The sequence below is a fragment of the Narcine bancroftii genome, chromosome 8 (assembly GCF_036971445.1).
Source record: "Narcine bancroftii isolate sNarBan1 chromosome 8, sNarBan1.hap1, whole genome shotgun sequence".
Classification (NCBI taxonomy): domain Eukaryota; kingdom Metazoa; phylum Chordata; class Chondrichthyes; order Torpediniformes; family Narcinidae; genus Narcine; species Narcine bancroftii.
The window spans coordinates 123,503,182-123,645,241 of record NC_091476.1 but is presented as its reverse complement, the minus strand read 5'-3'; positions in this window follow the sequence as shown (position 1 = coordinate 123,645,241).

Below are 142,060 nucleotides of genomic sequence, written 5' to 3'. Positions count from 1 at the left end.
TATGTGGAATCAGAGGTGGCGAATCAAAGGCGGTGAAACAGAGATGGGGAATCAGGGCAGGGAATCAGAGGCAGGGAATCAAACACGGGGAATCAGAGCTGGGGAATCAGAGGCGGGGAATCAGAGTTGGGAATCAGAGGCGGGGAATCAGAGGCGGGGAAACAGAGGCGGGGAATCAGATATGGGGAATCAGAGGTGGGGAATCAGAGGTTGGGAATCAGAGGCAGGGAATCAGAGGCGGGGAATCAGAGGCGGGGAATCAGAGGAAGGGAATCAGATGTGCGGAATCGGAGATGGGGAATCAGAGGCAGGGAATCAGAGGCGGGGAATCAGAGGCGGGGAATCAGAGGCCGGGAATCAGATATGGGGAAACTGAGGCTGGGATTCCGAGGCGGGGAAACAGAGGCGGGGAATCAGATATGGGGAATCAGAGGTGGGGAATCAGAGGTTGGGAATCAGAGGCAGGGAATAAGAGGCTTGGAATCAGATGCAGGGAATCAGATGCGGGGCATCAGAGGCGGGGAATCAGAGCTGGGGAATCAGAGGTGGGGAATCAGATTTGGGGAATCAGAGGTGCGGACTTAGATATTGGGAAACAGAGGCGGGGAATCAGAGGCGGGAAATCAGAGCTGGGGAATCAGAGGCGGGGAATCAGAGTTGGGGAATCAGAGGCGGCGAAGCAGATATGGGGAAATAGAGGCGGGGAATCAGATATGGGGAATCAGAGGCGGGGAATCAGATATGGGGAATCAGAGGCTGGGAATCAGAGGGGGGGAAACAGAGGCGGGGAATAAGATATGGGGAATCAGAGGTGGGGAATCAGAGATGTAGAATCAGAGGCGGGGAATCACAGGCAGGGAATCAGACGCGGGGAATCAGAGGCGGGGAATCAGAGCTGGGGAATCAGAGGTGGGGAATCATAGTCGGGGAATCATAGGCAGGGAATCGGTTGTGCGGAATCAGAGATGGGGAATCAGATGTGGGGAATCAGAGGCAGTGAATCAGAGGCGGGGAAATAGAGGCGGGGAATCAAATATAGGGAATCAGAGGTGGGGAATCAGAGGTTGTGAATCAGAGATGGGGAATCAAGGCGGGGAATCAGAGGCAGGGAATCAGACGCGGGGAATCAGAGGCGGGGATTCAGAGCTGGGGAATCAGAGGCGGTGAATCAGAGTTGGGGAATCAGAGGCAGGGAATCAGATATGGGAAATCAGAGGTGGGGAATCAGAGGCGGGGAAACAGAGGCGGGGAATCAGATATGGGGAATCAGAATTGGGGAATCAGGGGCAGGGAATCAGTGGCAGGGAATCAGAGGCGGGGAATCAGAGGCGGGGAATCAGAGGCAGGGAATCAGACACGGGGAATCAGAGGCGGGGAATCAGAGATGGGGAATCAGAGGTGGGGAATCAGAGGCGGGGAATCAGATATGGGGAATCAGAGGTGGGGAATCAGAGGCAGGGAATCAGTGGCAGGGAATCAGAGGCGGGGAATCAGAGGCGGGGAATAAGAGGCAGGGAATCAGACACGGGGAATCAGAGGCGGGGAATCAGAGATGGGGAATCAGAGGCGGGGAATCAGAGGCAGGGAATCGGACGCCGGGAATCAGAGTCGGGGAATCAGAGCTGGGGAATCAGAGGCGGGGAATCAGAGTTGGGGAATCAGAGGCGGGGATTCAGATATGGGGAAATAGAGGCGGGGAATCAGATATGGGGAATCAGAGGTGTGGAATCAGAGGTTGGGAATCAGAGGAAGGGAATCAGAGTCGGGGAAACAGAGGCGGGGAATCAGATATGTGGAATCAGAGGTGGCGAATCAAAAGCGGTGAAACAGAGATGGGGAATCAGGGCAGGGAATCAGAGGCAGGGAATCAAACACGGGGAATCTGAGGCGGGGAAACAGAGGCGGGGAATCAGATATGGGGAATCAGAGGTGGGGAATCAGAGGCAGGGAATCAGATGTGCGGAATCAGAGATGGGGAATCAGAGGCAGGGAATCAGAATCAGAAGCAGGGAATCAGAGGCCGGGAATCAGAGGCCGGAATCAGATGATGGGAATCAGAGGCCTGGAATCAGAGGCGGGGAATCAGAGGCAGGGAATCAGATGCGGGGAATCAGAGGCGGGGAATCAGAGCTGGGGAATCAGAGGCGGGGTATTAGAGTTGGGGAATCAGAGGCGGGGAATCAGATATGGGGAAACAGAGGTAGGGAATCAGAGGCGGGGAAACAGAGGCAGGGAATCAGATATGGGGAATCAGAGGCGGGGAATCAGAGGTGGGGAAACATAGGCAGGGAATCGGATGTGCGGAATCAGAGATGGGGAATCAGAGGGCGGGAATCAGAGGTGGTGAATCAGAGATGGGGAATCAGAGGCGGGGAATCAGAGGCAGGGTATCAGACGCGGGGAATCAGAGGTGGGCAATCGGAGGCGGGGTATCAGATATGGGGAATCAGAGGCGGGGAATCAGAGGCGGGGAAACAGAGGCGGGGAATCAGATATGGGGAATCAGAGGTGGGGCATCAGAGGTTGTGAATCACAGATGGGGAATCAGAGGCGGGGAATCAGATATGGGGAATCAGAGGCAGGGAATCAGAGGCGGGGAATCAGAGGCAGGGAATCAGACGCGGGGAATCTGAGGTGGGGAATCAGAGCTGGGGAATCAGAGGTGGGGAATCAGAGTTGGGGAATCAGAGGCAGGGAATTGGATGTGCGGAATCAGAGATGGGGAATCAGAGGTGGGGAATCAGAGGCGGGGAATCAGAGGCAGGAAATCAGACACGGGGATTCAGAGGCTGGGAATCAGAGGCGGGGAATCAGAGGCAGGGAATCAGATGCGGGGAATCAGAGGCGGGGAATCAGAGTTGGGGATTCAGAGGCGGGGAATCAGATATGGGGAAACAGAGGCGGGGAATCAGAGGCGGGCAAACAGAGGCGGGGAATCAGAGGCGGAGAATCAGAGGCCGGAATCAGATGATGGGAATCAGAGGCCTGGAATCAGAGGCGGGGAATCAGAAGCAGGGAATCAGATGCGGGGAATCAGAGGCGGGGAATCAGAGCTGGGGAATCAGAGGCGGGGTATTAGAGTTGGGGAATCAGAGGCGGGGAATCAGATATGGGGAAACAGAGGTAGGGAATCAGAGGCGGGGAAACAGAGGCAGGGAATCAGATATGGGGAATCAGAGGCGGGGAATCAGAGGTGGGGAAACATAGGCAGGGAATCGGATGTGCGGAATCAGAGATGGGGAATCAGAGGGCGGGAATCAGAGGTGGTGAATCAGAGATGGGGAATCAGAGGCGGGGAATCAGAGGCAGGGTATCAGACGCGGGGAATCAGAGGTGGGCAATCAGAGGCGGGGAAACAGATATGGGGAATCAGAGGAGGGGAATCAGCGGCGGGGAATCAGAGGCGGGGAATCAGATATGGGGAATCAGAGGTGGGGCATCAGAGGTTGTGAATCACAGATGGGGAATCAGAGGCGGGGAATCAGATATGGGGAATCAGAAGCAGGGAATCAGATGCGGGGAATCAGAGGCAGGGAATCAGACGCGGGGAATCTGAGGTGGGGAATCAGAGCTGGGGAATCAGAGGTGGGGAATCAGAGTTGGGGAATCAGAGGCAGGGAATTGGATGTGCGGAATCAGAGATGGGGAATCAGAGGTGGGGAATCAGAGGCGGTGAATCAGAGATGGGGAATCAGAGGCGGGGAATCAGAGGCAGGAAATCAGACACGGGGATTCAGAGGCTGGGAATCAGACGGGGGGAATCAAAGGCGGGGAATCAGAGCTGGGGAATCTGAGGCAGGGAATCAGAGTTGGGGATTCAGAGGCGGGGAATCAGATATGGGGAAACAGAGGCGGGGAATCAGAGGCGGGCAAACAGAGGCGGGGAATCAGATATGGGGAATCGGATGCGGGGAATCAGAGGCAGGGAATCAGATGTGCGGAATCAGAGATGGGGAATCAGAGGCAGGGAATCAGAATCAGAAGCGGGGAATCAGAGGCCGGGAATCAGAGGCCGGGAATCAGATGCTGGGAATAAGAGGCCGGGAATCAGAGGTGGGGAATCAGAGTCCGGGAATCAGAGATGGGGATTCAGAGGCGGGGAATGAGATATGGAGAATCAGAGGCGGGGTATCAGAGGCCGGGAAACAGAGGTGGGGAATCAGATAAGGGGAATCAGAGGTGGCGAATCAAAGGCGGTGAAACAGAGATGGGGAATCAGAGGCGGGGAATCAGAGGCAGGGAATCAGATGCGGGGAATCAGAGGCGGGGAATCAGAGCTGGCGAATCAGAGGCGGGGAATCAGAGGTGGGCAATCAGAGGCGAGGAATCAGATATGGGGAATCAGAGGCGGGGAATCAGAGGCGGGGAAACAGAGGCGGGGAATCAAATATAGGGAATCAGAGGTGGGGAATCAGAGGTTGTGAATCAGAGATGGGGAATCAAGGCGGGGAATCATAGGCAGGGAATCAGACACGGGGAATCAGAGGCGGGGATTCAGAGCTGGGGAATCAGAGGCGGGGAATCAGAGTTGGGGAATCAGAGGCAGGGAATCAGATATGGGGAATCAGAGGCGGGGAATCAGAGGCGGGGAAACAGAGGCGGGGAATCAGATATGGGGAATCAGAGGTGGGGAATCAGGGGCAGGGAATCAGTGGCAGGGAATCAGAGGCGGGGAATCAGAGGCGGGGAATAAGAGGCAGGGAATCAGACACGGGGAATCAGAGGCGGGGAATCAGAGATGGGGAATCAGAGGCGGGGAATCAGAGGCAGGGAATCTGATGCCGGGAATCAGAGTCGGGGAATCAGAGCTGGGGAATCAGAGGCGGGGAATCAGAGTTGGGGAATCAGAGGCGGGGATTCAGATATGGGGAAACAGAGGCGGGGAATCAGAGGCGGGCAAACAGAGGCGGGGAATCAGAGGCGGAGAATCAGAGGCCGGAATCAGATGATGGGAATCAGAGGCCTGGAATCAGAGGCGGGGAATCAGAGGCAGGGAATCAGATGCGGGGAATCAGAGGCGGGGAATCAGAGCTGGGGAATCAGAGGCGGGGTATTAGAGTTGGGGAATCAGAGGCGGGGAATCAGATATGGGGAAACAGAGGTAGGGAATCAGAGGCGGGGAAACAGAGGCAGGGAATCAGATATGGGGAATCAGAGGCGGGGAATCAGAGGTGGGGAAACATAGGCAGGGAATCGGATGTGCGGAATCAGAGATGGGGAATCAGAGGGCGGGAATCAGAGGTGGTGAATCAGAGATGGGGAATCAGAGGCGGGGAATCAGAGGCAGGGTATCAGACGCGGGGAATCAGAGGTGGGCAATCAGAGGCGGGGAAACAGATATGGGGAATCAGAGGAGGGGAATCAGCGGCGGGGAATCAGAGGCGGGGAATCAGATATGGGGAATCAGAGGTGGGGCATCAGAGGTTGTGAATCACAGATGGGGAATCAGAGGCGGGGAATCAGATATGGGGAATCAGAAGCAGGGAATCAGATGCGGGGAATCAGAGGCAGGGAATCAGACGCGGGGAATCTGAGGTGGGGAATCAGAGCTGGGGAATCAGAGGTGGGGAATCAGAGTTGGGGAATCAGAGGCAGGGAATTGGATGTGCGGAATCAGAGATGGGGAATCAGAGGTGGGGAATCAGAGGCGGTGAATCAGAGATGGGGAATCAGAGGCGGGGAATCAGAGGCAGGAAATCAGACACGGGGATTCAGAGGCTGGGAATCAGACGGGGGGAATCAAAGGCGGGGAATCAGAGCTGGGGAATCTGAGGCAGGGAATCAGAGTTGGGGATTCAGAGGCGGGGAATCAGATATGGGGAAACAGAGGCGGGGAATCAGAGGCGGGCAAACAGAGGCGGGGAATCAGATATGGGGAATCGGATGCGGGGAATCAGAGGCAGGGAATCAGATGTGCGGAATCAGAGATGGGGAATCAGAGGCAGGGAATCAGAATCAGAAGCGGGGAATCAGAGGCCGGGAATCAGAGGCCGGGAATCAGATGCTGGGAATAAGAGGCCGGGAATCAGAGGTGGGGAATCAGAGTCCGGGAATCAGAGATGGGGATTCAGAGGCGGGGAATGAGATATGGAGAATCAGAGGTGGGGAATCAGAGGCCGGGAAACAGAGGTGGGGAATCAGATAAGGGGAATCAGAGGTGGCGAATCAAAGGCGGTGAAACTGAGATGGGGAATCAGAGGCGGGGAATCAGAGGCAGGGAATCAGATGCGGGGAATCAGAGGCGGGGAATCAGAGCTGGCGAATCAGAGGCGGGGAATCAGAGGTGGGCAATCAGAGGCGGGGAATCAGATATGGGGAATCAGAGGCGGGGAATCAGAGGCGGGGAAACAGAGGCGGGGAATCAAATATAGGGAATCAGAGGTGGGGAATCAGAGGTTGTGAATCAGAGATGGGGAATCAAGGCGGGGAATCAGAGGCAGGGAATCAGACACGGGGAATCAGAGGCGGGGATTCAGAGCTGGGGAATCAGAGGCGGGGAATCAGAGTTGGGGAATCAGAGGCAGGGAATCAGATATGGGGAATCAGAGGCGGGGAATCAGAGGCGGGGAAACAGAGGCGGGGAATCAGATATGGGGAATCAGAGGTGGGGAATCAGGGGCAGGGAATCAGTGGCAGGGAATCAGAGGCGGGGAATCAGAGGCGGGGAATAAGAGGCAGGGAATCAGACACGGGGAATCAGAGGCGGGGAATCAGAGATGGGGAATCAGAGGCGGGGAATCAGAGGCAGGGAATCTGATGCCGGGAATCAGAGTCGGGGAATCAGAGCTGGGGAATCAGAGGCGGGGAATCAGAGTTGGGGAATCAGAGGCGGGGATTCAGATATGGGGAAATAGAGGCGGGGAATCAGATATGGGGAATCAGAGGTGTGGAATCAGAGGTTGGGAATCAGAGGAAGGGAATCAGAGTCGGGGAAACAGAGGCGGGGAATCAGATATGTGGAATCAGAGGTGGCGAATCAAAGGCGGTGAAACAGAGATGGGGAATCAGGGCAGGGAATCAGAGGCAGGGAATCAAACACGGGGAATCAGAGCTGGGGAATCAGAGGCGGGGAATCAGAGTTGGGAATCAGAGGCGGGGAATCAGAGGCGGGGAAACAGAGGCGGGGAATCAGATATGGGGAATCAGAGGTGGGGAATCAGAGGTTGGGAATCAGAGGCAGGGAATCAGAGGCGGGGAATCAGAGGCGGGGAATCAGAGGAAGGGAATCAGATGTGCGGAATCGGAGATGGGGAATCAGAGGCAGGGAATCAGAGGCGGGGAATCAGAGGCGGGGAATCAGAGGCCGGGAATCAGATATGGGGAAACTGAGGCGGGGAATCCGAGGCGGGGAAACAGAGGCGGGGAATCAGATATGGGGAATCAGAGGTGGGGAATCAGAGGTTGGGAATCAGAGGCAGGGAATCAGAGGCTTGGAATCAGATGCAGGGAATCAGATGCGGGGCATCAGAGGCGGGGAATCAGAGCTGGGGAATCAGAGGTGGGGAATCAGATTTGGGGAATCAGAGGTGGGGACTTAGATATTGGGAAACAGAGGCGGGGAATCAGAGGCGGGGAAACAGAGGCGGGTAATCAGATATGGGGAATCAGAGGTGGGGAATCAGAGGCAGGGAATCAGATGTGCGGAATCAGAGATGGGGAATCAGAGGCAGGGAATCAGAATCAGAAGCAGGGAATCAGAGGCCGGGAATCAGAAGCCGGAATCAGATGATGGGAATCAGAGGCCTGGAATCAGAGGCGGGGAATCAGAGGCAGGGAATCAGATGCGGGGAATCAGAGGCGGGGAATCAGAGCTGGGGAATCAGAGGCGGGGTATTAGAGTAGGGGAATCAGACGCGGGGAATCTGAGGTGGGGAATCAGAGCTGGGGAATCAGAGGTGGGGAATCAGAGTTGGGGAATCAGAGGCAGGGAATTGGATGTGCGGAATCAGAGATGGGGAATCAGAGGTGGGGAATCAGAGGCGGTGAATCAGAGATGGGGAAACAGAGGCGGGGAATCAGAGGCAGGAAATCAGACACGGGGATTCAGAGGCTGGGAATCAGAGGCGGGGAATCAGAGGCAGGGAATCAGATGCGGGGAATCAGAGGCGGGGAATCAGAGTTGGGGATTCAGAGGCGGGGAATCAGATATGGGGAAACAGAGGCGGGGAATCAGAGGCGGGAAAACAGAGGCGGGGAATCAGAGGCGGAGAATCAGAGGCCGGAATCAGATGATGGGAATCAGAGGCCTGGAATCAGAGGCGGGGAATCAGAGGCAGGGAATCAGATGCGGGGAATCAGAGGCGGGGAATCAGAGCTGGGGAATCAGAGGCGGGGTATTAGAGTTGGGGAATCAGAGGCGGGGAATCAGATATGGGGAAACAGAGGTAGGGAATCAGAGGCGGGGAAACAGAGGCAGGGAATCAGATATGGGGAATCAGAGGCGGGGAATCAGAGGTGGGGAAACATAGGCAGGGAATCGGATGTGCGGAATCAGAGATGGGGAATCAGAGGGCGGGAATCAGAGGTGGTGAATCAGAGATGGGGAATCAGAGTTGGGGAATCAGACGCGGGGAATCTGAGGTGGGGAATCAGAGCTGGGGAATCAGAGGTGGGGAATCAGAGTTGGGGAATCAGAGGCAGGGAATTGGATGTGCGGAATCAGAGATGGGGAATCAGAGGTGGGGAATCAGAGGCGGTGAATCAGAGATGGGGAATCAGAGGCGGGGAATCAGAGGCAGGAAATCAGGCACGGGGATTCAGAGGCTGGGAATCAGAGGCGGGGAATCAGAGGCAGGGAATCAGATGCGGGGAATCAGAGGCGGGGAATCAGAGTTGGGGATTCAGAGGCGGGGAATCAGATATGGGGAAACAGAGGCGGGGAATCAGAGGCGGGCAAACAGAGGCGGGGAATCAGAGGCGGAGAATCAGAGGCCGGAATCAGATGATGGGAATCAGAGGCCTGGAATCAGAGGCGGGGAATCAGAGGCAGGGAATCAGATGCGGGGAATCAGAGGCGGGGAATCAAAGCTGGGGAATCAGAGGCGGGGTATTAGAGTTGGGGAATCAGAGGCGGGGAATCAGATATGGGGAAACAGAGGTAGGGAATCAGAGGCGGGGAAACAGAGGCAGGGAATCAGATATGGGGAATCAGAGGCGGGGAATCAGAGGTGGGGAAACATAGGCAGGGAATCGGATGTGCGGAATCAGAGATGGGGAATCAGAGGGCGGGAATCAGAGGTGGTGAATCAGAGATGGGGAATCAGAGGCGGGGAATCAGAGGCAGGGTATCAGACGCGGGGAATCAGAGGTGGGCAATCAGAGGCGGGGAATCAGATATGGGGAATCAGAGGAGGGGAATCAGCGGCGGGGAATCAGAGGCGGGGAATCAGATATGGGGAATCAGAGGTGGGGCATCAGAGGTTGTGAATCACAGATGGGGAATCAGAGGCGGGGAATCAGATATGGGGAATCAGAAGCAGGGAATCAGATGCGGGGAATCAGAGGCAGGGAATCAGACGCGGGGAATCTGAGGTGGGGAATCAGAGCTGGGGAATCAGAGGTGGGGAATCAGAGTTGGGGAATCAGAGGCAGGGAATTGGATGTGCGGAATCAGAGATGGGGAATCAGAGGTGGGGAATCAGAGGCGGTGAATCAGAGATGGGGAATCAGAGGCGGGGAATCAGAGGCAGGAAATCAGACACGGGGATTCAGAGGCTGGGAATCAGACGGGGGGAATCAAAGGCGGGGAATCAGAGCTGTGGAATCTGAGGAAGGGAATCAGAGTTGGGGATTCAGAGGCGGGGAATCAGATATGGGGAAACAGAGGCGGGGAATCAGAGGCGGGCAAACAGAGGCGGGGAATCAGATATGGGGAATCGGATGCGGGGAATCAGAGGCGGGGAATCAGAGCTGGGGATTCAGAGGCGGGGAATCAGAGTTGGGGCATCAGAGGTGGGGAATTAGATATAGGGAAACAGAGGCGGGGAATCAGAGGCGGAGAAACAGAGGCGGGGAATCAGATATGGGGAAGCAGAGGTGGGGAATCAGAGGCAGGGAATCAGATGTGCGGAATCAGAGATGGGGAATCAGAGGCAGGGAATCAGAATCAGAAGCGGGGAATCAGAGGCCTGGAATCAGAGGCCGGGAATCAGATGCTGGGAATAAGAGGCCGGGAATCAGAGGTGGGGAATCAGAGTCCGGGAATCAGAGATGGGGATTCAGAGGCGGGGAATGAGATATGGAGAATCAGAGGCGGGGAATCAGAGGCCGGGAAACAGAGGTGGGGAATCAGATAAGGGGAATCAGAGGTGGCGAATCAAAGGCGGTGAATCAGAAATGGGGAATCAGAGGCGGGGAATCAGAGGCAGGGAATCAGATGCGGGGAATCAGAAGCGGGGAATCAGAGCTGGCGAATCAGAGGCGGGGAATCAGAGGTGGGCAATCAGAGGCGGGGAATCAGATATGGGGAATCAGAGGCGGGGAATCAGAGGCGGGGAAACAGAGGCGGGGAATCAAATATAGGGAATCAGAGGTGGGGAATCAGAGGTTGTGAATCAGAGATGGGGAATCAAGGCGGGGAATCAGAGGCAGGGAATCAGACACGGGGAATCAGAGGCGGGGATTCAGAGCTGGGGAATCAGAGGCGGGGAATCAGAGTTGGGGAATCAGAGGCAGGGAATCAGATATGGGGAATCAGAGGCGGGGAATCAGAGGCGGGGAAACAGAGGCGGGGAATCAGATATGGGGAATCAGAGGTGGGGAATCAGGGGCAGGGAATCAGTGGCAGGGAATCAGAGGCGGGGAATCAGAGGCGGGGAATAAGAGGCAGGGAATCAGACACGGGGAATCAGAGGCGGGGAATCAGAGATGGGGAATCAGAGGCGGGGAATCAGAGGCAGGGAATCTGATGCCGGGAATCAGAGTCGGGGAATCAGAGCTGGGGAATCAGAGGCGGGGAATCAGAGTTGGGGAATCAGAGGCGGGGATTCAGATATGGGGAAATAGAGGCGGGGAATCAGATATGGGGAATCAGAGGTGTGGAATCAGAGGTTGGGAATCAGAGGAAGGGAATCAGAGTCGGGGAAACAGAGGCGGGGAATCAGATATGTGGAATCAGAGGTGGCGAATCAAAGGCGGTGAAACAGAGATGGGGAATCAGGGCAGGGAATCAGAGGCAGGGAATCAAACACGGGGAATCAGAGCTGGGGAATCAGAGGCGGGGAATCAGAGTTGGGAATCAGAGGCGGGGAATCAGAGGCGGGGAAACAGAGGCGGGGAATCAGATATGGGGAATCAGAGGTGGGGAATCAGAGGTTGGGAATCAGAGGCAGGGAATAAGAGGCGGGGAATCAGAGGCGGGGAATCAGAGGAAGGGAATCAGATGTGCGGAATCGGAGATGGGGAATCAGAGGCAGGGAATCAGAGGCGGGGAATCAGAGGCGGGGAATCAGAGGCCGGGAATCAGATATGGGGAAACTGAGGCGGGGAATCCGAGGCGGGGAAACAGAGGCGGGGAATCAGATATGGGGAATCAGAGGTGGGGAATCAGAGGTTGGGAATCAGAGGCAGGGAATCAGAGGCTTGGAATCAGAGGCGGGGAATCAGAGCTGGGGAATCAGAGGTGGGGAATCAGATTTGGGGAATCAGAGGTGGGGACTTAGATATTGGGAAACAGAGGCGGGGAATCAGAGGCGGGGAAAGAGAGGCTGGTAATCAGATATGGGGAATCAGAGGTGGGGAATCAGAGGCAGGGAATCAGATGTGCGGAATCAGAGATGGGGAATCAGAGGCAGGGAATCAGAATCAGAAGCAGGGAATCAGAGGCCGGGAATCAGAAGCCGGAATCAGATGATGGGAATCAGAGGCCTGGAATCAGAGGCGGCGAATCAGAGGCAGGGAATCAGATGTGGGGAATCAGAGGCGGGGAATCAGAGCTGGGGAATCAGAGGCGGGGTATTAGAGTAGGGGAATCAGAGGCGGGGAATCAGATATGGGGAAACAGAGGTAGGGAATCAGAGGCGGGGAAACAGAGGCAGGGAATCAGATATGGGGAATCAGAGGCGGGGAATCAGATGTGGGGAAACATAGGCAGGGAATCGGATGTGCGGAATCAGAGATGGGGAATCAGAGGGCGGGAATCAGAGGTGGTGAATCAGAGATGGGGAATCAGAGGCGGGGAATCAGAGGCAGGGTATCAGACGCGGGGAATCAGAGGTGGGCAATCAGAGGCGGGGTATCAGATATGGGGAATCAGAGGCGGGGAATCAGAGGCGGGGAAACAGAGGCGGGGAATCAGATATGGGGAATCAGAGGTGGGGCATCAGAGGTTGTGAATCACAGATGGGGAATCAGAGGCGGGGAATCAGATATGGGGAATCAGAGGCAGGGAATCAGAGGCGGGGAATCAGAGGCAGGGAATCAGACGCGGGGAATCTGAGGTGGGGAATCAGAGCTGGGGAATCAGAGGTGGGGAATCAGAGTTGGGGAATCAGAGGCAGGGAATTGGATGTGCGGAATCAGAGATGGGGAATCAGAGGTGGGGAATCAGAGGCGGTGAATCAGAGATGGGGAATCAGAGGCGGGGAATCAGAGGCAGGAAATCAGACACGGGGATTCAGAGGCTGGGAATCAGAGGCGGGGAATCAGAGGCAGGGAATCAGATGCGGGGAATCAGAGGCGGGGAATCAGAGTTGGGGATTCAGAGGCGGGGAATCAGATATGGGGAAACAGAGGCGGGGAATCAGAGGCGGGCAAACAGAGGCGGGGAATCAGAGGCGGAGAATCAGAGGCCGGAATCAGATGATGGGAATCAGAGGCCTGGAATCAGAGGCGGGGAATCAGGGGCAGGGAATCAGATGCGGGGAATCAGAGGCGGGGAATCAGAGCTGGGGAATCAGAGGCGGGGTATTAGAGTTGGGGAATCAGAGGCGGGGAATCAGATATGGGGAAACAGAGGTAGGGAATCAGAGGCGGGGAAACAGAGGCAGGGAATCAGATATGGGGAATCAGAGGCGGGGAATCAGAGGTGGGGAAACATAGGCAGGGAATCGGATGTGCGGAATCAGAGATGGGGAATCAGAGGGCGGGAATCAGAGGTGGTGAATCAGAGATGGGGAATCAGAGGCGGGGAATCAGAGGCAGGGTATCAGACGCGGGGAATCAGAGGTGGGCAATCAGAGGCGGGGAATCAGATATGGGGAATCAGAGGAGGGGAATCAGCGGCGGGGAATCAGAGGCGGGGAATCAGATATGGGGAATCAGAGGTGGGGCATCAGAGGTTGTGAATCACAGATGGGGAATCAGAGGCGGGGAATCAGATATGGGGAATCAGAAGCAGGGAATCAGATGCGGGGAATCAGAGGCAGGGAATCAGACGCGGGGAATCTGAGGTGGGGAATCAGAGCTGGGGAATCAGAGGTGGGGAATCAGAGTTGGGGAATCAGAGGCAGGGAATTGGATGTGCGGAATCAGAGATGGGGAATCAGAGGTGGGGAATCAGAGGCGGTGAATCAGAGATGGGGAATCAGAGGCGGGGAATCAGAGGCAGGAAATCAGACACGGGGATTCAGAGGCTGGGAATCAGACGGGGGGAATCAAAGGCGGGGAATCAGAGCTGGGGAATCTGAGGCAGGGAATCAGAGTTGGGGATTCAGAGGCGGGGAATCAGATATGGGGAAACAGAGGCGGGGAATCAGAGGCGGGCAAACAGAGGCGGGGAATCAGATATGGGGAATCGGATGCGGGGAATCAGAGGCGGGGAATCAGAGCTGGGGATTCAGAGGCGGGGAATCAGAGTTGGGGCATCAGAGGTGGGGAATTAGATATAGGGAAACAGAGGCGGGGAATCAGAGGCGGAGAAACAGAGGCGGTGAATCAGATATGGGGAATCAGAGGTGGGGAATCAGAGGCAGGGAATCAGATGTGCGGAATCAGAGATGGGGAATCAGAGGCAGGGAATCAGAATCAGAAGCGGGGAATCAGAGGCCGGGAATCAGAGGCCGGGAATCAGATGCTGGGAATAAGAGGCCGGGAATCAGAGGTGGGGAATCAGAGTCCGGGAATCAGAGATGGGGATTCAGAGGCGGGGAATGAGATATGGAGAATCAGAGGCGGGGAATCAGAGGCCGGGAAACAGAGGTGGGGAATCAGATAAGGGGAATCAGAGGTGGCGAATCAAAGGCGGTGAATCAGAGATGGGGAATCAGAGGCGGGGAATCAGAGGCAGGGAATCAGATGCGGGGAATCAGAGGCGGGGAATCAGAGCTGGCGAATCAGAGGCGGGGAATCAGAGGTGGGCAATCAGAGGCGGGGAATCAGATATGGGGAATCAGAGGCGGGGAATCAGAGGCGGGGAAACAGAGGCGGGGAATCAAATATAGGGAATCAGAGGTGGGGAATCAGAGGTTGTGAATCAGAGATGGGGAATCAAGGCGGGGAATCAGAGGCACGGAATCAGACACGGGGAATCAGAGGCGGGGATTCAGAGCTGGGGAATCAGAGTTGGGGAATCAGAGGCAGGGAATCAGATATGGGGAATCAGAGGCGGGGAATCAGAGGCGGGGAAACAGAGGCGGGGAATCAGATATGGGGAATCAGAGGTGGGGAATCAGGGGCAGGGAATCAGTGGCAGGGAATCAGAGGCGGGGAATCAGAGGCGGGGAATAAGAGGCAGGGAATCAGACACGGGGAATCAGAGGCGGGGAATCAGAGATGGGGAATCAGAGGCGGGGAATCAGAGGCAGGGAATCTGATGCCGGGAATCAGAGTCGGGGAATCAGAGCTGGGGAATCAGAGGCGGGGAATCAGAGTTGGGGAATCAGAGGCGGGGATTCAGATATGGGGAAATAGAGGCGGGGAATCAGATATGGGGAATCAGAGGTGTGGAATCAGAGGTTGGGAATCAGAGGAAGGGAATCAGAGTCGGGGAAACAGAGGCGGGGAATCAGATATGTGGAATCAGAGGTGGCGAATCAAAGGCGGTGAAACAGAGATGGGGAATCAGGGCAGGGAATCAGAGGCAGGGAATCAAACACGGGGAATCAGAGCTGGGGAATCAGAGGCGGGGAATCAGAGTTGGGAATCAGAGGCGGGGAATCAGAGGCGGGGAAACAGAGGCGGGGAATCAGATATGGGGAATCAGAGGTGGGGAATCAGAGGTTGGGAATCAGAGGCAGGGAATCAGAGGCGGGGAATCAGAGGCGGGGAATCAGAGGAAGGGAATCAGATGTGCGGAATCGGAGATGGGGAATCAGAGGCAGGGAATCAGAGGCGGGGAATCAGAGGCGGGGAATCAGAGGCCGGGAATCAGATATGGGGAAACTGAGGCGGGGAATCCGAGGCGGGGAAACAGAGGCGGGGAATCAGATATGGGGAATCAGAGGTGGGGAATCAGAGGTTGGGAATCAGAGGCAGGGAATCAGAGGCTTGGAATCAGATGCAGGGAATCAGATGCGGGGCATCAGAGGCGGGGAATCAGAGCTGGGGAATCAGAGGTGGGGAATCAGATTTGGGAAACAGAGGCGGGGAATCAGAGGCGGGGAAACAGAGGCGGGTAATCAGATATGGGGAATCAGAGGTGGGGAATCAGAGGCAGGGAATCAGATGTGCGGAATCAGAGATGGGGAATCAGAGGCAGGGAATCAGAATCAGAAGCAGGGAATCAGAGGCCGGGAATCAGAAGCCGGAATCAGATGATGGGAATCAGAGGCCTGGAATCAGAGGCGGGGAATCAGAGGCAGGGAATCAGATGCGGGGAATCAGAGGCGGGGAATCAGAGCTGGGGAATCAGAGGCGGGGTATTAGAGTAGGGGAATCAGAGGCGGGGAATCAGATATGGGGAAACAGAGGTAGGGAATCAGAGGCGGGGAAACAGAGGCAGGGAATCAGATATGGGGAATCAGAGGCGGGGAATCAGATGTGGGGAAACATAGGCAGGGAATCGGATGTGCGGAATCAGAGATGGGGAATCAGAGGGCGGGAATCAGAGGTGGTGAATCAGAGATGGGGAATCAGAGGCGGGGAATCAGAGGCAGGGTATCAGACGCGGGGAATCAGAGGTGGGCAATCAGAGGCGGGGAATCAGATATGGGGAATCAGAGGCGGGGAATCAGTGGCGGGGAAACAGAGGCGGGGAATCAGATATGGGGAATCAGAGGTGGGGCATCAGAGGTTGTGAATCACAGATGGGGAATCAGAGGCGGGGAATCAGATATGGGGAATCAGAGGCAGGGAATCAGAGGCGGGGAATCAGAGGCAGGGAATCAGACGCGGGGAATCTGAGGTGGGGAATCAGAGCTGGGGAATCAGAGGTGGGGAATCAGAGTTGGGGAATCAGAGGCAGGGAATTGGATATGCGGAATCAGAGATGGGGAATCAGAGGTGGGGAATCAGAGGCGGTGAATCAGAGATGGGGAATCAGAGGCGGGGAATCAGAGGCAGGAAATCAGACACGGGGATTCAGAGGCTGGGAATCAGACGGGGGGAATCAAAGGCGGGGAATCAGAGCTGGGGAATCTGAGGCAGGGAATCAGAGTTGGGGATTCAGAGGCGGGGAATCAGATATGGGGAAACAGAGGCGGGGAATCAGAGGCGGGCAAACAGAAGCGGGGAATCAGAGGCGGAGAATCAGAGGCCGGAATCAGATGATGGGAATCAGAGGCCTGGAATCAGAGGCGGGGAATCAGAGGCAGGGAATCAGATGCGGGGAATCAGAGGCGGGGAATCAGAGCTGGGGAATCAGAGGCGGGGTATTAGAGTTGGGGAATCAGAGGCGGGGAATCAGATATGGGGAAACAGAGGTAGGGAATCAGAGGCGGGGAAACAGAGGCAGGGAATCAGATATGGGGAATCAGAGGCGGGGAATCAGAGGTGGGGAAACATAGGCAGGGAATCGGATGTGCGGAATCAGAGATGGGGAATCAGAGGGCGGGAATCAGAGGTGGTGAATCAGAGATGGGGAATCAGAGGCGGGGAATCAGAGGCAGGGTATCAGACGCGGGGAATCAGAGGTGGGCAATCAGAGGCGGGGAATCAGATATGGGGAATCAGAGGCGGGGAATCAGAGGCGAGGAAACAGAGGCGGGGAATCAGATATGGGGAATCAGAGGTGGGGCATCAGAGGTTGTGAATCACAGATGGGGAATCAGAGGCGGGGAATCAGATATGGGGAATCAGAGGCAGGGAATCAGAGGCGGGGAATCAGAGGCAGGGAATCAGACGCGGGGAATCTGAGGTGGGGAATCAGAGCTGGGGAATCAGAGGTGGGGAATCAGAGTTTGGGAATCAGAGGCAGGGAATTGGATGTGCGGAATCAGAGATGGGGAATCAGAGGTGGGGAATCAGAGGCGGTGAATCAGAGATGGGGAATCAGAGGCGGGGAATCAGAGGCAGGAAATCAGACACGGGGATTCAGAGGCTGGGAATCAGACGGGGGGAATCAAAGGCGGAGAATCAGAGCTGGGGAATCTGAGGCAGGGAATCAGAGTTGGGGATTCAGAGGCGGGGAATCAGATATGGGGAAACAGAGGCGGGCAATCAGAGGCGGGCAAACAGAGGCGGGGAATCAGAGGCGGAGAATCAGAGGCAGGAAATCAGACATGGGGATTCAGAGGCTGGGAATCAGACGGGGGGAATCAAAGGCGGGGAATCAGAGCTGGGGAATCTGAGGCAGGGAATCAGAGTTGGGGATTCAGAGGCGGGGAATCAGATATGGGGAAACAGAGGCGGGGAATCAGAGGCGGGCAAACAGAGGCGGGGAATTAGATATGGGGAATCAGAGGTAGGGAATCAGAGGTGGTGAATCAGTGATGGGGAATCACAGGCGGGGAATCAGAGGCAGGGAATAGAACGCGGGGAATCAGAGGCAGGGAATCAGAGCTGGGGAATCAGAGGCGGGGAATCAGAGGCGGGGAATCATAGTTGGGAATCAGAGGCGGGAATCAGATATGGGGAAACAGAGGCGGGGAATCAGAGGCGGGGAAACAGAGGAGGGGAATCAGATATGGGGAATCGGATGCAGGGAATCAGAGGTGGGGAATCAGAGCTGGGGAATCAGAGGCGGGGAATCAGAGTTGGGGCATCAGAGGTGGGGAATTAGATATAGGGAAACAGAGGCGGGGAATCAGAGGCGGGGAAACAGAGTCGGGGAATCAGATATGGGGAATCAGAGGTGGGGAATCAGAGGCAGGGAATCAGATGTGCGGAATCAGAGATGGGGAATCAGAGGCAGGGAATCAGAAGCGGGGAATCAGAGGCCGGGAATCAGAGGCCGGGAATCAGATGCTGGGAATAAGAGGCCGGGAATCAGAGGAGGGGAATCAGAGTCCGGGAATCAGAGATGGGGATTCAGAGGCGGGGAATGAGATATGGAGAATCAGAGGCGGGGAATCAGAGGCGGGGAAACAGAGGTGGGGAATCAGATATGGGGAATCAGAGGTGGCGAATCAAAGGCGGTGAATCAGAGATGGGGAATCAGATGCGGGGAATCAGAGGCAGGGAATCAGATGCGGGGAATCAGAGGCGGGGAATCAGAGCTGGCGAATCAGAGGCTGGGAATCAGAGGTGGGCAATCAGAGGCGGGGAATCAGATATGGGGAATCAGAGGCGGGGAATCAGAGGTGGGGAAACAGAGGCAGGGAATCAAATATAGGGAATCAGAGGTGGGGAATCAGAGGTTGTGAATCAGAGATGGGGAATCAAGGCGGGGAATCAGAGGCAGGGAATCAGACGCGGGGAATCAGAGGCGGGGATTCAGAGCTGGGGAATCAGAGGCGGGGAATCAGAGTTGGGGAATCAGAGGCAGGGAATCAGATATGGGGAATCAGAGGCGGGGAATCAGAGGCCGGGAATCAGATATGGGGAAACAGAGGCGGGGAATCCGAGGCGGGGAAACAGAGGCGGGGAATCAGATATGGGGAATCAGAGGTGGGGAATCAGAGGTTGGGAATCAGAGGCAGGGAATCAGAGGCTTGGAATAAGATGCAGGGTATCAGAAACGGGGAATCAGAGGCGGGGAATCAGAGCTGGGGAATCAGAGGTGGGGAATCAGATTTGGGGAATCAGAGGTGGGGACTTAGATATTGGGAAACAGAGGCCGGGAATCAGATGCGGGAAACAGAGGCGGGGAATCAGATATGGGGAATCAGAGGTGGGGAATCAGAGGCAGGGAATCAGATGTGCGGAATCAGAGATGGGGAATCAGAGGCAGGGAATCAGAATCAGAAGAAGGGAATCAGAGGCCGGGAATCAGAGGCCGGAATCAGATGCTGGGAATCAGAGGCCTGGAATCAGAGGCGGGGAATCAGAGGCAGGGAATCAGATGCGGGGAATCAGAGGCGGGGAATCAGAGCTGGGGAATCAGAGGTGGGGAATCAGAGGCGGGGAAACAGAGGCAGGGAATCAGATATGGGGAATCAGAGGTGGGGCATCAGAGGTTGTGAATCACAGATGGGGAATCAGAGGCGGGGAATCAGAGGCAGGGAATCAGACGCGGGGAATCAGAGGCGGGGATTCAGAGCTGGGGAATCAGAAGCGGGGAATCAGAGTTGGGGAATCAGAGGCGGGGAATCAGATATGGGGAATCAGAGGCAGGGAATCGGAGGCGGGGAATCAGAGGCAGGGAATCAGACGCGTGGAATCTGAGGCGGGGAATCAGAGATGGGGAATCAGAGGTGGGGAATCAGAGTTGGGGAATCAGAGGCAGGGAATTGGATGTGCTGAATCAGAGAGGGGGAATCAGAGGTGGGGAATCAGCGGCGGTGAATCAGAGATGGGGAATCAGAGGCGGGGAATCAGAGGCAGGAAATCAGACACGGGGATTCAGAGGCTGGGAATCAGACGGGGGGAATCAAAGGCGGGGAATCAGAGCTGGGGAATCTGAGGCAGGGAATCAGAGTTGGGGATTCAGAGGCGGGGAATCAGATATGGGGAAACAGAGGCGGGGAATCAGAGGCGGGCAAACAGAGGCGGGGAATTAGATATGGGGAATCAGAGGTAGGGAATCAGAGGTGGTGAATCAGTGATGGGGAATCACAGGCGGGGAATCAGAGGCAGGGAATAGAACGCGGGGAATCAGAGGCAGGGAATCAGAGCTGGGGAATCAGAGGAGGGGATTCATAGTTGGGAATCAGAGGCGGGAATCAGATATGGGGAAACAGAGGCGGGGAATCAGAGGCGGTGAAACAGAGGTGGGGAATCAGATATGGGGAATCGGATGCAGGGAATCAGAGGCGGGGAATCAGAGCTGGGGAATCAGAGGCGGGGAATCAGAGTTGGGGCATCAGAGGTGGGGAATTAGATATAGGGAAACAGAGGCGGGGAATCAGAGGCGGAGAAACAGAGGCGGGGAATCAGATATGGGGAATCAGAGGTGGGGAATCAGAGGCAGGGAATCAGATGTGCGGAATCAGAGATGGGGAATAAGAGGCAGGGAATCAGAATCAGAAGCGGGGAATCAGAGGCCGGGAATCAGAGGCCGGGAATCAGATGCTGGGAATAAGAGGCCGGGAATCAGAGGTGGGGAATCAGAGGTGGCGAATCAAAGGCGGTGAATCAGAGATGGGGAATCAGAGGCGGGGAATCAGAGGCAGGGAACCAGATGCGGGGAATCAGAGGCGGGGAATCAGAGCTGGCGAATCAGAGGCTGGGAATCAGAGGTGGGCAATCAGAGGCGGGGAATCAGATATGGGGAATCAGAGGCGGGGAATCAGATATGGGGAATCAGAGGCGGGGAATCAGAGGCGGGGAAACAGAGGCGGGGAATCAAATATAGGGAATCAGAGGTGGGGAATCAGAGGTTGTGAATCAGAGATGGGGAATCAAGGCGGGGAATCAGAGGCAGGGAATCAGACGCGGGGAATCAGAGGCGGGGATTCAGAGCTGGGGAATCAGAGGCGGGGAATCAGAGTTGGGGAATCAGAGGCAGGGAATCAGATATGGGGAATCAGAGGCGGGGAATCAGAGGCGGGGAAACAGAGGCGGGGAATCAGATGTGGGGAATCAGAGGTGGGGAATCAGGGGCAGGGAATCAGTGGCAGGGAATCAGAGGCGGGGAATCAGAGGCGGGGAATCAAAGGCAGGGAATCAGACACGGGGAATCAGAGGCGGGGAATCAGAGATGGGGAATCAGAGGCGGGGAATCAGAGGCAGGGAATCGGATGCCGGGAATCAGAGTCGGGGAATCAGAGCTGGGGAATCAGAGGCGGGGAATCAGAGTTGGGGAATCAGAGGCGGGGAATCAGATATGGGGAAATAGAGGCGGGGAATCAGATATGGGGAATCAGAGGTGTGGAATCAGAGGTTGGGAATCAGAGGCAGGGAATCAGAGTCGGGGAAACAGAGGCGGGGAATCGGATATGGGGAATCAGAGGTGGCGAATCAAAGGCGGTGAAACAGAGATGGGGAATCAGGGCAGGGAATCAGAGGCAGGGAATCAAACACGGGGAATCAGAGCTGGGGAATCAGAGGCGGGGAATCAGAGTTGGGAATCAGAGGCGGGGAATCAGAGGCGGGGAAACAGAGGCGGGGAATCAGATATGGGGAATCAGAGGTGGGGAATCCGAGGTTGGGAATCAGAGGCAGGGAATCAGAGGCGGAAAATCAGAGGCGGGGAATCAGAGGAAGGGAATCAGATGTGCGGAATCGGAGATGGGGAATCAGAGGCAGGGAATCAGAGGCGGGGAATCAGAGGCGGGGAATCAGAGGCCGGGAATCAGATATGGGGAAACAGAGGCGGGGAATCCGAGGCGGGGAAACAGAGGCGGGGAATCAGATATGGGGAATCAGAGGTGGGGAATCAGAGGTTGGGAATCAGAGGCAGGGAATCAGAGGCTTGGAATCAGATGCAGGGAATCAGATGCGGGGAATCAGAGGCGGGGAATCAGAGCTGGGGAATCAGAGGTGGGGAATCAGATTTGGGGAATCAGAGGCGGGGACTTAGATATTGGGAAACAGAGGCGGGGAATCAGAGGCGGGGAAACCCAGGCGGGGAATCAGATATGGGGAATCAGAGGTGGGGAATCAGAGGCAAGGAATCAGATGTGCGGAATCAGAGATGGGGAATCAGAGGCAGGGAATCAGAATCAGAAGCAGGGAATCAGAGGCCGGGAATCAGAGGCCGGAATCAGATGCTGGGAATCAGAGGCCTGGAATCAGAGGCGGGGAATCAGAGGCAGGGAATCAGATGCGGGGATTCAGAGGCGGGGAATCAGAGCTGGGGAATCAGAGGCGGGGTATTAGAGTTGGGGAATCAGAGGCGGGGAATCAGATATGGGGAAACAGAGGTGGGGAATCAGAGGCGGGGAAACAGAGGCAGGGAATCAGATATGGGGAATCAGAGGCTGGGAATCGGATGTGCGGAATCAGAGATGGGGAATCAGAGGCTGGGAATCAGAGGTGGTGAATCAGAGATGGGGAATCAGAGGCGGGGAATCAGAGGCAGGGAATCAGACGCGGGGAATCAGAGGTGGGCAATCAGAGGCGGGGAATCAGATATGGGGAATCAGAGGCGGGGAATCAGAGGCGGGGAAACAGAGGCGGGGAATCAGATATGGGGAATCAGAGGTGGGGCATCAGAGGTTGTGAATCACAGATGGGGAATCAGAGGCGGGGAATCAGAGGCAGGGAATCAGACGCGGGGAATCAGAGGCGGGGATTCAGAGCTGGGGAATCAGAGGCTGGGAATCAGAGTTGGGGAATCAGAGGCGGGGAATCAGATATGGGGAATCAGAGGCAGGGAATCAGAGGCGGGAAAACAGAGGCGGGGAATCAGATATGGGGAATCAGAGGCGGGGAATCAGAGGCAGGGAATCAGACACGGGGAATCAGAGGCGGGGAATCAGAGATGGGGAATCAGAGGCGGGGAATCAGAGGCAGGGAATCGGATGCCGGGAATCAGAGGCGTGAAATCAGAGCTGGGGAATCAGAGGCGGGGAATCAGAGTTGGGGAATCAGAGGCGGCGAAGCAGATATGGGGAAATAGAGGCGGGGAATCAGATATGGGGAATCAGAGGCGGGGTATCAGATATGGGGAATCAGAGGCTGGGAATCAGAGGGGGGGAAACAGAGGCGGGGAATAAGATATGTGGAATCAGAGGTGGGGAATCAGGGGCGGGGAATCAGTGGCAGGGAATCAGAGGCGGGGAATCAGAGGCGGGGAATCAAAGGAAGGGAATCAGACACGGGGAATCAGAGGTGGGGAATCAGAGATGTGGAATCAGAGGCGGGGAATCACAGGCAGGGAATCAGACGCGGGGAATCAGAGGCGGGGAATCAGAGCTGGGGAATCAGAGGTGGGGAATCATAGTCGGGGAATCATAGGCAGGGAATCGGTTGTGCGGAATCAGAGATGGGGAATCAGATGTGGGGAATCAGAGGCAGTGAATCAGAGGCGGGGAAACAGAGGCGGGGAATCAAATATAGGGAATCAGAGGTGGGGAATCAGAGGTTGTGAATCAGAGATGGGGAATCAAGGCGGGGAATCAGAGGCAGGGAATCAGACGCGGGGAATCAGAGGCGGGGATTCAGAGCTGGGGAATCAGAGGCAGTGAATCAGAGTTGGGGAATCAGAGGCAGGGAATCAGATATGGGAAATCAGAGGTGGGGAATCAGAGGCGGGGAAACAGAGGCGGGGAATCAGATATGGGGAATCAGAATTGGGGAATCAGGGGCAGGGAATCAGTGGCAGGGAATCAGAGGCGGGGAATCAGAGGCGGGGAATCAGAGGCAGGGAATCAGACACGGGGAATCAGAGGCGGGGAATCAGAGATGGGGAATCAGAGGCGGGGAATCAGAGGCAGGGAATCGGACTCCGGGAATCAGAGTCGGGGAATCAGAGCTGGGGAATCAGAGGCGGGGAATCAGAGTTGGGGAATCAGAGGCGGGGAATCAGATATGGGGAAATAGAGGCGGGGAATCAGATATGGGGAATCAGAGGTGTGGAATCAGAGGTTGGGAATCAGAGGCAGGGAATCAGACGCGGGGAATCAGAGGCGGGGATTCAGAGCTGGGGAATCAGAAGCGGGGAATCAGAGTTGGGGAATCAGAGGCGGGGAATCAGATATGGGGAATCAGAGGCAGGGAATCGGAGGCGGGGAATCAGAGGCAGGGAATCAGACGCGTGGAATCTGAGGCGGGGAATCAGAGATGGGGAATCAGAGGTGGGGAATCAGAGTTGGGGAATCAGAGGCAGGGAATTGGATGTGCGGAATCAGAGAGGGGGAATCAGAGGTGGGGAATCAGAGGCGGTGAATCAGAGATGGGGAATCAGAGGCGGGGAATCAGAGGCAGGAAATCAGACACGGGGATTCAGAGGCTGGGAATCAGACGGGGGGAATCAAAGGCGGGGAATCAGAGCTGGGGAATCTGAGGCAGGGAATCAGAGTTGGGGATTCAGAGGTGGGGAATCAGATATGGGGAAACAGAGGCGGGGAATCAGAGGCGGGCAAACAGAGGCGGGGAATTAGATATGGGGAATCAGAGGTAGGGAATCAGAGGTGGTGAATCAGTGATGGGGAATCACAGGCGGGGAAATAGAGGCAGGGAATTGAACGCGGGGAATCAGAGGCAGGGAATCAGAGCTGGGGAATCAGAGGAGGGGATTCATAGTTGGGAATCAGAGGCGGGAATCAGATATGGGGAAACAGAGGCGGGGAATCAGAGGCGGTGAAACAGAGGCGGGGAATCAGATATGGGGAATCGGATGCAGGGAATCAGAGGCGGGGAATCAGAGCTGGGGAATCAGAGGCGGGGAATCAGAGTTGGGGCATCAGAGGTGGGGAATTAGATATAGGGAAACAGAGGCGGGGAATCAGAGGCGGGGAAACAGAGGCGGGGAATCAGATATGGGGAATCAGAGGTGGGGAATCAGAGGCAGGGAATCAGATGTGCGGAATCAGAGATGGGGAATAAGAGGCAGGGAATCAGAATCAGAAGCGGGGAATCAGAGGCCGGGAATCAGAGGCCGGGAATCAGATGCTGGGAATAAGAGGCCGGGAATCAGAGGTGGGGAATCAGATATTGGGAATCAGAGGTGGCGAATCAAAGGCGGTGAATCAGAGATGGGGAATCAGAGGCGGGGAATCAGAGGCAGGGAATCTGATGCGGGGAATCAGAGGCGGGGAATCAGAGCTGGCGAATCAGAGGCTGGGAATCAGAGGTGGGCAATCAGAGGCGGGGAATCAGATATGGGGAATCAGAGGCGGGGAATCAGAGGCGGGGAAACAGAGGCGGGGAATCAAATATAGGGAATCAGAGGTGGGGAATCAGAGGTTGTGAATCAGAGATGGGGAATCAAGGCGGGGAATCAGAGGCAGGGAATCAGACGCGTGGAATCAGAGGCGGGGATTCAGAGCTGGGGAATCAGAGGCGGGGAATCAGAGTTGGGGAATCAGAGGCAGGGAATCAGATATGGGGAATCAGAGGCGGGGAATCAGAGGCGGAGAAACAGAGGCGGTGAATCAGATGTGGGGAATCAGAGGTGGGGAATCAGGGGCAGGGAATCAGTGGCAGGGAATCAGAGGCGTGGAATCAGAGGCGGGGAATCAAAGGCAGGGAATCAGACACGGGGAATCAGAGGCGGGGAATCAGAGATGGGGAATCAGAGGCGGGGAATCAGAGGCAGGGAATCGGATGCCGGGAATCAGAGTCGGGGAATCAGAGCTGGGGAATCAGAGGCGGGGAATCAGAGTTGGGGAATCAGAGGCGGGGAATCAGATATGGGGAAATAGAGGCGGGGAATCAGATATGGGGAATCAGAGGTGTGGAATCAGAGGTTGGGAATCAGAGGCAGGGAATCAGAGTCGGGGAAACAGAGGCGGGGAATCAGATATGGGGAATCAGAGGTGGTGAATCAAAGGCGGTGAAACAGAGATGGGGAATCAGGGCAGGGAATCAGAGGCAGGGAATCAAACACGGGGAATCAGAGCTGGGGAATCAGAGGCGGGGAATCAGAGTTGGGAATCAGAGGCGGGGAATCAGAGGCGGGGAAACAGAGGCGGGGAATCAGATATGGGGAATCAGAGGTGGGGAATCCGAGGTTGGGAATCAGAGGCAGGGAATCAGAGGCGGAAAATCAGAGGCGGGGAATCAGAGGAAGGGAATCAGATGTGCGGAATCGGAGATGGGGAATCAGAGGCAGGGAATCAGAGGCGGGGAATCAGAGGCGGGGAATCAGAGGCCGGGAATCAGATATGGGGAAACAGAGGCGGGGAATCCGAGGCGGGGAAACAGAGGCGGGGAATCAGATATGGGGAATCAGAGGTGGGGAATCAGAGGTTGGGAATCAGAGGCAGGGAATCAGAGGCTTGGAATCAGATGCAGGGAATCAGATGCGGGGAATCAGAGGCGGGGAATCAGAGCTAGGGAATCAGAGGTGGGGAATCAGATTTGGGGAATCAGAGGCGGGGACTTAGATATTGGGAAACAGAGGCGGGGAATCAGAGGCGGGGAAACCCAGGCGGGGAATCAGATATGGGGAATCAGAGGTGGGGAATCAGAGGCAAGGAATCAGATGTGCGGAATCAGAGATGGGGAATCAGAGGCAGGGAATCAGAATCAGAAGCAGGGAATCAGAGGCCGGGAATCAGAGGCCAGAATCAGATGCTGGGAATCAGAGGCCTGGAATCAGAGGCGGGGAATCAGAGGCGGGGAAACCCAGGCGGGGAATCAGATATGGGGAATCGGAGGTGGGGAATCAGAAGCAAGGAATCAGATGTGCGGAATCAGAGATGGGGATTCAGAGGCAGGGAATCAGAATCAGAAGCAGGGAATCAGAGGCCGGGAATCAGAGGCCGGAATCAGATGCTGGGAATCAGAGGCCTGGAATCAGAGGCGGGGAATCAGAGGCAGGGAATCAGATACGGGGAATCAGAGGCGGGGAATCAGAGCTGGGGAATCAGAGGCGGGGTATTAGAGTTGGGGAATCAGAGGCGGGGAATCAGATATGGGGAAACAGAGGTGGGGAATCAGAGGCGGGGAAACAGAGGCAGGGAATCAGATATGGGGAATCAGAGGCGGGGAATCAGAGGTGGGGAATCATAGGCAGGGAATCGGATGTGCGGAATCAGAGATGGGGAATCAGAGGCTGGGAATCAGAGGTGGTGAATCAGAGATGGGGAATCAGAGGCGGGGAATCAGAGGCAGGGAATCAGACGCGGGGAATCAGAGGTGGGCAATCAGAGGCGGGGAATCAGATATGGGGAATCAGAGGCGGGGAATCAGAGGCGGGGAAACAGAGGCGGGGAATCAGATATGGGGAATCAGAGGTGGGGCATCAGAGGTTGTGAATCACAGATTGGGAATCAGAGGCGGGGAATCAGAGGCAGGGAATCAGACGCGGGGAATCAGAGGCGGGGATTCAGAGCTGGGGAATCAGAAACTGGGAATCAGAGTTGGGGAATAAGAGGCGGGGAATCAGATATGGGGAATCAGAGGCAGGGAATCAGAGGCGGGAAAACAGAGGCGGGGAATCAGATATGGGGAATCAGAGGCGGGGAATCAGAGGCAGGGAATCAGACACGGGGAATCAGAGGCGGGGAATCAGAGATGGGGAATCAGAGGCGGGGAATCAGAGGCAGGGAATCGGATGCCGGGAATCAGAGGCGGGAAATCAGAGCTGGGGAATCAGAGGCGGGGAATCAGAGTTGGGGAATCAGAGGCGGCGAAGCAGATATGGGGAAATAGAGGCGGGGAATCAGATATGGGGAATCAGAGGCGGGGAATCAGATATGGGGAATCAGAGGCTGGGAATCAGAGGGGGGGAAACAGAGGCGGGGAATATGATATGGGGAATCAGAGGTGGGGAATCAGGGGCGGGGAATCAGTGGCAGGGAATCAGAGGCGGGGAATCAGAGGCGGGGAATCAAAGGAAGGGAATCAGACACGGGGAATCAGAGGTGGGGAATCAGAGATGTGGAATCAGAGGCGGGGAATCACAGGCAGGGAATCAGACGCGGGGAATCAGAGGCGGGGAATCAGAGCTGGGGAATCAGAGGTGGGGAATCATAGTCGGGGAATCATAGGCAGGGAATCGGTTGTGCGGAATCAGAGATGGGGAATCAGATGTGGGGAATCAGAGGCAGTGAATCAGAGGCGGGGAAACAGAGGCGGGGAATCAAATATAGGGAATCAGAGGTGGGGAATCAGAGGTTGTGAATCAGAGATGGGGAATCAAGGCGGGGAATCAGAGTCAGGGAATCAGACGCGGGGAATCAGAGGCGGGGATTCAGAGCTGGGGAATCAGAGGCGGTGAATCAGAGTTGGGGAATCAGAGGCAGGGAATCAGATATGGGAAATCAGAGGTGGGGAATCAGAGGCGGGGAAACAGAGGCGGGGAATCAGATATGGGGTATCAGAATTGGGGAATCAGGGGCAGGGAATCAGTGGCAGGGAATCAGAGGCGGGGAATCAGAGGCGGGGAATCAGAGGCAGGGAATCAGACACGGGGAATCAGAGGCAGGGAACCAGATGCGGGGAATCAGAGGCGGGGAATCAGAGCTGGCGAATTAGAGGCTGGGAATCAGAGGTGGGCAATCAGAGGCGGGGAATCAGATATGGGGAATCAGAGGCGGGGAATCAGAGGCGGGGAAACAGAGGCGGGGAATCAAATATAGGGAATCAGAGGTGGGGAATCAGAGGTTGTGAATCAGAGATGGGGAATCAAGGCGGGGAATCAGTGGCAGGGAATCAGACGCGGGGAATCAGAGGTGGGGATTCAGAGCTGGGGAATCAGAGGCGGGGAATCAGAGTTGGGGAATCAGAGGCAGGGAATCAGATATGGGGAATCAGAGGCGGGGAATCAGAGGCGGGGAAACAGAGGCGGGGAATCAGATGTGGGGAATCAGAGGTGGGGAATCAGGGGCAGGGAATCAGTGGCAGGGAATCAGAGGCGGGGAATCAGAGGCGGGGAATCAAAGGCAGGGAATCAGACACGGGGAATCAGAGGCGGGGAATCAGAGATGGGGAATCAGAGGCGGGGAATCAGAGGCAGGGAATCGGATGCCGGGAATCAGAGTCGGGGAATCAGAGCTGGGGAATCAGAGGCGGGGAATCAGAGTTGGGGAATCAGAGGCGGGGAATCAGATATGGGGAAATAGAGGCGGGGAATCAGATATGGGGAATCAGAGGTGTGGAATCAGAGGTTGGGAATCAGAGGCAGGGAATCAGAGTCGGGGAAACAGAGGCGGGGAATCGGATATGGGGAATCAGAGGTGGCGAATCAAAGGCGGTGAAACAGAGATGGGGAATCAGGGCAGGGAATCAGAGGGAGGGAATCAAACACGGGGAATCAGAGCTGGGGAATCAGAGGCGGGGAATCAGAGTTGGGAATCAGAGGCGGGGAATCAGAGGCGGGGAAACAGAGGCGGGGAATCAGATATGGGGAATCAGAGGTGGGGAATCCGAGGTTGGGAATCAGAGGCAGGGAATCAGAGGCGGAAAATCAGAGGCGGGGAATCAGAGGAAGGGAATCAGAGGTGCGGAATCGGAGATGGGGAATCAGAGGCAGGGAATCAGAGGCGGGGAATCAGAGGCGGGGAATCAGAGGCCGGGAATCAGATATGGGGAAACAGAGGCGGGGAATCCGAGGCGGGGAAACAGAGGCGGGGAATCAGATATGGGGAATCAGAGGTGGGGAATCAAAGGTTGGGAATCAGAGGCAGGGAATCAGAGGCTTGGAATCAGATGCAGGGAATCAGATGCGGGGAATCAGAGGCGGGGAATCAGAGCTGGGGAATCAGAGGTGGGGAATCAGATTTGGGGAATCAGAGGTGGGGACTTAGATATTGGGAAACAGAGGCGGGGAATCAGAGGCGGGGAAACCCAGGCGGGGAATCAGATATGGGGAATCAGAGGTGGGGAATCAGATGCAAGGAATCAGATGTGCGGAATCAGAGATGGGGAATCAGAGGCAGGGAATCAGAATCAGAAGCAGGGAATCAGAGGCCCGGAATCAGAGGCCGGAATCAGATGCTGGGAATCAGAGGCCTGGAATCAGAGGCGGGGAATCAGAGGCAGGGAATCAGATGCGGGGATTCAGAGGCGGGGAATCAGAGCTGGGGAATCAGAGGCGGGGTATTAGAGTTGGGGAATCAGAGGCGGGGAATCAGATATGGGGAAACAGAGGTGGGGAATCAGAGGCGGGGAAACAGAGGCAGGGAATCAGATATGGGGAATCAGAGGCGAGGAATCAGAGGTGGGGAATCATAGGCAGGGAATCGGATGTGCGGAATCAGAGATGGGGAATCAGAGGCTGGGAATCAGAGGTGGTGAATCAGAGATGGGGAATCAGAGGCGGGGAATCAGAGGCAGGGAATCAGACGCGGGGAATCAGAGGTGGGCAATCAGAGGCGGGGAATCAGATATGGGGAATCAGAGGCGGGGAATCAGAGGCGGGGAAACAGAGGCGGGGAATCAGATATGGGGAATCAGAGGTGGGGCATCAGAGGTTGTGAATCACAGATGGGGAATCAGAGGCGGGGAATCAGAGGCAGGGAATCAGACGCGGGGAATCAGAGGCGGGGATTCAGAGCTGGGGAATCAGAGGCTGGGAATCAGAGTTGGGGAATCAGAGGCCGGGAATCAGATATGGGGAATCAGAGGCAGGGAATCAGAGGCGGGAAAACAGAGGCGGGGAATCAGATATGGGGAATCAGAGGCGGGGAATCAGAGGCAGGGAATCAGACACGGGGAATCAGAGGCGGGGAATCAGAGATGGGGAATCAGAGGCGGGGAATCAGAGGCAGGGAATCGGATGCCGGGAATCAGAGGCGGGAAATCAGAGCTGGGGAATCGGAGGCGGGGAATCAGAGTTGGGGAATCAGAGGCGGCGAAGCAGATATGGGGAAATAGAGGCGGGGAATCAGATATGGGGAATCAGAGGCGGGGTATCAGATATGGGGAATCAGAGGCTGGGAATCAGAGGGGGGGAAACAGAGGCGGGGAATAAGATATGTGGAATCAGAGGTGGGGAATCAGGGGCGGGGAATCAGTGGCAGGGAATCAGAGGCGGGGAATCAGAGGCGGGGAATCAAAGGATGGGAATCAGGCTCGGGGAATCAGAGGTGGGGAATCAGAGATGTGGAATCAGAGGCGGGGAATCACAGGCAGGGAATCAGACGCGGGGAATCAGAGGCGGGGAATCAGAGCTGGGGAATCAGAGGTGGGGAATCAGAGTCGGGGAATCATAGGCAGGGAATCGGTTGTGCGGAATCAGAGATGGGGAATCAGATGTGGGGAATCAGAGGCATTGAATCAGAGGCGGGGAAACAGAGGCGGGGAATCAAATATAGGGAATCAGAGGTGGGGAATCAGAGGTTGTGAATCAGAGATGGGGAATCAAGGCGGGGAATCAGAGGCAGGGAATCAGACGCGGGGAATCAGAGGCGGGGATTCAGAGCTGGGGAATCAGAGGCAGTGAATCAGAGTTGGGGAATCAGAGGCAGGGAATCAGATATGGGAAATCAGAGGTGGGGAATCAGAGGCGGGGAAACAGAGGCGGGGAATCAGATATGGGGAATCAGAATTGGGGAATCAGGGGCAGGGAATCAGTGGCAGGGAATCAGAGGCGGGGAATCAGAGGCGGGGAATCAGAGGCAGGGAATCAGACACGGGGAATCAGAGGCGGGGAATCAGAGATGGGGAATCAGAGGCGGGGAATCAGAGGCAGGGAATCGGACTCCGGGAATCAGAGTCGGGGAATCAGAGCTGGGGAATCAGAGGCGGGGAATCAGAGTTGGGGAATCTGAGGCGGGGAATCAGATATGGGGAAATAGAGGCGGGGAATCAGATATGGGGAATCAGAGGTGTGGAATCAGAGGTTGGGAATCAGAGGCAGGGAATCAGACGCGGGGAATCAGAGGCGGGGATTCAGAGCTGGGGAATCAGAAGCGGGGAATCAGAGTTGGGGAATCAGAGGCGGGGAATCAGATATGGGGAATCAGAGGCAGGGAATCGGAGGCGGGGAATCAGAGGCAGGGAATCAGACGCGTGGAATCTGAGGCGGGGAATCAGAGATGGGGAATCAGAGGTGGGGAATCAGAGTTGGGGTATCAGAGGCAGGGAATTGGATGTGCGGAATCAGAGAGGGGGAATCAGAGGTGGGGAATCAGAGGCGGTGAATCAGAGATGGGGAATCAGAGGCGGGGAATCAGAGGCAGGAAATCAGACACGGGGATTCAGAGGCTGGGAATCAGACGGGGGGAATCAAAGGCGGGGAATCAGAGCTGGGGAATCTGAGGCAGGGAATCAGAGTTGGGGATTCAGAGGCGGGGAATCAGATATGGGGAAACAGAGGCGGGGAATCAGAGGCGGGCAAACAGAGGCGGGGAATTAGATATGGGGAATCAGAGGTAGGGAATCAGAGGTGGTGAATCAGTGATGGGGAATCACAGGCGGGGAAATAGAGGCAGGGAATTGAACGCGGGGAATCAGAGGCAGGGAATCAGAGCTGGGGAATCAGAGGAGGGGATTCATAGTTGGGAATCAGAGGCGGGAATCAGATATGGGGAAACAGAGGCGGGGAATCAGAGGCGGTGAAACAGAGGCGGGGAATCAGATATGGGGAATCGGATGCAGGGAATCAGAGGCGGGGAATCAGAGCTGGGGAATCAGAAGCGGGGAATCAGAGTTGGGGCATCAGAGGTGGGGAATTAGATATAGGGAAACAGAGGCGGGGAATCAGAGGCGGGGAAACAGAGGCGGGGAATCAGATATGGGGAATCAGAGGTGGGGAATCAGAGGCAGGGAATCAGATGTGCGGAATCAGAGATGGGGAATAAGAGGCAGGGAATCAGAATCAGAAGCGGGGAATCAGAGGCCGGGAATCAGAGGCCGGGAATCAGATGCTGGGAATAAGAGGCCGGGAATCAGAGGTGGGGAATCAGATATTGGGAATCAGAGGTGGCGAATCAAAGGCGGTGAATCAGAGATGGGGAATCAGAGGCGGGGAATCAGAGGCAGGGAATCAGATGCGGGGAATCAGAGGCGGGGAATCAGAGCTGGCGAATCAGAGGCTGGGAATCAGAGGTGGGCAATCAGAGGCGGGGAATCAGATATGGGGAATCAGAGGCGGGGAATCAGAGTCGGGGAAACAGAGGCGGGGAATCAAATATAGGGAATCAGAGGTGGGGAATCAGAGGTTGTGAATCAGAGATGGGGAATCAAGGCGGGGAATCAGAGGCAGGGAATCAGACGCGGGGAATCAGAGGCGGGGATTCAGAGCTGGGGAATCAGAGGCGGGGAATCAGAGTTGGGGAATCAGAGGCAGGGAATCAGATATGGGGAATCAGAGGCGGGGAATCAGAGGCGGGGAAACAGAGGCGGGGAATCAGATGTGGGGAATCAGAGGTGGGGAATCAGGGGCAGGGAATCAGTGGCAGGGAATCAGAGGCGTGGAATCAGAGGCGGGGAATCAAAGGCAGGGAATCAGACACGGGGAATCAGAGGCGGGGAATCAGAGATGGGGAATCAGAGGCGGGGAATCAGAGGCAGGGAATCGGATGCCGGGAATCAGAGTCGGGGAATCAGAGCTGGGGAATCAGAGGCGGGGAATCAGAGTTGGGGAATCAGAGGCGGGGAATTAGATATGGGGAAATAGAGGCGGGGAATCAGATATGGGGAATCAGAGGTGTGGAATCAGAGGTTGGGAATCAGAGGCAGGGAATCAGAGTCGGGGAAACAGAGGCGGGGAATCAGATATGGGGAATCAGAGGTGGCGAATCAAAGGCGGTGAAACAGAGATGGGGAATCAGGGCAGGGAATCAGAGGCAGGGAATCAAACACGGGGAATCAGAGCTGGGGAATCAGAGGCGGGGAATCAGAGTTGGGAATCAGAGGCGGGGAATCAGAGGCGGGGAAACAGAGGCGGGGAATCAGATATGGGGAATCAGAGGTGGGGAATCCGAGGTTGGGAATCAGAGGCAGGGAATCAGAGGCGGAAAATCAGAGGCGGGGAATCAGAGGAAGGGAATCAGATGTGCGGAATCGGAGATGGGGAATCAGAGGCAGGGAATCAGAGGCGGGGAATCAGAGGCGGGGAATCAGAGGCCGGGAATCAGATATGGGGAAACAGAGGCGGGGAATCAGAGGCGGGGAAACAGAGGCGGGGAATCAGATATGGGGAATCAGAGGTGGGGAATCAGAGGTTGGGAATCAGAGGCAGGGAATCAGAGGCTTGGAATCAGATGCAGGGAATCAGATGCGGGGAATCAGAGGCGGGGAATCAGAGCTGGGGAATCAGAGGTGGGGAATCAGATTTGGGGAATCAGAGGCGGGGACTTAGATATTGGGAAACAGAGGCGGGGAATCAGAGGCGGGGAAACCCAGGCGGGGAATCAGATATGGGGAATCAGAGGTGGGGAATCAGAGGCAAGGAATCAGATGTGCGGAATCAGAGATGGGGAATCAGAGGCAGGGAATCAGAATCAGAAGCAGGGAATCAGAGTCCGGGAATCAGAGGCCGGAATCAGATGCTGGGAATCAGAGGCCTGGAATCAGAGGCGGAGAATCAGAGGCAGGGAATCAGATACGGGGAATCAGAGGCGGGGAATCAGAGCTGGGGAATCAGAGGCGGGGTATTAGAGTTGGGGAATCAGAGGCGGGGAATCAGATATGGGGAAACAGAGATGGGGAATCAGAGGCGGGGAAACAGAGGCAGGGAATCAGATATGGGGAATCAGAGGCGGGGAATCAGAGGTGGGGAATCATAGGCAGGGAATCGGATGTGCGGAATCAGAGATGGGGAATCAGAGGCTGGGAATCAGAGGTGGTGAATCAGAGATGGGGAATCAGAGGCGGGGAATCAGAGGCAGGGAATCAGACGCGGGGAATCAGAGGTGGGCAATCAGAGGCGGGGAATCAGATATGGGGAATCAGAGGCGGGGAATCAGAGGCGGGGAAACAGAGGCGGGGAATCAGATATGGGGAATCAGAGGTGGGGCATCAGAGGTTGTGAATCACAGATGGGGAATCAGAGGCGGGGAATCAGAGGCAGGGAATCAGACGCGGGGAATCAGAGGCGGGGATTCAGAGCTGGGGAATCAGAGGCTGGGAATCAGAGTTGGGGAATCAGAGGCGGGGAATCAGATATGGGGAATCAGAGGCAGGGAATCAGAGGCGGGAAAACAGAGGCGGGGAATCAGATATGGGGAATCAGAGGCGGGGAATCAGAGGCAGGGAATCAGACACGGGGAATCAGAGGCGGGGAATCAGAGATGGGGAATCAGAGGCGGGGAATCAGAGGCAGGGAATCGGATGCCGGGAATCAGAGGCGGGAAATCAGAGCTGGGGAATCAGAGGCGGGGAATCAGAGTTGGGGAATCAGAGGCGGCGAAGCTGATATGGGGAAATAGAGGCGGGGAATCAGATATGGGGAATCAGAGGCGGGGAATCAGATATGGGGAATCAGAGGCTGGGAATCAGAAGGGGGGAAACAGAGGCGGGGAATAAGATATGGGGAATCAGAGGTGGGGAATCAGGGGCGGGGAATCAGTGGCAGGGAATCAGAGGCGGGGAATCAGAGGCGGGGAATCAAAGGAAGGGAATCAGACACGGGGAATCAGAGGTGGGGAATCAGAGATGTGGAATCAGAGGCGGGGAATCACAGGCAGGGAATCGGACTCCGGGAATCAGAGTCGGGGAATCAGAGCTGGGGAATCAGAGGCGGGGAATCAGAGTTGGGGAATCAGAGGCGGGGAATCAGATATGGGGAAATAGAGGCGGGGAATCAGATATGGGGAATCAGAGGTGTGGAATCAGAGGTTGGGAATCAGAGGCAGGGAATCAGAGTCGGGGAAACAGAGGCGGGTAATCAGATATGGGGAATCAGAGGTGGCGAATCAAAGGCGGTGAAACAGAGATGGGGAATCAGGGCAGGGAATCAGAGGCAGGGAATCAAACACGGGGAATCAGAGCTGGGGAATCAGAGGCGGGGAATCAGAGTTGGGAATCAGAGGCGGGGAATCAGAGGCGGGGAAACAGAGGCGGGGAATCAGATATGGGGAATCAGAGGTGGGGAATCCGAGGTTGGGAATCAGAGGCAGGGAATCAGAGGCGGGGAATCAGAGGCGGGGAATCAGAGGAAGGGAATCAGATGTGCGGAATCGGAGATGGGGAATCAGAGGCAGGGAATCAGAGGCGGGGAATCAGAGGCGGGGAATCAGAGGCCGGGAATCAGATATGGGGAAACAGAGGCGGGGAATCCGAGGCGGGGAAACAGAGGCGGGGAATCAGATATGGGGAATCAGAGGTGGGGAATCAGAGGTTGGGAATCAGAGGCAGGGAATCAGAGGCTTGGAATCAGATGCAGGGAATCAGATGCGGGGAATCAGAGGAGGGGAATCAGAGCTGGGGAATCAGAGGTGGGGAATCAGATTTGGGGAATCAGAGGCGGGGACTTAGATATTGGGAAACAGAGGCGGGGAATCAGAGGCGGGGAAACCCAGGCGGGGAATCAGATATGGGGAATCAGAGATGGGGAATCAGAGGCAGGGAATCAGAATCAGAAGCAGGGAATCAGAGGCCGGGAATTAGAGGCCGGAATCAGATGCTGGGAATCAGAGGCCTGGAATCAGAGGCGGGGAATCAGAGGCAGGGAATCAGATGCGGGGAATCAGAGGCGGGGAATCAGAGCTGGGGAATCAGAGGCGGGGTATTAGAGTTGGGGAATCAGAGGCGGGGAATCAGATATGGGGAAACAGAGGTGGGGAATCAGAGGCGGGGAAACAGAGGCAGGGAATCAGATATGGGGAATCAGAGGCGGGGAATCAGAGGTGGGGAATCATAGGCAGGGAATCGGATGTGCGGAATCAGAGATGGGGAATCAGAGGCAGGGAATCAGAGGTGGTGAATCAGAGATGTGGAATCAGAGGCGGGGAATCAGAGGCAGGGAATCAGACGCGGGGAATCAGAGGTGGGCAATCAGAGGCGGGGAATCAGATATGGGGAATCAGAGGCGGGGAATCAGAGGCGGGGAAACAGAGGTGGGGATTCAGATATGGGGAATCAGAGGTGGGGCATCAGAGGTTGTGAATCACAGATGGGGAATCAGAGGCGGGGAATCAGAGGCAGGGAATCAGACGCGGGGAATCAGAGGCGGGGATTCAGAGCTGGGGAATCAGAGGCGGGGAATCAGAGTTGGGGAATCAGAGGCGGGGAATCAGATATGGGGAATCAGAGGCAGGGAATCAGAGGCGGGAAAACAGAGGCGGGGAATCAGATATGGGGAATCAGAGGCGGGGAATCAGAGGCAGGGAATCAGACACGGGGAATCAGAGGCGGGGAATCAGAGATGGGGAATCAGAGGCGGGGAATCAGAGGCAGGGAATCGGATGCCGGGAATCAGAGGCGGGAAATCAGAGCTGGGGAATCTGAGGCGTGGAATCAGAGGCAAGGAATCAGATGTGCGGAATCAGAGATGGGGAATCAGAGGCAGGGAATCAGAGGAGCATCAGAGGAGCATCAGAGGAGCATCAGAGGAGCATCAGAGGAGCATCAGAGGAGCATCAGAGGAGCATCAGAGGAGCATCAGAGGAGCATCAGAGGAGCATCAGAGGAGCATCAGAGGAGCATCAGTGGAGCCTCAGAGGAGCATCAGAGGAGTATCAGAGGAGCATCAGATGAGCATCAGAGGAGCATCAGAGGAGCATCAGAGGAGCATCAGAGGAGCATCAGAGGAGCATCAGAGGAGCATCAGAGGAGCATCACAGGAGCATCACAGGAGCATCAGTGGAGCATCATTGGAGCATCATTGGAGCATCAGAGGAGCATCAGAGGAGCATCAGAGGAGCAACAGAGGAGCATCAGAGGAGCATCAGAGGAGCATCAGAGGAGCATCAGAGGAGAATCATGGGAGCATCAGAGGAGAATCAGAGGAGCATCAGAGGAGCATCACAGAGGCATCAGAGGAGCATCAGAGGAGCATCAGAGGAGCATCAGAGGAGCATCAGAGGAGCCTCAGAGGAGCATCAGAGGAGTATCAGAGGAGTATCAGATGAGCATCAGAGGAGCATCAGAGGAGCATCAGAGGAGCATCAGAGGAGCATCAGAGGAGCATCAGAGGAGCATCAGAGGTGCATCAGAGGAGCATCAGAGGAGCATCAGAGGAGGATCAGAGGTGCATCAGAGGAGCATCATTGGAGCATCAGAGGAGCATCAGAGGAGCATCAGAGGAGCAACAGAGGAGCATCAGAGGAGCATCAGAGGAGCATCAGAGGTGCATCAGAGGAGCATCTGAGGAGCATCAGAGGAGCATCACAGGAGAATCAGAGGAGCATCAGAGGAGCATCAGAGGAGCATCAGAGGAGCATCAGAGGAGCCTCAGAGGAGCATCAGAGGAGTATCAGAGGAGCATCAGATGAGCATCAGAGGAGCATCAGAGGAGCATCAGAGGAGCATCAGAGGAGCATCAGAGGAGCATCAGAGGAGCATCAGAGGAGCATCACAGGAGCATCAGTGGAGCATCATTGGAGCATCATTGGAGCATCAGAGGAGCATCAGAGGAGCATCAGAGTAGCAACAGAGGAGCATCAGAGGAGCATCAGAGGAGCATCAGAGGAGCATCAGAGGTGCATCAGAGGAGCATCTGAGGAGCATCAGAGGAGCATCATAGGAGCATCAGAGGAGCATCAGAGGTGCATCAGAGGAGCATCTGAGGAGCATCAGTGGAGCATCAGAGGAGCATCAGAGGAGCATCAGAGGTGCATCAGAGGAGCATCGAGCAGGAGCAGGAGCATCAGAGGTGCAGGAGAAGGAGCCGGAGCAGGAGCCGGAGCAGGAGCCGGAGCAGAAGCAGGAGCAGGAGCAGGAGCAGGAGCAGGAGCAGGAGCAGGGGCAGGAGCAGGAGCAGGAGCAGGAGCAGGAGCAGGAGCAGGAGCAGGAGCAGGAGCAGGAGCAGGAGCAGGAGCATGAGCATCAAAGGAGCATCAGAGGAGCATCAGAGGAACATCAGAGGAGCATCAGAGGAGCATCAGAGGAGCATCAGAGGAGCATCAGAGGAGCATCAGAGGAGCATCAGAGGAGCATCAGAGGAGAATCAGAGGAGCATTACAGGAGCATCACAGGAGCATCAGAGGAGCATCAGTGGAGCATCAGAGGAGGATCAGAGGATCATCAGAGGAGCATCAGAGGAGCATCAGAGGAGCATCAGCGGAGCATCAGAGGAGAATCAGAGGAGCATCAGAGGAGCATCACAGAGGCATCAGAGGAGCATCAGAGGAGCATCAGAGGAGCATCAGAGGAGCATCTAAGGAGCATCAGAGGAGTATCAGAGGAGCATCAGAGGAGCATCAGAGGTGCATCAGAGGAGCATCAGAGGTGCAGGAGCAGGAGCAGCAGCAGGAGCAGGAACAGGAGCAGGAGCAGGAGCAGGAGCAGGAGCAGGAGCAGGAGCAGGAGCAGGAGCAGGAGCAGGAGCAGGAGCAGGAGCAGGAGCAGGAGCAGGAGCATCAGAGGAGCATCAGAGGAGCATCAGAGGAACATCAGAGGAACAGCAGAGGAGCATCACAGGAGCATCAGAGGAGCATCACAGGAGCATCAGAGGAGCATCAGAGGAGCATCAGAGGAGCATCAGAAGAGAATCAGAGGAGCCTCAGAAGTGCCTCAGAGGAGCATCAGAGGAGCATCAGAGGAGCATCACAGGAGCATCAGAGGAGCATCAGAGGAGCATCAGAGGAGCATCAGAGGAGGATCAGAGGAGCATCAGAGGAGCATCAGAGGAGCATCAGAGGAGGATCACAGGAGCATCAGAGGAGCATCACAGGAGCATCAGAGGAGCATCAGAGGAGCATCAGAGGAGCATCAGAGGAGCATCAGAGGAGCATCAGAGGAGCATCAGAGCATCAGAGGAGCCTCAGAGGAGCATCAGAGGAGCATCAGAGGAGCATCAGAGGAGCATCAGTGGTGCATCAGAGGAGCAGCAGAGGAGGATCAGAGGAGCATCAGAGGAGCATCAGAGGAGCATCAGAGGAGCATCAGAGGAGCATCAGAGGAGCATCAGAGGAGCATCAGAGGAGCATCAGAGTAGCATCAGAGGAGCATCAGAGGAGCATCAGAGGAGCATCAGAGGAGCATCAGAGGAGCATCAGAGGAGGATCAGAAGAGCATAAGAGGAGCATCAGAGGAGCATCAGAGGAGCATCAGAGGAGAATCAGAGGAGCATCAGAGGAGCATCAGAGGAGCATCAGAGGTGGATCAGAGGAGCATCAGAGGAGCATCAGAGGAGCATCAGAAGAGCATCAGAGGAGAATCAGAGGAGCATCAGATGAGCATCAGATGAGCAGCAGAGGAGCATCAGAGGAGCATCACAGGAGCATCAGAGGAGCATCAGAGGAGTATCAGAGGAGCATCAGAGGAGCATCAGAGGAGCATCAGAGGAGCATCAGAGGAGCATCAGAGGAACCTCAGAGGAGCATCAGAGGAGCATCAGAGGAGCATCAGAGGAGCATCAGAGGAGGATCAGTGGAGCATCAGAGGAGCATCAGAGGAGCATCAGAGGAGCATCAGAGGAGCATCAGAGGAGAATCAGATCAGCATCAGAGGAGCAGCAGTGGAGCATCAGAGGAGCATCACAGGAGCATCAGAGGAGCATCAGAGGAGCATCAGAGGAGCATCACAGGAGCATCAGAGGAGCATCAGAGGAGCATCAGAGGAGCTTCAGAGGAGCATCAGAGGAGCATCAGAGGAGCCTCAGAGGAGCATCAGAGGAGCATCAGAGGAGCATCAGAGGAGCATCAGAGGAGGATCAGAGGAGCATCAGAGGAGCATCAGAGGAGCAGGAGCAGGAGCAGGAGCAGGAGCAGGAGCATCAGAGGTCATCAGAGGAGCATCAGAGGAGCAGGAGCAGGAGCAGGAGCATCAGAGGAGCATCAGAGGAGCATCAGAGGAGCGTCAGAGGAGCATCAGAGGAGCATCAGAGGAGCATCAGAGGAGCATCAGAGGAGCATCAGAGGAGCATCAGTGGAGCATCAGAGGAGCATCAGTGGAGCATCAGAGGAGCATCAGAGGAGCATCAGAGGAGCATCAGAGGAGCATCAGAGGAGCATCAGAGGAGCATCAGAGGAGCATCAGAGGAGCATCAGAGGAGCATCAGAGGAGCAGGAGCAGGAGCAGGAGCAGGAGCAGGAGCAGGAGCAGGAGCAGGAGCAGGAGCAGGAGCATCAGAGGAGCATCAGAGGAGCATCAGAGGAGCATCAGAGGAGCATCAGTGGAGCATCAGAGGAGGATCAGAGGAGGATCAGAGGAGCATCAGAGGAGCATCAGAGGAGCATCAGAGGAGCATCAGAGGAGCATCAGAGGAGCATCAGAGGAGGATCAGAGGAGCATCAGAGGAGCATCAGAGGAGCATCAGAGGAGCATCAGAGGAGCATCAGAGGAGCATCAGAGGAGCATCAGAGGAGCATCAGAGGAGGATCAGAGGAGCATCAGAGGAGCATCAGAGGAGCATCAGAGGAGCATCAGAGGAGCATCAGAGGAGCATCTGAGGAGTATCAGAGGAGCATCAGAGGAGCATCTGAGGAGCATCAGAGGAGTATCAGAGGAGCATCAGAGGAGCATCAGAGGTGCATCAGAGGAGCATCAGAGGTGCATCAGAGGAGCATCAGAGGAGCATCAGAGGAGCATCAGAGGAGCATCGGAAGAGCATCTGAGGAGCATCAGAGGAGTATCAGAGGAGCATCAGAGGAGCATCAGAGGAGCATCAGAGGAGCATCTGAGGAGCATCAGAGGAGTATCAGAGGAGCATCAGAGGAGCATCAGAGGTGCATCAGAGGAGCATCAGAGGTGCAGGAGAAGGAGCAGGAGCAGGAACAGGAGCAGGAGCAGGAGCAGGAGCAGGAGCAGGAGCAGGAGCAGGAGCAGGAGCAGGAGCAGGAGCAGGAGCAGGAGCAGGAGCAGGAGCATCAGAGGAGCATCAGAGGAGCATCAGAGGAGCCTCAGAGGAGCATCAGAGGAGCATCAGAGGAGCATCAGAGGAGCAGCACAGGAGCATCAGAGGAGGATCACAGGAGCATCAGAGGAGCATCAGAGGAGCATCAGAGGAGCATCAGAGGAGCATCAGAGGAGCCTCAGAGGAGCATCAGAGGAGTATCAGAGGAGCATCAGATGAGCATCAGAGGAGCATCAGAGAAGCATCAGAGGAGGATCAGAGGAGCATCAGAGGAGCATCAGAGGAGCATCAGAGGAGCATCAGAGGAGCCTCAGAGGAGCATCAGAGGAGCATCAGAGGAGCATCAGAGGAGCCTCAGAGGAGCATCAGAGGAGCATCAGAGGAGCATCAGAGGAGCATCAGAGGAGCATCAGAGGAGCATCAGAGGAGCATCAGAGGAGCATCAGAGGAGCATCACAGGAGCATCAGAGGAGCATCACAGGAGCATCAGAGGAGCATCAGAGGTGGATCAGAGGAGCATCAGAGGAGCATCAGAGGAGCATCAGAGGAGCATCAGAGGAGCATCAGAGTAGCATCAGAGGAGCATCAGAGGAGCATCAGAGGAGCATCAGAGGAGCATCAGAGGAGCATCAGAGGAGCATCAGAGGAGCATCAGAGGAGCATCAGAGGAACATCAGAGGAGCATCAGAGGAGCATCAGAGGAGCATCAGAGGAGCATCAGAGGAGCATCAGAGGAGCATCAGAGGAGCATCAGAGGAGCATCAGTGGAGCATCAGAGGAGGATCAGAGGAGGATCAGAGGAGCATCAGAGGAGCCTCAGAGGAGCCTCAGAGGAGCCTCAGAGGAGCATCAGAGGAGCATCAGAGGAGCATCAGAGGAGCATCAGAGGAGCATCAGAAGAGCATCAGTGGAGCATCAGAGGAGCATCAGAGGAGCATCAGGGGAGCATCAGAGGAGCAACAGAGGAGCATCAGAGGAGCATCAGAGGAGCATCAGAGGAGCATCAGAGGAGCATCAGAGGAGCATCAGTGGACCATCAGAGGAGCATCAGAGGAACATCAGAGGAGCATCAGAGGAGCATAAGAGGAGCATCAGAGGAGCAGGAGCAGGAGCAGGAGCAGGAGCAGGAGCAGGAGCAGGAGCATCAGAGGAGCATCAGATGAGCAGGAGCAGGAGCAGGAGAAGGAGCAGGAGCATGAGCAGGAGCAGGAGCAGGAGCAGGAGCAGGAGCATCAGAGGATCATAGGAGGAGCATCAGAGGAGCATCAGAGGAGCATCAGAGGAGCATCAGAGGAGCATCAGAGGAGGATCAGAGGAGCATCAGAGGAGCATCAGAGGAGCATCAGAGGAGCATCAGAGGAGCATCAGAGGAGCTTCAGAGGAGCATCAGAGGAGCTTCAGAGGAGCATCAGAGGAGCATCAGAGGAGCATCAGAGGAGCATCAGAGGAGCATCAGAGGAGGATCAGAGGAGCATCAGAGGAGCATCAGAGGAGCCTCAGAGGAGCATCAGAGGTGCATCAGAGGAGCATCAGAGGAGCATCAGAGGAGCATCAGAGGAGCATCAGACGAGCATCAGAGGAGGATCAGAGGAGCATCAGAGGTGCATCAGAGGAGCCTCAGAGGAGCATCAGAGGAGCAGCAGAGGTGCATCAGAGGAGGATCACAGGAGCATCAGAGGAGCATCACAGGATCATCAGAGGAGCATCAGAGGAGCATCAGAGGAGCATCAGAGGAGCATCAGAGGAGCATCAGAGGAGCATCAGAGGAGCATCACAGGAGCATCAGAGGAGCATCAGAGGAGCATCACAGGAGCATCAGAGGAGCATCATTGGAGCATCAGTGGAGCATCAGAGGAACAGCAGAGGAGCATCAGATGAGCATCAGAGGAGCATCACAGGAGCATCAGAGGAGCATCAGAGGAGCATCACAGGAGCATCAGAGGAGCATCATTGGAGCATCAGAGGAGCATCAGAGGAGCATCAGAGGAGCATCAGAGGAGCATCAGAGGAGCATCAGAGGAGGATCAGAGGAGCATCAGAGGAGCATCAGAGGAGCATCAGAGGAGCATCAGAGGAGCATCAGAGGAGCATCAGAGGAGCATCAGAGGAGGATCAGAGGAGCATCAGAGGAGCATCAGAGGAGCCTCAGAGGAGCATCAGAGGAGCATCAGAGGAGCATCAGAGGAGCATCAGAGGAGCAGCAGAGGAGCATCAGAGGAGGATCACAGGAGCATCAGAGGAGCATCACAGGATCATCAGAGGAGCATCAGAGGAGCATCAGAGGAGCATCAGAGGAGCAGCAGAGGAGGATCAGAGGAGCATCAGAGGAGCATCAGAGGAGCATCAGAGGAGCATCAGAGGAGCATCAGAGGAGCATCAGAGGAGCATCAGAGGAGCATCAGAGTAGCATCAGAGGAGCATCAGAGGAGCATCAGAGGAGCATCAGAGGAGCATCAGAGGAGCATCAGAGGAGGATCAGAGGAGCATAAGAGGAGCATCAGAGGAGCATCAGAGGAGCATCAGAGGAGAATGAGAGGAGCATCAGATGAGCATCAGAGGAGCAGCAGAGGAGCATCAGAGGAGCATCACAGGAGCATCAGAGGAGCATCAGAGGAGCATCAGAGGAGCATCAGAGGTGGATCAGAGGAGCATCAGAGGAGCATCAGAGGAGCACCAGAGGAGCATCAGAGGAGAATCAGAGGAGCATCAGATGAGCATCAGAGGAGCAGCAGAGGAGCATCAGAGGAGCATCACAGGAGCATCAGAGGAGCATCAGAGGAGTATCAGAGGAGCATCATAGGAGCATCAGAGGAGCATCAGAGGAGGATCAGAGGAGCATCAGAGGAGCATCAGAGGAGCAGGAGCAGGAGCAGGAGCAGGAGCAGGAGCAGGAGCAGGAGCATCAGAGGAGCATCAGAGGAGCATCAGAGGAGCGTCAGAGGAGCATCAGAGGAGCATCAGAGGAGCATCAGAGGAGCATCAGAGGAGCATCAGAGGAGCATCAGTGGAGCATCAGAGGAGCATCAGTGGAGCATCAGAGGAGGATCAGAGGAGCATCAGAGGAGCATCAGAGGAGCATCAGAGGAGCATCAGAGGAGCATCAGAGGAGCATCAGAGGAGCATCAGAGGAGCAGGAGCAGGAGCAGGAGCAGGAGCAGGAGCAGGAGCAGGAGCAGGAGCAGGAGCAGGAGCATCAGAGGAGTTTCAGAGGAGCATCAGAGGAGCATCAGAGGAGCATCAGTGGAGCATCAGAGGAGGATCAGAGGAGGATCAGAGGAGCATCTGAGGAGCATCAGAGGAGCATCAGAGGAGCATCAGAGGAGCATCAGAGGAGCATCAGAGGAGGATCAGAGGAGCATCAGAGGAGCATCAGAGGAGCATCAGAGGAGCATCAGAGGAGCATCAGAGGAGCATCAGAGGAGGATCAGAGGAGCATCAGAGGAGCATCAGAGGAGCATCAGAGGAGCATCAGAGGAGCATCAGAGGAGCATCTGAGGAGCATCAGAGGAGTATCAGAGGAGCATCAGAGGAGCATCTGAGGAGCATCAGAGGAGTATCAGAGGAGCATCAGAGGAGCATCAGAGGTGCCTCAGAGGAGCATCAGAGGTGCATCAGAGGAGCATCAGAGGAGCATCAGAGGAGCATCAGAGGAGCATCGGAGGAGCATCTGAGGAGCATCAGAGGAGTATCAGAGGAGCATCAGAGGAGCATCAGAGGAGCAGGAGCAGGAGCAGGAGCATCAGAGGAGCATCAGAGGAGCATCAGAGGAGCGTCAGAGGAGCATCAGAGGAGCATCAGAGGAGCATCAGAGGAGCATCAGAGGAGCATCAGAGGAGCATCAGTGGAGCATCAGAGGAGCATCAGTGGAGCATCAGAGGAGGATCAGAGGAGCATCAGAGGAGCATCAGAGGAGCATCAGAGGAGCATCAGAGGAGCATCAGAGGAGCATCAGAGGAGCATCAGAGGAGCATCAGAGGAGCAGGAGCAGGAGCAGGAGCAGGAGCAGGAGCAGGAGCAGGAGCAGGAGCAGGAGCATCAGAGGAGCATCAGAGGAGCATCAGAGGAGCATCAGAGGAGGATCAGAGGAGGATCAGAGGAGCATCAGAGGAGCATCAGAGGAGCATCAGAGGAGCATCAGAGGAGCATCAGAGGAGCATCAGAGGAGCATCAGAGGAGGATCAGAGGAGCATCAGAGGAGCATCAGAGGAGCATCAGAGGAGCATCAGAGGAGCATCAGAGGAGCATCAGAGGAGGATCAGAGGAGCATCAGAGGAGCATCAGAGGAGCATCAGAGGAGCATCAGAGGAGCATCAGAGGAGCATCTGAGGAGCATCAGAGGAGTATCAGAGGAGCATCAGAGGAGCATCTGAGGAGCATCAGAGGAGTATCAGTGGAGCATCAGAGGAGCATCAGAGGTGCATCAGAGGAGCATCAGAGGTGCATCAGAGGAGCATCAGAGGAGCATCAGAGGAGCATCAGAGGAGCATCGGAGGAGCATCTGAGGAGCATCAGAGGAGTATCAGAGGAGCATCAGAGGAGCATCAGAGGAGCATCAGAGGAGCATCTGAGGAGCATCAGAGGAGTATCAGAGGAGCATCAGAGGAGCATCAGAGGTGCATCAGAGGAGCATCAGAGGTGCAGGAGCAGGAGCAGGAGCAGGAACAGGAGCAGGAGCAGGAGCAGGAGCAGGAGCAGGAGCAGGAGCAGGAGCAGGAGCAGGAGCAGGAGCAGGAGCAGGAGCAGGAGCAGGAGCAGGAGCAGGAGCAGGAGCAGGAGCAGGAGCAGGAGCAGGAGCATCAGAGGAGCATCAGAGGAGCATCAGAGGAGCCTCAGAGGAGCATCAGAGGAGCATCAGAGGAGCATCAGAGGAGCAGCACAGGAGCATCAGAGGAGGATCACAGGAGATTCAGAGGAGCATCAGAGGAGCATCAGAGGAGCATCAGAGGAGCATCAGAGGAGCATCAGCGGAGCCTCAGAGGAGCATCAGAGGAGTATCAGAGGAGCATCAGATGAGCATCAGAGGAGCATCAGAGGAGCATCAGAGGAGGATCAGAGGAGCATCAGAGGAGCATCAGAGGAGCATCAGAGGAGCATCAGAGGAGCCTCAGAGGAGCATCAGAGGAGCATCAGAGGAGCATCAGAGGAGCATCAGAGGAGCCTCAGTGGAGCATCAGAGGAGCATCAGAGGAGCATCAGAGGAGCATCAGAGGAGCATCAGAGGAGCATCAGAGGAGCATCAGAGGAGCCTCAGAGGAGCCTCAGAGGAGCCTCAGAGGAGCATCAGAGGAGCATCAGAGGAGCATCAGAGGAGCATCAGAGGAGCATCAGAAGAACATCAGTGGAGCATCAGAGGAGCATCAGAGGAGCATCAGGGGAGCATCAGAGGAGCAACAGAGGAGCATCAGAGGAGCATCAGAGGAGCATCAGAGGAGCATCAGAGGAGCATCAGAGGAGCATCAGTGGAGCATCAGAGGAGCATCAGAGGAACATCAGAGGAGCATCAGAGGAGCATCAGAGGAGCATCAGAGGAGCAGGAGCAGGAGCAGGAGCAGGAGCAGGAGCAGGAGCAGGAGCAGGAGCAGGAGCAGGAGCAGGAGCAGGTGCAGGAGCAGGAGCAGGAGCATCAGAGGAGCATCAGATGAGCAGGAGCAGGAGCAGGAGCAGGAGCAGGAGCATGAGCAGGAGCAGTAGCAGGAGCAGGAGCAGGAGCATCAGAGGATCATAGGAGGAGCATCAGAGGAGCATCAGAGGAGCATCAGAGGAGCATCAGAGGAGCATCAGAGGAGCATCAGAGGAGGATCAGAGGAGCATCAGAGGAGCATCAGAGGAGCATCAGAGGAGCATCAGAGGAGCATCAGAGGAGCTTCAGAGGAGCATCAGAGGAGCTTCAGAGGAGCATCAGAGGAGCATCAGAGGAGCATCAGAGGAGCATCAGAGGAGCATCAGAGGAGCATCAGAGCAGCATCAGAGGAGCATCAGAGGAGCATCAGAGGAGCATCAGAGGAGCATCACAGGAGCATCACAGGAGCATCACAGGAGCATCAGAGGTGCATCATTGGAGCATCAGAGGAGCATCAGAGGAGCATCAGTGGAGCATCAGAGGAGCATCAGAGGAACATCAGAGGAGCATCAGAGGAGCATCAGAGGAGCATCAGAGGAGCAGGAGCAGGAGCAGGAGCAGGAGCAGGAGCAGGAGCAGGAGCAGGAGCAGGAGCAGGAGCAGGAGCAGGAGCATCAGAGGAGTATCAGATGAGCAGGAGCAGGAGCAGGAGCAGGAGCAGGAGCATGAGCAGGAGCAGTAGCAGGAGCAGGAGCAGGAGCAGGAGCAGGAGCAGGAGCAGGAGCAGGAGCAGGAGCAGGAGCATCAGAGGAGCATCAGAGGAGCATCAGAGGAGCATCAGAGGAGCATCAGAGGAGCATCAGAGGAGCATCAGAGGAGCATCAGAGGAGCATCAGAGGAGCATCAGAGGAGCATCAGAGCAGCATCATAGGAGCATCAGAGGAGCATCAGAGGAGCATCAGAGGAGTATCAGAGGAGCATCAGAGGAGGATCAGAGGAGCATCAGAGGAGCATCAGAGGAGCCTCAGAGGAGCATCAGAGGAGCATCAGAGGAGCATCAGAGGAGCATCAGAGGAACATCAGAGGAACAGCAGAGGAGCATCACAGGAGCATCAGAGGAGCATCACAGGAGCATCAGAGGAGCATCAGAGGAGCATCAGAGGAGCATCAGAAGAGAATCAGAGGAGCCTCAGAAGTGCCTCAGAGGAGCATCAGAGGAGCATCAGAGGAGCATCACAGGAGCATCAGAGGAGCATCAGAGGAGCATCAGAGGAGCATCAGAGGAGGATCAGAGGAGCATCAGAGGAGCATCAGAGGAGCATCAGAGGAGGATCACAGGAGCATCAGAGGAGCATCACAGGAGCATCAGAGGAGCATCAGAGGAGCATCAGAGGAGCATCAGAGGAGCATCAGAGGAGCATCAGAGGAGCATCAGAGCATCAGAGGAGCCTCAGAGGAGCATCAGAGGAGCATCAGAGGAGCATCAGAGGAGCATCAGTGGTGCATCAGAGGAGCAGCAGAGGAGGATCAGAGGAGCATCAGAGGAGCATCAGAGGAGCATCAGAGGAGCATCAGAGGAGCATCAGAGGAGCATCAGAGGAGCATCAGAGTAGCATCAGAGGAGCATCAGAGGAGCATCAGAGGAGCATCAGAGGAGCATCAGAGGAGCATCAGAGGAGGATCAGAAGAGCATAAGAGGAGCATCAGAGGAGCATCAGAGGAGCATCAGAGGAGAATCAGAGGAGCATCAGATGAGCATCAGAGGAGCAGCAGAGGAGCATCAGAGGAGCATCACAGGAGCATCAGAGGAGCATCAGAGGAGCATCAGAGGAGCATCAGAGGTGGATCAGAGGAGCATCAGAGGAGCATCAGAGGAGCATCAGAAGAGCATCAGAGGAGAATCAGAGGAGCATCAGATGAGCATCAGATGAGCAGCAGAGGAGCATCAGAGGAGCATCACAGGAGCATCAGAGGAGCATCAGAGGAGTATCAGAGGAGCATCAGAGGAGCATCAGAGGAGCATCAGAGGAGCATCAGAGGAGCATCAGAGGAACCTCAGAGGAGCATCAGAGGAGCATCAGAGGAGCATCAGAGGAGCATCAGAGGAGGATCAGTGGAGCATCATAGGAGCATCAGAGGAGCATCAGAGGAGCATCAGAGGAGCATCAGAGGAGAATCAGATCAGCATCAGAGGAGCAGCAGTGGAGCATCAGAGGAGCATCACAGGAGCATCAGAGGAGCATCAGAGGAGCATCAGAGGAGCATCAGAGGAGCATCAGAGGAGCCTCAGAGGAGCATCAGAGGAGCATCAGAGGAGCATCAGAGGAGCATCAGAGGAGGATCAGAGGAGCATCAGAGGAGCATCAGAGGAGCAGGAGCAGGAGCAGGAGCAGGAGCAGGAGCATCAGAGGTCATCAGAGGAGCATCAGAGGAGCAGGAGCAGGAGCAGGAGCATCAGAGGAGCATCAGAGGAGCATCAGAGGAGCGTCAGAGGAGCATCAGAGGAGCATCAGAGGAGCATCAGAGGAGCATCAGAGGAGCATCAGAGGAGCATCAGTGGAGCATCAGAGGAGCATCAGTGGAGCATCAGAGGAGCATCAGAGGAGCATCAGAGGAGCATCAGAGGAGCATCAGAGGAGCATCAGAGGAGCATCAGAGGAGCATCAGAGGAGCATCAGAGGAGCAGGAGCAGGAGCAGGAGCAGGAGCAGGAGCAGGAGCAGGAGCAGGAGCAGGAGCAGGAGCATCAGAGGAGCATCAGAGGAGCATCAGAGGAGCATCAGAGGAGCATCAGTGGAGCATCAGAGGAGGATCAGAGGAGGATCAGAGGAGCATCAGAGGAGCATCAGAGGAGCATCAGAGGAGCATCAGAGGAGCATCAGAGGAGCATCAGAGGAGGATCAGAGGAGCATCAGAGGAGCATCAGAGGAGCATCAGAGGAGCATCAGAGGAGCATCAGAGGAGCATCAGAGGAGCATCAGAGGAGCATCAGAGGAGGATCAGAGGAGCATCAGAGGAGCATCAGAGGAGCATCAGAGGAGCATCAGAGGAGCATCAGAGGAGCATCTGAGGAGTATCAGAGGAGCATCAGAGGAGCATCTGAGGAGCATCAGAGGAGTATCAGAGGAGCATCAGAGGAGCATCAGAGGTGCATCAGAGGAGCATCAGAGGTGCATCAGAGGAGCATCAGAGGAGCATCAGAGGAGCATCAGAGGAGCATCGGAAGAGCATCTGAGGAGCATCAGAGGAGTATCAGAGGAGCATCAGAGGAGCATCAGAGGAGCATCAGAGGAGCATCTGAGGAGCATCAGAGGAGTATCAGAGGAGCATCAGAGGAGCATCAGAGGTGCATCAGAGGAGCATCAGAGGTGCAGGAGAAGGAGCAGGAGCAGGAACAGGAGCAGGAGCAGGAGCAGGAGCAGGAGCAGGAGCAGGAGCAGGAGCAGGAGCAGGAGCAGGAGCAGGAGCAGGAGCAGGAGCAGGAGCATCAGAGGAGCATCAGAGGAGCATCAGAGGAGCCTCAGAGGAGCATCAGAGGAGCATCAGAGGAGCATCAGAGGAGCAGCACAGGAGCATCAGAGGAGGATCACAGGAGCATCAGAGGAGCATCAGAGGAGCATCAGAGGAGCATCAGAGGAGCATCAGAGGAGCATCAGAGGAGCATCAGAGGAGCCTCAGAGGAGCATCAGAGGAGTATCAGAGGAGCATCAGATGAGCATCAGAGGAGCATCAGAGAAGCATCAGAGGAGGATCAGAGGAGCATCAGAGGAGCATCAGAGGAGCATCAGAGGAGCATCAGAGGAGCCTCAGAGGAGCATCAGAGGAGCATCAGAGGAGCATCAGAGGAGCCTCAGAGGAGCATCAGAGGAGCATCAGAGGAGCATCAGAGGAGCATCAGAGGAGCATCAGAGGAGCATCAGAGGAGCATCAGAGGAGCATCAGAGGAGCATCACAGGAGCATCAGAGGAGCATCACAGGAGCATCAGAGGAGCATCAGAGGTGGATCAGAGGAGCATCAGAGGAGCATCAGAGGAGCATCAGAGGAGCATCAGAGGAGCATCAGAGTAGCATCAGAGGAGCATCAGAGGAGCATCAGAGGAGCATCAGAGGAGCATCAGAGGAGCATCAGAGGAGCATCAGAGGAGCATCAGAGGAACATCAGAGGAGCATCAGAGGAGCATCAGAGGAGCATCAGAGGAGCATCAGAGGAGCATCAGAGGAGCATCAGAGGAGCATCAGAGGAGCATCAGAGGAGCATCAGTGGAGCATCAGAGGAGGATCAGAGGAGGATCAGAGGAGCATCAGAGGAGCCTCAGAGGAGCCTCAGAGGAGCCTCAGAGGAGCATCAGAGGAGCATCAGAGGAGCATCAGAGGAGCATCAGAGGAGCATCAGAAGAGCATCAGTGGAGCATCAGAGGAGCATCAGAGGAGCATCAGGGGAGCATCAGAGGAGCAACAGAGGAGCATCAGAGGAGCATCAGAGGAGCATCAGAGGAGCATCAGTGGACCATCAGAGGAGCATCAGAGGAACATCAGAGGAGCATCAGAGGAGCATAAGAGGAGCATCAGAGGAGCAGGAGCAGGAGCAGGAGCAGGAGCAGGAGCAGGAGCAGGAGCATCAGAGGAGCATCAGATGAGCAGGAGCAGGAGCAGGAGAAGGAGCAGGAGCATGAGCAGGAGCAGGAGCAGGAGCAGGAGCAGGAGCATCAGAGGATCATAGGAGGAGCATCAGAGGAGCATCAGAGGAGCATAAGAGGAGCATCAGAGGAGCATCAGAGGAGGATCAGAGGAGCATCAGAGGAGCATCAGAGGAGCATCAGAGGAGCATCAGAGGAGCATCAGAGGAGCTTCAGAGGAGCATCAGAGGAGCTTCAGAGGAGCATCAGAGGAGCATCAGAGGAGCATCAGAGGAGCATCAGAGGAGCATCAGAGGAGGATCAGAGGAGCATCAGAGGAGCATCAGAGGAGCCTCAGAGGAGCATCAGAGGAGCATCAGAGGAGCATCAGAGGAGCATCAGAGGAGCATCAGAGGAGCATCAGACGAGCATCAGAGGAGGATCAGAGGAGCATCAGAGGTGCATCAGAGGAGCCTCAGAGGAGCATCAGAGGAGCAGCAGAGGTGCATCAGAGGAGGATCACAGGAGCATCAGAGGAGCATCACAGGATCATCAGAGGAGCATCAGAGGAGCATCAGAGGAGCATCAGAGGAGCATCAGAGGAGCATCAGAGGAGCATCAGAGGAGCATCACAGGAGCATCAGAGGAGCATCAGAGGAGCATCACAGGAGCATCAGAGGAGCATCATTGGAGCATCAGTGGAGCATCAGAGGAACAGCAGAGGAGCATCAGATGAGCATCAGAGGAGCATCACAGGAGCATCAGAGGAGCATCAGAGGAGCATCACAGGAGCATCAGAGGAGCATCATTGGAGCATCAGAGGAGCATCAGAGGAGCATCAGAGGAGCATCAGAGGAGCATCAGAGGAGCATCAGAGGAGGATCAGAGGAGCATCAGAGGAGCATCAGAGGAGCATCAGAGGAGCATCAGAGGAGCATCAGAGGAGCATCAGAGGAGCATCAGAGGAGGATCAGAGGAGCATCAGAGGAGCATCAGAGGAGCCTCAGAGGAGCATCAGAGGAGCATCAGAGGAGCATCAGAGGAGCATCAGAGGAGCAGCAGAGGAGCATCAGAGGAGGATCACAGGAGCATCAGAGGAGCATCACAGGATCATCAGAGGAGCATCAGAGGAGCATCAGAGGAGCATCAGAGGAGCAGCAGAGGAGGATCAGAGGAGCATCAGAGGAGCATCAGAGGAGCATCAGAGGAGCATCAGAGGAGCATCAGAGGAGCATCAGAGGAGCATCAGAGGAGCATCAGAGTAGCATCAGAGGAGCATCAGAGGAGCATCAGAGGAGCATCAGAGGAGCATCAGAGGAGCATCAGAGGAGGATCAGAGGAGCATAAGAGGAGCATCAGAGGAGCATCAGAGGAGCATCAGAGGAGAATGAGAGGAGCATCAGATGAGCATCAGAGGAGCAGCAGAGGAGCATCAGAGGAGCATCACAGGAGCATCAGAGGAGCATCAGAGGAGCATCAGAGGAGCATCAGAGGTGGATCAGAGGAGCATCAGAGGAGCATCAGAGGAGCACCAGAGGAGCATCAGAGGAGAATCAGAGGAGCATCAGATGAGCATCAGAGGAGCAGCAGAGGAGCATCAGAGGAGCATCACAGGAGCATCAGAGGAGCATCAGAGGAGTATCAGAGGAGCATCATAGGAGCATCAGAGGAGCATCAGAGGAGGATCAGAGGAGCATCAGAGGAGCATCAGAGGAGCAGGAGCAGGAGCAGGAGCAGGAGCAGGAGCAGGAGCAGGAGCATCAGAGGAGCATCAGAGGAGCATCAGAGGAGCGTCAGAGGAGCATCAGAGGAGCATCAGAGGAGCATCAGAGGAGCATCAGAGGAGCATCAGAGGAGCATCAGTGGAGCATCAGAGGAGCATCAGTGGAGCATCAGAGGAGGATCAGAGGAGCATCAGAGGAGCATCAGAGGAGCATCAGAGGAGCATCAGAGGAGCATCAGAGGAGCATCAGAGGAGCATCAGAGGAGCAGGAGCAGGAGCAGGAGCAGGAGCAGGAGCAGGAGCAGGAGCAGGAGCAGGAGCAGGAGCATCAGAGGAGTTTCAGAGGAGCATCAGAGGAGCATCAGAGGAGCATCAGAGGAGCATCAGAGGAGAATCAGAGGAGCATCAGATGAGCATCAGAGGAGCAGCAGAGGAGCATCAGAGGAGCATCACAGGAGCATCAGAGGAGCATCAGAGGAGCATCAGAGGAGCATCAGAGGTGGATCAGAGGAGCATCAGAGGAGCATCAGAGGAGCATCAGAAGAGCATCAGAGGAGAATCAGAGGAGCATCAGATGAGCATCAGATGAGCAGCAGAGGAGCATCAGAGGAGCATCACAGGAGCATCAGAGGAGCATCAGAGGAGTATCAGAGGAGCATCAGAGGAGCATCAGAGGAGCATCAGAGGAGCATCAGAGGAGCATCAGAGGAACCTCAGAGGAGCATCAGAGGAGCATCAGAGGAGCATCAGAGGAGCATCAGAGGAGGATCAGTGGAGCATCAGAGGAGCATCAGAGGAGCATCAGAGGAGCATCAGAGGAGCATCAGAGGAGAATCAGATCAGCATCAGAGGAGCAGCAGTGGAGCATCAGAGGAGCATCACAGGAGCATCAGAGGAGCATCAGAGGAGCATCAGAGGAGCATCAGAGGAGCATCAGAGGAGCCTCAGAGGAGCATCAGAGGAGCATCAGAGGAGCATCAGAGGAGCATCAGAGGAGGATCAGAGGAGCATCAGAGGAGCATCAGAGGAGCAGGAGCAGGAGCAGGAGCAGGAGCAGGAGCATCAGAGGTCATCAGAGGAGCATCAGAGGAGCAGGAGCAGGAGCAGGAGCATCAGAGGAGCATCAGAGGAGCATCAGAGGAGCGTCAGAGGAGCATCAGAGGAGCATCAGAGGAGCATCAGAGGAGCATCAGAGGAGCATCAGAGGAGCATCAGTGGAGCATCAGAGGAGCATCAGTGGAGCATCAGAGGAGCATCAGAGGAGCATCAGAGGAGCATCAGAGGAGCATCAGAGGAGCATCAGAGGAGCATCAGAGGAGCATCAGAGGAGCATCAGAGGAGCATCAGAGGAGCAGGAGCAGGAGCAGGAGCAGGAGCAGGAGCAGGAGCAGGAGCAGGAGCAGGAGCAGGAGCATCAGAGGAGCATCAGAGGAGCATCAGAGGAGCATCAGAGGAGCATCAGTGGAGCATCAGAGGAGGATCAGAGGAGGATCAGAGGAGCATCAGAGGAGCATCAGAGGAGCATCAGAGGAGCATCAGAGGAGCATCAGAGGAGCATCAGAGGAGGATCAGAGGAGCATCAGAGGAGCATCAGAGGAGCATCAGAGGAGCATCAGAGGAGCATCAGAGGAGCATCAGAGGAGCATCAGAGGAGCATCAGAGGAGGATCAGAGGAGCATCAGAGGAGCATCAGAGGAGCATCAGAGGAGCATCAGAGGAGCATCAGAGGAGCATCTGAGGAGTATCAGAGGAGCATCAGAGGAGCATCTGAGGAGCATCAGAGGAGTATCAGAGGAGCATCAGAGGAGCATCAGAGGTGCATCAGAGGAGCATCAGAGGTGCATCAGAGGAGCATCAGAGGAGCATCAGAGGAGCATCAGAGGAGCATCGGAAGAGCATCTGAGGAGCATCAGAGGAGTATCAGAGGAGCATCAGAGGAGCATCAGAGGAGCATCAGAGGAGCATCTGAGGAGCATCAGAGGAGTATCAGAGGAGCATCAGAGGAGCATCAGAGGTGCATCAGAGGAGCATCAGAGGTGCAGGAGAAGGAGCAGGAGCAGGAACAGGAGCAGGAGCAGGAGCAGGAGCAGGAGCAGGAGCAGGAGCAGGAGCAGGAGCAGGAGCAGGAGCAGGAGCAGGAGCAGGAGCAGGAGCATCAGAGGAGCATCAGAGGAGCATCAGAGGAGCCTCAGAGGAGCATCAGAGGAGCATCAGAGGAGCATCAGAGGAGCAGCACAGGAGCATCAGAGGAGGATCACAGGAGCATCAGAGGAGCATCAGAGGAGCATCAGAGGAGCATCAGAGGAGCATCAGAGGAGCATCAGAGGAGCCTCAGAGGAGCATCAGAGGAGTATCAGAGGAGCATCAGATGAGCATCAGAGGAGCATCAGAGAAGCATCAGAGGAGGATCAGAGGAGCATCAGAGGAGCATCAGAGGAGCATCAGAGGAGCATCAGAGGAGCCTCAGAGGAGCATCAGAGGAGCATCAGAGGAGCATCAGAGGAGCCTCAGAGGAGCATCAGAGGAGCATCAGAGGAGCATCAGAGGAGCATCAGAGGAGCATCAGAGGAGCATCAGAGGAGCATCAGAGGAGCATCACAGGAGCATCACAGGAGCATCAGAGGAGCATCACAGGAGCATCAGAGGAGCATCAGAGGTGGATCAGAGGAGCATCAGAGGAGCATCAGAGGAGCATCAGAGGAGCATCAGAGGAGCATCAGAGTAGCATCAGAGGAGCATCAGAGGAGCATCAGAGGAGCATCAGAGGAGCATCAGAGGAGCATCAGAGGAGCATCAGAGGAGCATCAGAGGAGCATCAGAGGAACATCAGAGGAGCATCAGAGGAGCATCAGAGGAGCATCAGAGGAGCATCAGAGGAGCATCAGAGGAGCATCAGAGGAGCATCAGTGGAGCATCAGAGGAGGATCAGAGGAGGATCAGAGGAGCATCAGAGGAGCCTCAGAGGAGCCTCAGAGGAGCCTCAGAGGAGCATCAGAGGAGCATCAGAGGAGCATCAGAGGAGCATCAGAGGAGCATCAGAAGAGCATCAGTGGAGCATCAGAGGAGCATCAGAGGAGCATCAGGGGAGCATCAGAGGAGCAACAGAGGAGCATCAGAGGAGCATCAGAGGAGCATCAGAGGAGCATCAGTGGACCATCAGAGGAGCATCAGAGGAACATCAGAGGAGCATCAGAGGAGCATAAGAGGAGCATCAGAGGAGCAGGAGCAGGAGCAGGAGCAGGAGCAGGAGCAGGAGCAGGAGCATCAGAGGAGCATCAGATGAGCAGGAGCAGGAGCAGGAGAAGGAGCAGGAGCATGAGCAGGAGCAGGAGCAGGAGCAGGAGCAGGAGCATCAGAGGATCATAGGAGGAGCATCAGAGGAGCATCAGAGGAGCATAAGAGGAGCATCAGAGGAGCATCAGAGGAGGATCAGAGGAGCATCAGAGGAGCATCAGAGGAGCATCAGAGGAGCATCAGAGGAGCATCAGAGGAGCTTCAGAGGAGCATCAGAGGAGCTTCAGAGGAGCATCAGAGGAGCATCAGAGGAGCATCAGAGGAGCATCAGAGGAGCATCAGAGGAGGATCAGAGGAGCATCAGAGGAGCATCAGAGGAGCCTCAGAGGAGCATCAGAGGAGCATCAGAGGAGCATCAGAGGAGCATCAGAGGAGCATCAGAGGAGCATCAGACGAGCATCAGAGGAGGATCAGAGGAGCATCAGAGGTGCATCAGAGGAGCCTCAGAGGAGCATCAGAGGAGCAGCAGAGGTGCATCAGAGGAGGATCACAGGAGCATCAGAGGAGCATCACAGGATCATCAGAGGAGCATCAGAGGAGCATCAGAGGAGCATCAGAGGAGCATCAGAGGAGCATCAGAGGAGCATCAGAGGAGCATCACAGGAGCATCAGAGGAGCATCAGAGGAGCATCACAGGAGCATCAGAGGAGCATCATTGGAGCATCAGTGGAGCATCAGAGGAACAGCAGAGGAGCATCAGATGAGCATCAGAGGAGCATCACAGGAGCATCAGAGGAGCATCAGAGGAGCATCACAGGAGCATCAGAGGAGCATCATTGGAGCATCAGAGGAGCATCAGAGGAGCATCAGAGGAGCATCAGAGGAGCATCAGAGGAGGATCAGAGGAGCATCAGAGGAGCATCAGAGGAGCATCAGAGGAGCATCAGAGGAGCATCAGAGGAGCATCAGAGGAGCATCAGAGGAGGATCAGAGGAGCATCAGAGGAGCATCAGAGGAGCCTCAGAGGAGCATCAGAGGAGCATCAGAGGAGCATCAGAGGAGCATCAGAGGAGCAGCAGAGGAGCATCAGAGGAGGATCACAGGAGCATCAGAGGAGCATCACAGGATCATCAGAGGAGCATCAGAGGAGCATCAGAGGAGCATCAGAGGAGCAGCAGAGGAGGATCAGAGGAGCATCAGAGGAGCATCAGAGGAGCATCAGAGGAGCATCAGAGGAGCATCAGAGGAGCATCAGAGGAGCATCAGAGGAGCATCAGAGTAGCATCAGAGGAGCATCAGAGGAGCATCAGAGGAGCATCAGAGGAGCATCAGAGGAGCATCAGAGGAGCATCAGAGGAGCATCAGAGGTGGATCAGAGGAGCATCAGAGGAGCATCAGAGGAGCATCAGAGGAGCATCAGAGGAGAATCAGAGGAGCATCAGATGAGCATCAGAGGAGCAGCAGAGGAGCATCAGAGGAGCATCACAGGAGCATCAGAGGAGCATCAGAGGAGTATCAGAGGAGCATCATAGGAGCATCAGAGGAGCATCAGAGGAGGATCAGAGGAGCATCAGAGGAGCATCAGAGGAGCAGGAGCAGGAGCAGGAGCAGGAGCAGGAGCAGGAGCAGGAGCATCAGAGGAGCATCAGAGGAGCATCAGAGGAGCGTCAGAGGAGCATCAGAGGAGCATCAGAGGAGCATCAGAGGAGCATCAGAGGAGCATCAGAGGAGCATCAGTGGAGCATCAGAGGAGCATCAGTGGAGCATCAGAGGAGGATCAGAGGAGCATCAGAGGAGCATCAGAGGAGCATCAGAGGAGCATCAGAGGAGCATCAGAGGAGCATCAGAGGAGCATCAGAGGAGCAGGAGCAGGAGCAGGAGCAGGAGCAGGAGCAGGAGCAGGAGCAGGAGCAGGAGCAGGAGCATCAGAGGAGTTTCAGAGGAGCATCAGAGGAGCATCAGAGGAGCATCAGTGGAGTATCAGAGGAGGATCAGAGGAGGATCAGAGGAGCATCTGAGGAGCATCAGAGGAGCATCAGAGGAGCATCAGAGGAGCATCAGAGGAGCATCAGAGGAGGATCAGAGGAGCATCAGAGGAGCATCAGAGGAGCATCAGAGGAGCATCAGAGGAGCATCAGAGGAGCATCAGAGGAGGATCAGAGGAGCATCAGAGGAGCATCAGAGGAGCATCAGAGGAGCATCAGAGGAGCATCAGAGGAGCATCTGAGGAGCATCAGAGGAGTATCAGAGGAGCATCAGAGGAGCATCTGAGGAGCATCAGAGGAGTATCAGAGGAGCATCAGAGGAGCATCAGAGGTGCCTCAGAGGAGCATCAGAGGTGCATCAGAGGAGCATCAGAGGAGCATCAGAGGAGCATCAGAGGAGCATCGGAGGAGCATCTGAGGAGCATCAGAGGAGTATCAGAGGAGCATCAGAGGAGCATCAGAGGAGCAGGAGCAGGAGCAGGAGCATCAGAGGAGCATCAGAGGAGCATCAGAGGAGCGTCAGAGGAGCATCAGAGGAGCATCAGAGGAGCATCAGAGGAGCATCAGAGGAGCATCAGAGGAGCATCAGTGGAGCATCAGAGGAGCATCAGTGGAGCATCAGAGGAGGATCAGAGGAGCATCAGAGGAGCATCAGAGGAGCATCAGAGGAGCATCAGAGGAGCATCAGAGGAGCATCAGAGGAGCATCAGAGGAGCATCAGAGGAGCAGGAGCAGGAGCAGGAGCAGGAGCAGGAGCAGGAGCAGGAGCAGGAGCAGGAGCATCAGAGGAGCATCAGAGGAGCATCAGAGGAGCATCAGAGGAGGATCAGAGGAGGATCAGAGGAGCATCAGAGGAGCATCAGAGGAGCATCAGAGGAGCATCAGAGGAGCATCAGAGGAGCATCAGAGGAGGATCAGAGGAGCATCAGAGGAGCATCAGAGGAGCATCAGAGGAGCATCAGAGGAGCATCAGAGGAGCATCAGAGGAGGATCAGAGGAGCATCAGAGGAGCATCAGAGGAGCATCAGAGGAGCATCAGAGGAGCATCAGAGGAGCATCTGAGGAGCATCAGAGGAGTATCAGAGGAGCATCAGAGGAGCATCTGAGGAGCATCAGAGGAGTATCAGTGGAGCATCAGAGGAGCATCAGAGGTGCATCAGAGGAGCATCAGAGGTGCATCAGAGGAGCATCAGAGGAGCATCAGAGGAGCATCAGAGGAGCATCGGAGGAGCATCTGAGGAGCATCAGAGGAGTATCAGAGGAGCATCAGAGGAGCATCAGAGGAGCATCAGAGGAGCATCTGAGGAGCATCAGAGGAGTATCAGAGGAGCATCAGAGGAGCATCAGAGGTGCATCAGAGGAGCATCAGAGGTGCAGGAGCAGGAGCAGGAGCAGGAACAGGAGCAGGAGCAGGAGCAGGAGCAGGAGCAGGAGCAGGAGCAGGAGCAGGAGCAGGAGCAGGAGCAGGAGCAGGAGCAGGAGCAGGAGCAGGAGCAGGAGCAGGAGCAGGAGCAGGAGCAGGAGCATCAGAGGAGCATCAGAGGAGCATCAGAGGAGCCTCAGAGGAGCATCAGAGGAGCATCAGAGGAGCATCAGAGGAGCAGCACAGGAGCATCAGAGGAGGATCACAGGAGATTCAGAGGAGCATCAGAGGAGCATCAGAGGAGCATCAGAGGAGCATCAGAGGAGCATCAGCGGAGCCTCAGAGGAGCATCAGAGGAGTATCAGAGGAGCATCAGATGAGCATCAGAGGAGCATCAGAGGAGCATCAGAGGAGGATCAGAGGAGCATCAGAGGAGCATCAGAGGAGCATCAGAGGAGCATCAGAGGAGCCTCAGAGGAGCATCAGAGGAGCATCAGAGGAGCATCAGAGGAGCATCAGAGGAGCCTCAGTGGAGCATCAGAGGAGCATCAGAGGAGCATCAGAGGAGCATCAGAGGAGCATCAGAGGAGCATCAGAGGAGCATCAGAGGAGCCTCAGAGGAGCCTCAGAGGAGCCTCAGAGGAGCATCAGAGGAGCATCAGAGGAGCATCAGAGGAGCATCAGAGGAGCATCAGAAGAACATCAGTGGAGCATCAGAGGAGCATCAGAGGAGCATCAGGGGAGCATCAGAGGAGCAACAGAGGAGCATCAGAGGAGCATCAGAGGAGCATCAGAGGAGCATCAGAGGAGCATCAGAGGAGCATCAGTGGAGCATCAGAGGAGCATCAGAGGAACATCAGAGGAGCATCAGAGGAGCATCAGAGGAGCATCAGAGGAGCAGGAGCAGGAGCAGGAGCAGGAGCAGGAGCAGGAGCAGGAGCAGGAGCAGGAGCAGGAGCAGGAGCAGGAGCAGGAGCATCAGAGGAGCATCAGATGAGCAGGAGCAGGAGCAGGAGCAGGAGCAGGAGCATGAGCAGGAGCAGTAGCAGGAGCAGGAGCAGGAGCATCAGAGGATCATAGGAGGAGCATCAGAGGAGCATCAGAGGAGCATCAGAGGAGCATCAGAGGAGCATCAGAGGAGCATCAGAGGAGGATCAGAGGAGCATCAGAGGAGCATCAGAGGAGCATCAGAGGAGCATCAGAGGAGCATCAGAGGAGCTTCAGAGGAGCATCAGAGGAGCTTCAGAGGAGCATCAGAGGAGCATCAGAGGAGCATCAGAGGAGCATCAGAGGAGCATCAGAGGAGCATCAGAGCAGCATCAGAGGAGCATCAGAGGAGCATCAGAGGAGCATCAGAGGAGCATCACAGGAGCATCACAGGAGCATCACAGGAGCATCAGAGGTGCATCATTGGAGCATCAGAGGAGCATCAGAGGAGCATCAGTGGAGCATCAGAGGAGCATCAGAGGAACATCAGAGGAGCATCAGAGGAGCATCAGAGGAGCATCAGAGGAGCAGGAGCAGGAGCAGGAGCAGGAGCAGGAGCAGGAGCAGGAGCAGGAGCAGGAGCAGGAGCAGGAGCAGGAGCATCAGAGGAGTATCAGATGAGCAGGAGCAGGAGCAGGAGCAGGAGCAGGAGCATGAGCAGGAGCAGTAGCAGGAGCAGGAGCAGGAGCAGGAGCAGGAGCAGGAGCAGGAGCAGGAGCATCAGAGGAGTATCAGATGAGCAGGAGCAGGAGCAGGAGCAGGAGCAGGAGCATGAGCAGGAGCAGTAGCAGGAGCAGGAGCAGGAGCATCAATGGATCATAGGAGGAGCATCAGAGGAGCATCAGAGGAGCATCAGAGGAGCATCAGAGGAGCATCAGAGGAGCATCAGAGGAGCATCAGAGGAGCATCAGAGGAGCATCAGAGGAGCATCAGAGGAGCATCAGAGGAGCATCAGTGGAGCATCAGAGGAGCATCAGAGGAGCATCAGAGGAGCATCAGAGGAGCATCAGAGGAGCAGGAGCAGGAGCAGGAGCAGGAGCAGGAGCAGGAGCAGGAGCAGGTGCAGGAGCAGGAGCATCAGAGGAGCATCAGAGGAGCAGGAGCAGGAGCAGGAGCAGGAGCAGGAGCAGGAGCAGGAGCAGGAGCAGGTGCAGGAGCAGGAGCATCAGAGGAGCATCAGAGGAGCAGGAGCAGGAGCAGGAGCAGGAGCAGGAGCAGGAGCAGGAGCAGGAGCAGGACCATCAGAGGAGCATCAGAGGAGTAGAAGCAGGAGCAGGAGCAGGAGCAGGAGCATCAGAGGTCATCAGAGGAGCATCAGTGGAGCAGGAGTAGGAGTAGGAGCATCAGAGGAGCATCAGAGGAGCATCAGAGGAGCATCAGAGGAGCATCAGAGGAGCATCAGAGGAGCATCAGAGGAGCATCAGAGGAGCATCAGAGGAGCATCAGTGGAGCATCAGAGGAGCATCAGTGGAGCATCAGAGGAGCATCAGAGGAGCATCAGAGGAGCATCAGAGGAGCATCAGAGGAGCATCAGAGGAGCATCAGAGGAGCATCAGAGGAGGATCAGAGGAGCATCAGTGGAGCATCAGAGGAGCATCAGAGGAGGATCAGAGGAGCATCAGAGGAGCATCAGAGGAGCATCAGAGGAGCATCAGAGGAGGATCAGAGGAGCATCGGAGGAGCATTAGAGGAGCATCAGAGGAGGATCACAGGAGCATCAGAGGAGCATCAGAGGAGCATCAGAGGAGCATCAGAGGAGCATCAGAGGAGCATCAGAGGAGCATCAGAGGAGCCTCTGAGGAGCATCAGAGGAGCATCAGAGGAGCATCAGAGGAGCATCAGAGGAGGATCAGAGGAGCATCAGAGGAGCATCAGAGGAGCATCAGAGGAGCATCAGAGGAGCATCAGAGGAGCATCAGAGGAGCATCAGAGGAGCATCAGAGGAGCATCAGAGGAGCCTCAGAGGAGCATCAGAGGAGCATCAGAGGAGCATCAGAGGAGCATCAGAGGAGCATCAGAGGAGCATCAGAGGAGCATCAGAGGAGCATCAGAGGAGGATCAGAGGAGCATCAGAGGAGCATCAGAGGAGCATCAGAGGAGCATCAGAGGAGAATCAGATGAGCATCAGAGGAGCAGCAGAGGAGCATCAGAGGAGCATCTCAGGAGCATCAGAGGAGCATCAGAGGAGCATCAGAGGAGCATCAGAGGAGCATCAGAGGAGCCTCAGAGGAGCATCAGAGGAGCCTCAGAGGAGCCTCAGAGGAGCCTCAGAGGAGCATCAGAGGAGCATCAGAGGAGCATCAGAGGAGCATCAGAGGAGGATCAGAGGAGCATCAGAGGAGCATCAGAGGAGCATCAGAGGAGCATCAGAGGAGCATCAGAGGAGGATCAGAGGAGGATCAGAGGAGCATCAGAGGAGCATCAGAGGAGCATCAGAGGATCATCAGAGGAGCATCAGAGGAGCATCAGAGGAGCATCACAGGAGCATCACAGGAGCATCAGTGGAGCATCATTGGAGCATCATTGGAGCATCAGAGGAGCATCAGAGGAGCATCAGAGGAGCAACAGAGGAGCATCAGAGGAGCATCAGAGGAGCATCAGAGGAGCATCAGAGGAGCATCAGAGGTGCATCAGAGGAGCATCTGAGGAGCATCAGAGGAGCATCATAGGAGCATCAGAGGAGCATCAGAGGTGCATCAGAGGAGCATCTGAGGAGCATCAGTGGAGCATCAGAGGAGCATCAGAGGAGCATCAGAGGTGCATCAGAGGAGCATCGAGCAGGAGCAGGAGCATCAGAGGTGCAGGAGCAGGAGCCGGAGCAGGAGCCGGAGCAGGAGCCGGAGCAGGAGCAGGAGCAGGAGCAGGAGCAGGAGCAGGAGCAGGAGCAGGAGCAGGGGCAGGAGCAGGAGCAGGAGCAGGAGCAGGAGCAGGAGCAGGAGCAGGAGCAGGAGCAGGAGCAGGAGCAGGAGCAGGAGCAGGAGCAGGTGCAGGAGCATCAGAGGAGCATCAGAGGAGCATCAGAGGAACATCAGAGGAGCATCAGAGGAGCATCAGAGGAGCATCAGAGGAGCATCAGAGGAGCATCAGAGGAGCATCAGAGGAGAATCAGAGGAGCATTACAGGAGCATCACAGGAGCATCAGAGGAGCATCAGTGGAACATCAGAGGAGGATCAGAGGAGGATCAGAGGATCATCAGAGGAGCATCAGAGGAGCATCAGCGGAGCATCAGAGGAGAATCAGAGGAGCATCAAAGGAGCATCACAGAGGCATCAGAGGAACATCAGAGGAGCATCAGAGGAGCATCAGAGGAGCATCAGAGGAGCATCAGAGGAGCATCAGAGGAGCATCAGAGGAGGATCAGAGGAGCATCAGAGGAGCATCAGAGGAGCATCAGAGGAGCATCAGAGGAGCATCAGAGGAGCATCAGAGGAGCATCAGAGGAGCATCATAGGAGCATCAGAGGAGCATCAGAGGAGCATCAGAGGAGCATCAGAGGAGGATCAGAGGAGCATCAGAGGAGCATCAGAGGAGCCTCAGAGGAGCATCAGAGGAGCATCAGAGGAGCATCAGAGGAGCATCAGAGGAACAGCAGAGGAACAGCAGAGGAGCATCACAGGAGCATCAGAGGAGCATCACAGGAGCATCAGAGGAGCATCAGAGGAGCATCAGAGGAGCATCAGAAGAGAATCAGAGGAGCCTCAGAGGTGCCTCAGAGGAGCATCAGAGGAGCATCAGAGGAGCATCAGAGGAGCATCAGAGGAGCATCAGAGGAGCATCAGAGGAGCATCAGAGGAGGATCAGAGGAGCATCAGAGGAGCATCAGAGGAGCATCAGAGGAGGATCACAGGAGCATCAGAGGAGCATCACAGGAGCATCAGAGGAGCATCAGAGGAGCATCAGAGGAGCAGCAGAGGAGGATCAGAGGAGCATCAGAGGAGCATCAGAGGAGCATCAGAGGAGCATCAGAGGAGCATCAGAGTAGCATCAGAGTAGCATCAGAGGAGCATCAGAGGAGCATCAGAGGAGCATCAGAGGAGCATCAGAGGAACAGCGAGGAGCATCAGATGAGCATCAGAGGAGCATCACAGGAGCATCAGAGGAGCATCAGAGGAGCATCACAGGAGCATCAGAGGAGCATCATTGGAGCATCAGTGGCGCATCAGAGGAGCATCAGAGGAGGATCAGAGGAGCATAAGAGGAGCATCAGAAGAGCAGCAGAGGAGCATCAGAGGAGAATCAGAGGAGCATCAGATGAGCATCAGAGGAGCAGCAGAGGAGCATCAGAGGAGCATCACAGGAGCATCAGATGAGCATCAGAGGAGCATCAGAGGAGCATCAGAGGTGGATCAGAGGAGCATCAGAGGAGCATCAGAGGAGCATCAGAGGAGCATCAGAGGAGAATCAGAGGAGCATCAGATGAGCATCAGAGGAGCAGCAGAGGAGCATCAGAGGAGCATCACAGGAGCATCAGAGGAGCATCAGAGGAGTATCAGAGGAGCATCAGAGGAGCATCAGAGGAGCATCAGAGGAGCATCAGAGTAGCATCAGAGGAGGATCAGAGGAGCATCAGAGGAGCATCAGAGGAACATCAGAGGAGCATCAGAGGAGCATCAGAGGAGCATCAGAGGAGAATCAGATCAGCATCAGAGGAGCAGCAGAGGAGCATCAGAGGAGCATCACAGGAGCATCAGAGGAGCATCAGAGGAGCATCAGAGGAGCATCACAGGAGCATCAGAGGAGCATCAGAGGAGCATCAGAGGAGCATCAGAGGAGCATCAGAGGAGCATCAGAGGAGCCTCAGAGGAGCATCAGAGGAGCATCAGAGGAGCATCAGAGGAGCATCAGAGGAGCATCAGAGGAGCATCAGAGTAGCATCAGAGGAGGATCAGAGGAGCATCAGAGGAGCATCAGAGGAACATCAGAGGAGCATCAGAGGAGCATCAGAGGAGCATCAGAGGAGAATCAGATCAGCATCAGAGGAGCAGCAGAGGAGCATCAGAGGAGCATCACAGGAGCATCAGAGGAGCATCAGAGGAGCATCAGAGGAGCATCACAGGAGCATCAGAGGAGCATCAGAGGAGCATCAGAGGAGCATCAGAGGAGCATCAGAGGAGCATCAGAGGAGCCTCAGAGGAGCATCAGAGGAGCATCAGAGGAGCATCAGAGGAGCATCAGAGGAGGATCAGAGGAGCATCAGAGGAGCATCAGAGGAGCAGGAGCAGGAGCAGGAGCAGGAGCATGAGCAGGAGCATCAGAGGTCATCAGAGGAGCATCAGAGGAGCAGGAGCAGGAGCAGGAGCATCAAAGGAGCATCAGAGGAGCATCAGAGGAGCGTCAGAGGAGCATCAGAGGAGCATCAGAGGAGCATCAGAGGAGCATCAGAGGAGCATCAGAGGAGCATCAGTGGAGCATCAGAGGAGCATCAGTGGAGCATCAGAGGAGGATCAGAGGAGCATCAGAGGAGCATCAGAGGAGCATCAGAGGAGCATCAGAGGAGCATCAGAGGAGCATCAGAGGAGCATCAGAGGAGCAGGAGCAGGAGCAGGAGCAGGAGCAGGAGCAGGAGCAGGAGCAGGAGCAGGAGCAGGAGCATCAGAGGAGCATCAGAGGAGCATCAGAAGAGCATCAGAGGAGCATCAGTGGAGCATCAGAGGAGGATCAGAGGAGCATCAGAGGAGCATCAGAGGAGCATCAGAGGAGCATCAGAGGAGCATCAGAGGAGCATCAGAGGAGCGTCAGAGGAGCATCAGAGGAGGATCAGAGGAGCATCAGAGGAGCATCAGAGGAGCATCAGAGGAGCAACAGAGGAGCATCAGAGGAGCATCTGAGGAGCATCAGAGGAGTATCTTAGGAGCATCAGAGGAGCATCTGAGGAGCATCAGAGGAGTATCAGAGGAGCATCAGAGGAGCATCAGAGGTGCATCAGAGGAGCATCAGAGGTGCATCAGAGGAGCATCAGAGGAGCATCAGAGGAGCATCAGAGGAGCATCAGAGGAGCATCTGAGGAGCATCAGAGGAGTATCAGAGGAGCATCAGAGGAGCATCAGAGGAGCATCAGAGGAGCATCTGAGGAGCATCAGAGGAGTATCAGAGGAGCATCAGAGGAGCATCAGAGGTGCATCAGAGGAGCATCAGAGGTGCAGGAGCAGGAGCAGGAGCAGGAACAGGAGCAGGAGCAGGAGCAGGAGCAGGAGCAGGAGCAGGAGCAGGAGCAGGAGCAGGAGCAGGAGCAGGAGCAGGAGCAGGAGCAGGAGCAGGAGCAGGAGCAGGAGCAGGAGCAGGAGCAGGAGCAGGAGCAGGAGCAGGAGCATCAGAGGAGCATAGGAGGAGCATCAGAGGACCATCAGAGGAGCATCAGAGGAGCATCAGAGGAGCATCAGAGGAGCATCAGAGGAGGATCAGAGGAGCATCAGAGGAGCATCAGAGGAGCATCAGAGGAGCATCAGAGGAGCATCAGAGGAGCATCAGAGGAGCATCAGAGGAGCATCAGAGGAGCATCAGAGGAGCATCAGAGGAGCCTCAGAGGAGCATCAGAGGAGCATCAGAGGAGCATCAGAGGAGCATCAGAGGAACAGCAGAGGAGCATCAGAGGAGCATCACAGGAGCATCAGAGGAACATCAGAGGAGCATCAGAGGAGCATCAGAGGAGCATCAGAGGAGCATCAGAGGAGAATCAGAGGAGCATCAGAGGAGCCTCAGAGGAGCCTCAGAGGAGCCTCAGAGGAGCATCAGAGGAGCATCAGAGGAGCATCAGAGGAGCATCAGAGGAGCATCAGAGGAGCATCAGAGGAGGATCAGAGGAGCATCAGAGGAGCATCAGAGGAGCATCAGAGGAGCATCAGAGGAGCATCAGAGGAGAATCAGATCAGCATCAGAGGAGCAGCAGAGGAGCATCAGAGGAGCATCACAGGAGCATCAGAGGAGCATCAGAGGAGCATCAGAGGAGCATCACAGGAGCATCAGAGGAGCATCAGAGGAGCATCAGAGGAGCATCAGAGGAGCATCAGAGGAGCATCAGAGGAGCCTCAGAGGAGCATCAGAGGAGCATCAGCGGAGCATCAGAGGAGCATCAGAGGAGGATCAGAGGAGCATCAGAGGAGCATCAGAGGAGCAGGAGCAGGAGCAGGAGCAGGAGCATGAGCAGGAGCATCAGAGGTCATCAGAGGAGCATCAGAGGAGCAGGAGCAGGAGCAGGAGCATCAGAGGAGCATCAGAGGAGCATCAGAGGAGCGTCAGAGGAGCATCAGAGGAGCATCAGAGGAGCATCAGAGGAGCATCAGAGGAGCATCAGAGGAGCATCAGTGGAGCATCAGAGGAGCATCAGTGGAGCATCAGAGGAGGATCAGAGGAGCATCAGAGGAGCATCAGAGGAGCATCAGAGGAGCATCAGAGGAGCATCAGAGGAGCATCAGAGGAGCATCAGAGGAGCAGGAGCAGGAGCAGGAGCAGGAGCAGGAGCAGGAGCAGGAGCAGGAGCAGGAGCATCAGAGGAGCATCAGAGGAGCATCAGAGGAGCATCAGAGGAGCATCAGTGGAGCATCAGAGGAGGATCAGAGGAGCATCAGAGGAGCATCAGAGGAGCATCAGAGGAGCATCAGAGGAGCATCAGAGGAGCATCAGAGGAGCGTCAGAGGAGCATCAGAGGAGTATCAGAGGAGCATCAGAGGAGTATCAGAGGTGCATCAGAGGAGCATCAGAGGTTCATCAGAGGAGCATCAGAGGAGCATCAGAGGAGCATCAGAGGAGCATCAGAGGAGCATCTGAGGAGCATCAGAGGAGTATCAGAGGAGCATCAGAGGAGCATCAGAGGAGCATCAGAGGAGCATCTGAGGAGCATCAGAGGAGTATCAGAGGAGCATCAGAGGAGCATCAGAGGTGCATCAGAGGAGCATCAGAGGTGCAGGAGCAGGAGCAGGAGCAGGAACAGGAGCAGGAGCAGGAGCAGGAGCAGGAGCAGGAGCAGGAGCAGGAGCAGGAGCAGGAGCAGGAGCAGGAGCAGGAGCAGGAGCAGGAGCAGGAGCAGGAGCAGGAGCAGGAGCAGGAGCAGGAGCAGGAGCAGGAGCAGGAGCATCAGAGGAGCATAGGAGGAGCATCAGAGGACCATCAGAGGAGCATCAGAGGAGCATCAGAGGAGCATCAGAGGAGCATCAGAGGAGGATCAGAGGAGCATCAGAGGAGCATCAGAGGAGCATCAGAGGAGCATCAGAGGAGCATCAGAGGAGCATCAGAGGAGCATCAGAGGAGCATCAGAGGAGCATCAGAGGAGCCTCAGAGGAGCATCAGAGGAGCATCAGAGGAGCATCAGAGGAGCATCAGAGGAACAGCAGAGGAGCATCAGAGGAGCATCACAGGAGCATCAGAGGAACATCAGAGGAGCATCAGAGGAGCATCAGAGGAGCATCAGAGGAGCATCAGAGGAGAATCAGAGGAGCATCAGAGGAGCCTCAGAGGAGCCTCAGAGGAGCCTCAGAGGAGCATCAGAGGAGCATCAGAGGAGCATCAGAGGAGCATCAGAGGAGCATCAGAGGAGGATCAGAGGAGCATCAGAGGAGCATCAGAGGAGCATCAGAGGAGCATCAGAGAAGCATCAGAGGAGCATCAGAGGAGGATCAGAGGAGCATCAGAGGAGCATCAGAGGAGCCTCAGAGGAGCATCAGAGGAGCATCAGAGGAGCAACAGAGGAGCATCAGAGGAGCAGCACAGGAGCATCAGAGGAGGATCACAGGAGCATCAGAGGAGCATCAGAGGAGCATCAGAGGAGCATCAGAGGAGCATCAGAGGAGCATCAGAGGAGCCTCAGAGGAGCATCAGAGGAGTATCAGAGGAGCATCAGATGAGCATCAGAGGAGCATCAGAGGAGCATCAGAGGAGGATCAGAGGAGCATCAGAGGAGCATCAGAGGAGCATCAGAGGAGCATCAGAGGAGCATCAGAGGAGCATCAGAGGAGCATCAGAGGAGCATCAGAGGAGCAACAGAGGAGCATCAGAGGAGCATCAGAGGAGCATCAGAGGAGCATCAGAGGAGCATCAGAGGAGCATCAGAGGAGACTCAGAGGAGCCTCAGAGGAGCCTCAGAGGAGCCTCAGAGGAGCATCAGAGGAGCATCAGAGGAGCATCAGAAGAGCATCAGTGGAGCATCAGAGGAGCATCAGAGGAGCATCAGGGGAGCATCAGAGGAGCAACAGAGGAGCATCAGAGGAGCATCAGAGGAGCATCAGAGGTGCATCAGAGGAGCATCAGAGGAGCATCAGAGGAGCATCAGTGGAGCATCAGAGGAGCATCAGAGGAACATCAGAGGAGCATTAGAGGAGCATCAGAGGAGCATCAGAGGAGCAGGAGCAGGAGCAGGAGCAGGAGCAGGAGCAGGAGCAGGAGCAGGAGCAGGAGCAGGAGCAGGAGCATCAGAGGAGCATCAGATGAGCAGGAGCAGGAGCAGGAGCAGGAGCATCAGAGGAGTATCAGAGGAGCATCAGTGGAGCAGGAGCAGGAGCAGGAGCATCAGAGGAGCATCAGAGGAGCATCAGAGGAGCATCAGAGGAGCATCAGAGGAGCATGAGAGGAGCATCAGAGGAGCATCAGAGGAGCCCCAGAGGAGCCTCAGAGGAGCCTCAGAGGAGCATCAGAGGAGCATCAGAGGAGCATCAAAGGAGCATCAGAGGAGCATCAGAGGAGCCTCAGAGGAGCATCAGAAGAGCATCAGAGGAGCATCAGAGGAGCATCAGAGGAGCATCAGAGGAGCATCAGAGGAGCATCAGAGGAGCATCAGAGGATCATCAGAGGAGCAACAGAGGAGCATCAGAGGAGCATCAGAGGAGCATCAGAGGAGCATCAGAGGAGGATCAGAAGAGCATCAGAGGAGCATCAGAGGAGCATCAGAGGAGCATCAGAGGAGCATCAGAGGAGGATCAGAGGAGGATCAGAGGAGCATCAGAGGAGCATCAGAGGAGCATCAGAGGAGCATCAGAGGATCATCAGAGGAGCAACAGAGGAGCATCAGAGGAGCATCAGAGGAGCATCAGAGGAGCATCAGAGGAGGATCAGAAGAGCATCAGAGGAGCATCAGAGGAGCATCAGAGGAGCATCAGAGGAGCATCAGAGGAGCATCAGAGGAGGATCAGAGGAGCATCAGAGGAGCATCAGAGGAGCATCAGAGGAGCATCAGCAGGAGCCGGAGCAGGAGCAGGAGCAGGAGCAGGAGCAGGAGCAGGAGCAGTAGCAGGAGCAGGAGCAGGGGCAGGAGCAGGAGCAGGAGCAGGAGCAGGAGCAGGAGCAGGAGCAGGAGCAGGAGCAGGAGCAGGAGCAGGAGCAGGAGCAGGAGCAGGAGCAGGAGCAGGAGCAGGAGCAGGAGCATCAGAGGAGCATCAGAGAAGCATCAGAGGAACATCAGAGGAGCATCAGAGGAGCATCAGAGGAGCATCAGAGGAGCATCAGAGGAGCATCAGAGGAGCATCAGAGGAGCATCAGAGGAGAATCAGAGAAGCATCACAGGAGCATCACAGGAGCATCAGAGGAGCATCAGTGGAGCATCAGAGGAGGATCAGAGGATCATCAGAGGAGCATCAGAGGAGCATCAGAGGAGCATCAGCGGAGCATCAGAGGAGCATCAGAGGAGCATCAGAGGAGCATCAGAGGAGCATCAGAGGAGCATCAGAGGAGCAGGAGCAGGAGCAGGAGCAGGAGCAGGAGCAGGAGCAGGAGCAGGAGCAGGAGCAGGAGCATCAGAGGAGCATCAGAGGAGCATCAGAGGAGCATCAGAGGAGCATCAGTGGAGCATCAGAGGAGGATCAGAGGAGGATCAGAGGAGCATCAGAGGAGCATCAGAGGAGCATCAGAGGAGCATCAGAGGAGCATCAGAGGAGCATCAGAGGAGCATCATAGGAGGATCAGAGGAGCATCAGAGGAGCATCAGAGGAGCATCAGAGGAGCATCAGAGGAGCATCAGAGGAGCATCAGAGGAGGATCAGAGGAGCATCAGAGGAGCATCAGAGGAGCATCAGAGGAGCATCAGAGGAGCATCAGAGGAGCATCTGAGGAGCATCAGAGGAGTATCAGAGGAGCATCAGAGGAGCATCTGAGGAGCATCAGAGGAGTATCAGAGGAGCATCAGAGGAGCATCAGAGGTGCATCAGAGGAGCATCAGAGGTGCATCAGAGGAGCATCAGAGGAGCATCAGAGGAGCATCAGAGGAGCATGGGAGGAGCATCTGAGGAGCATCAGAGGAGTATCAGAGGAGCATCAGAAGAGCATCAGAGGAGCATCAGAGGAGCATCTGAGGAGCATCAGAGGAGTATCAGAGGAGCATCAGAGGAGCATCAGAGGTGCATCAGAGGAGCATCACAGGTGCAGGAGCAGGAGCAGGAGCAGGAACAGGAGCAGGAGCAGGAGCAGGAGCAGGAGCAGGAGCAGGATCAGGAGCAGGAGCAGGAGCAGGAGCAGGAGCAGGAGCAGGAGCAGGAGCAGGAGCAGGAGCAGGAGCAGGAGCAGGAGCATCAGAGGAGCATCAGAGGAGCATCAGAGGAGCCTCAGAGGAGCATCAGAGGAGCATCAGAGGAGCATCAGAGGAGCAGCACAGGAGCATCAGAGGAGGATCACAGGAGCATCAGAGGAGCATCAGAGGAGCATCAGAGGAGCATCAGAGGAGCATCAGAGGAGCATCAGAGGAGCCTCAGAGGAGCATCAGAGGAGTATCAGAGGAGCATCAGATGAGCATCAGAGGAGCATCAGAGGAGCATCAGAGGAGGATCAGAGGAGCATCAGAGGAGCATCAGAGGAGCATCAGAGGAGCATCAGAGGAGCCTCAGAGGAGCATCAGAGGAGCATCAGAGGAGCATCAGAGGAGCATCAGAGGAGCCTCAGAGGAGCATCAGAGGAGCATCAGAGGAGCATCAGAGGAGCATCAGAGGAGCATCAGAGGAGCATCAGAGGAGCATCAGAGGAGCCTCAGAGGAGCCTCAGAGGAGCATCAGAGGAGCATCAGAGGAGCATCAGAGGAGCATCAGAGGAGCATCAGAGGAGCCTCAGAGGAGCATCAGAGGAGCATCAGAGGAGCATCAGAGGAGCATCAGAAGAACATCAGTGGAGCATCAGAGGAGCATCAGAGGAGCATCAGGGGAGCATCAGAGGAGCAACAGAGGAGCATCAGAGGAGCATCAGAGGAGCATCAGAGGAGCATCAGAGGAGCATCAGAGGAGCATCAGTGTAGCATCAGAGGAGCATCAGAGGAACATCAGAGGAGCATCAGAGGAGCATCAGAGGAGCATCAGAGGAGCAGGAGCAGGAGCAGGAGCAGGAGCAGGAGCAGGAGCAGGAGCAGGAGCAGGAGCAGGAGCAGGAGCAGGAGCAGGAGCAGGAGCATCAGAGGAGCATCAGATGAGCAGGAGCAGGAGCAGGAGCAGGAGCAGGAGCATGAGCAGGAGCAGTAGCAGGAGCAGGAGCAGGAGCATCAGAGGATCATAGGAGGAGCATCAGAGAAGCATCAGAGGAGCATCAGAGGAGCATCAGAGGAGCATCAGAGGAGCATCAGAGGAGGATCAGAGGAGCATCAGAGGAGCATCAGAGGAGCATCAGAGGAGCATCAGAGGAGCATCAGAGGAGCTTCAGAGGAGCATCAGAGGAGCTTCAGAGGAGCATCAGAGGAGCATCAGAGGAGCATCAGAGGAGCATCAGAGGAGCATCAGAGGAGCATCAGAGCAGCATCAGAGGAGCATCAGAGGAGCATCAGAGGAGCATCAGAGGAGCATCACAGGAGCATCACAGGAGCATCACAGGAGAATCAGAGGTGCATCATTGGAGCATCAGAGGAGCATCAGAGGAGCATCAGAGGAGCATCAGAGGAGCATCAGAGGAGCATCAGAGGAGCATCAGAGGAGCATCAGAGGAGCATCAGTGGAGCATCAGAGGAGCATCAGAGGAGCATCAGAGGAGCATCAGAGGAGCATCAGAGGAGCAGGAGCAGGAGCAGGAGCAGGAGCAGGAGCAGGAGCAGGAGCAGGTGCAGGAGCAGGAGCATCAGAGGAGCATCAGAGGAGCAGGAGCAGGAGCAGGAGCAGGAGCAGGAGCAGGAGCAGGAGCAGGAGCAGGTGCAGGAGCAGGAGCATCAGAGGAGCATCAGAGGAGCAGGAGCAGGAGCAGGAGCAGGAGCAGGAGCAGGAGCAGGACCATCAGAGGAGCATCAGAGGAGCAGGAGCAGGAGCAGGAGCAGGAGCAGGAGCATCAGAGGTCATTAGAGGAGCATCAGTGGAGCAGGAGTAGGAGTAGGAGCATCAGAGGAGCATCAGAGGAGCATCAGAGGAGCATCAGAGGAGCATCAGAGGAGCATCAGAGGAGCATCAGAGGAGCATCAGTGGAGCATCAGAGGAGCATCAGTGGAGCATCAGAGGAGCATCAGAGGAGCATCAGAGGAGCATCAGAGGAGCATCAGAGGAGCATCAGAGGAGCATCAGAGGAGGATCAGAGGAGCATCAGTGGAGCATCAGAGGAGCATCAGAGGAGGATCAGAGGAGCATCAGAGGAGCATCAGAGGAGCATCAGAGGAGCATCAGAGGAGGATCAGAGGAGCATCGGAGGAGCATTAGAGGAGCATCAGAGGAGGATCACAGGAGCATCAGAGGAGCATCAGAGGAGCATCAGAGGAGCATCAGAGGAGCATCAGAGGAGCATCAGAGGAGCATCAGAGGAGCATCAGAGGAGCCTCTGAGGAGCATCAGAGGAGCATCAGAGGAGCATCAAAGGAGCATCAGAGGAGCATCAGAGGAGGATCAGAGGAGCATCAGAGGAGGATCAGAGGAGCATCAGAGGAGCATCAGAGGAGCATCAGAGGAGCATCAGAGGAGAATCAGATGAGAATCAGAGGAGCAGCAGAGGAGCATCAGAGGAGCATCACAGGAGCATCAGAGGAGCATCAGAGGAGCATCAGAGGAGCATCAGAGGAGCATCAGAGGAGCCTCAGAGGAGCATCAGAGGAGTCTCAGAGGAGCCTCAGAGGAGCCTCAGAGGAGCATCAGAGGAGCATCAGAGGAGCATCAGAGGAGCATCAGAGGAGGATCAGAGGAGCATCAGAGGAGCATCAGAGGAGCATCAGAGGAGCATCAGAGGAGCATCAGAGGAGGACAGAGGAGGATCAGAGGAGCATCAGAGGAGCATCAGAGGAGCATCAGAGGATCATCAGAGGAGCATCAGAGGAGCATCAGAGGAGCATCACAGGAGCATCACAGGAGCATCAGTGGAGCATCATTGGAGCATCATTGGAGCATCAGAGGAGCATCAGAGGAGCATCAGAGGAGCAACAGAGGAGCATCAGAGGAGCATCAGAGGAGCATCAGAGGAGAATCAGAGGAGCATCAGAGGTGCATCAGAGGAGCATCTGAGGAGCATCAGAGGAGCATCATAGGAGCATCAGAGGAGCATCAGAGGTGCATCAGAGGAGCATCTGAGGAGCATCAGTGGAGCATCAGAGGAACATCAGAGGAGCATCAGAGGTGCATCAGAGGAGCATCGAGCAGGAGCAGGAGCATCAGAGGTGCAGGAGCAGGAGCCGGAGCAGGAGCCGGAGCAGGAGCCGGAGCAGGAGCAGTTGCAGGAGCAGGAGCAGGAGCAGGAGCAGGAGCAGGGGCAGGAGCAGGAGCAGGAGCAGGAGCAGGAGCAGGAGCAGGAGCAGGAGCAGGAGCAGGAGCAGGAGCAGGAGCAGGAGCAGGAGCAGGAGCAGGTGCAGGAGCATCAGAGGAGCATCAGAGGAGCATCAGAGGAGCATCAGAGGAGCATCAGAGGAGCATCAGAGGAGCATCAGAGGAGCATCAGAGGAGCATCAGAGGAGCATCAGAGGAGAATCAGAGGAGCATTACAGGAGCATCACAGGAGCATCAGAGGAGCATCAGTGGAACATCAGAGGAGGATCAGAGGAGGATCAGAGGATCATCAGAGGAGCATCAGAGGAGCATCAGCGGAGCATCAGAGGAGCATCAGAGGAGCATCTGAGGAGCATCAGAGGAGTATCAGAGGAGCATCAGAGGAGCATCAGAGGTGCATCAGAGGAGCATCAGAGGTGCAGGAGCAGGAGCAGGAGCAGGAACAGGAGCAGGAGCAGGAGCAGGAGCAGGAGCAGGAGCAGGATCAGGAGCAGGAGCAGGAGCAGGAGCAGGAGCAGGAGCAGGAGCAGGAGCAGGAGCAGGAGCAGGAGCAGGAGCAGGAGCATCAGAGGAGCATCAGAGGAGCATCAGAGGAGCCTCAGAGGAGCATCAGAGGAGCATCAGAGGAGCATCAGAGGAGCAGCACAGGAGCATCAGAGGAGGATCACAGGAGCATCAGAGGAGCATCAGAGGAGCATCAGAGGAGCATCAGAGGAGCATCAGAGGAGCATCAGAGGAGCCTCAGAGGAGCATCAGAGGAGTATCAGAGGAGCATCAGATGAGCATCAGAGGAGCATCAGAGGAGCATCAGAGGAGGATCAGAGGAGTATCAGAGGAGCATCAGAGGAGCATCAGAGGAGCATCAGAGGAGCCTCAGAGGAGCATCAGAGGAGCATCAGCGGAGCATCAGAGGAGCATCAGAGGAGCCTCAGAGGAGCATCAGAGGAGCATCAGAGGAGCATCAGAGGAGCATCAGAGGAGCATCAGAGGAGCATCAGAGGAGCCTCAGAGGAGCCTCAGAGGAGCATCAGAGGAGCATCAGAGGAGCATCAGAGGAGCATCAGAGGAGCATCAGAGGAGCCTCAGAGGAGCATCAGAGGAGCATCAGAGGAGCATCAGAGGAGCATCAGAAGAACATCAGTGGAGCATCAGAGGAGCATCAGAGGAGCATCAGGGGAGCATCAGAGGAGCAACAGAGGAGCATCAGAGGAGCATCAGAGGAGCATCAGAGGAGCATCAGAGGAGCATCAGAGGAGCATCAGTGGAGCATCAGAGGAGCATCAGAGGAACATCAGAGAAGCATCAGAGGAGCATCAGAGGAGCATCAGAGGAGCAGGAGCAGGAGCAGGAGCAGGAGCAGGAGCAGGAGCAGGAGCAGGAGCAGGAGCAGGAGCAGGAGCAGGAGCAGGAGCAGGAGCATCAGAGGAGCATCAGATGAGCAGGAGCAGGAGCAGGAGCAGGAGCAGGAGCATGAGCAGGAGCAGTAGCAGGAGCAGGAGCAGGAGCATCAGAGGATCATAGGAGGAGCATCAGAGGAGCATCAGAGGAGCATCAGAGGAGCATCAGAGGAGCATCAGAGGAGCATCAGAGGAGGATCAGAGGAGCATCAGAGGAGCATCAGAGGAGCATCAGAGGAGCATCAGAGGAGCATCAGAGGAGCTTCAGAGGAGCATCAGAGGAGCTTCAGAGGAGCATCAGAGGAGCATCAGAGGAGCATCAGAGGAGCATCAGAGGAGCATCAGAGGAGCATCAGAGCAGCATCAGAGGAGCATCAGAGGAGCATCAGTGGAGCATCAGAGGAGCATCACAGGAGCATCACAGGAGCATCACAGGAGAATCAGAGGTGCATCATTGGAGCATCAGAGGAGCATCAGAGGAGCATCAGAGGAGCATCAGAGGAGCATCAGAGGAGCATCAGAGGAGCATCAGAGGAGCATCAGTGGAGCATCAGAGGAGCATCAGAGGAGCATCAGAGGAGCATCAGAGGAGCATCAGAGGAGCAGGAGCAGGAGCAGGAGCAGGAGCAGGAGCAGGAGCAGGAGCAGGTGCAGGAGCAGGAGCATCAGAGGAGCATCAGAGGAGCAGGAGCAGGAGCAGGAGCAGGAGCAGGAGCAGGAGCAGGAGCAGGAGCAGGTGCAGGAGCAGGAGCATCAGAGGAGCATCAGAGGAGCAGGAGCAGGAGCAGGAGCAGGAGCAGGAGCAGGAGCAGGAGCAGGACCATCAGAGGAGCATCAGAGGAGCAGGAGCAGGAGCAGGAGCAGGAGCAGGAGCATCAGAGGTCATTAGAGGAGCATCAGTGGAGCAGGAGTAGGAGTAGGAGCATCAGAGGAGCATCAGAGGAGCATCAGAGGAGCATCAGAGGAGCATCAGAGGAGCATCAGAGGAGCATCAGAGGAGCATCAGTGGAGCATCAGAGGAGCATCAGTGGAGCATCAGAGGAGCATCAGAGGAGCATCAGAGGAGCATCAGAGGAGCATCAGAGGAGCATCAGAGGAGCATCAGAGGAGCATCAGAGGAGGATCAGAGGAGCATCAGTGGAGCATCAGAGGAGCATCAGAGGAGGATCAGAGGAGCATCAGAGGAGCATCAGAGGAGCATCAGAGGAGCATCAGAGGAGGATCAGAGGAGCATCGGAGGAGCATTAGAGGAGCATCAGAGGAGGATCACAGGAGCATCAGAGGAGCATCAGAGGAGCATCAGAGGAGCATCAGAGGAGCATCAGAGGAGCATCAGAGGAGCATCAGAGGAGCATCAGAGGAGCCTCTGAGGAGCATCAGAGGAGCATCAGAGGAGCATCAAAGGAGCATCAGAGGAGCATCAGAGGAGGATCAGAGGAGCATCAGAGGAGCATCAGAGGAGCATCAGAGGAGCATCAGAGGAGCATCAGAGGAGCATCAGAGGAGCATCAGAGGAGCATCAGAGGAGCATCAGAGGAGCCTCAGAGGAGCATCAGAGGAGCATCAGAGGAGCATCAGAGGAGCATCAGAGGAGCATCAGAGGAGCATCAGAGGAGCATCAGAGGAGGATCAGAGGAGCATCAGAGGAGCATCAGAGGAGAATCAGATGAGCATCAGAGGAGCAGCAGAGGAGCATCAGAGGAGCATCACAGGAGCATCAGAGGAGCATCAGAGGAGCATCAGAGGAGCATCAGAGGAGCATCAGAGGAGCCTCAGAGGAGCATCAGAGGAGTCTCAGAGGAGCCTCAGAGGAGCCTCAGAGGAGCATCAGAGGAGCATCAGAGGAGCATCAGAGGAGCATCAGAGGAGGATCAGAGGAGCATCAGAGGAGCATCAGAGGAGCATCAGAGGAGCATCAGAGGAGCATCAGAGGAGGACAGAGGAGGATCAGAGGAGCATCAGAGGAGCATCAGAGGAGCATCAGAGGATCATCAGAGGAGCATCAGAGGAGCATCAGAGGAGCATCACAGGAGCATCACAGGAGCATCAGTGGAGCATCATTGGAGCATCATTGGAGCATCAGAGGAGCACCAGAGGAGCATCAGAGGAGCAACAGAGGAGCATCAGAGGAGCATCAGAGGAGCATCAGAGGAGCATCAGAGGAGCATCAGAGGTGCATCAGAGGAGCATCTGAGGAGCATCAGAGGAGCATCATAGGAGCATCAGAGGAGCATCAGAGGTGCATCAGAGGAGCATCTGAGGAGCATCAGTGGAGCATCAGAGGAACATCAGAGGAGCATCAGAGGTGCATCAGAGGAGCATCGAGCAGGAGCAGGAGCATCAGAGGTGCAGGAGCAGGAGCCGGAGCAGGAGCCGGAGCAGGAGCCGGAGCAGGAGCAGTTGCAGGAGCAGGAGCAGGAGCAGGAGCAGGAGCAGGGGCAGGAGCAGGAGCAGGAGCAGGAGCAGGAGCAGGAGCAGGAGCAGGAGCAGGAGCAGGAGCAGGAGCAGGAGCAGGAGCAGGAGCAGGAGCAGGTGCAGGAGCATCAGAGGAGCATCAGAGGAGCATCAGAGGAACATCAGAGGAGCATCAGAGGAGCATCAGAGGAGCATCAGAGGAGCATCAGAGGAGCATCAGAGGAGCATCAGAGGAGCATCAGAGGAGAATCAGAGGAGCATTACAGGAGCATCACAGGAGCATCAGAGGAGCATCAGTGGAACATCAGAGGAGGATCAGAGGAGGATCAGAGGATCATCAGAGGAGCATCAGAGGAGCATCAGCGGAGCATAAGAGGAGAATCAGAGGAGCATCAAAGGAGCATCACAGAGGCATCAGAGGAACATCAGAGGAGCATCAGAGGAGCATCAGAGGAGCATCAGAGGAGTATCAGAGGAGCATCAGAGGAGCATCAGAGGAGGATCAGAGGAGCATCAGAGGAGCATCAGAGGAGCATCAGAGGAGCATCAGAGGAGCATCACAGGAGCATCAGAGGAGCATCAGAGGAGCATCATAGGAGCATCAGAGGAGCATCAGAGGAGCATCAGAGGAGCATCAGAGGAGGATCAGAGGAGCATCAGAGGAGCATCAGAGGAGCCTCAGAGGAGCATCAGAGGAGCATCAGAGGAGCATCAGAGGAGCATCAGAGGAACAGCAGAGGAACAGCAGAGGAGCATCACAGGAGCATCAGAGGAGCATCACAGGAGCATCAGAGGAGCATCAGAGGAGCATCAGAGGAGCATCAGAAGAGAATCAGAGGAGCCTCAGAGGTGCCTCAGAGGAGCATCAGAGGAGCATCAGAGGAGCATCAGAGGAGCATCAGAGGAGCATCAGAGGAGCATCAGAGGAGCATCAGAGGAGGTTCAGAGGAGCATCAGAGGAGCATCAGAGGAGCATCAGAGGAGGATCACAGGAGCATCAGAGGAGCATCACAGGAGCATCAGAGGAGCATCAGAGGAGCATCAGAGGAGCATCAGAGGAGCATCAGAGGAGATTCAGAGGAGCCTCAGAGGAGCATCAGAGGAGCCTCAGAGGAGCATCAGAGGAGCATCAGAGGAGCATCAGAGGAGCAGCAGAGGAGGATCAGAGGAGCATCAGAGGAGCATCAGAGGAGCATCAGAGGAGCATCAGAGGAGAATCAGAGGGGCATCAGAGTAGCATCAGAGTAGCATCAGAGGAGCATCAGAGGAGCATCAGAGGAGCATCAGAGGAGCATCAGAGGAACAGCGAGGAGCATCAGATGAGCATCAGAGGAGCATCACAGGAGCATCAGAGGAGGATCAGAGGAGCATCAGAGGAGCATCAGAGGAGCCTCAGAGGAGCATCAGAGGAGCATCAGAGGAGCATCAGAGGAGCATCAGAGGAACAGCAGAGGAACAGCAGAGGAGCATCACAGGAGCATCAGAGGAGCATCACAGGAGCATCACAGGAGCATCAGATGAGCATCAGAGGAGCATCAGAGGAGCATCAGAGGTGGATCAGAGGAGCATCAGAGGAGCATCAGAGGAGCATCAGAGGAGCATCAGAGGAGAATCAGAGGAGCATCAGATGAGCATCAGAGGAGCAGCAGAGGAGCATCAGAGGAGCATCACAGGAGCATCAGAGGAGCATCAGAGGAGTATCAGAGGAGCATCAGAGGAGCATCAGAGGAGCATCAGAGGAGCATCAGAGGAGCATCAGAGGAGCCTCAGAGGAGCATCAGAGGAGCATCAGAGGAGCATCAGAGTAGCATCAGAGGAGGATCAGAGGAGCATCAGAGGAGCATCAGAGGATCATCAGAGGAGCATCAGAGGAGCATCAGAGGAGAATCAGATCAGCATCAGAGGAGCAGCAGAGGAGCATCAGAGGAGCATCACAGGAGCATCAGAGGAGCATCAGAGGAGCATCAGAGGAGCATCACAGGAGCATCAGAGGAGCATCAGAGGAGCATCAGAGGAGCATCAGAGGAGCATCAGAGGAGCATCAGAGGAGCCTCAGAGGAGCATCAGAGGAGCATCAGAGGAGCATCAGAGGAGCATCAGAGGAGGATCAGAGGAGCATCAGAGGAGCATCAGAGGAGCAGGAGCAGGAGCAGGAGCAGGAGCATGAGCAGGAGCATCAGAGGTCATCAGAGGAGCATCAGAGGAGCAGGAGCAGGAGCAGGAGCATCAGAGGAGCATCAGAGGAGCAACAGAGGAGCGTCAGAGGAGCATCAGAGGAGCATCAGAGGAGCATCAGAGGAGCATCAGAGGAGCATCAGAGGAGCATCAGTGGAGCATCAGAGGAGCATCAGTGGAGCATCAGAGGAGGATCAGAGGAGCATCAGAGGAGCATCAGAGGAGCATCAGAGGAGCATCAGAGGAGCATCAGAGGAGCATCAGAGGAGCATCAGAGGAGCAGGAGCAGGAGCAGGAGCAGGAGCAGGAGCAGGAGCAGGAGCAGGAGCAGGAGCAGGAGCATCAGAGGAGCATCAGAGGAGCATCAGAGGAGCATCAGAGGAGCATCAGTGGAGCATCAGAGGAGGATCAGAGGAGCATCAGAGGAGCATCAGAGGAGCATCAGAGGAGCATCAGAGGAGCATCAGAGGAGCATCAGAGGAGCGTCAGAGGAGCATCAGAGGAGGATCAGAGGAGCATCAGAGGAGCATCAGAGGAGCATCAGAGGAGCAACAGAGGAGCATCAGCGGAGCATCAGAGGAGCATCAGAGGAGCATCAGAGGAGGATCAGAGGAGCATCAGAGGAGCATCAGAGGAGCAGGAGTAGGAGCATGAGCATCAGAGGAGCATCAGAGGAGCATCAGAGGAGCATCAGAGGAGCATCAGAGGAGCATCAGAGGAGCATCTGAGGAGCATCAGAGGAGTATCAAAGGAGCATCAGAGGAGCATCTGAGGAGCATCAGAGGAGTATCAGAGGAGCATCAGAGGAGCATCAGAGGTGCATCAGAGGAGCATCAGAGGTGCATCAGAGGAGCATCAGAGGAGCATCAGAGGAGCATCAGAGGAGCATCAGAGGAGCATCTGAGGAGCATCAGAGGAGTATCAGAGGAGCATCAGAGGAGCATCAGAGGAGCATCAGAGGAGCATCTGAGGAGCATCAGAGGAGTATCAGAGGAGCATCAGAGGAGCATCAGAGGTGCATCAGAGGAGCATCAGAGGTGCAGGAGCAGGAGCAGGAGCAGGAACAGGAGCAGGAGCAGGAGCAGGAGCAGGAGCAGGAGCAGGAGCAGGAGCAGGAGCAGGAGCAGGAGCAGGAGCAGGAGCAGGAGCAGGAGCAGGAGCAGGAGCAGGAGCAGGAGCAGGAACATCAGAGGAGCATCAGAGGAGAATCAGAGGAGCATCAGAGGAGCCTCAGAGGAGCCTCAGAGGAGCCTCAGAGGAGCATCAGAGGAGCATCAGAGGAGCATCAGAGAAGCATCAGAGGAGCATCAGTGGAGGATCAGAGGAGCATCAGAGGAGCATCAGAGGAGCCTCAGAGGAGCATCAGAGGAGCATCAGAGGAGCATCAGAGGAGCATCAGAGGAACAGCAGAGGAGCATCAGAGGAGCATCACAGGAGCATCAGAGGAGCATCAGAGGAGCATCAGAGGAGCATCAGAGGAGCATCAGAGGAGCATCAGAGGAGAATCAGAGGAGCATCAGAGGAGCCTCAGAGGAGCCTCAGAGGAGCCTCAGAGGAGCATCAGAGGAGCATCAGAGGAGCATCAGAGGAGCATCAGAGGAGCATCAGAGGAGCATCAGAGGAGGATCAGAGGAGCATCAGAGGAGCATCAGAGGAGCATCAGAGAAGCATCAGAGGAGCATCAGAGGAGGATCAGAGGAACATCAGAGGAGCATCAGAGGAGCCTCAGAGGAGCATCAGAGGAGCATCAGAGGAGCAACAGAGGAGCATCAGAGGAGCAGCACAGGAGCATCAGAGGAGGATCACAGGAGCATCAGAGGAGCATCAGAGGAGCATCAGAGGAGGATCAGAGGAGCATCAGAGGAGCATCAGAGGAGCATCAGAGGAGCATCAGAGGAGCATCAGAGGAGCATCAGAGGAGCATCAGAGGAGCATCATAGGAGCATCAGAGGAGCATCAGAGGAGCATCAGAGGAGCATCAGAGGAGGATCAGAGGAGCATCAGAGGAGCATCAGAGGAGCCTCAGAGGAGCATCAGAGGAGCATCAGAGGAGCATCAGAGGAGCATCAGAGGAACAGCAGAGGAACAGCAGAGGAGCATCACAGGAGCATCAGAGGAGCATCACAGGAGCATCAGAGGAGCATCAGAGGAGCATCAGAGGAGCATCAGAAGAGAATCAGAGGAGCCTCAGAGGTGCCTCAGAGGAGCATCAGAGGAGCATCAGAGGAGCATCAGAGGAGCATCAGAGGAGCATCAGAGGAGCATCAGAGGAGCATCAGAGGAGGATCAGAGGAGCATCAGAGGAGCATCAGAGGAGCATCAGAGGAGGATCACAGGAGCATCAGAGGAGCATCACAGGAGCATCAGAGGAGCATCAGAGGAGCATCAGAGGAGCTTCAGAGGAGCATCAGAGGAGATTCAGAGGAGCCTCAGAGGAGCATCAGAGGAGCCTCAGAGGAGCATCAGAGGAGCATCAGAGGAGCATCAGAGGAGCAGCAGAGGAGGATCAGAGGAGCATCAGAGGAGCATCAGAGGAGCATCAGAGGAGCATCAGAGGAGAATCAGAGGGGCATCAGAGTAGCATCAGAGTAGCATCAGAGGAGCATCAGAGGAGCATCAGAGGAGCATCAGAGGAGCATCAGAGGAACAGCGAGGAGCATCAGATGAGCATCAGAGGAGCATCACAGGAGCATCAGAGGAGGATCAGAGGAGCATCAGAGGAGCATCAGAGGAGCCTCAGAGGAGCATCAGAGGAGCATCAGAGGAGCATCAGAGGAGCATCAGAGGAACAGCAGAGGAACAGCAGAGGAGCATCACAGGAGCATCAGAGGAGCATCACAGGAGCATCACAGGAGCATCAGATGAGCATCAGAGGAGCATCAGAGGAGCATCAGAGGTGGATCAGAGGAGCATCAGAGGAGCATCAGAGGAGCATCAGAGGAGCATCAGAGGAGAATCAGAGGAGCATCAGATGAGCATCAGAGGAGCAGCAGAGGAGCATCAGAGGAGCATCACAGGAGCATCAGAGGAGCATCAGAGGAGTATCAGAGGAGCATCAGAGGAGCATCAGAGGAGCATCAGAGGAGCATCAGAGGAGCATCAGAGGAGCCTCAGAGGAGCATCAGAGGAGCATCAGAGGAGCATCAGAGTAGCATCAGAGGAGGATCAGAGGAGCATCAGAGGAGCATCAGAGGATCATCAGAGGAGCATCAGAGGAGCATCAGAGGAGAATCAGATCAGCATCAGAGGAGCAGCAGAGGAGCATCAGAGGAGCATCACAGGAGCATCAGAGGAGCATCAGAGGAGCATCAGAGGAGCATCACAGGAGCATCAGAGGAGCATCAGAGGAGCATCAGAGGAGCATCAGAGGAGCATCAGAGGAGCATCAGAGGAGCCTCAGAGGAGCATCAGAGGAGCATCAGAGGAGCATCAGAGGAGCATCAGAGGAGGATCAGAGGAGCATCAGAGGAGCATCAGAGGAGCAGGAGCAGGAGCAGGAGCAGGAGCATGAGCAGGAGCATCAGAGGTCATCAGAGGAGCATCAGAGGAGCAGGAGCAGGAGCAGGAGCATCAGAGGAGCATCAGAGGAGCATCAGAGGAGCGTCAGAGGAGCATCAGAGGAGCATCAGAGGAGCATCAGAGGAGCATCAGAGGAGCATCAGAGGAGCATCAGTGGAGCATCAGAGGAGCATCAGTGGAGCATCAGAGGAGGATCAGAGGAGCATCAGAGGAGCATCAGAGGAGCATCAGAGGAGCATCAGAGGAGCATCAGAGGAGCATCAGAGGAGCATCAGAGGAGCAGGAGCAGGAGCAGGAGCAGGAGCAGGAGCAGGAGCAGGAGCAGGAGCAGGAGCAGGAGCATCAGAGGAGCATCAGAGGAGAATCAGAGGAGCATCAGTGGAGCATCAGAGGAGGATCAGAGGAGCATCAGAGGAGCATCAGAGGAGCATCAGAGGAGCATCAGAGGAGCATCAGAGGAGCGTCAGAGGAGCATCAGAGGAGGATCAGAGGAGCATCAGAGGAGCATCAGAGGAGCATCAGAGGAGCAACAGAGGAGCATCAGCGGAGCATCAGAGGAGCATCAGAGGAGCATCAGAGGAGGATCAGAGGAGCATCAGAGGAGCATCAGAGGAGCAGGAGTAGGAGCATGAGCATCAGAGGAGCATCAGAGGAGCATCAGAGGAGCATCAGAGGAGCATCAGAGGAGCATCAGAGGAGCATCTGAGGAGCATCAGAGGAGTATCAAAGGAGCATCAGAGGAGCATCTGAGGAGCATCAGAGGAGTATCAGAGGAGCATCAGAGGAGCATCAGAGGTGCATCAGAGGAGCATCAGAGGTGCATCAGAGGAGCATCAGAGGAGCATCAGAGGAGCATCAGAGGAGCATCAGAGGAGCATCTGAGGAGCATCAGAGGAGTATCTGAGGAGCATCAGAGGAGCATCAGAGGAGCATCAGAGGAGCATCTGAGGAGCATCAGAGGAGTATCAGAGGAGCATCAGAGGAGCATCAGAGGTGCATCAGAGGAGCATCAGAGGTGCAGGAGCAGGAGCAGGAGCAGGAACAGGAGCAGGAGCAGGAGCAGGAGCAGGAGCAGGAGCAGGAGCAGGAGCAGGAGCAGGAGCAGGAGCAGGAGCAGGAGCAGGAGCAGGAGCAGGAGCAGGAGCAGGAACATCAGAGGAGCATCAGAGGAGAATCAGAGGAGCATCAGAGGAGCCTCAGAGGAGCCTCAGAGGAGCCTCAGAGGAGCATCAGAGGAGCATCAGAGGAGCATCAGAGAAGCATCAGAGGAGCATCAGAGGAGGATCAGAGGAGCATCAGAGGAGCATCAGAGGAGCCTCAGAGGAGCCTCAGAGGAGCATCAGAGGAGCATCAGAGGAGCATCAGAGGAACAGCAGAGGAGCATCAGAGGAGCATCACAGGAGCATCAGAGGAGCATCAGAGGAGCATCAGAGGAGCATCAGAGGAGCATCAGAGGAGCATCAGAGGAGAATCAGAGGAGCATCAGAGGAGCCTCAGAGGAGCCTCAGAGGAGCCTCAGAGGAGCATCAGAGGAGCATCAGAGGAGCATCAGAGGAGCATCAGAGGAGCATCAGAGGAGCATCAGAGGAGGATCAGAGGAGCATCAGAGGAGCATCAGAGGAGCATCAGAGAAGCATCAGAGGAGCATCAGAGGAGGATCAGAGGAGCATCAGAGGAGCATCAGAGGAGCCTCAGAGGAGCATCAGAGGAGCATCAGAGGAGCAACAGAGGAGCATCAGAGGAGCAGCACAGGAGCATCAGAGGAGGATCACAGGAGCATCAGAGGAGCATCAGAGGAGCATCAGAGGAGCATCAGAGGAGCATCAGAGGAGCATCAGAGGAGCCTCAGAGGAGCATCAGAGGAGTATCAGAGGAGCATCAGATGAGCATCAGAGGAGCATCAGAGGAGCATCAGAGGAGGATCAGAGGAGCATCAGAGGAGCATCAGAGGAGCATCAGAGGAGCATCAGAGGAGCATCAGAGGAGCATCAGAGGAGCATCAGAGGAGCATCAGAGGAGCATCAGAAGAGCATCAGTGGACCATCAGAGGAGCATCAGAGGAGCATCAGGGGAGCATCAGAGGAGCAACAGAGGAGCATCAGAGGAGCATCAGAGGAGCATCAGAGGTGCATCAGAGGAGCATCAGAGGAGCATCAGAGGAGCATCAGTGGAGCATCAGAGGAGCATCAGAGGAACATCAGAGGAGCATCAGAGGAGCATCAGAGGAGCATCAGAGGAGCAGGAGCAGGAGCAGGAGCAGGAGCAGGAGCAGGAGCAGGAGCATCAGAGGAGCATCAGATGAGCAGGAGCAGGAGCAGGAGCAGGAGCAGGAGCATCAGAGGAGTATCAGAGGAGCATCAGTGGAGCAGGAGCAGGAGCAGGAGCATCAGAGGAGCATCAGAGGAGCATCAGATGAGCATCAGAGGAGCATCAGAGGAGCATGAGAGGAGCATCAGAGGAGCATCAGAGGAGCCCCAGAGGAGCCTCAGAGGAGCATCAGAGGAGCATCAGAGGAGCATCAGAGGAGCATCAGAGGAGCATCAGAGGAGCATCAGAGGAGCCTCAGAGGAGCATCAGAGGAGCATCAGAGGAGCATCAGAGGAGCATCAGAGGAGCATCAGAGGAGCATCAGAGGAGCATCAGAGGAGCATCAGAGGATCATCAGAGGAGCAACAGAGGAGCATCAGAGGAGCATCAGAGGAGCATCAGAGGAGCATCAGAGGAGGATCAGAAGAGCATCAGAGGAGCATCAGAGGAGCATCAGAGGAGCATCAGAGGAGCATCAGAGGAGGATCAGAGGAGGATCAGAGGAGCATCAGAGGAGCATCAGAGGAGCATCAGAGGAGCATCAGAGGAGCATCAGAGGATCATCAGAGGAGCAACAGAGGAGCATCAGAGGAGCATCAGAGGAGCATCAGAGGAGCATCAGAGGAGGATCAGAAGAGCATCAGAGGAGCATCAGAGGAGCATCAGAGGAGCATCAGAGGAGCATCAGAGGAGGATCAGAGGAGGATCAGAGGAGCATCAGAGGAGCATCAGAGGAGCATCAGAGGAGCATCAGAGGAGCATCAAAGGAGCATCACTGGAGCATCACAGGAGCATCAGAGGAGCATCATTGGAGCATCATTGGAGCATCAGAGGAGCATCAGAGGAGCATCAGAGGAGCAACAGAGGAGCATCAGAGGAGCATCAGAGGAGCATCAGAGGAGCATCAGAGGTGCATCAGAGGAGCATCTGAGGAGAATCAGAGGAGCATCAGAGGAGCATCAGAGGAGCATCAGAGGTGCATCAGAGGAGCATCTGAGGAGCATCAGAGGAGCATCAGAGGAGCATCAGAGGAGCATCAGAGGTGCATCAGAGGAGCATCGAGCAGGAGCAGGAGCATCAGAGGTGCAGGAGCAGGAGCCGGAGCAGGAGCAGGAGCAGGAGCAGGAGCAGGAGCAGGAGCAGTAGCAGGAGCGGGAGCAGGGGCAGGAGCAGGAGCAGGAGCAGGAGCAGGAGCAGGAGCAGGAGCAGGAGCAGGAGCAGGAGCAGGAGCAGGAGCAGGAGCAGGAGCAGGAGCAGGAGCAGGAGCATCAGAGGAGCATCAGAGAAGCATGAGAGGAACATCAGAGGAGCATCAGAGGAGCATCAGAGGAGCATCAGAGGAGCATCAGAGGAGCATCAGAGGAGCATCAGAGGAGCATCAGAGGAGAATCAGAGAAGCATCACAGGAGCATCACAGGAGCATCAGAGGAGCATCAGTGGAGCATCAGAGGAGGATCAGAGGATCATCAGAGGAGCATCAGAGGAGCATCAGAGGAGCATCAGCGGAGCATCAGAGGAGCATCAGAGGAGCATCAGAGGAGCATCAGAGGAGCATCAGAGGAGCATCAGAGGAGCAGGAGCAGGAGCAGGAGCAGGAGCAGGAGCAGGAGCAGGAGCAGGAGCAGGAGCAGGAGCATCAGAGGAGTTTCAGAGGAGCATCAGAGGAGCATCAGAGGAGCATCAGTGGAGCATCAGAGGAGGATCAGAGGAGGATCAGAGGAGCATCAGAGGAGCATCAGAGGAGCATCAGAGGAGCATCAGAGGAGCATCAGAGGAGCATCAGAGGAGGATCAGAGGAGCATCAGAGGAGCATCAGAGGAGCATCAGAGGAGCATCAGAGGAGCATCAGAGGAGGATCAGAGGAGCATCAGAGGAGCATCAGAGGAGCATCAGAGGAGCATCAGAGGAGCATCAGAGGAGCATCTGAGGAGCATCAGAGGAGTATCAGAGGAGCATCAGAGGAGCATCTGAGGAGCATCAGAGGAGTATCAGAGGAGCATCAGAGGAGCATCAGAGGTGCATCAGAGGAGCATCAGAGGTGCATCAGAGGAGCATCAGAGGAGCATCAGAGGAGCATCAGAGGAGCATCGGAGGAGCATCTGAGGAGCATCAGAGGAGTATCAGAGGAGCATCAGAGGAGCATCAGAGGAGCAGGAGCAGGAGCAGGAGCATCAGAGGAGCATCAGAGGAGCATCAGAGGAGCGTCAGAGGAGCATCAGAGGAGCATCAGAGGAGCATCAGAGGAGCATCAGAGGAGCATCAGAGGAGCATCAGTGGAGCATCAGAGGAGCATCAGTGGAGCATCAGAGGAGGATCAGAGGAGCATCAGAGGAGCATCAGAGGAGCATCAGAGGAGCATCAGAGGAGCATCAGAGGAGCATCAGAGGAGCATCAGAGGAGCATCAGAGGAGCAGGAGCAGGAGCAGGAGCAGGAGCAGGAGCAGGAGCAGGAGCAGGAGCAGGAGCAGGAGCATCAGAGGAGCATCAGAGGAGCATCAGAGGAGCATCAGAGGAGCATCAGTGGAGCATCAGAGGAGGATCAGAGGAGGATCAGAGGAGCATCAGAGGAGCATCAGAGGAGCATCAGAGGAGCATCAGAGGTGCATCAGAGGAGCATCAGAGGAGCATCAGAGGAGGATCAGAGGAGCATCAGAGGAGCATCAGAGGAGCATCAGAGGAGCATCAGAGGAGCATCAGAGGAGCATCAGAGGAGGATCAGAGGAGCATCAGAGGAGCATCAGAGGAGCATCAGAGGAGCATCAGAGGAGCATCAGAGGAGCATCTGAGGAGCATCAGAGGAGTATCAGAGGAGCATCAGAGGAGCATCTGAGGAGCATCAGAGGAGTATCAGAGGAGCATCAGAGGAGCATCAGAGGTGCATCAGAGGAGCATCAGAGGTGCATCAGAGGAGCATCAGAGGAGCATCAGAGGAGCATCAGAGGAGCATCGGAGGAGCATCTGAGGAGCATCAGAGGAGTATCAGAGGAGCATCAGAGGAGCATCAGAGGAGCATCAGAGGAGCATCTGAGGAGCATCAGAGGAGTATCAGAGGAGCATCAGAGGAGCATCAGAGGTGCATCAGAGGAGCATCAGAGGTGCAGGAGCAGGAGCAGGAGCAGGAACAGGAGCAGGAGCAGGAGAAGGAGCAGGAGCAGGAGCAGGAGCAGGAGCAGGAGCAGGAGCAGGAGCAGGAGCAGGAGCAGGAGCAGGAGCAGGAGCAGGAGCAGGAGCAGGAGCAGGAGCAGGAGCAGGAGCAGGAGCAGGAGCATCAGAGGAGCATCAGAGGAGCATCAGAGGAGCCTCAGAGGAGCATCAGAGGAGCATCAGAGGAGCATCAGAGGAGCAGCACAGGAGCATCAGAGGAGGATCACAGGAGCATCAGAGGAGCATCAGAGGAGCATCAGAGGAGCATCAGAGGAGCATCAGAGGAGCCTCAGAGGAGCATCAGAGGAGTATCAGAGGAGTATCAGAGGAGCATCAGATGAGCATCAGAGGAGCATCAGAGGAGCATCAGAGGAGGATCAGAGGAGCATCAGAGGAGCATCAGAGGAGCATCAGAGGAGCCTCAGAGGAGCCTCAGAGGAGCATCAGAGGAGCATCAGAGGAGCATCAGAGGAGCCTCAGAGGAGCATCAGAGGAGCATCAGAGGAGCATCAGAGGAGCATCAGAGGAGCATCAGAGGAGCATCAGAGGAGCATCAGAGGAGCCTCAGAGGAGCCTCAGAGGAGCATCAGAGGAGCATCAGAGGAGCATCAGAGGAGCATCAGAGGAGCATCAGAGGAGCATCAGAGGAGCCTCAGAGGAGCATCAGAGGAGCATCAGAGGAGCATCAGAGGAGCATCAGAAGAACATCAGTGGAGCATCAGAGGAGCATCAGAGGAGCATCAGGGGAGCATCAGAGGAGCAACAGAGGAGCATCAGAGGAGCATCAGTGGAGCATCAGAGGAGCATCAGAGGAGCATCAGAGGAGCATCAGTGGAGCATCAGAGGAGCATCAGAGGAACATCAGAGGAGCATCAGAGGAGCATCAGAGGAGCAGGAGCAGGAGCAGGAGCAGGAGCAGGAGCAGGAGCAGGAGCAGGAGCAGGAGCAGGAGCAGGAGCAGGAGCATCAGAGGAGCATCAGATGAGCAGGAGCAGGAGCAGGAGCAGGAGCAGGAGCATGAGCAGGAGCAGTAGCAGGAGCAGGAGCAGGAGCATCAGAGGATCATAGGAGGAGCATCAGAGGAGCATCAGAGGAGCATCAGAGGAGCATCAGAGGAGCATCAGAGGAGCATCAGAGGAGGATCAGAGGAGCATCAGAGGAGCATCAGAGGAGCATCAGAGGAGCATCAGAGGAGCATCAGAGGAGCTTCAGAGGAGCATCAGAGGAGCTTCAGAGGAGCATCAGAGGAGCATCAGAGGAGCATCAGAGGAGCATCAGAGGAGCATCAGAGGAGCATCAGAGCAGCATCAGAGGAGCATCAGAGGAGCATCAGAGGAGCATCAGAGGAGCATCACAGGAGCATCACAGGAGCATCACAGGAGAATCAGAGGTGCATCATTGGAGCATCAGAGGAGCATCAGAGGAGCATCAGAGGAGCATCAGAGGAGCATCAGAGGAGCATCAGAGTAGCATCAGAGGAGCATCAGAGGAGCATCAGAGGAGCATCAGTGGAGCATCAGAGGAGCATCAGAGGAGCATCAGAGGAGCATCAGAGGAGCATCAGAGGAGCAGGAGCAGGAGCAGGAGCAGGAGCAGGAGCAGGAGCAGGAGCAGGTGCAGGAGCAGGAGCATCAGAGGAGCATCAGAGGAGCAGGAGCAGGAGCAGGAGCAGGAGCAGGAGCAGGAGCAGGAGCAGGAGCAGGTGCAGGAGCAGGAGCATCAGAGGAGCATCAGAGGAGCAGGAGCAGGAGCAGGAGCAGGAGCAGGAGCAGGAGCAGGAGCAGGACCATCAGAGGAGCATCAGAGGAGCAGGAACAGGAGCAGGAGCAGGAGCAGGAGCATCAGAGGTCATCAGAGGAGCATCAGTGGAGCAGGAGTAGGAGTAGGAGCATCAGAGGAGCATCAGAGGAGCATCAGAGGAGCATCAGAGGAGCATCAGAGGAGCATCAGAGGAGCATCAGAGGAGCATCAGTGGAGCATCAGAGGAGCATCAGTGGAGCATCAGAGGAGCATCAGAGGAGCATCAGAGGAGCATCAGAGGAGCATCAGAGGAGCATCAGAGGAGCATCAGAGGAGCATCAGAGGAGGATCAGAGGAGGATCAGTGGAGCATCAGAGGAGCATCAGAGGAGGATCAGAGGAGCATCAGAGGAGCATCAGAGGAGCATCAGAGGAGCATCAGAGGAGGATCAGAGGAGCATCGGAGGAGCATTAGAGGAGCATCAGAGGAGGATCACAGGAGCATCAGAGGAGCATCAGAGGAGCATCAGAGGAGCATCAGAGGAGCATCAGAGGAGCATCAGAGGAGCATCAGAGGAGCATCAGAGGAGCCTCTGAGGAGCATCAGAGGAGCATCAGAGGAGCATCAAAGGAGCATCAGAGGAGCATCAGAGGAGGATCAGAGGAGCATCAGAGGAGCATCAGAGGAGCATCAGAGGAGCATCAGAGGAGCATCAGAGGAGCATCAGAGGAGCATCAGAGGAGCATCAGAGGAGCATCAGAGGAGCATCAGAGGAGCCTCAGAGGAGCATCAGAGGAGCATCAGAGGAGCATCAGAGGAGCATCAGAGGAGCATCAGAGGAGCATCAGAGGAGCATCAGAGGAGCATCAGAGGAGGATCAGAGGAGCATCAGAGGAGCATCAGAGGAGCATCAGAGGAGCATCAGAGGAGAATCAGATGAGCATCAGAGGAGCAGCAGAGGAGCATCAGAGGAGCATCACAGGAGCATCAGAGGAGCATCAGAGGAGCATCAGAGGAGCATCAGAGGAGCATCAGAGGAGCCTCAGAGGAGCATCAGAGGAGCCTCAGAGGAGCCTCAGAGGAGCCTCAGAGGAGCATCAGAGGAGCATCAGAGGAGCATCAGAGGAGCATCAGAGGAGGATCAGAGGAGCATCAGAGGAGCATCAGTGGAGCATCAGAGGAGCATCAGAGGAGCATCAGAGGAGGACAGAGGAGGATCAGAGGAGCATCAGAGGAGCATCAGAGGAGCATCAGAGGATCATCAGAGGAGCATCAGAGGAGCATCAGAGGAGCATCACAGGAGCATCACAGGAGCATCAGTGGAGCATCATTGGAGCATCATTGGAGCATCAGAGGAGCATCAGAGGAGCATCAGAGGAGCAACAGAGGAGCATCAGAGGAGCATCAGAGGAGCATCAGAGGAGCATCAGAGGAGCATCAGAGGTGCATCAGAGGAGCATCTGAGGAGCATCAGAGGAGAATCATAGGAGCATCAGAGGAGCATCAGAGGTGCATCAGAGGAGCATCTGAGGAGCATCAGTGGAGCATCAGAGGAGCATCAGAGGAGCATCAGAGGGGCATCAGAGGAGCATCGAGCAGGAGCAGGAGCATCAGAGGTGCAGGAGCAGGAGCCGGAGCAGGAGCCGGAGCAGGAGCAGGAGCAGGAGCAGGAGCAGGAGCAGGAGCAGGAGCAGGAGCAGGAGCAGGAGCAGGAGCAGGAGCAGGAGCAGGAGCAGGAGCAGGAGCAGGAGCAGGTGCAGGAGCATCAGAGGAGCATCAGAGGAGCATCAGAGGAACATCAGAGGAGCATCAGAGGAGCATCAGAGGAGCATCAGAGGAGCATCAGAGGAGCATCAGAGGAGCATCAGAGGAGCATCAGAGGAGAATCAGAGGAGCATTACAGGAGCATCACAGGAGCATCAGAGGAGCATCAGTGGAACATCAGAGGAGGATCAGAGGAGGATCAGAGGATCATCAGAGGAGCATCAGAGGAGCATCAGCGGAGCATCAGAGGAGAATCAGAGGAGCATCAAAGGAGCATCACAGAGGCATCAGAGGAACATCAGAGGAGCATCAGAGGAGCATCAGAGGAGCATCAGAGGAGCATCAGAGGAGCATCAGAGGAGCATCAGAGGAGGATCAGAGGAGCATCAGAGGGGCATCAGAGGAGCATCAGAGGAGCATCAGAGGAGCATCAGAGGAGCATCAGAGGAGCATCAGAGGAGCATCATAGGAGCATCAGAGGAGCATCAGAGGAGCATCAGAGGAGCATCAGAGGAGGATCAGAGGAGCATCAGAGGAGCATCAGAGGAGCCTCAGAGGAGCATCAGAGGAGCATCAGAGGAGCATCAGAGGAGCATCAGAGGAACAGCAGAGGAACAGCAGAGGAGCATCAGAGGAGCATCAGAGGAGCATCACAGGAGCATCAGAGGAGCATCAGAGGAGCATCAGAGGAGCATCAGAAGAGAATCAGAGGAGCCTCAGAGGTGCCTCAGAGGAGCATCAGAGGAGCATCAGAGGAGCATCAGAGGAGCATCAGAGGAGCATCAGAGGAGCATCAGAGGAGCATCAGAGGAGGATCAGAGGAGCATCAGAGGAGCATCAGAGGAGCATCAGAGGAGGATCACAGGAGCATCAGAGGAGCATCACAGGAGCATCAGAGGAGCATCAGAGGAGCATCAGAGGAGCATCAGAGGAGCATCAGAGGAGCATCAGAGGAGATTCAGAGGAGCCACAGAGGAGCATCAGAGGAGCATCAGAGGAGCATCAGAGGAGCATCAGAGGAGCATCAGAGGAGCAGCAGAGGAGGATCAGAGGAGCATCAGAGGAGCATCAGAGGAGCATCAGAGGAGCATCAGAGGAGCATCAGAGGAGCATCAGAGTAGCATCAGAGTAGCATCAGAGGAGCATCAGAGGAGCATCTGAGGAGCATCAGAGGAGCATCAGAGGAACAGCGAGGAGCATCAGATGAGCATCAGAGGAGCATCAGAGGAGCATCAGAGGAGCATCAGAAGAGAATCAGAGGAGCCTCAGAGGTGCCTCAGAGGAGCATCAGAGGAGCATCAGAGGAGCATCAGAGGAGCATCAGAGGAGCATCAGAGGAGCATCAGAGGAGCATCAGAGGAGGATCAGAGGAGCATCAGAGGAGCATCAGAGGAGCATCAGAGGAGGATCACAGGAACATCAGAGGAGCATCACAGGAGCATCAGAGGAGCATCAGAGGAGCATCAGAGGAGCATCAGAGGAGCATCAGAGGAGCATCAGAGGAGATTCAGAGGAGCCTCAGAGGAGCATCGGAGGAGCATCAGAGGACCATCAGAGGAGCATCAGAGGAGCATCAGAGGAGCAGCAGAGGAGGATCAGAGGAGCATCAGAGGAGCATCAGAGGAGCATCAGAGGAGCATCAGAGGAGCATCAGAGGAGCATCAGAGTAGCATCAGAGTAGCATCAGAGGAGCATCAGAGGAGCATCAGAGGAGCATCAGAGGAGCATGAGAGGAACAGCGAGGAGCATCAGATGAGCATCAGAGGAGCATCACAGGAGCATCAGAGGAGCATCAGAGGAGCATCACAGGAGCATCAGAGGAGCATCATTGGAGCATCAGTGGCGCATCAGAGGAGCATCAGAGGAGGATCAGAGGAGCATAAGAGGAGCATCAGAGGAGCATCAGAGGAGCATCAGAGGAGAATCAGAAGAGCATCAGATGAGCATCAGAGGAGCAGCAGAGGAGCATCAGAGGAGCATCACAGGAGCATCAGATGAGCATCAGAGGAGCATCAGAGGAGCATCAGAGGTGGATCAGAGGAGCATCAGAGGAGCATCAGAGGAGCATCAGAGGAGCATCAGAGGAGAATCAGAGGAGCATCAGATGAGCATCAGAGGAGCAGCAGAGGAGCATCAGAGGAGCATCACAGGAGCATCAGAGGAGCATCAGAGGAGTATCAGAGGAGCATCAGAGGAGCATCAGAGGAGCATCAGAGGAGCATCAGAGGAGCATCAGAGGAGCCTCAGAGGAGCATCAGAGGAGCATCAGAGGAGCATCAGAGTAGCATCAGAGGAGGATCAGAGGAGCATCAGAGGAGCATCAGAGGAACATCAGAGGAGCATCAGAGGAGCATCAGAGGAGAATCAGATCAGCATCAGAGGAGCAGCAGAGGAGCATCAGAGGAGCATCACAGGAGCATCAGAGGAGCATCAGAGGAGCATCAGAGGAGCATCACAGGAGCATCAGAGGAGCATCAGAGGAGCATCAGAGGAGCATCAGAGGAGCATCAGAGGAGCCTCAGAGGAGCATCAGAGGAGCATCAGAGGAGCATCAGAGGAGCATCAGAGGAGGATCAGAGGAACATCAGAGGAGCATCAGAGGAGCAGGAGCAGGAGCAGGAGCAGGAGCATGAGCAGGAGCATCAGAGGTCATCAGAGGAGCATCAGAGGAGCAGGAGCAGGAGCAGGAGCATCAGAGGAGCATCAGAGGAGCATCAGAGGAGCGTCAGAGGAGCATCAGAGGAGCATCAGTGGAGCATCAGAGGAGGATCAGAGGAGCATCAGAGGAGCATCAGAGGAGCATCAGAGGAGCATCAGAGGAGCATCAGAGGAGCATCAGAGGAGCGTCAGAGGAGCATCAGAGGAGGATCAGAGGAGCATCAGAGGAGCATCAGAGGAGCATCAGAGGAGCAACAGAGGAACAATCAGCGGAGCATCAGAGGAGCATCAGAGGAGCATCAGAGGAGGATCAGAGGAGCATCAGAGGAGCATCAGAGGAGCAGGAGTAGGAGCATGAGCATCAGAGGAGCATCAGAGGAGCATCAGAGGAGCATCAGAGGAGCATCAGAGGAGCATCTGAGGAGCATCAGAGGAGTATCAAAGGAGCATCAGAGGAGCATCTGAGGAGCATCAGAGGAGTATCAGAGGAGCATCAGAGGAGCATCAGAGGTGCATCAGAGGAGCATCAGAGGTGCATCAGAGGAGCATCAGAGGAGCATCAGAGGAGCATCAGAGGAGCATCAGAGGAGCATCTGAGGAGCATCAGAGGAGTATCAGAGGAGCATCAGAGGAGCATCAGAGAAGCATCTGAGGAGCATCTGAGGAGCATCAGAGGAGTATCAGAGGAGCATCAGAGGAGCATCAGAGGTGCATCAGAGGAGCATCAGAGGTGCAGGAGCAGGAGCAGGAGCAGGAACAGGAGCAGGAGCAGGAGCAGGAGCAGGAGCAGGAGCAGGAGCAGGAGCAGGAGCAGGAGCAGGAGCAGGAGCAGGAGCAGGAGCAGGAGCAGGAGCAGGAGCAGGAGCAGGAGCAGGAGCAGGAGCATCAGAGGAGCATAGGAGGAGCATCAGAGGACCATCAGAGGAGCATCAGAGGAGCATCAGAGGAGCATTAGAGGAGCATCAGAGGAGGATCAGAGGAGCATCAGAGGAGCATCAGAGGAGCATCAGAGGAGCATCAGAGGAGCATCAGAGGAGCATCAGAGGAGCATCAGAGGAGCATCAGAGGAACATCAGAGGAGCATCAGAGGAGCATCACAGGAGCATCAGAGGAACATCAGAGGAGCATCAGAGGAGCATCAGAGGAGCATCAGAGGAGCATCAGAGGAGAATCAGAGGAGCATCAGAGGAGCCTCAGAGGAGCCTCAGAGGAGCATCAGAGGAGCATCAGAGGAGCAACAGAGGAGCATCAGAGGAGCAGCACAGGAGCATCAGAGGAGCATCAGAGGAGCATCAGAGGAGGATCAGAGGAGCATCAGAGGAGCCTCAGAGGAGCCTCAGAGGAGCATCAGAGGAGCATCAGAGGAGCATCAGAGGAGCATCAGAAGAGCATCAGTGGAGCATCAGAGGAGCATCAGAGGAGCATCAGGGGAGCATCAGAGGAGCATCAGAGGAGCATCAGAGGAGCATCAGAGGAGGATCAGAGGAGCATCAGAGGAGCATCAGAGGAGCATCAGAGGAGCATCAGAGAAGCATCAGAGGAGCATCAGAGGAGCATCAGAGGAGCATCAGAGGAGCATCAGAGGAGCCTCAGAGGAGCCTCAGAGGAGCCTCAGAGGAGCATCAGAGGAGCATCAGAGGAGCATCAGAGGAGCATCAGAAGAGCATCAGTGGAGCATCAGAGGAGCATCAGAGGAGCATCAGGGGAGCATCAGAGGAGCAACAGAGGAGCATCAGAGGAGCATCAGAGGAGCATCAGAGGTGCATCAGAGGAGCATCAGAGGAGCATCAGAGGAGCATCAGTGGAGCATCAGAGGAGCATCAGAGGAACATCAGAGGAGCATCAGAGGAGCATCAGAGGAGCATCAGAGGAGCAGGAGCAGGAGCAGGAGCAGGAGCAGGAGCAGGAGCAGGAGCAGGAGCAGGAGCAGGAGCAGGAGCAGGAGCATCAGAGGAGCATCAGATGAGCAGGAGCAGGAGCAGGAGCAGGAGCAGGAGCATCAGAGGAGTATCAGAGGAGCATCAGTGGAGCAGGAGCAGGAGCAGGAGCATCAGAGGAGCATCAGAGGAGCATCAGAGGAGCATCAGAGGAGCATCAGAGGAGCATCAGAGGAGCATCAGAGGAGCCCCAGAGGAGCCTCAGAGGAGCCTCAGAGGAGCATCAGAGGAGCATCAGAGGAGCATCAGAGGAGCATCAGAGGAGCATCAGAGGAGCCTCAGAGGAGCATCAGAGGAGCATCAGAGGAGCATCAGAGGAGCATCAGAGGAGCATCAGAGGAGCATCAGAGGAGCATCAGAGGAGCATCAGAGGATCATCAGAGGAGCAACAGAGGAGCATCAGAGGAGCATCAGAGGAGGATCAGAAGAGCATCAGAGGAGCATCAGAGGAGCATCAGAGGAGCATCAGAGGAGCATCAGAGGAGGATCAGAGGAGGATCAGAGGAGCATCAGAGGAGCATCAGAGGAGCATCAGAGGAGCATCAGAGGAGCATCAGAGGATCATCAGAGGAGCAACAGAGGAGCATCAGAGGAGCATCAGAGGGGCATCAGAGGAGCATCGAGCAGGAGCAGGAGCATCAGAGGTGCAGGAGCAGGAGCCGGAGCAGGAGCCGGAGCAGGAGCAGGAGCAGGAGCAGGAGCAGGAGCAGGAGCAGGAGCAGGAGCAGGAGCAGGAGCAGGAGCAGGAGCAGGAGCAGGAGCAGGAGCAGGAGCAGGTGCAGGAGCATCAGAGGAGCATCAGAGGAGCATCAGAGGAACATCAGAGGAGCATCAGAGGAGCATCAGAGGAGCATCAGAGGAGCATCAGAGGAGCATCAGAGGAGCATCAGAGGAGCATCAGAGGAGAATCAGAGGAGCATTACAGGAGCATCACAGGAGCATCAGAGGAGCATCAGTGGAACATCAGAGGAGGATCAGAGGAGGATCAGAGGATCATCAGAGGAGCATCAGAGGAGCATCAGCGGAGCATCAGAGGAGAATCAGAGGAGCATCAAAGGAGCATCACAGAGGCATCAGAGGAACATCAGAGGAGCATCAGAGGAGAATCAGAGGAGCATCAGAGGAGCATCAGAGGAGCATCAGAGGAGCATCAGAGGAGGATCAGAGGAGCATCAGAGGGGCATCAGAGGAGCATCAGAGGAGATTCAGAGGAGCATCAGAGGAGCATCAGAGGAGCATCAGAGGAGCATCAGAGGAGCATCAAAGGAGCATCAGAGGAGCATCAGAGGAGCATCAGAGGAGCATCAGAGGAGGATCAGAGGAGCATCAGAGGAGCATCAGAGGAGCCTCAGAGGAGCATCAGAGGAGCATCAGAGGAGCATCAGAGGAGCATCAGAGGAACAGCAGAGGAACAGCAGAGGAGCATCACAGGAGCATCAGAGGAGCATCACAGGAGCATCAGAGGAGCATCAGAGGAGCATCAGAGGAGCATCAGAAGAGAATCAGAGGAGCCTCAGAGGTGCCTCAGAGGAGCATCAGAGGAGCATCAGAGGAGCATCAGAGGAGCATCAGAGGAGCATCAGAGGAGCATCAGAGGAGCATCAGAGGAGGATCAGAGGAGCATCAGAGGAGCATCAGAGGAGCATCAGAGGAGGATCACAGGAGCATCAGAGGAGCATCACAGGAGCATCAGAGGAGCATCAGAGGAGCATCAGAGGAGCATCAGAGGAGCATCAGAGGAGCATCAGAGGAGATTCAGAGGAGCCTCAGAGGAGCATCAGAGGAGCATCAGAGGAGCATCAGAGGAGCATCAGAGGAGCATCAGAGGAGCAGCAGAGGAGGATCAGAGGAGCATCAGAGGAGCATCAGAGGAGCATCAGAGGAGCATCAGAGGAGCATCAGAGGAGCATCAGAGTAGCATCAGAGTAGCATCAGAGGAGCATCAGAGGAGCATCTGAGGAGCATCAGAGGAGCATCAGAGGAACAGCGAGGAGCATCAGATGAGCATCAGAGGAGCATCACAGGAGCATCAGAGGAGGATCAGAGGAGCATCAGAGGAGCATCAGAGGAGCCTCAGAGGAGCATCAGAGGAGCATCAGAGGAGCATCAGAGGAGCATCAGAGGAACAGCAGAGGAACAGCAGAGGAGCATCACAGGAGCATCAGAGGAGCATCACAGGAGCATCAGAGGAGCATCAGAGGAGCATCAGAGGAGCATCAGAAGAGAATCAGAGGAGCCTCAGAGGTGCCTCAGAGGAGCATCAGAGGAGCATCAGAGGAGCATCAGAGGAGCATCAGAGGAGCATCAGAGGAGCATCAGAGGAGGATCAGAGGAGCATCAGAGGAGCATCAGAGGAGCATCAGAGGAGGATCACAGGATCATCAGAGGAGCATCACAGGAGCATCAGAGGAGCATCAGAGGAGCATCAGAGGAGCATCAGAGGAGCATCAGAGGAGCATCAGAGGAGATTCAGAGGAGCCTCAGAGGAGCATCAGAGGAGCATCAGAGGAGCATCAGAGGAGCATCAGAGGAGCATCAGAGGAGCAGCAGAGGAGGATCAGAGGAGCATCAGAGGAGCATCAGAGGAGCATCAGAGGAGCATCAGAGGAGCATCAGAGGAGCATCAGAGTAGCATCAGAGTAGCATCAGAGGAGCATCAGAGGAGCATCAGAGGAGCATCAGAGGAGCATGAGAGGAACAGCGAGGAGCATCAGATGAGCATCAGAGGAGCATCACAGGAGCATCAGAGGAGCATCAGAGGAGCATCACAGGAGCATCAGAGGAGCATCATTGGAGCATCAGTGGCGCATCAGAGGAGCATCAGAGGAGGATCAGAGGAGCATAAGAGGAGCATCAGAGGAGCATCAGAGGAGCATCAGAGGAGAATCAGAAGAGCATCAGATGAGCATCAGAGGAGCAGCAGAGGAGCATCAGAGGAGCATCACAGGAGCATCAGATGAGCATCAGAGGAGCATCAGAGGAGCATCAGAGGTGGATCAGAGGAGCATCAGAGGAGCATCAGAGGAGCATCAGAGGAGCATCAGAGGAGAATCAGAGGAGCATCAGATGAGCATCAGAGGAGCAGCAGAGGAGCATCAGAGGAGCATCACAGGAGCATCAGAGGAGCATCAGAGGAGTATCAGAGGAGCATCAGAGGAGCATCAGAGGAGCATCAGAGGAGCATCAGAGGAGCATCAGAGGAGCCTCAGAGGAGCATCAGAGGAGCATCAGAGGAGCATCAGAGTAGCATCAGAGGAGGATCAGAGGAGCATCAGAGGAGCATCAGAGGAACATCAGAGGAGCATCAGAGGAGCATCAGAGGAGAATCAGATCAGCATCAGAGGAGCAGCAGAGGAGCATCAGAGGAGCATCACAGGAGCATCAGAGGAGCATCAGAGGAGCATCAGAGGAGCATCACAGGAGCATCAGAGGAGCATCAGAGGAGCATCAGAGGAGCATCAGAGGAGCATCAGAGGAGCATCAGAGGAGCCTCAGAGGAGCATCAGAGGAGCATCAGTGGAGCATCAGAGGAGCATCAGAGGAGGATCAGAGGAACATCAGAGGAGCATCAGAGGAGCAGGAGCAGGAGCAGGAGCAGGAGCATGAGCAGGAGCATCAGAGGTCATCAGAGGAGCATCAGAGGAGCAGGAGCAGGAGCAGGAGCATCAGAGGAGCATCAGAGGAGCATCAGAGGAGCGTCAGAGGAGCATCAGAGGAGCATCAGAGGAGCATCAGAGGAGCATCAGAGGAGCATCAGAGGAGCATCAGAGGAACATCAGTGGAGCATCAGAGGAGCATCAGTGGATCATCAGAGGAGGATCAGAGGAGCATCAGAGGAGCATCAGAGGAGCATCAGAGGAGCATCAGAGGAGCATCAGAGGAGCATCAGAGGAGCAGGAGCAGGAGCAGGAGCAGGAGCAGGAGCAGGAGCAGGAGCAGGAGCAGGAGCAGGAGCATCAGAGGAGCATCAGAGGAGCATCAGAGGAGCATCAGAGGAGCATCAGTGGAGCATCAGAGGAGGATCAGAGGAGCATCAGAGGAGCATCAGAGGAGCATCAGAGGAGCATCAGAGGAGCATCAGAGGAGCATCAGAGGAGCGTCAGAGGAGCATCAGAGGAGGATCAGAGGAGCATCAGAGGAGCATCAGAGGAGCATCAGAGGAGCAACAGAGGAGCATCAGCGGAGCATCAGAGGAGCATCAGAGGAGCATCAGAGGAGGATCAGAGGAGCATCAGAGGAGCATCAGAGGAGCAGGAGTAGGAGCATGAGCATCAGAGGAGCATCAGAGGAGCATCAGAGGAGCATCAGAGGAGCATCAGAGGAGCATCAGAGGAGCATCTGAGGAGCATCAGAGGAGTATCAAAGGAGCATCAGAGGAGCATCTGAGGAGCATCAGAGGAGTATCAGAGGAGCATCAGAGGAGCATCAGAGGTGCATCAGAGGAGCATCAGAGGTGCATCAGAGGAGCATCAGAGGAGCATCAGAGGAGCATTTGAGGAGCATCAGAGGAGCATCTGAGGAGCATCAGAGGAGTATCAGAGGAGCATCAGAGGAGCATCAGAGGAGCATCTGAGGAGCATCTGAGGAGCATCAGAGGAGTATCAGAGGAGCATCAGAGGAGCATCAGAGGTGCATCAGAGGAGCATCAGAGGTGCAGGAGCAGGAGCAGGAGCAGGAACAGGAGCAGGAGCAGGAGCAGGAGCAGGAGCAGGAGCAGGAGCAGGAGCAGGAGCAGGAGCAGGAGCAGGAGCAGGAGCAGGAGCAGGAGCAGGAGCAGGAGCAGGAGCAGGAGCATCAGAGGAGCATAGGAGGAGCATCAGAGGACCATCAGAGGAGCATCAGAGGAGCATCAGAGGAGCATTAGAGGAGCATCAGAGGAGGATCAGAGGAGCATCAGAGGAGCATCAGAGGAGCATCAGAGGAGCATCAGAGGAGCATCAGAGGAGCATCAGAGGAGCATCAGAGGAGCATCAGAGGAGCATCAGAGGAACATCAGAGGAGCATCAGAGGAGCATCACAGGAGCATCAGAGGAACATCAGAGGAGCATCAGAGGAGCATCAGAGGAGCATCAGAGGAGCATCAGAGGAGAATCAGAGGAGCATCAGAGGAGCCTCAGAGGAGCCTCAGAGGAGCCTCAGAGGAGCATCAGAGGAGCATCAGAGGAGCATCAGAGGAGCATCAGAGGAGCATCAGGGGAGCATCAGAAGAGGATCAGAGGAGCATCAGAGGAGCATCAGAGGAGCATCAGAGGAGCATCAGAGAAGCATCAGAGGAGCATCAGAGGAGGATCAGAGGAGCATCAGAGGAGCATCAGAGGAGCCTCAGAGGAGCATCAGAGGAGCATCAGAGGAGCAACAGAGGAGCATCAGAGGAGCAGCACAGGAGCATCAGAGGAGGATCACAGGAGCATCAGAGGAGCATCAGAGGAGCATCAGAGGAGCATCAGAGGAGCATCAGAGGAGCATCAGAGGAGCCTCAGAGGAGCATCAGAGGAGTATCAGAGGAGCATCAGATGAGCATCAGAGGAGCATCAGAGGAGCATCAGAGGAGGATCAGAGGAGCATCAGAGGAGCATCAGAGGAGCATCAGAGGAGCATCAGAGGAGCATCAGAGGAGCATCAGAGGAGCATCAGAGGAGCATCAGAGGAGCATCAGAGGAGCCTCAGAGGAGCCTCAGAGGAGCCTCAGAGGAGCATCAGAGGAGCATCAGAGGAGCATCAGAGGAGCATCAGAAGAGCATCAGTGGAGCATCAGAGGAGCATCAGAGGAGCATCAGGGGAGCATCAGAGGAGCAACAGAGGAGCATCAGAGGAGCATCAGAGGAGCATCAGAGGTGCATCAGAGGAGCATCAGAGGAGCATCAGAGGAGCATCAGTGGAGCATCAGAGGAGCATCAGAGGAACATCAGAGGAGCATCAGAGGAGCATCAGAGGAGCATCAGAGGAGCAGGAGCAGGAGCAGGAGCAGGAGCAGGAGCAGGAGCAGGAGCAGGAGAAGGAGCAGGAGCAGGAGCATCAGAGGAGCATCAGATGAGCAGGAGCAGGAGCAGGAGCAGGAGCAGGAGCAGGAGCATCAGAGGAGTATCAGAGGAGCATCAGTGGAGCAGGAGCAGGAGCAGGAGCATCAGAGGAGCATCAGAGGAGCATCAGAGGAGCATCAGAGGAGCATCAGAGGAGCATCAGAGGAGCATCAGAGGAGCCCCAGAGGAGCCTCAGAGGAGCCTCAGAGGAGCATCAGAGGAGCATCAGAGGAGCATCAGAGGAGCATCAGAGGAGCATCAGAGGAGCCTCAGAGGAGCATCAGAGGAGCATCAGAGGAGCATCAGAGGAGCATCAGAGGAGCATCAGAGGAGCATCAGAGGAGCATCAGAGGAGCATCAGAGGATCATCAGAGGAGCAACAGAGGAGCATCAGAGGAGCATCAGAGGAGGATCAGAAGAGCATCAGAGGAGCATCAGAGGAGCATCAGAGGAGCATCAGAGGAGCATCAGAGGAGGATCAGAGGAGGATCAGAGGAGCATCAGAGGAGCATCAGAGGAGCATCAGAGGAGCATCAGAGGAGCATCAGAGGATCATCAGAGGAGCAACAGAGGAGCATCAGAGGAGCATCAGAGGAGCATCAGAGGAGCATCAGAGGAGGATCAGAAGAGCATCAGAGGAGCATCAGAGGAGCATCAGAGGAGCATCAGAGGAGCATCAGAGGAGGATCAGAGGAGGATCAGAGGAGCATCAGAGGAGCATCAGAGGAGCATCAGAGGAGCATCAGAGGAGCATCAAAGGAGCATCAGAGGAGCATCACAGGAGCATCAGAGGAGCATCATTGGAGCATCATTGGAGCATCAGAGGAGCATCAGAGGAGCATCAGAGGAGCATCAGAGGAGCAACAGAGGAGCATCAGAGGAGCATCAGAGGAGCATCAGAGGAGCATCAGAGGTGCATCAGAGGAGCATCTGAGGAGCATCAGGGGAGCATCAGAGGAGCATCAGAGGAGCATCAGAGGTGCATCAGAGGAGCATCTGAGGAGCATCAGAGGAGCATCAGAGGAGCATCAGAGGAGCATCAGAGGTGCATCAGAGGAGCATCGAGCAGGAGCAGGGGCATCAGAGGTGCAGGAGCAGGAGCCGGAGCAGGAGCAGGAGCAGGAGCAGGAGCAGGAGCAGGAGCAGTAGCAGGAGCAGGAGCAGGGGCAGGTGCAGGAGCAGGAGCAGGAGCAGGAGCAGGAGCAGGAGCAGGAGCAGGAGCAGGAGCAGGAGCAGGAGCAGGAGCAGGAGCAGGAGCAGGAGCAGGAGCAGGAGCAGGAGCAGGAGCATCAGAGGAGCATCAGAGGAGCATCAGAGGAGCATCACAGGAGCATCAGAGGAGCATCAGTGGAGCATCAGAGGAGGATCAGAGGATCATCAGAGGAGCATCAGAGGAGCATCAGAGGAGCATCAGCGGAGCAGAGGAGAATCAGAGGAGCATCAGAGGAGCATCACAGAGGCATCAGAGGAGCAACAGAGGAGCATCAGAGGAGCATCAGATGAGCATCTAAGGAGCATCAGAGGAGTATCAGAGGAGCATCAGAGGAGCATCAGAGGTGCATCAGAGGAGCATCAGAGTTGCAGGAGCAGGAGCAGGAGCAGGAGCAGGAGCAGGAGCAGGAGCAGGAGCAGGAGCAGGAGCAGGAGCAGGAGCAGGAGCAGGAGCAGGAGCAGGAGCAGGAGCAGGAGCAGGAGCAGGAGCAGGAGCAGGAGCAGGAGCAGGAGCATCAGAGGAGCATCAGAGGAGCATCACAGGAGCATCAGAGGAGCATCAGAGGAGCATCAGAGGAGCATCAGAGGAGCATCAGAGGAGGATCAGAGGAGCATCAGAGGAGCATCAGAGGAGCATCAGAGGAGCATCAGAGGAGCATCAGAGGAGCATCAGAGGAGCATCAGAGGAGCATCAGAGGAGCATCAGATGAGGATCAGAGGAGCATCAGAGGAGCATCAGAGGAGCCTCAAAGGAGCATCAGAGGAGCATCAGAGGAGAATCAGAGGAACAGCAGAGGAACAGCAGAGGAGCATCACAGGAGCATCAGAGGAGCATCACAGGAGCATCACAGGAGCATCAGAGGAGCATCAGAGGAGCATCAGAGGAGTATCAGAAGAGAATCAGAGGAGCCTCAGAGGAGCCTCAGAGGAGCATCAGAGGAGCATCAGAGGAGCATCAGAGGAGCATCAGAGGAGCATCAGAGGAGCATCAGAGGAGCATCAGAGGAGGATCAGAGGAGCATCAGAGGAGCATCAGAGGAGCATCAGAGGTGGATCACAGGAGCATCAGAGGAGCATCACAGGAGCATCAGAGGAGCATCAGAGGAGCATCAGAGGAGCATCAGAGGAGCATCAGAGGAGCCTCAGAGGAGCATCAGAGGAGCATCAGAGGAGCATCAGAGGAGCATCAGAGGAGCATCAGAGGAGCCTCAGAGGAGCATCAGAGGAGCATCAGAGGAGCATCAGAGGAGCATCAGAGGAGCATCAGAGGAGCATCAGAGGAGCCTCAGAGGAGCCTCAGAGGAGCCTCAGAGGAGCATCACAGGAGCATCAGAGGAGCATCAGAGGAGCATCAGAGGAGCATCAGAAGAGCATCAGTGGAGCATCAGAGGAGCATCAGAGGAGCATCAGGGGAGCATCAGAGGAGCAACAGAGGAGCATCAGAGGAGCATCAGAGGAGCATCAGAGGAGCATCAGAGGAGCATCAGAGGAGCATCAGAGGAGCATCAGTGGAGCATCAGAGGAGCATCAGAGGACCATCAGAGGAGCATCAGAGGAGCATCAGAGGAGCATCAGAGGAGCAGGAGCAGGAGCAGGAGCAGGAGCAGGAGCAGGAGCAGGAGCAGGAGCAGGAGCAGGAGCAGGAGCAGGAGCATCAGAGGAGCATCAGATGAGCATGAGCAGGAGCAGGAGCAGGAGCAGGAGCATCAGAGGAGTATCAGAGGAGCATCAGTGGAGCAGGAACAGGAGCAGGAGCATCAGAGGAGCATCAGAGGAGCATCAGAGGAGCATCAGAGGAGCATCAGAGGAGCATCAGAGAAGCATCAGAGGAGCATCAGAGGAGCCCCAGAGGAGCCTCAGAGGAGCCTCAGAGGAGCATCAGAGGAGCATCAGAGGAGCATCAGAGGAGCATCAGAGGAGCATCAGAGGAGCCTCAGAGGAGCATCAGAGGAGCATCAGAGGAGCATCAGAGGAGCATCAGAGGAGCATCAGAGGAGCATCAGAGGAGCATCAGAGGAGCATCAGAGGATCATCAGAGGAGCAACAGAGGAGCATCAGAGGAGCATCAGAGGAGCATCAGAGGAGCATCAGAGGAGGATCAGAAGAGCATCAGAGGAGCATCAGAGGAGCATCAGAGGAGCATCAGAGGAGCATCAGAGGAGGATCAGAGGGGGATCAGAGGAGCATCAGAGGAGCATCAGAGGAGCATCAGAGGAGCATCAAAGGAGCATCAGAGGAGCATCACAGGAGCATCAGAGGAGCATCAGAGGAGGATCAGAGGAGCATCAGAGGAGCATCAGAGGAGCATCAGAGGAGGATCACAGGAGCATCAGAGGAGCATCACAGGAGCATCAGAGGAGCATCAGAGGAGCATCAGAGGAGCATCAGAGGAGCATCAGAGGAGCATCAGAGGAGATTCAGAGGAGCCTCAGAGGAGCATCAGAGGAGCATCAGAGGAGCATCAGAGGAGCATCAGAGGAGCATCAGAGGAGCAGCAGAGGAGGATCAGAGGAGCATCAGAGGAGCATCAGAGGAGCATCAGAGGAGCATCAGAGGAGCATCAGAGGAGCATCAGAGTAGCATCAGAGTAGCATCAGAGGAGCATCAGAGGAGCATCTGAGGAGCATCAGAGGAGCATCAGAGGAACAGCGAGGAGCATCAGATGAGCATCAGAGGAGCATCACAGGAGCATCAGAGGAGGATCAGAGGAGCATCAGAGGAGCATCAGAGGAGCATCAGAGGAGGATCAGAGGGGGATCAGAGGAGCATCAGAGGAGCATCAGAGGAGCATCAGAGGAGCATCAAAGGAGCATCAGAGGAGCATCAGAGGAGCATCAGAGGAGCATCAGAGGAGGATCAGAGGAGCATCAGAGGAGCATCAGAGGAGCATCAGAGGAGGATCACAGGAGCATCAGAGGAGCATCACAGGAGCATCAGAGGAGCATCAGAGGAGCATCAGAGGAGCATCAGAGGAGCATCAGAGGAGCATCAGAGGAGATTCAGAGGAGCCTCAGAGGAGCATCAGAGGAGCATCAGAGGAGCATCAGAGGAGCATCAGAGGAGCATCAGAGGAGCAGCAGAGGAGGATCAGAGGAGCATCAGAGGAGCATCAGAGGAGCATCAGAGGAGCATCAGAGGAGCATCAGAGGAGCATCAGAGTAGCATCAGAGTAGCATCAGAGGAGCATCAGAGGAGCATCTGAGGAGCATCAGAGGAGCATCAGAGGAACAGCGAGGAGCATCAGATGAGCATCAGAGGAGCATCACAGGAGCATCAGAGGAGGATCAGAGGAGCATCAGAGGAGCATCAGAGGAGCCTCAGAGGAGCATCAGAGGAGCATCAGAGGAGCATCAGAGGAGCATCAGAGGAACAGCAGAGGAACAGCAGAGGAGCATCACAGGAGCATCAGAGGAGCATCACAGGAGCATCAGAGGAGCATCAGAGGAGCATCAGAGGAGCATCAGAAGAGAATCAGAGGAGCCTCAGAGGTGCCTCAGAGGAGCATCAGAGGAGCATCAGAGGAGCATCAGAGGAGCATCAGAGGAGCATCAGAGGAGCATCAGAGGAGCATCAGAGGAGGATCAGAGGAGCATCAGAGGAGCATCAGAGGAGCATCAGAGGAGGATCACAGGATCATCAGAGGAGCATCACAGGAGCATCAGAGGAGCATCAGAGGAGCATCAGAGGAGCATCAGAGGAGCATCAGAGGAGCATCAGAGGAGATTCAGAGGAGCCTCAGAGGAGCATCAGAGGAGCATCAGAGGAGCATCAGAGGAGCATCAGAGGAGCATCAGAGGAGCAGCAGAGGAGGATCAGAGGAGCATCAGAGGAGCATCAGAGGAGCATCAGAGGAGCATCAGAGGAGCATCAGAGGAGCATCAGAGTAGCATCAGAGTAGCATCAGAGGAGCATCAGAGGAGCATCAGAGGAGCATCAGAGGAGCATGAGAGGAACAGCGAGGAGCATCAGATGAGCATCAGAGGAGCATCACAGGAGCATCAGAGGAGCATCAGAGGAGCATCACAGGAGCATCAGAGGAGCATCATTGGAGCATCAGTGGCGCATCAGAGGAGCATCAGAGGAGGATCAGAGGAGCATAAGAGGAGCATCAGAGGAGCATCAGAGGAGCATCAGAGGAGAATCAGAAGAGCATCAGATGAGCATCAGAGGAGCAGCAGAGGAGCATCAGAGGAGCATCACAGGAGCATCAGATGAGCATCAGAGGAGCATCAGAGGAGCATCAGAGGTGGATCAGAGGAGCATCAGAGGAGCATCAGAGGAGCATCAGAGGAGCATCAGAGGAGAATCAGAGGAGCATCAGATGAGCATCAGAGGAGCAGCAGAGGAGCATCAGAGGAGCATCACAGGAGCATCAGAGGAGCATCAGAGGAGTATCAGAGGAGCATCAGAGGAGCATCAGAGGAGCATCAGAGGAGCATCAGAGGAGCATCAGAGGAGCCTCAGAGGAGCATCAGAGGAGCATCAGAGGAGCATCAGAGTAGCATCAGAGGAGGATCAGAGGAGCATCAGAGGAGCATCAGAGGAACATCAGAGGAGCATCAGAGGAGCATCAGAGGAGAATCAGATCAGCATCAGAGGAGCAGCAGAGGAGCATCAGAGGAGCATCACAGGAGCATCAGAGGAGCATCAGAGGAGCATCAGAGGAGCATCACAGGAGCATCAGAGGAGCATCAGAGGAGCATCAGAGGAGCATCAGAGGAGCATCAGAGGAGCATCAGAGGAGCCTCAGAGGAGCATCAGAGGAGCATCAGAGGAGCATCAGAGGAGCATCAGAGGAGGATCAGAGGAACATCAGAGGAGCATCAGAGGAGCAGGAGCAGGAGCAGGAGCAGGAGCATGAGCAGGAGCATCAGAGGTCATCAGAGGAGCATCAGAGGAGCAGGAGCAGGAGCAGGAGCATCAGAGGAGCATCAGAGGAGCATCAGAGGAGCGTCAGAGGAGCATCAGAGGAGCATCAGAGGAGCATCAGAGGAGCATCAGAGGAGCATCAGAGGAGCATCAGAGGAACATCAGTGGAGCATCAGAGGAGCATCAGTGGATCATCAGAGGAGGATCAGAGGAGCATCAGAGGAGCATCAGAGGAGCATCAGAGGAGCATCAGAGGAGCATCAGAGGAGCATCAGAGGAGCAGGAGCAGGAGCAGGAGCAGGAGCAGGAGCAGGAGCAGGAGCAGGAGCAGGAGCAGGAGCATCAGAGGAGCATCAGAGGAGCATCAGAGGAGCATCAGAGGAGCATCAGTGGAGCATCAGAGGAGGATCAGAGGAGCATCAGAGGAGCATCAGAGGAGCATCAGAGGAGCATCAGAGGAGCATCAGAGGAGCATCAGAGGAGCGTCAGAGGAGCATCAGAGGAGGATCAGAGGAGCATCAGAGGAGCATCAGAGGAGCATCAGAGGAGCAACAGAGGAGCATCAGCGGAGCATCAGAGGAGCATCAGAGGAGCATCAGAGGAGGATCAGAGGAGCATCAGAGGAGCATCAGAGGAGCAGGAGTAGGAGCATGAGCATCAGAGGAGCATCAGAGGAGCATCAGAGGAGCATCAGAGGAGCATCAGAGGAGCATCAGAGGAGCATCTGAGGAGCATCAGAGGAGTATCAAAGGAGCATCAGAGGAGCATCTGAGGAGCATCAGAGGAGTATCAGAGGAGCATCAGAGGAGCATCAGAGGTGCATCAGAGGAGCATCAGAGGTGCATCAGAGGAGCATCAGAGGAGCATCAGAGGAGCATCAGAGGAGCATCAGAGGAGCATCTGAGGAGCATCAGAGGAGTATCAGAGGAGCATCAGAGGAGCATCAGAGGAGCATCTGAGGAGCATCTGAGGAGCATCAGAGGAGTATCAGAGGAGCATCAGAGGAGCATCAGAGGTGCATCAGAGGAGCATCAGAGGTGCAGGAGCAGGAGCAGGAGCAGGAACAGGAGCAGGAGCAGGAGCAGGAGCAGGAGCAGGAGCAGGAGCAGGAGCAGGAGCAGGAGCAGGAGCAGGAGCAGGAGCAGGAGCAGGAGCAGGAGCAGGAGCAGGAGCAGGAGCAGGAGCATCAGAGGAGCATAGGAGGAGCATCAGAGGACCATCAGAGGAGCATCAGAGGAGCATCAGAGGAGCATTAGAGGAGCATCAGAGGAGGATCAGAGGAGCATCAGAGGAGCATCAGAGGAGCATCAGAGGAGCATCAGAGGAGCATCAGAGGAGCATCAGAGGAGCATCAGAGGAGCATCAGAGGAGCATCAGAGGAACATCAGAGGAGCATCAGAGGAGCATCACAGGAGCATCAGAGGAACATCAGAGGAGCATCAGAGGAGCATCAGAGGAGCATCAGAGGAGCATCAGAGGAGAATCAGAGGAGCATCAGAGGAGCCTCAGAGGAGCCTCAGAGGAGCCTCAGAGGAGCATCAGAGGAGCATCAGAGGAGCATCAGAGGAGCATCAGAGGAGCATCAGGGGAGCATCAGAAGAGGATCAGAGGAGCATCAGAGGAGCATCAGAGGAGCATCAGAGGAGCATCAGAGAAGCATCAGAGGAGCATCAGAGGAGGATCAGAGGAGCATCAGAGGAGCATCAGAGGAGCCTCAGAGGAGCATCAGAGGAGCATCAGAGGAGCAACAGAGGAGCATCAGAGGAGCAGCACAGGAGCATCAGAGGAGGATCACAGGAGCATCAGAGGAGCATCAGAGGAGCATCAGAGGAGCATCAGAGGAGCATCAGAGGAGCATCAGAGGAGCCTCAGAGGAGCATCAGAAGAGCATCAGTGGAGCATCAGAGGAGCATCAGAGGAGCATCAGGGGAGCATCAGAGGAGCAACAGAGGAGCATCAGAGGAGCATCAGAGGAGCATCAGAGGTGCATCAGAGGAGCATCAGAGGAGCATCAGAGGAGCATCAGTGGAGCATCAGAGGAGCATCAGAGGAACATCAGAGGAGCATCAGAGGAGCATCAGAGGAGCATCAGAGGAGCAGGAGCAGGAGCAGGAGCAGGAGCAGGAGCAGGAGCAGGAGCAGGAGAAGGAGCAGGAGCAGGAGCATCAGAGGAGCATCAGATGAGCAGGAGCAGGAGCAGGAGCAGGAGCAGGAGCAGGAGCATCAGAGGAGTATCAGAGGAGCATCAGTGGAGCAGGAGCAGGAGCAGGAGCATCAGAGGAGCATCAGAGGAGCATCAGAGGAGCATCAGAGGAGCATCAGAGGAGCATCAGAGGAGCATCAGAGGAGCCCCAGAGGAGCCTCAGAGGAGCCTCAGAGGAGCATCAGAGGAGCATCAGAGGAGCATCAGAGGAGCATCAGAGGAGCATCAGAGGAGCCTCAGAGGAGCATCAGAGGAGCATCAGAGGAGCATCAGAGGAGCATCAGAGGAGCATCAGAGGAGCATCAGAGGAGCATCAGAGGAGCATCAGAGGATCATCAGAGGAGCAACAGAGGAGCATCAGAGGAGCATCAGAGGAGGATCAGAAGAGCATCAGAGGAGCATCAGAGGAGCATCAGAGGAGCATCAGAGGAGCATCAGAGGAGGATCAGAGGAGGATCAGAGGAGCATCAGAGGAGCATCAGAGGAGCATCAGAGGAGCATCAGAGGAGCATCAGAGGATCATCAGAGGAGCAACAGAGGAGCATCAGAGGAGCATCAGAGGAGCATCAGAGGAGCATCAGAGGAGGATCAGAAGAGCATCAGAGGAGCATCAGAGGAGCATCAGAGGAGCATCAGAGGAGCATCAGAGGAGGATCAGAGGAGGATCAGAGGAGCATCAGAGGAGCATCAGAGGAGCATCAGAGGAGCATCAGAGGAGCATCAAAGGAGCATCAGAGGAGCATCACAGGAGCATCAGAGGAGCATCATTGGAGCATCATTGGAGCATCAGAGGAGCATCAGAGGAGCATCAGAGGAGCATCAGAGGAGCAACAGAGGAGCATCAGAGGAGCATCAGAGGAGCATCAGAGGAGCATCAGAGGTGCATCAGAGGAGCATCTGAGGAGCATCAGGGGAGCATCAGAGGAGCATCAGAGGAGCATCAGAGGTGCATCAGAGGAGCATCTGAGGAGCATCAGAGGAGCATCAGAGGAGCATCAGAGGAGCATCAGAGGTGCATCAGAGGAGCATCGAGCAGGAGCAGGGGCATCAGAGGTGCAGGAGCAGGAGCCGGAGCAGGAGCAGGAGCAGGAGCAGGAGCAGGAGCAGGAGCAGTAGCAGGAGCAGGAGCAGGGGCAGGTGCAGGAGCAGGAGCAGGAGCAGGAGCAGGAGCAGGAGCAGGAGCAGGAGCAGGAGCAGGAGCAGGAGCAGGAGCAGGAGCAGGAGCAGGAGCAGGAGCAGGAGCAGGAGCAGGAGCATCAGAGGAGCATCAGAGGAGCATCAGAGGAGCATCACAGGAGCATCAGAGGAGCATCAGTGGAGCATCAGAGGAGGATCAGAGGATCATCAGAGGAGCATCAGAGGAGCATCAGAGGAGCATCAGCGGAGCAGAGGAGAATCAGAGGAGCATCAGAGGAGCATCACAGAGGCATCAGAGGAGCAACAGAGGAGCATCAGAGGAGCATCAGATGAGCATCTAAGGAGCATCAGAGGAGTATCAGAGGAGCATCAGAGGAGCATCAGAGGTGCATCAGAGGAGCATCAGAGTTGCAGGAGCAGGAGCAGGAGCAGGAGCAGGAGCAGGAGCAGGAGCAGGAGCAGGAGCAGGAGCAGGAGCAGGAGCAGGAGCAGGAGCAGGAGCAGGAGCAGGAGCAGGAGCATCAGAGGAGCATCAGAGGAGCATCACAGGAGCATCAGAGGAGCATCAGAGGAGCATCAGAGGAGCATCAGAGGAGCATCAGAGGAGGATCAGAGGAGCATCAGAGGAGCATCAGAGGAGCATCAGAGGAGCATCAGAGGAGCATCAGAGGAGCATCAGAGGAGCATCAGAGGAGCATCAGAGGAGCATCAGATGAGGATCAGAGGAGCATCAGAGGAGCATCAGAGGAGCCTCAAAGGAGCATCAGAGGAGCATCAGAGGAGAATCAGAGGAACAGCAGAGGAACAGCAGAGGAGCATCACAGGAGCATCAGAGGAGCATCACAGGAGCATCACAGGAGCATCAGAGGAGCATCAGAGGAGCATCAGAGGAGTATCAGAAGAGAATCAGAGGAGCCTCAGAGGAGCCTCAGAGGAGCATCAGAGGAGCATCAGAGGAGCATCAGAGGAGCATCAGAGGAGCATCAGAGGAGCATCAGAGGAGCATCAGAGGAGGATCAGAGGAGCATCAGAGGAGCATCAGAGGAGCCTCAGAGGTGGATCACAGGAGCATCAGAGGAGCATCACAGGAGCATCAGAGGAGCATCAGAGGAGCATCAGAGGAGCATCAGAGGAGCATCAGAGGAGCCTCAGAGGAGCATCAGAGGAGCATCAGAGGAGCATCAGAGGAGCATCAGAGGAGCATCAGAGGAGCCTCAGAGGAGCATCAGAGGAGCATCAGAGGAGCATCAGAGGAGCATCAGAGGAGCATCAGAGGAGCATCAGAGGAGCCTCAGAGGAGCCTCAGAGGAGCCTCAGAGGAGCATCACAGGAGCATCAGAGGAGCATCAGAGGAGCATCAGAGGAGCATCAGAAGAGCATCAGTGGAGCATCAGAGGAGCATCAGAGGAGCATCAGGGGAGCATCAGAGGAGCAACAGAGGAGCATCAGAGGAGCATCAGAGGAGCATCAGAGGAGCATCAGAGGAGCATCAGAGGAGCATCAGAGGAGCATCAGTGGAGCATCAGAGGTGCATCAGAGGAGCATCGAGCAGGAGCAGGGGCATCAGAGGTGCAGGAGCAGGAGCCGGAGCAGGAGCAGGAGCAGGAGCAGGAGCAGGAGCAGGAGCAGTAGCAGGAGCAGGAGCAGGGGCAGGTGCAGGAGCAGGAGCAGGAGCAGGAGCAGGAGCAGGAGCAGGAGCAGGAGCAGGAGCAGGAGCAGGAGCAGGAGCAGGAGCAGGAGCAGGAGCAGGAGCAGGAGCAGGAGCAGGAGCATCAGAGGAGCATCAGAGGAGCATCAGAGGAGCATCACAGGAGCATCAGAGGAGCATCAGTGGAGCATCAGAGGAGGATCAGAGGATCATCAGAGGAGCATCAGAGGAGCATCAGAGGAGCATCAGCGGAGCAGAGGAGAATCAGAGGAGCATCAGAGGAGCATCACAGAGGCATCAGAGGAGCAACAGAGGAGCATCAGAGGAGCATCAGATGAGCATCTAAGGAGCATCAGAGGAGTATCAGAGGAGCATCAGAGGAGCATCAGAGGTGCATCAGAGGAGCATCAGAGTTGCAGGAGCAGGAGCAGGAGCAGGAGCAGGAGCAGGAGCAGGAGCAGGAGCAGGAGCAGGAGCAGGAGCAGGAGCAGGAGCAGGAGCAGGAGCAGGAGCAGGAGCAGGAGCATCAGAGGAGCATCAGAGGAGCATCACAGGAGCATCAGAGGAGCATCAGAGGAGCATCAGAGGAGCATCAGAGGAGCATCAGAGGAGGATCAGAGGAGCATCAGAGGAGCATCAGAGGAGCATCAGAGGAGCATCAGAGGAGCATCAGAGGAGCATCAGAGGAGCATCAGAGGAGCATCAGAGGAGCATCAGATGAGGATCAGAGGAGCATCAGAGGAGCATCAGAGGAGCCTCAAAGGAGCATCAGAGGAGCATCAGAGGAGAATCAGAGGAACAGCAGAGGAACAGCAGAGGAGCATCACAGGAGCATCAGAGGAGCATCACAGGAGCATCACAGGAGCATCAGAGGAGCATCAGAGGAGCATCAGAGGAGTATCAGAAGAGAATCAGAGGAGCCTCAGAGGAGCCTCAGAGGAGCATCAGAGGAGCATCAGAGGAGCATCAGAGGAGCATCAGAGGAGCATCAGAGGAGCATCAGAGGAGCATCAGAGGAGGATCAGAGGAGCATCAGAGGAGCATCAGAGGAGCCTCAGAGGTGGATCACAGGAGCATCAGAGGAGCATCACAGGAGCATCAGAGGAGCATCAGAGGAGCATCAGAGGAGCATCAGAGGAGCATCAGAGGAGCCTCAGAGGAGCATCAGAGGAGCATCAGAGGAGCATCAGAGGAGCATCAGAGGAGCATCAGAGGAGCCTCAGAGGAGCATCAGAGGAGCATCAGAGGAGCATCAGAGGAGCATCAGAGGAGCATCAGAGGAGCATCAGAGGAGCCTCAGAGGAGCCTCAGAGGAGCCTCAGAGGAGCATCACAGGAGCATCAGAGGAGCATCAGAGGAGCATCAGAGGAGCATCAGAAGAGCATCAGTGGAGCATCAGAGGAGCATCAGAGGAGCATCAGGGGAGCATCAGAGGAGCAACAGAGGAGCATCAGAGGAGCATCAGAGGAGCATCAGAGGAGCATCAGAGGAGCATCAGAGGAGCATCAGAGGAGCATCAGTGGAGCATCAGAGGAGCATCAGAGGACCATCAGAGGAGCATCAGAGGAGCATCAGAGGAGCATCAGAGGAGCAGGAGCAGGAGCAGGAGCAGGAGCAGGAGCAGGAGCAGGAGCAGGAGCAGGAGCAGGAGCAGGAGCAGGAGCATCAGAGGAGCATCAGATGAGCATGAGCAGGAGCAGGAGCAGGAGCAGGAGCATCAGAGGAGTATCAGAGGAGCATCAGTGGAGCAGGAACAGGAGCAGGAGCATCAGAGGAGCATCAGAGGAGCATCAGAGGAGCATCAGAGGAGCATCAGAGGAGCATCAGAGAAGCATCAGAGGAGCATCAGAGGAGCCCCAGAGGAGCCTCAGAGGAGCCTCAGAGGAGCATCAGAGGAGCATCAGAGGAGCATCAGAGGAGCATCAGAGGAGCATCAGAGGAGCCTCAGAGGAGCATCAGAGGAGCATCAGAGGAGCATCAGAGGAGCATCAGAGGAGCATCAGAGGAGCATCAGAGGAGCATCAGAGGAGCATCAGAGGATCATCAGAGGAGCAACAGAGGAGCATCAGAGGAGCATCAGAGGAGCATCAGAGGAGCATCAGAGGAGGATCAGAAGAGCATCAGAGGAGCATCAGAGGAGCATCAGAGGAGCATCAGAGGAGCATCAGAGGAGGATCAGAGGGGGATCAGAGGAGCATCAGAGGAGCATCAGAGGAGCATCAGAGGAGCATCAAAGGAGCATCAGAGGAGCATCACAGGAGCATCAGAGGAGCATCATTGGAGCATCAGAGGAGCATCAGAGGAGCATCAGAGGAGCATCAGAGGAGCATCAGAGGAGCAACAGAGGAGCATCAGAGGAGCATCAGAGGAGCATCAGAGGAGCATCAGAGGAGCATCAGAGGAGCATCAGAGGAGCATCAGAGGAGCATCAGAGGAGCATCAGATGTGCATCAGAGATCTGAGGAGCATCAGAGGAGCATCAGAGGAGCATCGAGCAGGAGCAGGAGCATCAGAGGTGCAGGAGCAGGAGCCGGAGCAGGAGCAGGAGCAGGAGCAGGAGCAGGAGCAGGAGCAGTAGCAGGAGCAGGAGCAGGGGCAGGAGCAGGAGCAGGAGCAGGAGCAGGAGCAGGAGCAGGAGCAGGAGCAGGAGCAGGAGCAGGAGCAGGAGCAGGAGCAGGAGCAGAAGCATCAGAGGAGCATCAGAGGAGCATCAGAGGAGCATCAGAGGAGCATCAGAGGAGAATCAGAGAAGCATCACAGGAGCATCACAGGAGCATCAGAGGAGCATCAGTGGAGCATCAGAGGAGGATCAGAGGATCATCAGAGGAGCATCAGAGGAGCATCAGAGGAGCATCAGCGGAGCATCAGAGGAGAATCAGAGGAGCATCAGAGGAGCATCACAGAGGCATCAGAGGAGCAACAGAGGAGCATCAGAGGAGCATCAGAGGAGCATCTAAGGAGCATCAGAGGAGTATCAGAGGAGCATCAGAGGAGCATCAGAGGTGCATCAGAGGAGCATCAGAGGTGCAGGAGCAGGAGCAGGAGCAGGAGCAGGAGCAGGAGCAGGAGCAGGAGCAGGAGCAGGAGCAGGAGCAGGAGCATGAGCAGGAGCAGGAGCAGGAGCAGGAGCATCAGAGGAGCATCAGTGGAGCATCAGAGGAGCATCAGAGGAGCATCAGAGGAGCATCAGAGGAGCATCAGAGGAGGATCAGAGGAGCATCAGAGGAGCATCAGAGGAGCATCAGAGGAGCATCAGAGGAGCATCAGAGGAGCATCAGAGGAGCATCAGAGGAGCATCAGATGAGGATCAGAGGAGCATCAGAGGAGCATCAGAGGAGCCTCAGAGGAGCATCAGAGGAGCATCAGAGGAGCATCAGAGGAACAGCAGAGGAACAGCAGAGGAGCATCACAGGAGCATCAGAGGAGCATCACAGGAGCATCACAGGAGCATCAGAGGAGCATCAGAGGAGCATCAGAGGAGCATCAGAAGAGAATCAGAGGAGCCTCAGAGGAGCCTCAGAGGAGCCTCAGAGGAGCATCAGAGGAGCATCAGAGGAGCATCAGAGGAGCATCAGAGGAGCATCAGAGGAGGATCAGAGGAGCATCAGAGGAGCATCAGAGGAGCATCAGAGGAGCATCAGAGGAGCCTCAGAGGAGCATCAGAGGAGCATCAGAGGAGCATCAGAGGAGCATCAGAGGAGCATCAGAGGAGGATCAGAGGAGCATCAGAGGAGCATCAGAGGAGCATCAGAGGAGCATCAGAGGAGCATCAGAGGAGCATCAGAGGAGCATCAGAGGAGCATCAGAGGAGCATCAGAGGAGCATCAGAGTAGCATCAGAGGAGCATCAGAGGAGCATCAGAGGAGCATCAGAGGAGCATCAGATGAGCATCAGAGGAGGATCAGAGGAGCATAAGAGGAGCATCAGAGGAGCATCAGAGGAGCATCAGAGGAGAATCAGAGGAGCATCAGAGGAGCATCACAGGAGCAGCAGAGGAGCATCAGAGGAGCATCACAGGAGCATCAGAGGAGCATCAGAGGAGCATCAGAGGAGCATCAGAGGAGCATCAGAGGTGGATCAGAGGAGCTTCAGAGGAGCATCAGAGGAGCATCAGAGGAGAATCAGAGGAGCATCAGATGAGCATCAGAGGAGCAGCAGAGGAGCATCAGAGGAACATCACAGGAGCATCAGAGGAGCATCAGAGGAGCATCAGAGGAGCATCAGAGGAGCATCAGAGGAGCATCAGAGGAGCCTCAGAGGAGCATCAGAGGAGCATCAGAGGAGCATCAGAGGAGCATCAGAGGAGCATCAGAGGAGCATCAGAGGAGCATCAGAGGAGCATCAGAGGAGCATCAGAGGAGAATCAGATCAGCATCAGAGGAGCATCAGAGGAGCATCACAGGAGCATCAGAGGAGCATCAGAGGAGCATCAGAGGAGCATCAGAGGAGCATCACAGGAGCATCAGAGGAGCATCAGAGGAGCATCAGAGGAGCCTCAGAGGAGCCTCAGAGGAGCCTCAGAGGAGCCTCAGTGGAGCATCAGAGGAGCATCAGAGGAGCATCAGAGGAGCATCAGAGGAGCATCAGAGGAGCATCAGAGGAGGATCAGAGGAGCATCAGAGGAGCATCAGAGGAGCATCAGAGGAGCATCAGAGGAGCATCAGAGGAGGATCAGAGGAGGATCAGACGACCATCAGAGGACCATCAGAGGACCATCAGAGGAGCATCAGAGGAGCATCAGAGGAGCATCAGAGGAGCATCAGAGGAGCATCAGAGGAGCAGGAGCAGGAGGAGGAGCAGGAGCAGGAGCAGGAGCATCAGAGGTCATCAGAGGAGCATCAGAGGAGCAGGAGCAGGAGCATCAGAGGAGCATCAGAGGAGCATCAGTGGAGCGTCAGAGGAGCATCAGAGGAGCATCAGAGGAGCATCAGAGGAGCATCAGAGGAGCATCAGAGGAGCATCAGTGGAGCATCAGAGGAGCATCAGTGGAGCATCAGAGGAGGATCAGAGGAGCATCAGAGGAGCATCAGAGGAGCATCAGAGGAGCATCAGAGGAGCATCAGAGGAGCATCAGAGGAGCATCAGAGGAGCCTCAGAGGAGCATCAGAGGAGCATCAGAGGAGCATCAGAGGAGCATCAGAGGAGCATCAGAGGAGCATCAGAGGAGCATCAGAGGAGGATCAGAGGAGCATCAGAGGAGCATCAGAGGAGCAGGAGTAGGAGCATGAGCATCAGAGGAGCATCAGAGGAGCATCAGAGGAGCATCAGAGGAGCATCAGAGGAGCATCAGAGGAGCATCTGAGGAGCATCAGAATAGCATCAGAGGAGCATCAGAGGAGCATCAGAGGTGCATCAGAGGAGCATCAGAGGAGCATCAGAGGAGCATCAGAGGAGCATCAGAGGAGCATCTGAGGAGCATCAGAGGAGTATCAGAGGAGCATCAGAGGAGCATCAGAGGTGCATCAGAGGAGCATCAGAGGAGCATCAGAGGAGCATCTGAGGAGCATCAGAGGAGTATCAGAGGTGCATCAGAGGAGCATCAGAGGTGCAGGAGCAGGAGCAGGAGCAGGAACAGGAGCAGGAGCAGGAACAGGAGCAGGAGCAGGAGCAGGAGCAGGAGCAGGAGCAGGAGCAGGAGCAGGAGCAGGAGCAGGAGCAGGAGCAGGAGCAGGAGCAGGAGCAGGAGCAGGACCATCAGAGGAGCATAGGAGGAGCATCAGAGGAGCATCAGAGGAGCATCAGAGGAGTATCAGAGGTGCATCAGAGGAGCATCAGAGGTGTAGGAGCAGGAGCAGGAGCAGGAACAGGAGCAGGAGCAGGAGCAGGAGCAGGAGCAGGAGCAGGAACAGGAGCAGGAGCAGGAGCAGGAGCAGGAGCAGGAGCAGGAGCAGGAGCAGGAGCAGGAGCATCAGAGGAGCATAGGAGGAGCATCAGAGTTGGGGAATCAGAGGCGGGGAATCAGATATGGGGAAACAGAGGCGGGGAATCAGAGGCCGGGAATCAGATATGGGGAAACAGAGGCGGGGAATCCGAGGCGGGGAAACAGAGGCGGGGAATCAGTTATGGGGAATCAGAGGTGGGGAATCAGAGGTTGGGAATCAGAGGCAGGGAATCAGAGGCTTGGAATCAGATGCAGGGAATCAGATGCGGGGAATCAGAGGCGGGGAATCAGAGCTGGGGAATCAGAGGTGGGGAATCAGATTTGGGGAATCAGAGGCGGGGACTTAGATATTGGGAAACAGAGGCGGGGAATCAGAGGCGGGGAAACCCAGGCGGGGAATCAGATATGGGGAATCAGAGGTGGGGAATCAGAGGCAAGGAATCAGATGTGCGGAATCAGAGATGGGGAATCAGAGGCAGGGAATCAGAATCAGAAGCAGGGAATCAGATATGGGGAATCAGAGGTGGGGCATCAGAGGTTGTGAATCACAGATGGGGTATCAGAGGCGGGGAATCAGAGGCAGGGAATCAGACGCGGGGAATCAGAGGCGGGGATTCAGAGCTGGGGAATCAGAGGCAGGGAATCAGACACGGGGAATCAGAGGCGGGGAATCAGAGGCGGGGAATCAGAGGCGGGGAATCAGAGGCAGGGAATTGGATGCCGGGAATCAGAGGCGGGAAATCAGAGCTGGGGAATCAGAGGCGGGGAATCAGAGTTGGGGAATCAGAGGGGGCAAAGCAGATATGGGGAAATAGAGGCGGGGAATCAGATATGGGGAATCAGAGGCTGGGAATCAGAGGGGGGGAAACAGAGGCGGGGAATAAGATATGGGGAATCAGATGTGGGGAATCAGGGGCGGGGAATCAGTGGCAGGGAATCAGAGGCGGGGAATCAGAGGCGGGGAATCAAAGGAAGGGAATCAGACACGGGGAATCAGAGGTGGGGAATCAGAGATGGGGAATCAGAGGCGGGGAATCACAGGCAGGGAATCAGACGCGGGGAATCAGAGGCGGGGAATCAGAGCTGGGGAATCAGAGGTGGGGAATCAGAGTCGGGGAGTCAGAGGCAGGGAATCGGTTGTGCGGAATCAGAGATGGGGAATCAGATGTGGGGAATCAGAGGCAGTGAATCAGAGATGGGGAATTAGAGGCGGGGAATCAGAGGCAAGAAATCAGACGGGGATTCAGAGGCTGGGAATCAGACGGGGGGAATCAAAGGCGGGGAATCAGAGCTGGTGAATCAGAGGCAGGGAATCAGAGTTGGGGATTCAGAGGCGGGGAATCAGATATGGGGAAACAGAGGCGGGGAATGAGAGGCGGGCAAGCAGAGGTGGGGAATTAGATATGGGGAATCAGAGGTGGGGAATCAGAGGTGGTGAATCAGAGATGGGGAATCACAGGCGGGGAATCAGAGGCAGCGAATAGAACGCGGGGAATCAGAGGCATGGAATCAGAGCTGGGGAATCAGAGGCGGGGAATCAGATATGGGGAAACAGTGGCGGGGAATCAGAGGCGGGGAAACAGAGGCGGGGAATCAGACATGGGGAATCGGATGCGGGGAATCAGAGGCGGGGAATCAGAGCTGGGGAATCAGAGGCGGGGAATCAGAGTTGGGGCATCAGAGGTGGGGAATTAGATATGGGGAAACAGAGGCGGGGAATCAGAGGCGGGGAAACAGAGGCGGGGAATCAGATATGGGGAATCAGAGGTGGGGAATCAGAGGCAGGGAATCAGATGTGCGGAATCAGAGATGGGGAATCAGAGGCAGGGAATCAGAATCAGAAGCGGGGAATCAGAGGCCGGGAATCAGAGGCCGGGAATCAGATGCTGGGAATAAGAGGCCGGGAATCAGAGGTGGGGAATCAGAGTCCGGGAATCAGAGATGGGGATTCAGAGGCGGGGAATGAGATATTGAGAATCAGAGGCGGGGAATCAGAGGCGGGGAAACAGAGGTGGGGAATCAGATATGGGGAATCAGAGGTGGCGAATCAAAGGCGGTGAATCAGAGATGGGGTATCAGAGGCGGGGAATCAGAGGCAGGGAATCAGATGCGGGGATTCAGAGGCGGGGAATCAGAGCTGGCGAATCAGAGGCGGGGAATCAGAGGTGGGCAATCAGAGCCGGGGAATCAGATATGGGGAATCAGAGGCGGGGAATCAGAGGCGGGGAAACAGAGGCGGGGAATCAGATATGGGGAATCAGAGGTGGGGAATCAGAGGTTGTGAATCAGAGGGAGGGAATCAGACGCGGGGAATCAGAGGCGGGGATTCAGAGCTGGGGAATCAGAGGCGGGGAATCAGAGTTGTGGAATCAGAGGCAGGGAATCAGATATGGGGAATCAGAGGCGGGGAATCAGAGGCGGAGAAACAGAGGCGGGGAATCAGATATGGGGAATCAGAGGTGGGGAATCAGGGGCAGGGAATCAGTGGCAGGGAATCAGAGGCGGGGAATCTGAGGCGGGGAATCAGAGGCAGGGAATCAGACACGGGGAATCAGAGGTGGGGAATCAGAGATGGCGAATCAGAGGCGGGGAATCAGAGGCAGGGAATCGGACGCCGGGAATCAGAGGCGGGGAATCAGAGCTGGGGAATCAGAGGCGGGGAATCAGAGTTGGGGAATCAGAGGCGGGGAATCAGAGCTGGGGAAACAGAGGCGGGGAATCAGATATGGGGAATCAGAGGTGGGGAATCAGGGGCGGGGAATCAGTGGCAGTGAATCAGAGCTGGGGAATCAGAGGTGGGGAATCAGAGCTGGGGAAACAGAGGCGGGGAATCAGATATGGGGAATCAGAGGCGGGGATTCAGAGCTGGGGAATCAGAGGCAGGGAATCAGACACGGGGAATCAGAGGCGGGGAATCAGAGGCGGGGAATCAGAGGCGGGGAATCAGAGGCAGGGAATCGGATGCCGGGAATCAGAGGCGGGAAATCAGAGCTGGGGAATCAGAGGCGGGGAATCAGAGTTGGGGAATCAGAGGCGGCGAAGCAGATATGGGGAAATAGAGGCGGGGAATCAGATATGGGGAATCAGAGGCGGGGAATCAGAGGCTGGGAATCAGATGTGGGGAATCAGTGGCGGGGAATCAGTGGCAGGGAATCAGAGGCGGGGAATCAGAGGTGGGGAATCAAAGGAAGGGAATCAGACATGGGGAATCAGAGGTGGGGAATCAGAGATGGGGAATCAGAGGCGGGGAATCACAGGCAGGTAATCAGACGCGGGGAATCAGAGGCGGGGAATCAGAGCTGGGGAATCAGAGGTGGGGAATCAGAGTCGGGGAGTCAGAGGCAGGGAATCGGTTGTGCGGAATCAGAGATGGGGAATCAGATGTGGGGAATCAGAGGCAGTGAATCAGAGATGGGGAATCAGAGGCGGGGAATCAGAGGCAAGAAATCAGACGGGGATTCAGAGGCTGGGAATCAGACGGGGGGAATCAAAGGCGGGGAATCAGAGCTGGTGAATCAGAGGCAGGGAATCAGAGTTGGGGATTCAGAGGCGGGGAATCAGATATGGGGAAACAGAGGCGGGGAATGAGAGGCGGGCAAGCAGAGGCGGGGAATTAGATATGGGGAATCAGAGGTGGGGAATCAGAGGTGGTGAATCAGAGATGGGGAATCACAGGCGGGGAATCAGAGGCAGCGAATAGAACGCGGGGAATCAGAGGCAGGGAATCAGAGCTGGGGAATCAGAGGCGGGGAATCAGATATGGGGAAACAGAGGCGGGGAATCAGAGGCGGGGAAACAGAGGCGGGGAATCAGACATGGGGAATCGGATGCGGGGAATCAGAGGCGGGGAATCAGAGCTGGGGAATCAGAGGTGGGGAATCAGAGTTGGGGCATCAGAGGTGGGGAATTAGATATGGGGAAACAGAGGTGGGGAATCAGAGGCGGGGAAACAGAGGCGGGGAATCAGATATGGGGAATCAGAGGTGGGGAATCAGAGGCAGTGAATCAGATGTGCGGAATCAGAGATGGGGAATCAGAGGCAGGGAATCAGAATCAGAAGCGGGGAATCAGAGGCCGGGAATCAGAGGCCGGGAATCAGATGCTGGGAATAAGAGGCCGGGAATCAGAGGTGGGGAATCAGAGTCCGGGAATCAGAGATGGGGATTCAGAGGCGGGGAATGAGATATGGAGAATCAGAGGCGGGGAATCAGAGGCGGGGAAACAGAGGTGGGGAATCAGATATGGGGAATCAGAGGCAGGGAATCAGATGCGGGGATTCAGAGGCGGGGAATCAGAGCTGGCGAATCAGAGGCGGGGAATCAGAGGTGGGCAATCAGAGCCGGGGAATCAGATATGGGGAATCAGAGGCGGGGAATCAGAGGCGGTGAAACAGAGGCGGGGAATCAGATATGGGGAATCAGAGGTGGGGAATCAGAGGTTGTGAATCAGAGGGAGGGAATCAGACGCGGGGAATCAGAGGCGGGGATTCAGAGCTGGGGAATCAGAGGCGGGGAATCAGAGTTGTGGAATCAGAGGCAGGGAATCAGATATGGGGAATCAGAGGTGGGGAATAAAAGGCGGGGAATCAGAGCTGGGGAATCAGAGGCGGGGAATCAGAGTTGGGGAATCAGAGGAGGGGAATCAGATATGGGGAAACAGAGGCCGGGAATCAGAAGCAGGGAAACAGAGGCGGGGAATCAGATATGGGGAATCAGAGGTGGGGAATTAGAGGTTGCGTATCAGAGGCGGGGTTTCAGAGGCGGCGAATCAGAGGCAGGGAATCGGATGTGCGGAATCAGAGATGGTGAATCAGAGGTGGGGATTCAGAGGTGGTGAATCAGAGAAGGGGAATCAGAGGCTGGGAATCAGAGGCAGGGAATCAGACGCAGGGAATCAGAGGCGGGGAATCATAGCTTGCGAATTAGAGGAGGGGAATCAGAGTTGGGGAATCAGAGGCGGGGAATCAGATATGGGGAAACAGAGGCGGGGAATCAGAGGCGGGGAAACAGAGGCGGGGAATCTGATATGGGGAATCAGAGGTGGGGAATCAGAGGCAGGGAATCAGATGTGCGGAATCAGAGATGGGGAATCAGAGGCAGGGAATCAGAATCAGAAGCAGGGAATCAGTGGCAGGGAATCAGAGGCCGGGAATAAAAGGCGGGGAATCAGAGGCAGGGAATCGGATGTGCGGAATTAGAGATGGGGAATCAGAGGTGGGGATTCAGAGGTGGTGAATCAGAGAAGGGGAATCAGAGGCTGGGAATCAGAGGCAGGGAATCAGATGCAGGGAATCAGAGGCGGGGAATCATAGCTGGCGAATTAGAGGAGGGGAATCAGAGTTGGGGAATCAGAGGCGGGGAATCAGATATGGGGAAACAGAGGTGGGGAATCAGAGGTGGGGAAACAGAGGCGGGGAATCAGAGATGGGGAATCAGAGGTGGGGAATCAGGGGCAGGGAATCAGTGGCAGGGAATCAGACGCGGGGAATCAGAGGAGGGGAATCAGAGGCGGGGAAACAGAGGCGGGGAATCAGAGGCAGGGAATCGGATGTGCGGAATCAGAGATGGGGAATCAGAGGTGGGGATTCAGAGGTGGTGAATCAGAGAAGGGGAATCAGAGGCTGGGAATCAGAGGCAGGGAATCAGACGCAGGGAATAAGAGGCGGGGAATCATAGCTGGCGAATTAGAGGAGGGGAATCAGAGTTGGGGAATCAGAGGCGGGGAATCATATATGGGGAATCAGAGGTGGGGAATCAGGGGCAGGGAATCAGTGGCAGGGAATCAGAGGCGGGGAATCATAGCTGGCGAATTAGAGGAAGGGAATCAGAGTTGGGGAAACAGAGGCGGGGAATCAGATATGGGGAATCAGAGGTGGGGAATCAGGGGCAGGGAATCAGTGGCAGGGAATCAGACGCGGGGAATCAGAGGCGGGGAATCAGAGGCAGGGAATCAGACACGGGGAATCAGAGGCGGGGAATCAGAGATGGGGAATCAGAGGCGGGGAATCAGAGGCAGGGATTCAGTGGCCGGGAATCAGATGCTGGGAATAAGAGGCCGGGAATCAGAGGTGGGGAAACAGAGGCGGGGAATCAGATATGGGGAATCAGAGGTGGGGAATCAGGGGCGGGGAATCAGTGGCAGGGAATCAGAGGCCGGGAATAAAAGACGGGGATTCAAAGCTGGGGAATCAGAGGCGGGGAATCAGAGTTGGGGAATCAGAGGAGGGGAATCAGATATGGGGAAACAGAGGCCGGGAATCAGAGGCAGGGAAACAGAGGCGGGGAATCAGATATGGGGAATCAGAGGTGGGGAATTAGAGGTTGCGAATCAGAGGCGGGGAATCAGAGGCGGGGAATCAGAGGCAGGGAATCGGATGTGCGGAATCAGAGATGTGGAATCAGAGGTGGGGATTCAGAGGTGGTGAATCAGAGAAGGGGAATCAGAGGCTGGGAATCAGAGGCATGGAATCAGACGCAGGGAATCAGAGGCGGGGAATCATAGCTGGCGAATTAGAGGAGGGGAATCAGAGTTGGGGAATCAGAGGCGGGGAATCAGATATGGGGAAACAGAGGCGGGGAATCAGAGGCGGGGAAACAGAGGCGGGGAATCAGATATGGGGAATCAGAGGTGGGGAATCAGAGGCAGGGAATCAGATGTGCGGAATCAGAGATGGGGAATCAGAGGCAGGGAATCAGAATCAGAAGCAGGGAATCAGAGGCCGGGAATCAGAGGCCGGAATCAGATGCTGGGAATCAGAGGCCTGGAATCAGAGGCGGGGAATCAGAGGCAGGGAATCAGATGCGGGGAATCAGAGGCGGGGAATCAGAGCTGGGGAATCAGAGGCAGGGTATTAGAGTTGGGGAATCAGAGGCGGGGAATCAGATATGGGGAAACAGAGGTGGGGAATCAGAGGCGGGGAAACAGAGGCAGGGAATCAGATATGGGGAATCAGAGGCGGGGAATCAGAGGTGGGGAATCATAGGCAGGGAATCGGATGTGCGGAATCAGAGATGGGGTGTCAGAGGTGGGGAATCAGAGGTGGTGAGTCAGAGATGGGGAATCAGAGTCGGGGAATCAGAGGCAGGGAATCAGAAACGGGGAATCAGAGGCGGGCAATCATAACTGGCGAATCAGAGGAGGGGAATCAGTGGTGTGGAATCAGAGGCGGGGAATCAGATATGGTGAATCAGAGGTGGGGAATCAGAGGCGGGGAAACAGAGGCCGGGAATCAGATATGTTGTATCAGAGGTGGGGAATCAGAGGCGGGAAATCAGAGCTGGGGAATCAGAGGCGGGGAAATCAGAGTTGGGGAATCAGAGTCCGGGAATCAGAGATGGGAAATCAGAGGAGGGTAATCAAATATGGGGAATAAGAGGCGGGGAATCAGAGTTGGGGAATCAGAGTCCGGGAATCAGAGATGGGGAATCAGAGGCGGGGAATCAAATATGGGGAATAAGAGGCGGGGAATCAGAGGCGGGGAAACAGAGGCGGTGAATCAGATATGGGCAATCAGAGGTGGCGAATCAGAGGTAGAGAATCAGAGATGGGGAAGCAGAGGTGGGGAATCAGAGGCGGGAAATCAGAGCTGGGGAATCAAAGGCGGGGTATCAGAGGCGGCCAATCAGAGGCGGGGAATCAGAGGCGTGGAATCAGATATGGGAAATCAGAGGTGGGGAATCAGAGGCGGGGAAACAGAGGCGGGGAATCAGATATGGGGTATCAGAGGTGGGGAATCAGGGGCGGGGAATCAGTGGCAGGGAATCAGAGGAGGGGATTCAGAGGCGGGGAATCAGATGCAGGGAATCAGACACTGGGAATCAGAGGCGGTGAATCAGGGATGGGGAATGAGAGGCCGGGAAACAGAGGTGGGGAATCAGAGACCGGGAATCAGAGATGGGGAATCAGAGGCGGGGAATCAGATATGGGGAATCAGAGGCGGGGAATCAGAAGCGGGGAAACAGAGGCGGTGAATCAGATATTCGGAATCAGAGGTTGCGAATCAGAGGTAGAGAATCAGAGATGGGGAAGCAGAGGTGGGGAATCAGATGTGATGAATTAGAGATGGGGAATCAGAGGCGGGGTATCAGAGGTGCCAATCAGAGGCGGTGAAACAGAGGCGGGGAATCAGATATGGGGAAACAGAGGCGGGGAATCAGAGGCAGGGAAACAGAGGCGGGGAATCAGATATGGGGATTCAGAGGTGGGGAATAACAGGTTGCGAATCAGAGGCAGGGAATCAGAGGCGGGGAATCAGAGGCGGGGAATCAGAGGCAGGGAATCGGATGTGCAGAATCAGAGATGGGGAATCAGAGGTGGGGAATCAGAGGTGGTGAATCAGAGATGGGGAATCAAAGGCGTGGAATCAGAGGCAGGGTCAGACACGGGGAATCAGAGGCGGGGAATCAGATGCGGGGAACCAGAGGAGGGGAATCATAGCTGGCGAATCAGAGGCGGGGAATCAGAGGTGGGGAATCATAGGCGGGGAATCAGATATGGGGAATCAGAGGTGGGGAATCAGAGGCGGGGAAACAGAGGCGGGGAATCAGATATGTTGGATCAGAGGTGGGGAATCAGAGGCGGGGAATCAGAGCTGGGGAATCAGAGGCGGGGAATCAGAGTTGGGGAATCAGAGGCAGGGAATCAGATATGGGGAATCAGAGGTGGGGAATCAGAGGCGGGGAAACAGAGGAGGGGAATCAGATATGGGGTATCAGAGGTGGGGAATCAGGGGCGGGGAATCAGTGGCAGGGAATCAGAGGAGGGGATTCAGAGGCGGGGAATCAGAGGCAGGGAATCAGACACTGGGAGTCAGAGGCGGTGAATCAGGGATTGGGAATCAGAGGCCGGGAAACAGAGGTGGGGAATCAGAGACCGGGAATCAGAGATGGGGAATCAGAGGCGGGGAATCAGATATGGGGAATCAGAGGCGGGGAATCAGAGGCAGGGAAACAGAGGTGGTGAGTCAGAGATGGGGAATCAGAGGCGGGGAATCAGAGGCAGGTAATCAGAAACTGGGAATCAGAGGCGGGCAATCATAACTGGCGAATCAGAGGAGGGGAATCAGTGGTGGGGAATCAGAGGCGGGGAATCAGAGGCAGGGAATCAGACACGGGGAATCAGAGGCGGGGAATCAGAGATGGGGAATCAGAGGCGGGGAATCAGAGGCAGGGAATCAGTGGCCGGGAATCAGATGCTGGGAATAAGAGGCCGGGAATCAGAGGTGGGGAAACAGAGGCGGGGGATCAGATATGGGGAATCAGAGGTGGGGAATCAGGGGCGGGGAATCAGTGGCAGGGAATCAGAGGCCGGGAATAAAAGACGGGGAATCAAAGCTGGGGAATCAGAGGCGGGGAATCAGAGTTGGGGAATCAGAGGAGGGGAATCAGATATGGGGAAACAGAGGCCGGGAATCAGAGGCAGGGAAACAGAGGCGGGGAATCAGATATGGGGAATCAGAGGTGGGGAATTAGAGGTTGCGAATCAGAGGCGGGGAATCAGAGGCGGGGAATCAGAGGCAGGGAATCGGATGTGCGGAATCAGAGATGGGGAATCAGAGGTGGGGATTCAGAGGTGGTGAGTCAGAGATGGGGAATCAGAGTCGGGGAATCAGAGGCAGGGAATCAGAAACGGGGAATCAGAGGCGGGCAATCATAACTGGCGAATCAGAGGAGGGGAATCAGTGGTGGGGAATCAGAGGCGGGGAATCAGATATGGTGAATCAGAGGTGGGGAATCAGAGGCGGGGAAACAGAGGCCGGGAATCAGATATGTTGTATCAGATGTGGGGAATCAGAGGCGGGAAATCAGAGCTGGGGAATCAGAGGCGGGGAAATCAGAGTTGGGGAATCAGAGTCCGGGAATCAGAGATGGGAAATCAGAGGAGGGGAATCAAATATGGGGAATCAGAGGCGGGGAATCAGAGTTGGGGAATCAGAGGTGGCGAATCAGAGGTAGAGAATCAGAGATGGGGAAGCAGAGATGGGGAATCAGAGGCGGGAAATCAGAGCTGGGGAATCAGAGGCGGGGAATCAGAGTTGGGGAATCAGAGTCCGGGAATCAGAGATGGGGAATCAGAGGCGGGGTATCAAATATGGGGAATCAGAGGCGGGGAATCAGAGGCGGGGAAACAGAGGCGGTGAATCAGATATGGGGAATCAGAGGTGGCGAATCAGAGGTTGAGAATCAGAGATGGGGAAGCAGAGGTGGGGAATCAGATGTGATGAATTAGAGATGGGGAATCAGAGGCGGGGTATCAGAGGCGGCCAATCAGAGGCGGGGAATCAGAGGCGTGGAATCAGATATGGGAAATCAGAGGTGGGGAATCAGGGGCGGGGAATCAGTGGCAGGGAATCAGAGGAGGGGATTCAGAGGCAAGGAATCAGAGGCAGGGAATCAGACACTGGGAATCAGAGGCGGTGAATCAGGGATGGGGAATGAGAGGCCGGGAAACAGAGGTGGGGAATCAGAGACCGGGAATCAGAGATGGGGAATCAGAGGTGGGGAATCAGATATGGGGAATCAGAGGCGGGGAATCAGAAGTGGGGAAACAGAGGCAGTGAATCAGATATTCGGAATCAGAGGTTGCGAATCAGAGGTAGAGAATCAGAGATGGGGAAGTAGAGGTGGGGAATCAGATGTGATGAATTAGAGATGGGGAATCAGAGGCGGGGTATCAGAGGTGCCAATCAGAGGCGGTGAAACAGAGGCGGGGAATCAGATATGGGGAAACAGAGGCGGGGAATCAGAGGCAGGGAAACAGAGGCGGGGAATCAGATATGGGGATTCAGAGGTGGGGAATAACAGGTTGCGAATCAGAGGCAGGGAATCAGAGGCGGGGAATCAGAGGCGGGGAATCAGAGGCAGGGAATCGGATGTGCAGAATCAGAGATGGGGAATCAGAGGTGGGGAATCAGAGGTGGTGAATCAGAGATGGGGAATCAAAGGCGTGGAATCAGAGGCAGGGTCAGACACGGGGAATCAGAGGCGGGGAATCAGATGCGGGGAACCAGAGGAGGGGAATCATAGCTGGCGAATCAGAGGCGGGGAATCAGAGGTGGGGAATCATAGGCGGGGAATCAGATATGGGGAATCAGAGGTGGGGAATCAGAGGCGGGGAAACAGAGGCGGGGAATCAGATATGTTGGATCAGAGGTGGGGAATCAGAGGCGGGGAATCAGAGCTGGGGAATCAGAGGTGGGGAATCAGAGGCGGGCAAACAGAGGCGGGGAATCAGATATGGGGTATCAGAGGTGGGGAATCAGGGGCGGGGAATTAGTGGCAGGGAATCAGAGGAGGGGATTCAGAGGCGGGGAATCAGAGGCAGGGAATCAGACACTGGGAGTCAGAGGCGGTGAATCAGGGATTGGGAATCAGAGTCCGGGAAACAGAGGTGGGGAATCAGAGACCGGGAATCAGAGATGGGGAATCAGAGGCGGGGAATCAGATATGGGGAATCAGAGGCGGGGAATCAGAGGCAGGGAAACAGAGGCGGTGAGTCAGAGATGGGGAATCAGAGGCAGGGAATCAGAAACGGGGAATCAGAGGCGGGCAATCATAACTGGCGAATCAGAGGAGGGGAATCAGTGGTGGGGAATCAGAGGCGGGGAATCAGAGGCAGGGAATCAGACACGGGGAATCAGAGGCGGGGTATCAGAGATGGGGAATCAGAGGCGGGGAATCAGAGGCAGGGAATCAGTAGCCGGGAATCAGATGCTGGGAATAAGAGGCCGGGAATCAGAGGTGGGGAAACAGAGGCGGGGAATCAGATATGGGGAATCAGAGGTGGGGAATCAGGGGCGGGGAATCAGTGGCAGGGAATCAGAGGCCGGGAATAAAAGACGGGGAATCAAAGCTGGCTAATCAGAGGCGGGGAATCAGAGTTGGGGAATCAGAGGAGGGGAATCAGATATGGGGAAACAGAGGCCGGGAATCAGAGGCAGGGAAACAGAGGCGGGGAATCAGATATGGGGAATCAGAGGTGGGGAATTAGAGGTTGCGAATCAGAGGCGGGGAATCAGAGGCGGGGAATCAGAGGCAGGGAATCGGATGTGCGGAATCAGAGATGGGGAATCAGAGGTGGGGATTCAGAGGTGGTGAATCAGAGAAGGGGAATCAGAGGCTGGGAATCAGAGGCATGGAATCAGACGCAGGGAATCAGAGGCGGGGAATCATAGCTGGCGAATTAGAGGAGGGGAATCAGAGTTGAGGAATCAGAGGCGGGGAATCAGATATGGGGAAACAGAGTCCGGGAAACAGAGGTGGGGAATCAGAGACCGGGAATCAGAGATGGGGAATCAGAGGCGGGGAATCAGATATGGGGAATCAGAGGCGGGGAATCAGAGGCAGGGAAACAGAGGCAGTGAGTCAGAGATGGGGAATCAGAGGCAGGGAATCAGAAACGGGGAATCAGAGGCGGGCAATCATAACTGGCGAATCAGAGGAGGGGAATCAGTGGTGGGGAATCAGAGGCGGGGAATCAGAGGCAGGGAATCAGACACGGGGAATCAGAGGCGGGGTATCAGAGATGGGGAATCAGAGGCGGGGAATCAGAGGCAGGGAATCAGTAGCCGGGAATCAGATGCTGGGAATAAGAGGCCGGGAATCAGAGGTGGGGAAACAGAGGCGGGGAATCAGATATGGGGAATCAGAGGTGGGGAATCAGGGGCGGGGAATCAGTGGCAGGGAATCAGAGGCCGGGAATAAAAGACGGGGAATCAAAGCTGGCTAATCAGAGGCGGGGAATCAGAGTTGGGGAATCAGAGGAGGGGAATCAGATATGGGGAAACAGAGGCCGGGAATCAGAGGCAGGGAAACAGAGGCGGGGAATCAGATATGGGGAATCAGAGGTGGGGAATTAGAGGTTGCGAATCAGAGGCGGGGAATCAGAGGCGGGGAATCAGAGGCAGGGAATCGGATGTGCGGAATCAGAGATGGGGAATCAGAGGTGGGGATTCAGAGGTGGTGAATCAGAGAAGGGGAATCAGAGGCTGGGAATCAGAGGCATGGAATCAGACGCAGGGAATCAGAGGCGGGGAATCATAGCTGGCGAATTAGAGGAGGGGAATCAGAGTTGAGGAATCAGAGGCGGGGAATCAGATATGGGGAAACAGAGGCGGGGAATCAGAGGCGGGGAAACAGAGGCGGGGAATCAGATATGGGGAATCAGAGGTGGGGAATCAGAGGCAGGGAATCAGATGTGCGGAATCAGAGATGGGGAATCAGAGGCAGGGAATCAGAATCAGAAGCAGGGAATCAGAGGCCGGGAATCAGAGGCCGGAATCAGATGCTGGGAATCAGAGGCCTAGAATCAGAGGCGGGGAATCAGAGGCAGGGAATCAGATGCGGGGAATCAGAGGCGGGGAATCAGAGCTGGGGAATCAGAGGCAGGGTATTAGAGTTGGGGAATCAGAGGCGGGGAATCAGATATGGGGAAACAGAGGTGGGGAATCAGAGGCGGGGAAACAGAGGCAGGGAATCAGATATGGGGAATCAGAGGCGGGGAATCAGAGGTGGGGAATCATAGGCAGGGAATCGGATGTGCGGAATCAGATATGGGGAATCAGAGGTGGGGAATTAGAGGTTGCGAATCAGAGGCGGAGAATCAGAGGCGGGGAATCAGAGGCAGGGAATCGGATGTGCGGAATCAGAGATGGGGAATCAGAGGTGGGGATTCAGAGGTGGTGAGTCAGAGATGGGGAATCAGAGTCGGGGAATCAGAGGCAGGGAATCAGAAACGGGGAATCAGAGGCGGGCAATCATAACTGGCGAATCAGAGGAGGGGAATCAGTGGTGGGGAATCAGAGGCGGGGAATCAGATATGGTGAATCAGAGGTGGGGAATCAGAGGCGGGGAAACAGAGGCCGGGAATCAGATATGTTGTATCAGAGGTGGGGAATCAGAGGCGGGAAATCAGAGCTGGGGAATCAGAGGCGGGGAAATCAGAGTTGGGGAATCAGAGTCCGGGAATCATAGATGGGAAATCAGAGGAGGGGAATCAAATATGGGGAATCAGAGGCGGGGAATCAGAGTTGGGGAATCAGAGGTGGCGAATCAGAGGTAGAGAATCAGAGATGGGGAAGCAGAGATGGGGAATCAGAGGCGGGAAATCAGAGCTGGGGAATCAGAGGCGGGGAATCAGAGTTGGGGAATCTTAGTCCGGGAATCAGAGATGGGGAATCAGAGGCGGGGTATCAAATATGGGGAATCAGAGGCGGGGAATCAGAGGCGGGGAAACAGAGGCGGTGAATCAGATATGGGGAATCAGAGGTGGCGAATCAGAGGTTGAGAATCAGAGATGGGGAAGCAGAGGTGGGGAATCAGATGTGATGAATTAGAGATGGGGAATCAGAGGCGGGGTATCTGAGGTGGCCAATCAGAGGCGGGGAATCAGAGGCGTGGAATCAGATATGGGAAATCAGAGGTGGGGAATCAGAGGCGGGGAAACAGAGGCGGGGAATCAGATATGGGGTATCAGAGGTGGGGAATCAGGGGCGGGGAATCAGTGGCAGGGAATCAGAGGAGGGGATTCAGAGGCGGGGAATCAGAGGCAGGGAATCAGACACTGGGAATCAGAGGCGGTGAATCAGGGATGGGGAATGAGAGGCCGGGAAACAGAGGTGGGGAATCAGAGACCGGGAATCAGAGATGGGGAATCAGAGGTGGGGAATCAGATGTGATGAATTAGAGATGGGGAATCAGAGGCGGGGTATCAGAGGTGCCAATCAGAGGCGGTGAAACAGAGGCGGGGAATCAGATATGGGGAAACAGAGGCGGGGAATCAGAGGCAGGGAAACAGAGGCGGGGAATCAGATATGGGGATTCAGAGGTGGGGAATAACAGGTTGCGAATCAGAGGCAGGGAATCAGAGGCGGGGAATCAGAGGCGGGGAATCAGAGGCAGGGAATCGGATGTGCAGAATCAGAGATGGGGAATCAGAGGTGGGGAATCAGAGGTGGTGAATCAGAGATGGGGAATCAAAGGCGTGGAATCAGAGGCAGGGTCAGACACGGGGAATCAGAGGCGGGGAATCAGATGCGGGGAACCAGAGGAGGGGAATCATAGCTGGCGAATCAGAGGCGGGGAATCAGAGGTGGGGAATCATAGGCGGAGAATCCTATATGGGGAATCAGAGGTGGGGAATCAGAGGCGGGGAAACAGAGGCGGGGAATCAGATATGTTGGATCAGAGGTGGGGAATCAGAGGCGGGGAATCAGAGCTGGGGAATCAGAGGCGGGGAATAAGAGTTGGGGAATCAGAGGCAGGGAATCAGATATGGGGAATCAGAGGTGGGGAATCAGAGGCGGGGAAACAGAGGCGGGGAATCAGATATGGGGTATCAGAGGTGGGGAATCAGGGGCGGGGAATCAGTGGCAGGGAATCAGAGGAGGGGATTCAGAGGCAGGGAATCAGAGGCAGGGAATCAGACACTGGGAGTCAGAGGCGGTGAATCAGGGATTGGGAATCAGAGGCCGGGAAACAGAGGTGGGGAATCAGAGACCGGGAATCAGAGATGGGGAATCAGAGGCGGGGAATCAGATATGGGGAATCAGAGGCGGGGAATCAGAGGCAGGGAAACAGAGGCGGTGAGTCTGAGATGGGGAATCAGAGGCGGGGAATCAGAGGCAGGGAATCAGAAACTGGGAATCAGAGGCGGGCAATCATAACTGGCGAATCAGAGGAGGGGAATCAGTGGTGGGGAATCAGAGGCGGGGAATCAGAGGCAGGGAATCAGACACGGGGAATCAGAGGCGGGGAATCAGAGATGGGGAATCAGAGGCGGGGAATCAGAGGCAGGGAATCAGTAGCCGGGAATCAGATGCTGGGAATAAGAGGCCGGGAATCAGAGGTGGGGAAACAGAGGCGGGGAATCAGATATGGGGAATCAGAGGTGGGGAATCAGGGGCGGGGAATCAGTGGAAGGGAATCAGAGGCCGGGAATAAAAGACGGGGAATCAAAGCTGGCTAATCAGAGGCGGGGAATCAGAGTTGGGGAATCAGAGGAGGGGAATCAGATATGGGGAAACAGAGGCCGGGAATCAGAGGCAGGGAAACAGAGGCGGGGAATCAGATATGGGGAATCAGAGGTGGGGAATTAGAGGTTGCGAATCAGAGGCGGGGAATCAGAGGCGGGGAATCAGAGGCAGGGAATCGGATGTGCGGAATCAGAGATGGGGAATCAGAGGTGGGGATTCAGAGGTGGTGAATCAGAGAAGGGGAATCAGAGGCTGGGAATCAGAGGCATGGAATCAGACGCAGGGAATCAGAGGCGGGGAATCATAGCTGGCGAATTAGAGGAGGGGAATCAGAGTTGGGGAATCAGAGGCGGGGAATCAGATATGGGGAAACAGAGGCGGGGAATCAGAGGCGGGGAAACAGAGGCGGGGAATCAGATATGGGGAATCAGAGGTGGGGAATCAGAGGCAGGGAATCAGATGTGCGGAATCAGAGATGGGGAATCAGAGGCAGGGAATCAGAATCAGAAGCAGGGAATCAGAGGCCGGGAATCAGAGGCCGGAATCAGATGCTGGGAATCAGAGGCCTGGAATCAGAGGCGGGGAATCAGAGGCAGGGAATCAGATGCGGGGAATCAGAGGCGGGGAATCAGAGCTGGGGAATCAGAGGCAGGGTATTAGAGTTGGGGAATCAGAGGCGGGGAATCAGATATGGGGAAACAGAGGTGGGGAATCAGAGGCGGGGAAACAGAGGCAGGGAATCAGATATGGGGAATCAGAGGCGGGGAATCAGAGGTGGGGAATCATAGGCTGGGAATCGGATGTGCGGAATCAGAGATGGGGTGTCAGAGGTGGGGAATCAGAGGTGGTGAGTCAGAGATGGGGAATCAGAGTCGGGGAATCAGAGGCAGGGAATCAGAAACGGGGAATCAGAGGCGGGCAATCATAACTGGCGAATCAGAGGAGGGGAATCAGTGGTGGGGAATCAGAGGCGGGTAATCAGATATGGTGAATCAGAGTTGGGGAATCAGAGCCGGGGAAACAGAGGCCGGGAATCAGATATGTTGTATCAGAGGTGGGGAATCAGAGGCGGGAAATCAGAGCTGGGGAATCAGAGGCGGGGAAATCAGAGTTGGGGAATCAGAGTCCGGGAATCAGAGATGGGAAATCAGAGGAGGGGAATCAAATATGGGGAATCAGAGGCGGGGAATCAGAGTTGGGGAATCAGAGTCCGGGAATCAGAGATGGGGAATCAGAGGCGGGGAATCAAATATGGGGAATAAGAGGCGGGGAATCAGAGGCGGGGAAACAGAGGCGGTGAATCAGATATGGGCAATCAGAGGTGGCGAATCAGAGGTAGAGAATCAGAGATGGGGAAGCAGAGATGGGGAATCAGAGGCGGGAAATCAGAGCTGGGGAATCAGAGGCGGGGAATCAGAGTTGGGGAATCAGAGTCCGGGAATCAGAGATGGGGAATCAGAGGCGGGGAATCAAATATGGGGAATCAGAGGCGGGGAATCAGAGGCGGGGAAACAGAGGCGGTGAATCAGATATGGGGAATCAGAGGTGGCAAATCAGAGGTTGAGAATCAGAGATGGGGAAGCAGAGGTGGGGAATCAGATGTGATGAATTAGAGATGGGGAATCAGAGGCGGGGTATCAGAGGCGGCCAATCAGAGGCGGGGAATCAGAGGCGTGGAATCAGATATGGGAAATCAGAGGTGGGGAATCAGAGGCGGGGAAACAGAGGCGGGGAATCAGATATGGGGTATCAGAGGTGGGGAATCAGGGGCGCGGAATCAGTGGCAGGGAATCAGAGGAGGGGATTCAGAGGCGGGGAATCAGAGGCAGGGAATCAGACACTGGGAATCAGAGGAGGTGAATCAGGGATGGGGAATGAGAGGCCGGGAAACAGAGGTGGGGAATCAGAGACCGGGAATCAGAGATGGGGAATCAGAGGCGGGGAATCAGATATGGGGAATCAGAGGCGGGGAATCAGAAGCGGGGAAACAGAGGCGGTGAATCAGATATTCGGTATCAGAGGTTGCGAATCAGAGGTAGAGAATCAGAGATGGGGAAGCAGAGGTGGGGAATCAGATGTGATGAATTAGAGATGGGGAATCAGAGGCGGGGTATCAGAGGTGCCAATCAGAGGCGGTGAAACAGAGGCGGGGAATCAGAGGCGGGGAATCAGAGGCGGGGAATCAGAGGCAGGGAATCGGATGTGCAGAATCAGAGATGGGGAATCAGAGGTGGGGAATCAGAGGTGGTGAATCAGAGATGGGGAATCAAAGGCGTGGAATCAGAGGCAGGGTCAGACACGGGGAATCAGAGGCGGGGAATCAGATGCGGGGAACCAGAGGAGGGGAATCATAGCTGGCGAATCAGAGGCGGGGAATCAGAGGTGGGGAATCATAGGCGGGGAATCAGATATGGGGAATCAGAGGTGGGGAATCAGAGGCGGGGAAACAGAGGCGGGGAATCAGATATGTTGGATCAGAGGTGGGGAATCAGAGGCGGGGAATCAGAGCTGGGGAATCAGAGGCGGGGAATCAGAGTTGGGGAATCAGAGGCAGGGAATCAGATATGGGGAATCAGAGATGGGGAATCAGAGGCGGGGAAACAGAGGCGGGGAATCAGATATGGGGTATCAGAGGTGGGGAATCAGGGGCGGGGAATCAGTGGCAGGGAATCAGAGGAGGGGATTCAGAGGCGGGGAATCAGAGGCAGGGAATCAGACACTGGGAGTCAGAGGCGGTGAATCAGGGATTGGGAATCAGAGGCCGGGAAACAGAGGTGGGGAATCAGAGACCGGGAATCAGAGATGGGGAATCAGAGGCGGGGAATCAGATATGGGGAATCAGAGGCGGGGAATCAGAGGCAGGGAAACAGAGGCGGTGAGTCAGAGATGGGGAATCAGAGGCGGGGAATCAGAGGCAGGGAATCAGAAACGGGGAATCAGAGGCGGGCAATCATAACTGGCGAATCAGAGGAGGGGAATCAGTGGTGGGGAATCAGAGGCGGGGAATCAGATATGGTGAATCAGAGGTGGGGAATCAGAGGCGGGGAAACTGAGGCCGGGAATCAGATATGTTGTATCAGAGGTGGGGAATCAGAGGCGGGAAATCAGAGCTGGGGAATCAGAGGCGGGGAATCAGAGTTGGGGAATCAGAGTCCGGGAATCAGAGATGGGGAATCAGAGGCGGGGAATCAAATATGGGGAATCAGAGGCGGGGAATCAGAGGCGGGGAAACAGAGGCGGTGAATCAGATATGGGGAATCAGAGGTGGCGAATCAGAGGTTGAGAATCGGAGATGGGGAAGCAGAGGTGGGGAATCAGATGTGATGAATTAGAGATGGGGAATCAGAGGCGGGGTATCAGAGGCGGCCAATCAGAGGCGGGGAATCAGAGGCGTGGAATCAGATATGGGAAATCAGAGGTGGGGAATCAGAGGCGGGGAAACAGAGGCGGGGAATCAGATATGGGGTATCAGAGGTGGGGAATCAGGGGCGGGGAATCAGTGGCAGGGAATCAGAGGAGGGGATTCAGAGGCGGGGAATCAGAGGCAGGGAATCAGACACTGGGAATCAGAGGCGGTGAATCAGGGATGGGGAATGAGAGGCCGGGAAACAGAGGTGGGGAATCAGAGACCGGGAATCAGAGATGGGGAATCAGAGGCGGGGAATCAGATATGGGGAATCAGAGGCGGGGAATCAGAAGCGGGGAAACAGAGGCGGTGAATCAGATATTCGGAATCAGAGGTTGCGAATCAGAGGTAGAGAATCAGAGATGGGGAAGCAGAGGTGGGGAATCAGATGTGATGAATTAGAGATGGGGAATCAGAGGCGGGGTATCAGAGGTGCCAATCAGAGGCGGTGAAACAGAGGCGGGGAATCAGATATGGGGAAACAGAGGCGGGGAATCAGAGGCAGGGAAACAGAGGCGGGGAATCAGATATGGGGATTCAGAGGTGGGGAATAACAGGTTGCGAATCAGAGGCAGGGAATCAGAGGCGGGGAATCAGAGGCGGGGAATCAGAGGCATGGAATCGGATGTGCAGAATCAGAGATGGGGAATCAGAGGTGGGGAATCAGAGGTGGTGAATCAGAGATGGGGAATCAAAG